At 39.7% G+C, this 118,107-nt stretch overlaps 1 protein-coding gene and 1 long non-coding RNA gene across 3 annotated transcripts; one reads left to right on the top strand and one right to left on the bottom strand.

Moving 5' to 3' along the window:
* Positions 1-6,147: 6,147 nt before the first annotated feature.
* Positions 6,148-96,164, bottom strand: Usp47 (ubiquitin specific peptidase 47). Of its 2 annotated transcripts, XM_006978594.4 has the most exons (29): positions 95,920-96,058; positions 74,305-74,364; positions 67,454-67,657; positions 65,394-65,507; positions 63,551-63,689; positions 55,646-55,742; positions 51,221-51,366; positions 49,898-49,977; positions 47,489-47,638; positions 38,295-38,390; positions 38,050-38,202; positions 34,764-34,931; positions 31,313-31,444; positions 30,691-30,767; positions 30,138-30,193; positions 28,048-28,160; positions 27,136-27,240; positions 26,019-26,226; positions 24,683-24,798; positions 22,777-22,896; positions 20,695-21,472; positions 13,977-14,152; positions 13,579-13,659; positions 12,408-12,523; positions 12,004-12,122; positions 9,502-9,632; positions 7,931-7,978; positions 7,716-7,846; positions 6,148-6,693 (listed from the first exon to the last, which is right to left on the bottom strand). In XM_006978594.4, the coding sequence occupies exons 1-29, from the start codon at positions 95,956-95,958 to the stop codon at positions 6,519-6,521; spliced, it is 4,128 nt and encodes a 1,375-aa protein (XP_006978656.1). In that variant the 5' UTR covers positions 95,959-96,058; the 3' UTR covers positions 6,148-6,518. The 2 variants fall into 2 exon arrangements, with proteins under 2 accessions (XP_006978656.1, XP_006978657.1); XM_006978595.4 differs by lacking the exon at positions 74,305-74,364 and having other exon boundaries at positions 95,920-96,164.
* Positions 96,165-103,825: 7,661 nt separating this feature from the next.
* Positions 103,826-106,460, top strand: LOC143272350 (uncharacterized). The gene is made up of 2 exons (XR_013049838.1): positions 103,826-103,866; positions 106,006-106,460. It is a non-coding gene; the product is annotated as an uncharacterized LOC143272350 (long non-coding RNA).
* The last annotated feature ends 11,647 nt before the right edge of the window (positions 106,461-118,107 follow it).

Here is a 118,107-nt window from a genome sequence, read left to right as displayed (position 1 = left end):
AAGTTTATTTTGGTTCACCATTTCAGGTTTCAGTTGTGATCCTGTTGCCTTGAGACTGTGGAGAGGCAGCCCAACATGGTGGAGGTGTGTGGTAGAGTCAAGCTTCTCCCTTCCTGGCTAAAAGGGAGAGAGAGAGGAACACACAACCTTGTTAAGGATATGCACCCCGCCTCCCCCATGGGCCAGGACCTGAGGCCTTCTCACAAGGTCCCACCCCATAAAGGTGCAAGGCTAGTGAAGGATGGAGGTTCATTTTGTAGCGGGGAAGGCACAGGGGTAGAGAGCGGGGCTGCTTCCCATATTGCTGAGGCCCAGGAAGCAGAGAGAGGGCAATACCCGGACTCGGCTTTCTCCTCCCCCCTTTTATTTCTTCTGGGCTCCCAGCCCATGGGATGGTGCCAACCACAATAAGGGTGAGTTTTCCTCCCTCAGTTGGAACTCTCTGGGAACTCCTTGCCTCACAGACATGTGCAAAAGTATGTCTCCTAAATGATTCAAAATCCATTTGGTTCAAGTGGTATGTAATAACTCTTCCATATAGCACCGTGTGCCATTTAAAAGCCTTTAGAGCTCTAATCTGAAGATATCACAGTAAAGCAATGTAAACCTTTAGAAAAACAATAGATGTAAGTACCGGATGAAGTCACCCATGTCTGTGGTTTGGACCCGTTTGTCACTAAAACCTGTACTGGTTAGGATTTGCTATATTTCATTTGATAACGCTGAAATCCTGTGGTTTTAGCTATAAATGTTAAGATTCAGAATAAATGAACAACGTATTTTCAAAAAATGCTCAGGTTGACAAAGAAGATCATTGTAGCCTCCCAGTAGTGCCATGGGGAACATGTCTTTAACAACAGGTCTTCAGGCAAGGGGACACTTTACCTGGTCCATAACAGGCTTGTGACACATTAAGCCCTTTAAGGACTACATTAATGAGGTCACTGTATATTTAGGTCAACAGGGCAGCAGGCACCGACTCTCTGAATCCCATGAGGTATTAACAGGTCAAGAAATGGGGCTTCAGAAAGAGGAATAGAGGTAAAAGTCGGATGAAATGGCATCTAGGGTACACTGATTATTTTACTATCCAACATGGAGGTGTTCTTCATTCAGTGTCAAAACTTACCAGGGCCACTTTAGCTCATGGATCACCTGGCAGCTATGTGTGCAGGGCTTGCTCAGAGCCAGGGGTTGGGAGGTGCCCTGGGGGTTCCCAGATGAGCATCCCTGCTCTGAAATCATCACTGTAGAAGGTGGGACACAGCTAGACCAAGAGGTGACAAAACCAGTCAACCCCATAGTGTTAGAGGAGCCCCAGCACAGTGCTTAGCTTGGAAGGCTGGCATGGAGGTGGGATGACAGGGTTCCTGGGAAGGTGGTGAAGGTGGAGGGGTGGGGAGACAGCATTCTCAATGGTTAGGGTGACTGGAAGCCCAGGCAAACGTGAGGAGATGCTTAGAAATGGGGCTGAAAATTGTCTCATCAAAAACACCCATCGTGTATCAGGCCCTGCCTCAGTCGGGAATGAGGGAAAACTAGAGTCCCCTTCCCAGAGCTAACCACCCTGTGAGAGGCCCGAATGCCCAGCTGAGACCACACCTCACTGTTGTTAATGGGCCATGGGAAGAGCTGAGCTGAGTACCGCTCTTAACTAGCTGCCTGCTCTTCTCTTGGATCCCGTTCTGCCAGGGAAGCAGCAGCAGGAGCTGAAGGATTGGCTCCTTAATGGTGATCCCAGCAAAGGACCAAGTTGCCAAGGAGGGATTTTCCCCTTTGCCTGACAAGGAAAGCGGAACGTGAAGAGCCCTCCCCTTGTTCCTGGCTTTCCAGGACAGGTACTCAAGATGAGGCATTTGGCTTCAAGGCCCTCTGGGGAAGCTGGGAGCTGCCAGGCTGCGCACACACACACACACACACACACACACACACACACACACACACACACACACACACACACACACACACACACACCCGCCTTCAGCTAGCACTCACTTCTTAGCTTGTTAGCTTGGCATTCCTTGACTCATGACTCCTGTATGACTTTTTATTATTTTTGTGACTATAAATACCTGACAAGAGCAATTTAAGGGAGGAAAAGTTTAGAGTTTGAAGGAATTGTCCATGATGGTTACAGGAGTGGGGATGACTAGTCATGTGACTTTCCTATCAGGAAGTAGAGTGCATAGGAAGTGGGGCAAACGTCAAGGTCCACTTCCAGTGACCCACCTCTGCCAGCAAGACTCCACTTCCCTGATGTTCCACAACCTTCGGAGACAGTGCTGCAAGCTGAGGACCAAGTGTTCAAAGACAAGTGGGTGGTGGTGGTGGGTGGTTGTTTGAATGAGAACTGTCCCCTGTAGTCTTAGACATTTGAACATCTGGTTCCTACTTGGGGAGGTTTAGGTGATGCAGCCTTGCTGGAGGAAGTATGTCACTGGGGCAGGCTTTGAGATTTTATAGCTTTGTCTACGTTGGTTTTTCTGCTTCACGTTTGGGTTTAAGATGTGAGCTCTCAGCTTCCTGTTCCTGCTGCTATGGCACTCTACCATCATAGACTCAAACTGTAGGTCAAAATAAACTCTTAAGTTGCCTTTGGCCCTGGTGGTTTATCACAGCAACAGAAGAGTAACAAATGCAGGGGGCATTTCACATTCAAACTACAAGAGCTCCCTTCTTCAAAACCAGCAATAATGGGCCCCTCTGGTTTTCTGCAGTGAAAATTCTCCACTCTCAAGAGCTTATGTGAGTAGATGGAGCCCACATAAACAGGGTCATCTTTACCCTGAGGAGTATTATCACATCCTCAGTCTCTGTGCCGCATAAGGTTCCTGGGATTCTGTTTGGGGCCCTGGCTATCTCGGGGAGAGTTATACTGTCTAGCACAGAAGTTTGAGTTTGAGGCCCACAAGTTGAGAACAAAAGCATTCCTGGGCACAACTATCTCTGGCTAGTGTGTGTGTGCATGCAAGTACTCATGAATATGTGCATGTATGTGTACACATGTGGAGACAAAAGATGAGTTAAGTTTGAATAGCTAAGTCGTTTGGGGATGGGACCTATGGACATCTACCATTAAGTCTATAAGAGGGGACAGTGACCTCACAGCAGATGGCTGCTTTGAACATAGTCATCTTTCCCACCTGCCATCAGTAGTGGTACAAGAAGAATGGACAATGGTAGGTGACCATACCTCTCACACATTCTGCATCCAGCAGTGTAACTAATAGACTATAGTGTGTGCTGAGGAAGTACACTATTTTGAATGACACAAATTTAAGATCAGATTGTTGCAATATGCAAAAAAAATCCAAGTTACAGACTACATTGAGAACAGGCTTCCCATTGGGGATATCCAAGAGATTAGTCTAGTTACTAGAAAAACCACCATTTCTTGTATCTCCACAAACTGGCTCTAAGCATGCTACCCAAGCAGTGTGAGCTTGTAATCTGCGCTCACAGTATGGAGAAGTTGGGGGTACTCAAAAGCAGAAAGGGGTGCTATCTTTGAGTAATTTGGGAGGGGGGTGCTAGTGAATTCCCAGTTCCAATCATGATCAACTTCTCTGGAGTGGTTAGTAGCAGTGGGGAACAGGGGTGATATACCTCTCTCAACGTCCCTTTGCCCTCCTACCTTGACCCTGAAACCTCCACTCTCTAGTGATCACAGATGTCAATGAATTATTAGTTAATCCAATGCTTTTGGTAGCTTCCAAAAGCCAACTTATGAAAACCAACACAGGTCTAGGAATACAACTCCTCCCACGTTGGCTACCTTGGAGCATCTTCAAATTCCATGTACACTCAGCTGAGGCGTCTAAAGGCCTCTTTTGAGCCACGAACTCCTTTGCAAACTGGACACTGGCCACCTTCTAGCCCCACAGGAAACTTAATGCATACCATTTTGCATTTGATTCTAGGATTCATGGCATTTTTATAAGACTGTTAGTGACCAATGTATAGTTTTATTTTTCAAAAATTGTGTAGAATTGCTTGGGTGGAATAATGATCCACACTACTGGACACTAGACTATAACTTGCAAGTCATAGGTTTGAGAATTGTGAGGTCTTTGATGCTGAGCAGAGATGAGTCCAGAGGGAGACTGACAATTCAAGGGCAAAGAAAATCTTAGAACAACCCAGCAAAGTCACAGGTCATGCAAAGATTTACTAACCACATCATTGTACTGCCTCCTGTTTCCAACTAGGGATGTGCCACCATACACCCACAGCATGGCTGGCAAACGGTGCTTCTCCTGTTTATTTTCTAGCTAGGGCCTGGGATCATCCATCTTTCTAACTGTAGCACACTTTCTATTACAAGACATTAGTATTTTAGAGTAGGCTCCCTCACTTTGTCACAATTACTGTCCCTTACATCTATTCCCTTTGTAGGCCTGCTAAATGGGACACAGCCATGAAATCAAAGCTGTGAGGTTCTTGACTAGAATGCTCTTTACCTTCAACAGGGTTCAGAATTATGGCCACATGTACCTGGCTGACACAAGTCATCTGCCTTAATAAAAGCCCTTCAAAACTTCTGTGACCCCTAGAGAATGGTCACATTTCAATGCATTTGGCCTGCTACAGGCTCCAGGTGCTACCAATTCTCTGAAGCCCAAAGGGGCTGCCTCCCACTTCTGACTTCACTGTGCAAAGCTCCCCACTCCTTGCTTTCACTCACTCCCCTGCACTGAGAAGCTAACTCTTAAGCTTTTTTTTCCCACAAAGCATTTCTTCTATTCTTGGTATGTGCAATATGCCCACAATGACTCACACACAGCAGCAACAGACCCAGAGCAGAAGGCACACACCAAGGGGCCAACAAATGGGAAGAATTGTGCCAGCCACTGAGTAAACTATGCCAAACCAGATGGAAGACAAATAAGCCCACTCTACCAACTTCCACTGATTGCCAGAAAGCCAGTCCTGGGGAGCAGACTGACGCCCAGGTCCCAAGTAAGCAGGCCTAGACCAGACCCAAGAGACTTTTAAGATATTATAGAATATCTTAATTATACTCAAACCAGAGTCAACATTTGCTAATATTCTCATTAAGTATTTCTTAAAAGGAAAAAAAAAAGGTAAAAATCTGATTCTGAAGTACTGTCAGGATCCTCTGAAGAACTTTACTATAAATATACTTCAGAGAATGAGATACTTATCCCATACAGGTAACAAAGTGCCATATTTAAAGACAACAAATTCATTCTGTACCCAGATTCATGTCCCCAGGGGTTTAATGACAAAAATAACACAGCAACATGAACAAATGTTTTATTGGCGTGTTCATTGTTGTAAACAGCATCTTGCATGAAAAAGTTTTACCAAAACCTTTTTATTGACTTTTATAAATTAGATAGTATTTCAAAGTTTATGTAGAATTGTGTTCTTTGAAGTTGTATTTAGCAGAGCAGAAGAAGCCTGCTGATTCTAGCACACTCTGCAATGAATCATGTGGCACCAAGTCTACACCAAGGCCCCCGAGAAACTTTATTCCATATGATGGGCAGATGGTTCCCCAAAGTTACACTACAGAACTACAAATCGACTCTTAAAAATTAAAACGGGACTTTACAAGCATTCTAGAAGACTCAAACTTGAATTCATTGAAAATAAATGTACAGAGAAAAGACTGAAGCTACTGAACAGAGAACCCTCATTAACGAGCAAATACATCCTATGGAGCCTCACTGAGGAGTACATGGGCAGACTGCTGAGCTTCAGTGTACACAAATGTACATGACGAATGAGAGGCAAAGAACCATGGCAAACAGCAGAGCTGCAGCCGGGAGAACTCAACAGGACCCCTTTATTTACATGCCGAGTGAAGGAGTGAGACATTCTCTACATCCAGAGCTTAAAATACAGTTGGTTCTAATAACAAACCTGTAGCAGCCACAGTGCACCTACTGGGAGTGGCCTAGGGGAAACAGATATTGGGCTGTTTTGCTAAGGTTCTTAATACTTTGTAAAAAGCGAAACAAAGTAAAAAAACATCTTCCTAATTCCTCTGTGGGCTATGCTGGTTCTAAGAATTCCTCAGCTCCTCTTTGCTGCTTACCAAGAGTCAACACAGTTGCATTTGCTTCAGAACTGTCAATGAGGTAATGTGTGTATCAATGAAATAAACAGAAGATTCATTCATTCATGGCCTTTGCACAGCTTTTATTATTAAGCTATGAGCATCCTGTTTGAGGCTAGTTTTACTAGCGGCTATGTGCACATTTGTCCGCAATCAATGGATCTACTCGTCCCCCTCCCCTTTCATAGTAGCAGGCTTTGCTTGTTTCTCTTTGCACATCCTTGGCTTTACAGTACATCTGACCATAGTGCACAACATGATTCCAAGTCAAGACAGTGGCCCACTGGGCACTGAGCTTCTGATTGGTGAAGGGCGGTCCAATCAGTGCTGGTGTCATGGGATTACCCCAACCATGTCCGGCCAAAATGGCACTACCCAGCAGTAGTGAACCATCTACTTAAACCAACCCTCAGGGAACAGGCTACACCGGCAGTCAGTCTTGAGCCACTTCCTTATTTGGCGCCCCATCCAGGTAGATCTTGAGTGCTTTCTCTTTTCGAGGGGAGTACGTTACACGATGTCCAGTCTTCTGCAGTCGGCTGCTTTCCTTTTTCATCAGTTCATTTCTTTGTTCCTCTGTCAACTCCATTACTTCTTCGGTTTTATCCCTTTATGTAAAATACAAATGCATTAGACCAGTCGGCCACTCACATCTGACTGCTACTGTGTTCCTCTTCCCGCTCTCACACACCAGGATGGACTAGGTTGCTCAATCACATGTCCACAGAATCGTCTCATGTGAGTATTAAAAGTAGAACAATCTGCATTACTGAACATTTACTTATAACAGATGATAGCTCTATGAAATAGCTTGGATTCTCAGGAAAGATAGCATTGTCACCATTTTATAGGTAAGAGCTAGGAAAACAAACAAGTTAGATTTAACTTCCAGGTTCCAAAGACTGTTTTCCTTTGTATGTGTGCTGTCCAACATGGTAGCTAAAGAGCACCTGAAGTATGTCTTGACCACATTGAGCCATGCTGGAAGTGTGATACACAGTAGTCTTAGACATCTATAAATGAAAGAATGTAAGCTACCCCAAAATGTCAGTGACATGCTATAGTAACATTTTGTATGTACTGGATTAAAAAAAAATTTTTTTGCAATTATAATTAATCTCACTGGTTTCCTTTTCGTATTTATTTGTTGTGTCCTAGCGTGAATGGGCATGTCCTAGCATGTCACAGCATGTGTGTTAAGATCAGAGGACAACTTGGGAGAATCGGTTTTCTCCTTAAATTTTAGGAGTTCTGGGGACTCAACTCTCACATCATCATATTTGGTGGCAAGTGCCTTTACCTGCCCTCCCTCACTTCTTACTGATGTTATTTTTAGGGGCGAGTACTAAGACAGGGTCTCACATAGCTGAAGCTGGTATCAACCCCATTATATAGCAGAAACTGGGCCTGATCCCTGCTCCTCCTCCATCTACTTCTCTGTTGCTGGGGTCACAGGTCCGTGGCATCAGTGTTCTGTCTCCTATCTTAACTACAGTACTCTAAACCTCACGCTGCGCTGTGCAGCACTCACTGCATCGCTACTGTTCAGTGGTGCTATGTCAAAACCACTGTAACGGTCCAACGCCACAAACACAACAACACTAGCAGCAACAAAATCATTGCACTTTACCTATAAAATATGACGGCACCATCATCACAGATATAAAGAGGCCAAACATTCAGGGTAGAGACTTTAGGATTCCAGTCCAAATCTTGATGAATATCAAGGACAGAAATGTCACAGGGGAAGGTTCCCCTACCCTAAGAAGAAAAAGAATGACTAGATGAGTTACACCATGAACCATATCTGTGGCACACTAGGATGCAAATGTTCTCAGGTTTTACCTTGGCAAATTCAATGTCTTCCAAAGGAATCCCACTGATTTCACTCAGCTAGAAAAGAAAAGTCTTGTGTAAGTTTATTTAAAAGCAATTTTTCTCGAGAAGTTATTTTCCTTTTCTTCTACAAAATTAGCTGGATTTAAAAACATATTTGATTTAAAAAATTAGAAGACAGTGAAATTTGCATCTCTGCCCACGATGTAAATCCTATGCCCCTGGAATATGCTAGTATACTCCTTCCAGACTTGACTCTACACACTTCACATTTACACATTTCTAAAAGCATAAAGTTCTATTCTGAGCTATCTCTACACTCTTATCACACAACCATTGTAGAAACACAGAATCCAGAGCAACTTCCTGATCACATTGCTGGATGTAGAGCTCTGCTCATCTCAAGTACTGACAGCATGTTGACAACATCTGCCACTCTGAAATCTATCAGAGCGATATGATCTTGCCCATCAGCTGCAAAGCTGGACAAGTTTAGATATTATTTTAATTTTCTAACTCTTCACTGAGAAGAGCTCAAAAAGGATGTTATTCTTTGCCTTTGTGGTTCTTCTACAAGTTGCCTGCTCATGTTCTTTGCTCACCTTAAGACTGAGCTGCTTATGTTCTCTTTGCTAAGACCGTGGTTGCATTTACACTAGGGTATCAGTGAGTGTGGTGCAGGCCTGTGATCTCAGTGCTAGGAGTTTAAGGCCAGTCAGGTCTACAGAGTGAGACTCTGACTAAAATAAAACAAACCAACCAGTCCCCCACCTCAGGGCATTGTGTCCCATGAAGGTTTCAAATAATCTCCTCCTTTCTTGTCTTCTAGCTTTGTCTGTAAGCTGTTTTTCTGAATTAGTATTTGGGGTCATACAGAACATTTAAGCTTTTGTGTAGCATGCCTTTCTTTTTCTGGCTTTGAGCACTAGATCAGAAGTACTGTTCTCCCAATATTTAAGAAGCACATCTGTCATTTTCCTTTACTTCTTATGTAAATATAATATAATTAAATTATTTGGGGATTACATGCCAGGCAACTGTAACTGAGTTACTTCCCAAGTGTGGGGACTGCAGGCATGCACTGTGGACATTAGATGTTTTACAAATGCCCACTGAAGTAGTACCACCGATAGAGAGGGCAATTCCTACTTCCTCATGACACCCGAATTACAGTAAACTGCAAGGCGTATCTTCACTCTATTCAATTCTCCCTTTCAAGTACCAACCATGCCCAAGTCTGTTTAGCTTCTTTGACCAGATGCCACCAGGTATATTCACAGTAGTATGGCCTAGGACCTCCATTCAATTCTCTTTCCTTTGTTCATTTAGCCATACAGCAGTTTAGTAACTTCTAACTAATCTTAAAAACTTAGGACAAAGTTGGCCAAGTAATGAAAAGTGAAGATCCTCCACTAGACAAATGAAAACAAGGTAATTTCAAAACATAAGGAGCTCTAAGGGACAATAGTGATACAAAGTATGACAGAGACCAATAAAACTCCTGACAACAGTGACTGGTAGTCACTTCCTACATAACACAGGAAAATGTATATTAGCTAATTTTATTCAAATGAACTTACCTTCTCTCGAAGTTCATCAACACTATTGCTCTCCAACACAAGCTCCTGGAAGGGATCCAACTTCATCTCTGAAGGCCTCCACCGTTTTGATAAAATGGCAAGCTGTGACATGGACTTCATCTTCTCTACACCTAAGGACATGCAGGATTACACCCAGCATTCTATTTTCTCAAAAGGCTTATTTATAATCTTACTTTTCCTGTAGTTCCTAACTAAACACAAAGTTCTATTTTTTTTTTTAAAAGATTTTATTTATGTGTGTCTCTGTATGGATATGTGTATGTAAGTGCTGGTGCTCGTGGAGGCCAGAAAGTGTCAGATCCCTTGAAGCTGAAATTGCAGAAGGTAGTGAGCTGCCTGATGTGGGTGCTAGGAATCAAACTCAAGTCCTCTGAAGTAGCAGCAAGATCTTTTAACCACTGAGGCAACTCTTCAGCCCCCTTTAAAAATTATGTATTTATTTTATGTGTATGGGAATTTTGGTATATGTATATCTGTGTATATTTTGCCTATATGTATATCTGCCTATATGCATGCCTGCTGCCCTTGGAGGTCAGAAGAGAGCATTAGATCCCCTGGAACTGGAGTTACAGATGGTTGAGAGGTACTATGTGGGTGCTGGGAATAAACGGAACTTGGGTCCTCTGCAAGAGAAGCCAGTACACTTAGCTGCTGAGCCAGGCCTCCAGCTCCTGTTCTTTCTTTAAAAGCATGTGCACACACAACCTTCTACTCTCAGCTACCATCTGGCCATCAGTGTCCTAACCGACACTGCTTCCTCTCAACTCCTGTCTGACATCACTCTTCCAGTCACTCTCCTTTTAGGTCTTCAGTCTCCTCCAACGCCAGTAGCTCTGACTTCAATCTAAACTACCATCAAGCTACCTTCATTTTATCCCTCTTTCATTGAAGCCAAAACTCAGTGGCTTGTCAAAATTCAGCTCACCTGTCACTTAGCTCTCTGGTAGACAGACATACACATAATTTCTATTGTGGTTAGCCAGTCTCAGCAACTAGCAACTTAAGAGTGATACACCTGCTGCTCTATTCCTCTGAGACTGTGCATGTGGTGGGCAATCTCTAGCTTATTCATGTTTATAACACCAGAGATAAGCAGCATCTGGTACACTACGGCTGAATAAATGTTGCTGGGATTTAATCACATGACTCATTTTTTTATCCATCTATTTTGATGTTAAAAATGTATATTGACATGATACAATGAAAGTGCCACTTTCTGTGGCACTGGCCTATTTATGTGACCTTCATGATCCTATCTCAGTCTGCTCAGACAAGGCTATTGTTCTCTCAGATCCCAGACATCGAGGACACCTGCATGCAGCATGTGCCTGCTGCCCTGGGAGTTCTTTGCCTCCCCAGTTGTCAAGTACCTAGCTAAAGTGGTGCTGATTTAGATTAGAAACAATTAGTAAGAAGGGCTATTGAACTCCCTAAGAACTATGATCATATTGTCTAAATTGTGGACAGAAGTGGCATCAAAACATATAAGACAAAGCTAACTGTTCACCTCAATGTGATCTCCCCGAAGCCACTCTCCCCCACTACTCTGAGAGCAGTAGTCAGTCCTAGCACTAAAAGTTAAAGTGGGAATTGTGGCAGACACAAGTGCTGCTCCAGGTCACTGTCATGGGCCCCGTTGCTTGTTTTAACAAACATGGAGTCCAAGTGCCCAAATAACCCAGAATGTAACCTAATTACAGTTATGGAATCAAATTAAAGTAAGTGGGTAGACCTCCATTCAAGCTGACTAGTGTACTCTAAAAATGGGAAGTTTGGGTACAGACAAGCCCACATGGAGACTACCATGTGAAGTTGAAAACAAAGATGGGGTACATTAACTATTTATAAGCCAAACGTAGACCACCCTAGCTCTGGAAGCTAGGGGAGTGACGTGGAAGACACACCTCCCAAATAAGAGCAAGAAAAAAAGAAACAGTTCCACTAATGCCTTGACCTCTGACCTCAGTAAAGACTAAACTTCTGCCATTTAACTGTCCTGTTGGTAGCACTCTGAAGTAGCAGTAGCCTAGGCCACTAACAGCTATTTTCAATGTCTTTGACACACTTATAATAGCATATTCTCAACATAAAATATGGGACAATTATAAAGAAATAACAAGCATGACTAAGGTAATACCAACAGAATTTTCTGCACAATGAACCAAAAACATATCAAACTTTTAAATTATAATTTTTATGTACCAGAAAATGAGAAAAAAGAAGAAATATTAGAAGGCAAAAGAAAAGTGATATCTTCTAAAAAGAATGCAAGCAGCTATGTTAGGTACAAGGAAAGAAAGAAGAATCTCAGGAATGGAGCAGGCACAAAGCCACGGCCGGATGCCGATAAAGGACAGTACTGCACTATACAGCACACTTTTCACAACTCAATTTGAGATCAGGCACTAAGCGATTAGGCTTCCATTAGCTCTATGGTTCTTTCTAATTGATATTTATTTCTCCAAAAAACAATGATAATACCATCAAGAACTTCCAGGAAAACTTCCCAGTTGCTGGAAATATTAATATCTTCTTCATAAATATGATAATCCAAAAAGACAGTGCCAGGGTTCTTCCATGTTTTCTTCCTTAGACGAAACCTAAAAATACAATAATACATTTAAAAATGCTATAATTTGACATATTTAATTAAAAAAGTACACTAATTAGACACCAAAACTGAACTGGGTTCAAAGTACAAGACAAATGGTTACTCATTAAAATTTAGGGGTGATGCAGAGGTAATGCCTCTAGTACATCACATCCTGTATTCTCCAGGGAAATTCAAGCAGTCTAGCACTTCGGCTTACTACTCCTAATGCTGGGCACTACATTCTGGAGGGAAGGTGGCATGAACAGCCAGCACTGGGGCCTGTCTCACTTACCTGTCGATGCTGAGGTCTAAGCCACACTGCTCCCTGAGTTGAGGAATCAGCTCCTCCTTTGACTGCCGCACAGTCATGCCTTTAGCAAACACAGCGTCTAGCAGGAATTTGCATGGCTAGGAATATAAACACACAGAGTTCATGTGTCACCATGAAGCAAAGGTTAAGAAGGCATTTTATTTGTGCTGGGCAGCGTGACAAGGAAGGGCCAGATGGAGTTTAAGAATCTGTCTCCTTGTTCTTGTTAGCTCCATAACTTATAGGCTCAGCAGTTGTGAGCAGCCTATGCCTCAGTTTTCTCTCTTGTAAAGTGGGGACAATAGCTTCCTTTCAGAGTTATCATGATGATTAACTAGGATAATGTATTCATATTTCCCTATTTGTCATCAAATATGACAATTTTTGAAAGGTAAAGGCATAGTTCCATGGATTTCAATGAAGGGATGTACATTCAGTCTTCAACAAATAACAAAGGACTCAGAAGCATATGAATGAAAATAGGATGATAAGATGATTGATAAAACATTGTTCAATTAATAAAGGCATTGTATACAAAGTTCCAGCTTCATGTTTGTCTAGATGACTATATGATGAGCATCTTGGAGACATTCCTCATCGTTTGGGTAATTTAGGTCTAAGTCTTATGTATGAGATAAACTGAAATAGTCTGATTCCTTCTTAAACCAGTCTGTGGAGAGCCTTGCTACAGCATTCAAACTGTGACCTTTAGCAGATTACCTAACTTCTTCATCTACAGACTGGGAATACTAAACAGGACTTAGACCACAGAGCTAACTGATGGAGTTTAAATGAGTCTTTGCAGGAACTGATATCATACAACACACTACAGGGATGCCTCTAAAACCATGATTACCTTGGACACAGAAGGTACCCACATAGGCCAGCTGCCATCCTCCTGTACAACAGCACCATCCTTCCCAGAAGGCAACCATAAACACATCTATCTCCTTCTCAATGCAGGAAAAGCCTGCTTACTCCCGTGTGTGACAATACACCATGCCTGTATTGTAAATCTGACCTCACTGGGATACAGACTACTTGTGTACTGTCACAGCAGAACTGAGTACTGCAGAAGAGATGAGATGACTACAAGTCATCTATCTCGACCCGCAGGGGTTGGTACTCTCCTGTTGTCGTAAGTGTCACTCACCTCTTGCTCGTTGACTAAGAGCTGGCACACTTTAACTCTGTACTCTCCCTTCTTCAGCGCTCTCCCCAGCCGGATTGTGATCTATGAATCAAGAACATTCTTTAGATGAACTGCCTCAGCAGCAGTTGAGGCTCACTCTGTTGTTAATTCTGGTTCCCCACCCCTATCTCATGGGCTCCCAGGGAACAGGTGCACCTTCACCTCGGACTCCCCACCACTAGAACTCTAACTGACACAGTGCCTGTTGGGTGAACAAGCAAAGAACAATCCAAACATCCAGGAGCTGCCAACCACCTATCCTGGGGGCTACCTACTTCACCTTCATTGGAAGGTCTGCAAGCTGCGCTCAAACCCATTACTTAAAATGGACTAATTCTACAAGGATTATCGGAATCAACCTTAGTGTCATCTGAAAATGACGAAAGGGTCTCATTCAGACGGACGCTCTCAAACTCTTGGTTGCTGGTGTATACTCGAAAAACCTTGAAGTGAGAGGAGAGGACTCCAACAAATGGCTCTAAATGCTGTTTGAAAGCTGCCAGGGTGATTCTCTTATCAACATGCACCATCAACCCTAAGTATAAAAACCAAACAAAACAGGAACAAAAATGTGAAAGCAGCCTTTGAGTATTGTAAAACAGAGCACATTTCTTATCATACCATCAATAGGAAAAAGTATCTTTTTTGGGGGCTAGATTTTTAGGTAATAACACTAAATAAAAAAACAAGACAACATATAAACAACCCAGATGAAGACTAAGGACTTGATAAGTGTAATCTATCAAACCTCTAGGCCAGTGGTCTGCATCCCCCTAATGCTGAGACTCTTTAATACAGTCCTTCCTGTTGTGGTGACCCCCAACCATAAAATTATTTTCACTGCTACTTCCTAACAGTAATTTTGCTACTGTTATGAATCATAAGGTAAATATCTATGTTTTCCAATGACTTAAGCGACACCCCCCCCACCCCCACCCCCCCACCCCCGCCAGCAACTCAAAGGGTCATGACCATAGGTTAAGAACTGCTGCTCTTAAAGCACAAATGTTTCTAGTGTCACAGTACTAGTTCTGGCCATCTGGCTGGGTCACACCATTGCTCCTCTGCTTACTAGCCATGAGACACAGGTACCACTGGCTTCCATGCCCATTTTTGTCTAGGGAAAATGGAGATGAAAGCATAGTGTTACAATGCTGTGTGTGAATTCAATGAGCTCACATTTATGAAGCTTTTAGCACAGTGCAAAATCTATGGCAGCTATCTCAAAATCTGGCAGCAATATTATCTGGAATAATAATTCTGGGATTTCTATTAGGAAAAAAAAGGGACTAGCATATTGAAATGCATGTTTATCATGTGGTTGAACTATAGCAGGATTGTATGTAAATGATCTATTGTTCTCACTTCCCCTAAGCTTAAACTGAAACTCTCTTGGCATCATGACAAGATTACTTCTCATAAACTACTTTTGTTTTTCTGTTTTTTTTCTTTTTTTTTTTTGAGACAGGTCTCACTATGTAGCCCTGGCTGGCTTAGAACTCAGAGATCTACCTGCCTCTGCTTCCATGCTGGGATTAAAGGTGTGCACCACCATGCCTGGCCAATAAGCTTTATTTCTCTATTCTTTCCTAATACCTACCCCTACCCCGTTCAGCCTTCTGCACCTTATTAGATACTTGTAAGAATGCATCTAGCTATCCTAGTCTTTACATTCTAGCAAACACGGTTGCAGGCCTCACTCTTTTTCTCTTGTAATAAGGCAAGTATGAAACCCAACAGCAGCCATGCTTCCAGGCTGTCCTCAAGAGCCCTAAGGCTGGCTACCTTGTCAGTAGGACCCCCTTTCTTTCCAACTTTACAAAAGGCCATAAACACTTGTGGTTTACATTCTCAGGCCAGCTCAACTCCTGAATGGATGACACATTCTGAGTATGTTTTCAAGTGAATTAATCTTCACTGACTACTTGCCTGGTAATGAAACAGATATCAGTAGATGTAAGGAGTGTAAATGAGGAGAAAATACAGACAGCCATGAGCTTGAGCTTGAAGAAGCTTTTTTTTTTTTTAATTGCTAGATTCCTAACTTCTAAGCTTTAAGGAATGTCCCCAAATGTTAATCATATGGCAAACAAGCTTACATTTGCACTGTTCAACAAGACACTAGAGATTCTGAAGGAGGTGTGTAATGGAAAGTGACTGGAAATCAAAAGCTGAGGGCTTATAGGCAGGGATCCAATGTGAACCTCAGTTCTCCCATAAGATTCTATGAGCCCAACACAACACTTAAATACAAGGCCATCTGGTTCCTCTCCTAGCTTCTGGTAATGCCGTGTCATGGGAGACACAGACGTTGGGTTACTGATCTAGTCTAATCTGGAGTCAAGCACCAAGCAGGCCTGGTTTCAATGAACTCCTGGCTCCTTTAAGGAGCCTGTGATTAGAATTCTCTGTACTTACAGCCTCAGCAAACACTCTCTTCCTGTAGCAGCTCTAACTGTGTTAGAGATGACCATCACATCTCTTTTCCCTTCTGCCTCTAAAATCCACAGGATCAAGCCTTCTCATAATACAACTTCAAGTATTTTTAGGATACCAAAATTATATGAAGACATTTCAAAGTCCATGCACTATATCCATTATTTGGTTTTCTTGTTCATACCTAAGTGCTCTAGACTTAGCACTACCACAACTAGGTCACACCAGGGCGCGTTTTTTACAGAGAGGTAATTACTCCCTTAAGGAACTCCTGAGCACACCATGTGGCTTAAGGATGAGCATCTTAGATGCAATTCAGTTACTGCCTAAGTCAGCTGCCAATGTTATGATGCTATGCATGATAGATCATTCTTGGGATTTGGAATTCTTTGTCTGCTAGATCTGACCACTACACCACTGTGACCAGGCCATCGCTCATAGCCCACTGTGTTCCAGCACTCACTTTCAAGTCACTGAGGACTGCAGTGACTCAGTCACAGCAGAGACAGTTGGGAACCTTGGCAGCTGGCCAGCATCTCCCCCGTCACCCCCACTGCCCCCATCTCCAAGCCTTTTCTAAACATCAAGATCAATGTAGAACTTTTCTTTGCAAACAAGTCTTCTATATGGTCTCTAGTAGCCTAAACAGATGGGAAAAGTGGTTTCCCCTCCCAGCCCTATCTATTATTTTGGTGAGCAGTAAGACTAGCCTACTACACATTTCCAGAAAGATTAAACTGGCCAGTAACCTACCTTTTAAAGAGTTTATCAAATCTGCAAACAGAGAAATGAGACTTTAGACTTTAACTCCAAGTGTTCCTGCTGAATCAATCCATGCTGAGGTAGAGACTACTAGCCAACTGATTTTAATTACTGTTCTCTGTCAAACAGAAATGTCCAAGCTCTTCCTCCAGAGAATAGCTCTCCTCTTTCTCAGCACCTTTATTGGCTGACTGTAGCCAGGCAGCAGTTGCTATTTGCTAGTTTTCTTCTCAGGAAAAGTGACAGTGGCATCTAGGTGGTGGCTTACAATCAGAATACCAGAGTGGAATCCTGGCAGCATACCTTACTAGGAATACAACCCCCGACAATTGAACCTGTTTGAACCAGATATTTCACCAGGGAAAACAGGCTTCACACAGCTGCTGAGCAGAATACATGAAACCATACATGCTAATGAGCCTTTGGAGGTGCAGCCCCTGGATGGAAACGGAAGAAGCACCAGTACAATATTGTTCCTCTGTCACCATTTTGGCCAGCAATCTACATTTTTACACTTGAGTTTCTACAGGACATATACGGATGTCAAAGGATTCTGGTGTTAGTTAGATCTTATTGGTTACTATGCACTTTTATTACTGATTTCTTTACCTTCATTTAAAAGATAGACCTGTCAGTCTATAAGTCATCTCATTTCTTTCTTTTTAGAAAGCATTTTCACATTTATTAACTTGTCTATGTATATGTAGGGGAACACAGAGTACATGTGGAGGTCAGAGGACAACTTGGTTCTTTCCTTCCACCATGTGGGTTCCAGGGATCAAACTCAGGTCATCAAGACTTAGCAGGAAGCATGTTTATCTGATATGCTATCTCCTGGGCCAAGTCTCTTCTTTGTTTGTGTACACATGTGTCCACGTCTGTATGCACATACATGCTGCCTGCTTGTGGAGGCCAGCACTATCAGGTATTGCTTCCTTTGGAGCTATCTACCTTGTTTTTTGAGACAGAGCTTCTCATTGGCCTGGAGCTTGCTAAGGAGTCAGTCTGTCTGGCCTGAGAGCCCTAGGGATCTGCTTATTTCTTCTGCCTTCCCAGAGCTGGGACTACAAGTACAAGTGTGTACCACCCCACCTGTTTGTTTTTACACGGGCTTTGGGTACTGAATTACATCTTCATGTTTGCAAGGCAAGCATTTTACTGACGGAGCTGTCTTTCATTTCTACTTCTTGCTATATGGGGTCTGACACCTAGGGGTTCTCTTCCAAAGGTAAAGGAAGCATGCACATTCAATTAGAAGCCTTACAGGGACTGGAAAGCTGGCTCAGTAGTTACGAGTGCCTGGTGTTTTGCAGAGGACCAGAGTTCAGTACCCAGCACCCATGCAGTGCAGCTCACAGCCACCCGCAATTCTAGTTCCAGGTGATCTGATTTCCTCTATGGTCTCCTTAAACATCCCCATACATATACTCTTCCCCCCCAACATAAGCAAAAACAAACTCTTAAAAAAGCCATATATATACGTTGTGGCAGTCCTGCTGCTCACTGTACAGATGTTATACATGTGTGCTCTTTTGCCAGGCCTCCATCTTCTGCGAGCTGCAGTTTTCTAATATGTCAATGGAGGACACCAGGACTTGGTTTAGTAATTCAGAGACACTTGGAGAAATAAACATTCTGAAAACTAAAAAACACAGGGGGAGTATTAATAAATGCTTTGTTTGTGTTTTTTGAGACAGAGTCCCACACTATGTAGCCAAGGATGGACTAGAACTCACAGAGATCATCCTGCCTCTGCCCCTCACTCGGTACAATTAAAGGCACATTTCACCAAGCCAGGCTAATACATGTTTTGTTAAAGAGTAATAGTACTAAATATTTAACTTTTCAGAAAGCTACTTCCTTTTCATACTTGGGAAAAGAAATATATGCTTTTTTTTTTTTTTTTGGTCTTTTCAAGACAGAGTTTCTTTGTGTAACCCTGGCTGTCCTTGAACTCAGAGACTCACCTGCCTCTGCCCCCAAGGTCTGCGATTAAAGTCATGAGCCACCACCACCCAGACAAAGAAATATATCTTGACTCTGATTCTTGTTAACCTGTGACTAGCTCTAACCTGTGGATATGTAAAAGTCCTTTCCAAAAGTTCTTTTTACAACTCATACAGGTCTACACTGTGGGTATGCCTGCTGTTATTGCCTTTCTCAAATGCTTACGCTGACAAATCTCTCCCTTCTTTTGTCCTTTGAGATCTGTAACATTCAGAACTCTAGTTTATCTCTTGCCTACTATCAAGTTAACACAATTAAATTAACAAATTAAAAGGGTTGGGATGTGGCTCAGTGGTAAAGTACCAAGTTCCATCCCCAGAAGCACATAAAATAAAATAAGACTCAGGTGATAAATGAGCCCTCCCTCCCAAACTCCCTTTCTTTTGCCACTGAATATAGATTTTTTAAAGGATGTGGGAATGAAGTTGTTCCTTTGGGACATAGAAAAGAGGTATAAAAAATTTTTTTTCCAGCAAACTGAGTAACAATTTTTTGAAGCCATCCAAACAATCCAAGCCTATTGCCATAGCTCTCGGTTATCCTCTATAGCTTGATGTTAAGACCCTACTGCTGAAGACACCACATACTGAGTCATAGGGCATGGAGAAATCAAGCTGGTACTGACCTGAAAGTTTTATCTCCGTTGGCTAACTTTCAAAATGCTGGGAGGTTCTATGCACGCTACTGGGGTTGAAAAATAACCAGTTGTCTTACCCAGATGTGAATCTGGAGAGCTACAATAAGGACAGGCCCAATATGATTTGCCCACTGCTGCAATAGTAGCAAATATGTTAATGGGAATAACTAACCACTTTCTGATTGGACTTAAGGCCTGCTCCACAAGACAGGACCATTAACTGGGTCAAAGCCCAGTGGCTGGCTAGGTCACAGGCCCTAAGGGAGAATTTAGTACTATCATTCTGCTAAATGGACATAAACTGTCCCTTAAGTACTTATGACGTTATACTTATAGAGTAGTACATCTCTCAACCCTCATCAGAGAAGCTTCTTTTTGCAGTAGATGGCAATTAATAGAGCGACCCAACTGGTTACTGTATGAGAACAAAGGACTATGGAGTACTCAGCCTTAAATGGGACAGCTATCTCATACACACACCCTACCCTCCAAGGCTCAGGAACATTTCGGAACAGGGGGTGTTAAAAATTTAAGAGCCAGAGGTAGTGAACATCTGTAGCAACAGTATTTGCCAGATGTGGCAAGGCTGCTGCTAGTGAATGCATGCACAACTGCAGAAGTCAACACAGTCGAAGTTCCAACACCGATGGGCAGGGTTCATAGTACCAACCTAGGTGAGAAGCTTCTGGCAACTGATGTCTGCTGGAGAAAGAAGATCAAGTTTTCCTCAGGGGTGTGGCCCCTGAGAGGCTACTCTTGTTCCAGTAGATGGCCCTATACCAATGCACATAGAGACAGCACTAAGTGGACTCAATGAGTTTACACACAGCACATGAAGCTGGGAGGGAAAAGTGGCAGTAGTGGGGAATAGAGAATGTACTGGAGGAGAGGAAATGGGTGGATTTGATCCAAACACATTACTATGCATATATAAACTTCTCAAACAAAAATAAACTCTTGAAAGCATCTGGCTTCTTTAGCAGTGAGGGTGTATGTTACCTTTCAAGTATTCCTTGGTATTCTTACCACAGACTTTCCTACTACTGGTTACTCTTCTACTTAACTCGACACAATTACTGCCTAAAGTACTGCACTGCCAATGGAAGAAAGCTGAACTATCTCACAGTCCATGAAGTTACCGTAAGGCAGTCTTAGAGCTAAGCAAGGGAAGCCTAATCAAACGTTAGTGAGGAACACCCTGGTGCCCTTCCAGAGCCTTCCTCTCAAGTACATACATTTGTGTCCTTCCCCAGAGCCTTCGTCTGCGGCGTAGGGGTCGGCTTTGAAGTACATGTACTGCATTTCCCCCCTGCTCTTGCCACTCTCGTCATATTCACTGTCAGTCCCCGAGTCTTCTTCGGCCGTGTCCCACGTCTCCTTTTTCCCTTCGTTTGCCTTAGTTCTTCTACTACTTGTGATACTGTGAGAGTCGAGTCCATTGGCCAGAGGAATCTGAGCACTGTCTGCATTGCACAAAGTGTCGCTGCTGTGACTGGAGCTAAGAATGTCACTGTCTACTGAACTTGTACTCCGGTCATTATTCACATCTGAGTCTGAGCGTTCTTCAGACTGAAAGTTTTCTGGGTCAGAAGTCTGAATGTGCTGTTCAAGCTCTCGATTATCAACAGAGGTGGAAGAGCCCCTCTCGTTGAGAGGGGACTCAATATTCTCAAAGTCGCTTGTCTCAGTGCTTTTGCTGCTGTCTCCATTGTCTCCATCCTGCTGCTGCTGCAGTGACAAGCTTTTGAGTTTCTCAGTGCTTTCTTCTAGAATAGCATCCACAGACTTGAAGTTCCCTGCAGGTCCCTTGACTCTTTCACAATCATCCTCCACATTACTAGAATCGCCTCCAGCTTTCTGGTACGCTGTCCTTTTGGAATAAGATCCTGGTGATTGTTCAGGCAGCAAAACAAATAATCGGATTGTGTTTGCATGTCGATCCAGAAGTTTCCACAAGTGGGAGTCTGTGAAGGCTGCTTGGTGATCCAGAGTCTCAGAGCTTTCAACAAACACCTAAATAGTGAGTGAGAGAGTTACACTCCATACAACATTAGTGGTATTCTTATTCTTCATAAGAACATCGTATAAATACAAGTTAGTACATAATATGCTATAAAACTTGCGACATTATACATAAATTTGACCAGGCATGGTAGCATATACCCAATCTCAGTACTTGTAGGACAGAGGCAGGATGACTGTCACAGGTTAGGCTGGTCTACGTAGTGAGTTCAAGGCCAGCTAAGGTAAATATAAGACCCTGTCTCCAAAAAACAAAACAAAACAAAACTTAACCATAAATTTGGCAATAATTAACATTATGTTGAGTTTTTCATAAAAAGGTAAACCTATTACTATTTAATAAACGTTATATAGTAAGACTATTAGTTAACCATGTAAGAAAAAAAATGGGGACTAAAAGGATTGCTCTGGCACTCTTTACCATAAATTAACATTATTATAGTTTAAACATTAAAAAAATGAAATTATATTTAAAAAACTTGTGCACACACGAGTGTGTATATGGTGTATGGGTGTGCAGCACACGTACAGAGTTCAGAAAAAAACTTGAGGTAGTCAATTCTCTCTACCTTATGTGTTCATGGGATCAAATTTAGGTTGTCAGGCGTGGTCACAAGCATCTTGTACCTGATGAATGCTCTCACCAGCTCATAGATTACATTTTAATATCACACATACATATCAGAAGAAGACACAGAATAAGATATTAAAAAGGTTACACGGAAGTATGTACTAAGACAAAAGACTGGCAAATGTACTGAGCAGAAGGTAGTGAACAAGTCTGGATGCAGCAGGACACGGGGCAAGCCATGGTATCAATGGCACACTGAAGGTGGCGAGCCCTAAAACAAGCTGGACAACTTGTCTCCTCCCCAACTGAGACACGAGCAGGCAAAGGGGACAAGCGTGGGAGAGTCTCACGAGGCCCATCTCTAATTTGGTTACCAGGGAACTCAAGGATGGAAACTAGGAAGACAGTCACCAAGGAGGGAGACTCAATCACAAAAATCTCAAAGCTTGAAAACTGAAGGAGGGCAGGGAAACAGGAAAAAGTGCTCCCAGGCAGAGGGCACAGGGCAGAGGGAAAAGGAGCAGCAGCAAGGAGGAGTCAGCAGAGAAAGAAGCCCAACTGGATGACAAAGGAAGAAAATCTGGGGCAGCTGTGTTCACTGAAAGGCTACTCTTGCACAGACAGATGGGGAAAGTGCTGGTAGCTCGCAGCCAGGCTTACAATAAATACTCAACTTTACTCCATTTGTTAGCAGCAAAGACACAATGAAAAGCTAAAGGAATACCTTGTTACTTCTAAAGAAGCCCTCCGCCTTCAGGGTCTTGCTGGGCACGCTGAGAAGGCGCAGGTCATTGTAGCAGCGTTCCAGCACTATCCGCATGGATTCTGCAGCTAAGTGCGTGGCCTGTAACGAGAGTGTCAGTACAGAGTGCTACCCAAAGGAATTCTGGCTGGCTTTAGACACACGGAAGAGAAAACTGGTGAGTTCCTCAAAGCTGATGAGCGCAGGGACCTGGGTGCCAATTCTAGGGCCAACCCTCACTCCTCAAAAGAAGTGTCAGAGAAAGATACTTTTAAGTGGAGATTTAACAGTTTTTGGTGACTCAAAGGAAAAATTCTTAGTCATCTCCCTATCACTTAAGCTGTAAACTGAGCAAAGTAACACTTTCTAACTTTCAAGGCTTTTGTTTATGACAAAACTCTGTGATTACATTTGTTCTTTAAACATTTCTTTCCTCAATGAGGTTATTAGCTTCATCAGAGTGGGTTAACATACTGTATTGTCCTCCTTTTTCTTTTTAAATCCAACCTCAGGGCTCATATTTTGCACTGGATTGAAAATGTTTGCATGTGGCACTTATTTTAAATGCACAGAGCCATCTGATCATGTGGTATGCACGTGTGGGCAAGTTAGCCATCAGGCAGGCCACCGTACAGTATGATTTGTCCTCTGATGTACCTGCCAACAGTGGTTGAAATCTCTTAGCTGTTACTGCTTCAACACAGTGACAGTCACCAAACCTGACAGAACTGACAAAATCCCTCACAACCAGAACACTTATTTACTGATGGTCAGTAAGTCCCCAGACATTGAGCTATAAGATAAGACCTGAAAACTGTACTTAAAACTTTTTTTTTTAACTTGCATTCAATGGACAGTAAGGAAGGCTGCAAAACTCTACCTGTTTGTGTGCTCAAGGTACACAGTACGGGACCCTTGAAAGAGAACAGTCATTTGTCATACATGGTCCAGTCCATTTATCCAAAGAGATCCAAATGTTTTCTTCATCTCATTCCTGCTCAAACATTCAGAATAGGCCTATGTTCTGAGCCACTATTTAATCCATCACCATTCTTGTCAAGTCTGCTCCTCTACTTCACTGTTGCTATTAATATGTCACCACCTTTCATTCAGAACTGAGATGACTCAGTGGATAAAGTCTCTTGTCACTAAGCCCGAGTGCATGCATACACACCACAAAATAAAGAAATGTAATAAAAATATTAAAGACTGGGTGTGGTGGTGCACATCTTTAATCCCAGCACCCAGAAGGCAGAGGCAGGAAGATAGTTATGAGTTCAAGACTAGTCTGGTTTACATAATGAGTTCCAGGCCAGCCAGGCACTATTAGGAGGGGTGGCCTTGCGGGAGTAGGTGTGACCTTGGAGGAAGTGTGTCACTGTGGAGGCGGGCTTTGAGGTCTCATATATGCTCAAGCCATGCCCAGTGAGACAGACCATTTCTGTCTGCTGCCTGTGGAAGATGTAGAACTCTCAGCTACCTCTCCAGCACTATGTCTGCCTATATGCCACCATGTCCCACCACGATGATAACGGACTAAAACTTTCAACTGTAAGCTATCCAATTAAATGTTTTCTTTATAAGAGTTGCTGTGGTGGTCATGGTGTCTCTTCACAGCTATAGAAACCCTAACTAAGACCTAAATTGAATTCATATCCCTAGCATGTGTTTCACCCAGCTCAAACTATAGTCTGGGTCAGTGCTACTGCCTCATGCCCCAAAGTTGCTCAGTCTGTTTCTTCTACCTGAAGTATCCCTTTGTATTTCAATTGTGTTCTGCCTATAAATATTGACCCTTTACAGAAGAATCTACAACTTGGAATTACTACAGTAAGCTGTACACACAGTAAGAACTCAAAAACATTCATGGTCTAATTTTACCACTTACCTTTGAGATCAGCTGTTTGAACTCTGTAACTGTTTGATTTAAATAAGCACGGACTGTTATAGGAGCAGCGACAGTCTCTGCCTTCAGATCCACAACGTGCACTTTCACCATCACTTCTATCGCATTGGAAAACATGAAAACATAGCTGAAGGTTATTTTCTTAAACTGTATTTTACATGAGCAGTGCACTCTAAATATGTTTCTAATAGATGATGGCAAAGAGAGTATGCTCTCATTATTGAATATAATGGGTTTATATTACATCCATCTAATGTTCATTAAAAAGCATTATTTTAGATCTATGCATTGTAAAAAATCCAAATATAATTTTTTTAAAAAAATTTTTTATTTCCTTTTAAAATGTAACATCACTTTCAAATTTATTAAGCAAATTAAAAATACAATCCAGTTGCTTCTTGGTCTTAGGATCAAATGTAAAATACATATGCAAAACGATCCAAATAGAAAGAAAGTCACAGCACTGAAAGCATACATATTGCCCCTTTACAGAAGAATCTACTGTAGAGACTGCAAAATAAATACTAAGGGGGCAGATATAACCCTGCTTATAAACAACCTCCACTAAGCCATTCATGACCTTGTTGCTCTCCTCAAACAATGTACTTCAAATCCCACAGAAAATTCTATGCACAAACTGGTGTGGTATATCAGTTTCTTTTTTGTTTTTAGATTATATTTATAACTAAATTTTAGCCACTTGAAAAAGAAATAGCCATCAAGAACTACATCTAGCAGTTGTTTTGTTTTAATGTTAATTCTCAATTTTCCCCTTATAGTGTTTACTTAAATGATAAATATACTTTGAACAGCAGAGCCACACAAAGCAAGGAAGTGTATGGCTTCCATAATGAATAGGAGAGGGAAAGCGGGAGAAGAGGATGAGAGAGAAAGATGTCGACAGAGATACCCTTAGGAGTTGAGCCGATAACTACGGCATTTCTTATTATCAGGCAGATACTACATCATTTAGCACTCCACATTAAAGAAGAAAATCCTACTGAAGACCGAGAAGTGTTTTCTTGTTGCTGCTGCTCATTATTTAAATTCTGTGTATAGACAAGGTCTAGCAAATGTGCCCACTTGAACTTGTGAAATGCCCATCTCAGTCTCCCCACTGTTGGAATCACAGCATGTGCCAGCATAAGCTAAAACTTAACTTCAAACTCATTGCTGACTACTTCTCAACTTGTCAAAATTATGTGCACTTTAAGAACATATTAAAAACGTTTTTTATCTCATTCACTTCTATGAAGAAAACATTTGATCACAGCAATTTAAAGCCTACTGTAACTCAAAGGAGTATAAAATTGCTTACCTCCAGGTTTGTAAGACTGGAAAACTTGATCAGGCTTTCTAGTCTCCAACAGCAGATCAAACATGTACGTGGACTTGACTCCTCCCAGGAGCAGCCCCATTGGTGTGTCTTCTTCTCCCTCATATGATCGTTCCAGGTAATCATGAAACTCATCATATTTTACCAGGCGACAGCAGTCCAGCGGAATCACCTCTTCTAAGTCCATCATCTAACAAAACACAATCCCCCACAAGTAAAAACATAGAGTGCTTTAGTTTCGTGTGCAGTAATCCTACTAATAGGTTCATATAAACAATAAAATCTATACAATTATGATTTTTATCAGAGTAACAGATACCTTTCGTTTTGAGAAAGAGCCACGTGTAACCCAGGCTGACCCTGAATTCACTATGCAAAAGAGGATGATTGTGAACACTTCATTTTTTTTTTCTTTCTTTTTCTTTGAGAGAGGGTTTCTCTGTGTAGTTTTGGTGCCTGTCCTGGATCTCACTCTGTAGACCAGGCTGGCCTTGAACTCCACCTCCTGAGTGCTGGGATTAAAGGTGTGTGCTACCAATACCCGGTTCTGAACACTTGATCTTACTGCCTCCATCTCTCAAATGCTGAGATTACAGGGTATGAGCATCCATGCCTAGCTTTATTTAATAACCACCTTTCATTATTCCTAAAATAACACAAACCATACAATGACATAGTTGTGTTCTTATCATGGTTACTATTGCAGGATAAATTATCTCAATATACTATTACTCAATATACTAATGTACTACTTTATGACATCTAAACAAAATAATTGCAAATTGTCAAAGAAAAACTTTTTCCCATTGGATTATAAATTCCATGAGGCCAAGACCATGTCTTCCCCCTGATATCTCTAATGGCTCATACAGAAGGCACATAATAGATATCTTCTAAGTAAACAGAAAGCACAAATAAATGTGTTTCTAATTCTAATTCAGGATTCAGAAAGGTTAAATGGCTTTCAGATGAAGAAACTGGTGGATGGAGGGAGATTAACAGGCTATCAAATCCATTCAAAGTACTTAGATCATCATCTATCTCAACTATAAAACTTGGGAGCTATCAAAATTAAAATCCAACTGTGCATTAGACATACCTTATAAGCCATTTCTACTGCTTCCTTTAATGTCTTATCCTTATGAACCTCCAACTTATTTTCCATCATTACTTGTTTCACGGGATGTAAACAGAATAATTTTATCTACAAAACAGAAAATACCATCATCAACTCACTAGGTCAAGTGTCACAGCTGAATTCTTTGGCAGATAATGTTTTTTTTTTTTTTCTTTTCTTTTTTTTTTTTTTTTGTGACAGGGTTTCTTTGTTTAACAGTCCTGGCTGTTCTGGAACTTGCTCTGTAGACCAGGCTGGCCTTGAACTCACAGAGACCCACCTGCCTCTGCCTCCCAAGTGCTTGGATCAAAGGTGTGCTCCCATCTTGCCCAGCAACAGATAGTACTTTTCTTCATTGTCAAAACAATGTAATTAAAAAACAAAAGACATAGTTGGGACTATTCTTTCTTTCTTTTCTTTTCTTTTTTTTTTTAGACAGGGTTTCTCTGTGTAGACCCAGCTATCCTGGAACTCACTCTGTAGACCAGGCTGGCCTTGAACTCACAGAGATCTGCCTGCCTCTGCCTCCCAAGCAAGCACTGGGATTAAAGGCATGGGCCACCACCTCCCATCTGTTTAAGGATTTTGAAGGAGAACAGTAAGGGCAGTGGGAGAGTGACTGAAGTGTGGCCTTCATTTCTGTGCCTTTCCCAGTCCTTTCTTCCTGAGGACATGGGAATGCCTGCCTCACACAGCTACACAAGCACTGAACACCATCCTACACATCACCATACTTCAGCACCAAATTATGCTCATCCTGTGGTAAAGCCATACTACCTAATGACCACATGGGCAGAACTGTCCACAGAACCGACTCTGGGTTATCATGAGAATGACAGCAGTCAGAAGAGCAAACTTCAACAGCACTTGTCAATCACAATCATGGAATCGAACCTTGCATGTGTTGCGTTCAATTTCTCGTTGCCTCTTTTCCTGTTCTTCCAATTCTCTCTCTTTCTGCACCAGGTTCTTAATGTGTTCTGGGTACTCATCCACTTCTAGAAATTCTAGGAACATAAAACAGTGTCACTCAGAGCAGTATCTTGTGCTCTTTTTGCTCTCCTGCGCTGCCATGGAAACACGTGTCCTCCTTTCAGTGTGAAACAAGCTTCTTCCAGGCAATAATGAGAGGTATTGATAGTGAAACCATATGCAGACCTAGTAAATGGCCCAATTCCTAGCAGAATTCAATGAGATTTCAAAATTTCAAAAGCTTTGGAAAGGGAAAACCACTTTTTATTTAAACTTCTGCTTTCATCATGGAACCCTCTGGCCGTGGGCAACTTTACTTCTCCAGACCTTGGCTCCTTTAGCTTACTAAAAGCACCTAGCCCAAAAGTTATTGGTTAGAATCTAATGCAAATGAATAAAAGGTACTGCTGCTACATACGTGATTGCTACAACACTCTGATAGCATTCCTACCTTCCCTTCCTGCTCAAGAGTCCTTCAGCTACCTTCTAACCAAAGAAGGCAGAGGCATCAAACTGGTAACTCCACAGTAACATGTGACTTAAAAGCATATAAGAAACAAAGTGAAATTAAGACACCTGAATAAAGCCAATGAATATTTGACTTTAAGGAGAACAATGAGTATCAATAGGCCCTATAAAGAGTGAAAATGCAATGTTTCTAGAAATCAGCTCTAGTCTTAAAAAAAAGAGAGAAGAAAAAGAAAGAAATTCTTCCCTTGCTGGCTGTATAGGACACCTTCCTGCAATCAACTAGCTACAAGCATTCCCAACGAGATGACACAATGCCACAGAACTAGAGTCCGGGAGTTAGCCAAGGGCTGAAGCACTGCACTGTCCACAGTGAGGCACACAGGATGCATGGATTTCAATCCTGGCTTTGCCTCCAGTCAATCTATAGGTCTTGAAATATACATTTGTTGAAATGATGACTACGTTTTAAACTTTGCATTGACTGAGCCCACAAACTAACTTTTGTTCACAAAAATGTGAACAAAAAATATAATAGTTGAAACAGATATACTAAGAGCACATCAGGTCCTAAAAACAAATGTTGAGATCAAAGCTAGTGATGACTTTTTTAAATTATGAAAAGAATATAAGCAAAGTCATCATCTGTGTATGCGTCTATAGTCAAACATATACACACCTTAACATGTTTCCAACACTGTCAATGAGTAAGAATTAGCAAGAAAACAAAACCCTAACAACTAAAGATTTTAAAGTAATATCAATCAAAAATATACATAAAAAGAACAAACACACTTTATATTCAAGATTGTTTCTGGGAGATCAGAGGGCAGCTTTGAAGGTTCTGGCATTGAAATCAAGCCATCAGGCTTGGCAGCAAGTGTTTTTTTACCAGTTGAGCCATCTTGCTGGCCCCCTGGGATTCTTAATAAAATTAAAATATAATAAAAATTTGTACTAGATTCACAAAATTTTATTTGTTCTTTAATCAAATAAACAGATACTATATCAAAAGATTTCTGAAGTATTTCAGACTATATGGAGTCCTCTCTCAAACTCTGCAAATATTAACAAATCCAGAAAGCTTGAAACTGAAACAAACAGTAGCTAATTTGAGCTTTCACTGCATACTAGCTATGCTGCAAGCCTCTAAAGTGTTGCTTCATTCATGTACAACAACTCTACAAGGGGTCATTATTTCCAGTCTACACATCTGCAAAGACTCAGAAAGGTCAAGTGATTTGCTCATTTAAAATTACTATTTTGAGACAAGGTCCTGCTAAATTGATTGTAGGTCTCAGACTTGTAATCCTCTTGCCTTACTCAGCCTACCAAGTAACTAGAGTTACATATCACTGAGCACATATCACTGTCCTCAGCTCAGATTCTTGCCAAATATTTTTATCACTTGGTATTACCTCTTAACAGTGTTAATAATTCCCTCTCCCAGGCATAGAAAGTCCTAGCTGTTAACATCACCTAAAAGCAGTTGTCTAGGTTTACAAGACATGCCAAGGAAATGACTTTACGATGGGCTAACATACTTGCATTTCTTGTTGGATCCTTCAGTCTGTATATCAGCATATATGCATTTGTTGAGCTAGGAAAAAATATAAAAAAAATTAACAGGTTCTTCAAATAGATGGTAGATTCCATTTATAAGCATCAAATCTTCATTTGAAATATTAGTATTTTTTTCTTTCAAATAATCAGAAAATCTTATCACCATTCACAGATACATTAAAATTAAAACATTCCAGAAAGAAAGGAAAATTCTTCCTTGTTGTTAATGGTGCACTTATGAAAAGGTTAAAATATCTTCTTTTGGTAACACAGTGAGGTCGTCAAGAAGGCTGTGTACCACAATGCCTACTACAGCTAAGTCAGGGCTGGGCAAACTGCTTTGCTAGAAAGAGTCAAGGGAAAAAAATCTCAGATTTTGTAGCCAGATGGTCTGTGATAGTGGGAACACATCAGCCAGCACTTATGAACAGAGGCCCATGGCTTGTAGTCTGCCGACCCTTGGGGAAGGCTTTCTTAGTAAGATCTGTGGAGAAGCTACAACTCACTTCAGTGCATCAACATGCTATTGCTTACCTTGCAAAAGCACTGGAGTAGTAGCCTCTGCTTCCTGAAGACCCACCGTGTGTCTTCTTAATGTCTTCTTGAGTTATCTAAAAAGTTGTAACGTTACTCTTGTAAAAACCAATGACACCATCACATTAATGCCAACATGTAAATATGTAACCCAATACTCTAGGGTTGTTTTTTTTTTTTCCTTCTTGAGTTAGGTTCTTAATCTGTAGCCCAGGCTGGGCTTCAACACTGGGCAATCCTCTGTCTCAGCCTCCCCAGTGCTAGAAACTGCTGGTGAACTACCAAGCCCAACTCTAATCCAACCCTTTAGTTTCTGAATTACATGTATCATGATATTGTCAAGAAGTACCACACAGATAATTCAGTTTACCAGTGGCTGGTGAGTCAGGTTCAAGGGATTCTGGTCCCACATCACTCACAAGGAGTACATAAGAAGGGTGGGGGCTAGGGAAAAGGTGTACTCTAAATTGGAAACATGTAACAAGCTCTAACGAAGCAGAACAAGGACACTGCTAACAATGAAAGACTGGTTTGATGAGGACATGAGAGATACCATCACAGGCATCTCTGCTCTGATTTAACACCCTGCCACTGAGTAACTTCTCCATACCAGGAGACTTACCCTGCTCACATGCTGGTCATTGAAACTGTACCACTGCTCATCACTGAAAGACTTTATGCAAGCATAATAGTGACCCCCAGCAGCACTCCCTGAATGCACCATCACCGAGAAAAGCTCATACATCAGGGAGTTCTAAGGAGAGAAGAAAAAGATGATTGGAAGAGAAGGCTACACAATCCTTATTTCCTATGGATGCAGAGTTAAGTAATGTGACAACCATCCTATGGTAGGCTAACTTGTCCTTCAGGTAACGTTAAAATAGCAAGTCACCAAAAAACTCAGGTTTCATTCAGTATATTTCTTCACATTTTTATTATGCTGTCTTGTGATCTTTGGAACTATGTATGTCTATAAACATATGCTTGATTATTTATGAAAAAATAAAAGACTAAAATTGTGAAGTAGGTACTAAATAGAAGGCTGTTTTAATTTGCATAGTCAAGATCAAAAAAATTACCAACACATTGCTTTTTCCTTTAAATAAAATTCTATTTTTTACAGTAATTTGAAGTATCTTCTAATGTACTCATGCAGTATTTTTGATAAGTAACATATTAATGTGGTATTTATTATTTATATTAATAATGAATCCAAGCCAGGAATGGTGGCTTATACTTTAAATTATAGCAACTGGGGGGCAGAGGCAGCCAGAACTCTTGAGTTTAAGGCCAGCCTGTTTACATAGTAAGTTTTAGGACAACCATGGCTCCACAGAAGAGACTTTGTCTCAACACACACACACACACACACACACACACACACACACACACACACACACAGAGAGAGAGAGAGAGAGAGAGAGAGAGAGAGAGAGAGAACTGTGCTATTTCTGTAATAAATCAGTTTATGGCTATTCCACTCTGAACATGCCTGATGTTGTCTATAATAAACTAAGAACCTTTTCTCTTTTTCTTGGTTCTGTTGTTGGTAGTAGAGAGTGAACTCATAGATGTTAGGCAAGTACTCCAGCACCTGGGTATATGCCTGCCCCTCTTTGCTATTTTTCATTTTGAGATAGGGTCTAAGTTGCCCAGGTGGTTTTGAACCTATTATGTTGTCCAGAGTAGGCCTCAAACTTATGACTCTCTTAGACTAGCATTCCAAGTGCTAGGATTTACAAGCCATGTGCCAGGACATTAGCCTGAAGTATTTTTCCTTTAGAAGCTTTGGTACTTCACACCCCTAAAACAATTAGCACTACTAGACATCCTGGCTACCAGTATTTTCATCTCCAAAAACAACAGGGAGCAGCCAGACACAGTAGTTCAGACCTGTAATCTTAGCACTTGAGAGGCTAAAGAAGGGCAACAGCTGTGAATTCAAGGCCAGCTTGGGCTACACAGTGAGTTTGGAGCCAGTCTCGACTATAAAGTGAGACTGTTTCAAAAACCCAAAACAAGCCAGGTGGTGGTGGTGCATTCCACCCAATCCCAGCATGTGAGAGGCAGAGGCAGGAGGATCTCTGAGCTCAAGGCCAGCCTGGTCTCTGTAGTGAGTTCCAAGACAGCCAGTACTGTTACACAAAGAAACCCTGTCTCAAAAAACCAAACTAAAACAAAACCCAGACACAATAGAGAGGAAGATATAATAGCACAAAAGGCTTATATGAAATCACAAGGGGGCTAGAGAGACAGTTCGGAGGTTAAAGAGCACTTGCTGCTCTTGCAGAGGATCTAGGTTTGGTTCTCTGCACCCGAATTGTAGCTCACAACCACCCTTTTCTGGGCTCCACAGGTACCAGGTATGCACATGGTACACACACATACATACATTTATAAGATATGTATTTAATCTTAAAAACTCCACAACCACCTAAAAACATAAGAGTTTTATCAGCTCAGAGGCTCAGGTTATATAAGCAGCAGTAACAAGGGGCTTCGAAGGGAGACTCTTATAAGTAGTTACCCATGCTTGGAGTGGGCTTTTTGGTGATAGAGCTGCCTAAGAGTCATCATGCTCCATTAAAGAAGTCCAATAAACTCACTGGTTCACCAAGCTGGACTTGGAGGGAACCCTTTCTCTGGTCTGTCATCGCCATCTCTACCTGGAGTGAATAAAAATAGAGTTCCCAAGGCTGGAGAGATGGCTTAGAGGTTAAGAGCATTGGCTGCTTTTCCAGAGGACCCGGGTTCAATTCCTAGCACTCACAATCATTTGCAACTCTAGACATCCTCTTCTAGGCTCTGAGGGTACCAGGTACACAAATAGTGTACAGACATGCAGGCAAAATACCCATAACACATAAAATAATTTTAAAATAGAGTCTCCAGGAAGGGTTACGACACAAAAAGAAAGACCATTTATCCTAAGCAGATTCTCCAAATGGACAAGCAAGGTTTTTATTAAAGTTTGTTTTGAGAGAGGGGCTTGCTTTGCAATCCTTTCTGAACTGGAACAAGCTATGTTAGACCATGCTAGACTCAAACTTGCAGCCAATTCTCTGCCTTTTATCCTGTATTTTGGGATCACAGGTGCACTACTGTACAGGCCTGTTAGATCTCATTCACTTTTCTGCAGGAGCTCTCCTCTCCTTCATTTTGCAGCACTAGGGATCAAATCAGGACCCCAGGAATGCTAGGTAAGCACACACTTCTATTGTCCTCTCCTCTTTATTCTTTGCTTAAAAAGTACTTGGACCTTCCAAAACGGTTTCAGCACATTTCAGTTTGTTTTAAATAATATTAAACTGATTATAATTATTACATAGTGAAACTTCCAGAACAAATTCTGAAAACTTGTGTAGTTCAAGTTGTATTGCCAAAACTAAGATTAATCAAAGTAAATGATAGGTAGGTTTCAAAATTTACCTGGAATCTAGAATTTGTGCTGAGAAATTATTTTCTTTAAATAGGGCTCACTCTGTATTCCCTGCTGGTTGGAACCTCCTGCCTCTGCTACCTACGTGCTGGTATTCCAGGCATGTATCAGCTGGTTAGTAGTAACATTTTAAAGTTTCATTGTAATTAGCAACCTCCCCCCACCATTATGTTTCTAGAAAATTCCGAGGTTGCAAGTTTTAGATAATTATGGTTATTAACTGTTTCAGAAATGCACCATTTTCAGAATTCTTAAAATGCAATAAATCAAGTCCAACACTCTTTTTTTTTATGAGCAAACTCGGTGAAGACAAAGGCTTTGGAGAGTTGATAAACACTAGGGGCAGAGGCAGCAGCCATTCTAACACAATCCAACTTTCAACACAGTACAGTCTCCTAGGAATCGGTATCTCATCTGTATGCAGTGTTTCCCAAAATACAATTATAATCACACCCACCATGAGAACATTTCTTAAGAAGTCTTCATTTTAAAAAATGAAGCACAAAATAATACAGAAGTTCAGAAATTACTATATTCTCTATTTAATTAAAACATGTAGGGAAATGGGGGTACAACTCTCTGGTGGACCACTTGCTTAGCATGCTCAGCACTCAATAAACTTCATAAAAGGTACCTTTTCCAGGCCAGGTTTTGAAATCTTCTCAGTCCCACTATTGCTCTCCAGGCATATGCCTTCATCCACAGCATCATCCGTGGAGAAATCATTGCTCATCTGGTCGCTGTGGCAACTGCCTTCATTTTCTGCTCCACTATCAGTGCAACTTTCAGTTTGAGGAGATTTCTAATAAGACACAATTATCTTAAAATCTTATGCCAAATAAAGGAAAAGATATTCAAACTTTTACCTATAGCTTCTACCATGTTCAAATAGTTCAACATTGTTCTGTTTAAGAGAAACATTTAAGTATGTCTGTTTTCTCTTAAACTCAGATCTTAGGTACAAAATTACCATTTTCTGCAGCAGCATTTCTGACAGCAACTATCCCAAGCTCCAGACTACATCTTCTGTTCCCAATCCCAACAAAATGTTCTCTTTAATTACTGTGTAAGGTGTCAAAATAGAGAACTAAGTCATCTATCTGTCCATGTGAACTTTAGTCTGGTGTACTCAGGGCATGGACGTTATACTTCCATGCTTGACTGCTTTCAATTCACAGCCACCCAGACTTAAGCTGAAGAATTCTACTTGTTAGAAATCCCAAGCAACACTCTCTCCTCCTTTAACATTTTATACACATACCTACAATGTTTTTATTGACACAGGTTAAGATTTCTCTAAGATGAAAGCCCCCGATGTGCATAAGGAATTGTATTTAAGTTCTTGAATCCAAGTAATACACAGCAAGAATAATTTTTGTAGTTGTTACTAACTTTTTTATAAGTACAGCATCCAGTATGCAGTACAGTCTTCTTCCTTCAAAGAAATTTGATTCAAGACAAAATAAAGGTGAACATCACCTCCAGAACTGCAAGCTGAGCATGATGCCACACACCTATGATCCCAGCTTTTGGGATGCAGAGACAAGGATTGCTAACTGCAGGCTAGCCGTGACTGTATAACAAGACTGTCTCAAAAAAGCAAAAGCAAAACCAAACCCAAACAAAACAAACAGATGGAAAAAAAAAAAAAAGGCCCCAAACTCCAAGCAAATAAGCAAGTAAGGAAATAAAATTTGCATTTCCTTCCCCTGGGATATTCCAACAAATATGTCAGGAATACACAAAATCCTAATTATATATTTAGCTACTTGTAAGTAGGAATTTGATGAATTTTAACAGACTTTGGGTAGATTTCCTAACTCTAATTAAGCACAATTCACTCTGTTACTCCTTCTCCATCTTTCTCCTTACAGGTGTACACATCCAGCCTGACCTGCTACTCTATCGGTTCTCTGCAAATGTTCAATGGTTGCAGTTACCATTCACTCAACATTCATTGAAGCTACAGCAGCTTCTTAAAATAGCTAGACAGGAAAATGAGGGTTGGAGTTTAGTGATTCACCTAGGATGCTACCAAGTATCAACACATCCTGTCTCTGGTGCTTACTAGCACTACATAAAGGATGGTGCAGGGAGAGGGTAGAGAGTGAGTGAAGCAGTTTACACCAACACGTATGAAAGCCACTGGGCACACAGACTAGAGTCCCCTCCCAACCAAGACTGGCACATCACAGATGAGGTGTAGAAAAAAAAAATCTGTTTTCTTGTTGAATAAACTCACTGTTTTCAACACACCCACACAAATATTGTGTTGGCTAGTTTTATGTCAAGTTGACAAATACTATAGTCATCTGAGAGGAGGGACCCTCAATTGAGAAAAAGCCTCCATAAGATCAGGCTGCAGTTAAGTTTGTAGGGCATTTTCTTTCTTTCTTTTTTAAAAATTATTTATTTTTATTTTATTTACATTGGTGTTTTGTGGGCATGTATGCCTGTGTGAGGGTGTCAGACCCGGAGTTACAGACAGTTGTGAGCTGCCATGTGGGTGTTGGGAATTAAACCTGGGTCCTCTGGAAGAGCAGTCAGTGCTCTTAACCGCTGAGCCATCTCTCCAGGCCCCAGTAGGGCATTTTCTTAATTAGTGACTGATGTAGGAAGGGCAGAACCAGGGCTGGTGGTCCTGGGTTCTATAAGAAAGCAGGCTGAACAAGCCATGGGGAGCAAGCCAGTAATAAACACCCCTCCATGGCCTCTGCATTAGCTCCTGCCTCCAGGTTCCTGCCCTGCTGATTGAGTTCCTGTCCTGACTTTAGTGATGAATAATGATGTCAAAGCATAAGCCAAATAAGTCCTTTCCTTCCAAACTTGCTTTTGGTGTTTCATCACAGTATTAGTAACTCTAATTAAGACAAATACTAAATGAAACTTGATGATCATTTACAATTAATTTTGAGCCTGGAAGGAGGTAGATTTTACAATTGGTAATTAGTTGCAATTGGCAAAACAAACAAGCACACAAAACTCTTAGAAGCAGCAAGGATTTATCACCCTGTAACAACTACCCTTCCTGACTATAAGTGCTTTATACAATGCAATCAGGAGAACATCATATAGAATCAAGCAGGCTAGCACACATTAAAAAAAAAATTAAATAAAGCTAGAAAACCCTGGGAGGTCAACAAATAGAAAGAAATTGATGAATCTTTCCTGTTTTCATCAAAATCTCATGTTCAAACCATTTAAACAAAACAAAAAGGGAAATAGATAAAACCTTTTGTAAGTTTGTCTAACTTAGTTAACTTAAGAGTTAGCAAACGTCATGTTGGAGTAACCTTAATTCTTGAAAAGGGTATTAGTGCAAATATAAGACATTAAGATCATATACTACTTTGTTTATTCACTCACATATATTTGCCCTATGTGTAGTAAAGATCAGAAATCCAGCTACAGCACACAGTTTCAGTAATAAAGAAATTATGAAACAAGATTACCTAAATTCAAGAGAGAATCCCAAAGGTGAAACTCTTGTCTCTTGAAGAGCTTACGCTATTCCAACCAAATAATACTTGAAATGCAACTCACAGTGCCAGGAAAAGCCTTCTAGCCACAACAATAGTCTTCTCATGCAATACACCATTGGAAAAGCGACGAAAGAAAAAGCTTCTGTCAAGGGACACTTCAAGTTTATCAGTCTTAACTCATAAAGTAGGTCTGGAGAGAGAGCCAGTGGTAAGATCACTGGCTGCTTTCCCAGAGGACAGACACCAGTTTGATTCCCAGGCTCCACACGGTCGCTCACAACTGTCTCTAACTCTAGCATCAAAGGTTACAACACCTTCTTCAGGTCTCCGAGGGCACTAGGCACACACAGACATACATCCAGGCAAAACACCCATATACATAAAGCAATTAAAAGTGTACAATGAAAAATATTACAAGAAAATGTAATAAGTATTTACCTCATCTTCAATGTCAATAAATGTGCTCATATCTAGCTCCTCTGGAAATGACATTCGATCATTTAGTTTAATTCTATGCATGGTTGTATAATCAAAATCAAATCTTTTCAATTGTAAGGTCAGCAGATAGGGGAAATGCAAAAACCGAAGGCCCTAAAAAGAAGCATGTGTGGTTAGGGGTACAAATGGATTGAATACGATATCCATCTCAGACAATTACATAATAGTATTTATATGCCTCCTACCTTACGAGCATCACACTTCTTCTTACAACGTTCACAAAAATATTGATTTGGGCCATCTAAGATCTCTGGCTGAATAAATGCATGCAGTGCTTCTTCCTAGTTAGAAAAAAAGTAATTGTCTTATAATTACTTAAAAATACTATTTAATGGCAAAGCCTTAAATATGAAACACTGAAATCATCAAAATTGTTATGAATGGAATGCCTAGAAAACTAATCTTAAAATGTAATAAAATTAACAGCAAAATATTGTAATTATTGAAAGTTACGTTAAACTTATTTTACTTCATAAAAATTGCTTTGGTCATTATGGCATATCTAATTTCTTACCGACTTTTACACCGGGGTGCCTGACTGAATGATACAGAGAGTAAAGTCTTGATCTTTAGGAAGTACTTGCACGCATCTTAGAGATGTGTCTGTATCAGTTCCACTTTCTTTACCGGCACTTCCAACTGTCCTCCCGTGATCCGTCTTTAAAACTCAGTACTCAACACAACAAACTGATGGTATCTTTTCTACACACACGTGCCAAGCAGAACTACTGACAACATATCACATGCCAAGAAAAGGATAAAAATCACTAAGGCAAAGCATCTTCAATAGTCTTTCTGTTGAAACAGAATACATTGTTCCCCCAAAGAAAGAAGCTCGAGCTTGCTAAATGGACTTCATTGTAAAATGGTTGACGAGGCTCAGAGAACAACTCTGCACATACCGTTTGACACAGCTTACTCTGGGACAAAATAAGAGACTGACAAGATAACCAAGTGCTTGTCAACTCATCCTATCTCCTACTTTTTCTCATCTCACAAGGAAGCACCAAGAAGGGAGAAACAGTAGCAAGGTTGTTTTTAACACACAACCAAGTGTTTCACTGGCAATCACAGGCAAAAAAACACTTAGAAAACATTTCTTTTTCTCTCTGAAGCATATTCTAAGAATGAAAAATTCCTTTTAAAACAAAGAAGAAGCTTAAAAAAAATTACAGCCACTGGTGGTGCCGGACGCCTTTAATCCTAGCACTCAGGAGGCAGAGATGGGCAGATCTCTGTGAGTTTGAAGTCAGGCTGGTCAACAGAGTGAGTTCCAGGACAGCCAGGGCTGTTACACAGAGAAATCCTGTCTCGAAAAATCCAAAACCAAACAAACAAAAATACCTCCATGGCTTAATACTGACTGAATCCAAGTTTAGAAGGCTTCCAAACAGAATTTGAACAGGTAAAGCAGTATCTGAAATAAGAGGGAGTATGCTGGTAGTGGTGGCTCACACCTTTAATCCCAGCACCGGGAAGGCAGAGGCAGGAGGATATCTCTGAGTTCCAGGCCAGCCAGAGGGCTACATAGCGAGACCCTGTCTCAAAAAATAAAATAAGGCATCAACACAGATCTTGTCTGCTGTGGTAGGATCATGGGTCCAGACATAGTCCTCAGCAGCAGCCTGGGCCCAACCATGGCCCCTTGTGGCAGCACAGGCCACTCAGCCGCTGCAGAAGAGCTGGCCATACTCCTCACCATAGCATAGAAGAGATGGCTCTGCCCTCACTTGAGGAAAGTGGTACCAGTGGCTTGGACTGACCATATGAGCTACCACCCAGACCCACACCCAGGGTTTTGAGTTGGCCCACCCCAACATCTACCCCATCTATGATCTATAGGAGCACATGAAAAGACTGGCCCTATAGAACCATAGCTGTAGGATCTTTATGACTGGGGCAATAGCAGGATATCTGAGAGGAGTCTTGGTGAGGGTCCAGCATTGATGGTGCAGCAGAAGTCAGAGTTCTTGAACCTGACCATCAATACATTACATAACGAACATTTCCAAATAAAGATGAGTGGACAAAAGGGTATACTGCATGACACACTGTAGCTCCCAATGCCACTAAGACAAATGAAGAGGTGTTGGAGGGTGGGAAAGATAGAGGAGCAAGTGGTCTTTTTGTTTGTTTGTTTTGTTTTGAATTACTATTTTTTTAAATTTTCTTTTTGAGGGGGACGCTACAGGGGTAAGGAGTGAATACAGAGGGACTGGGAAATGAGCGGGATTGGGGAGCATGATGTGAAATTCCCAAAGAATCAATAAAACATGTTTATTTTTATTATGTTATGATTTAAAAAAAGGAGGGGGGCCCAGTGGTCCACACTTTTAATCCCAGCACTCAGGAGACAGAGGCAGGTGGATCCCTGTGAGTTTGAGGCCAGCCTGGTCTACAGAGCTAGTTCCAGGACAGCCAAGCCTACACAAAGACAAAGAAACCCTGCTTCAAATAAATAAATAAATAAATAAATAAATAAATAAATAAATAAATAAATAGTAAATAAAATAAGAGGGAGCAACACTAAACAACTTTAAAAAATTAGATTTTATTAAACTGTGTCTTGATCTCTGACAGTTCATAGCAGAGATTGTTTTGGGACAGGATCTCTCTATTATGTAGCTCTGGCTGTTTGGGAACTTATATAGACCAGGCTGGCCCCTGATTCCTAAGTGCCAGGATTAAAGCCATGCTCCAATGCATTTGTTTCAAGAAACGTTTTTTATAAAATAAATTTAAACTTAGGGTTTTTTTGTTTTAATGTTTTCCTATCTCTGGTATTTTGCACTTTGCCCAAACCATGAGTTTAAGTTCACACAGCATCCTTTATAATTTAATACTTGAGAGAGAACTCTGTATATAAGAAGTACTATTACCAAACTTATACCAATTAAGTATTTTTGGCTGTTTATGTTCACAGGATACACTAGGCTCTATGTATGTTTAGATCTCTAACCCACATAGCCTTTTCTCAGAGACTAGCTATCTCACGATACTTTCGGCATCCCGGGCAGTCTGGTGTTCTCTATGTTCAGAATCACTTTCCACATCACTTGCTAGTAGATTACTAGGTAAGTAATGATGACACCTTTTAAGGGTATCCTGGTCACAGGCTGTGTGCAGTCCTTAACCTCTTTAATTGCCCAGTCAAGATGTTGTCCATTTCTCCAATACAGAGTCTGTATCTTCCCCTTGAAGCTCACAAGCAATCTGTAGGAATATTCATGGAGAACATACTAAAATCCCAGACCTTATCAACCTATCTCTGGTTTGAGCATCACTAGCAGTCTCTTGATTATCTTGGAAGTCTTCAACAGGCAACACATGCCTATTTGAATCCATGTTTGGCATGACAGACATGCTTGGCTTTATCTTGAGCACTACCATACAACTGCTGTGTATATTTACTTGATTACTTCCTTTGGTTGTTATTCGCCATCACAACAGCCTGTGATCTTGTTCTGGCCCTTTCCCTTTCCTTGGTTGTAAAGTGGGTATTCTTCGTACTTTAAGCACAGGCAACACGTCATGTCATTGTGCAACCCACACGCCCACTTTGTTTTGTCCTGTCTCATGGTTGGATCAGGCTCTGTTCACTGCTGTCACAACTGAAAAAAAATTGGCTTGGATATCAAATATTAGCTTGTATCACTGTTTAAGTTTCTCGAGACTGTCACTCTACCACCACAACCTATTCTTTGGAGGGGTGAGGACAGCACAACTCATCCTTATCAAGTTTGAGAATTTACTAAAATACCTTTCTAACTTACAGAAGTACTTCAAAGGGAGACTCACCATTGTTCTTCTCTGAACGTTTTTCTGGCTTGTAATTTAGCTGCCAGTTTGGTGCACGTTTCCCTTCACATTCTGATACTGGAGCACCTTCCCACAGCTCTTCTAATTGCTTCCCCAAAGATCTTTTTCCCATCTTTAGCTCTCATTTTTTGTTTGATGCCCAGAGGATTTCATCCTTTCTTGACCATTCTGATCTAGTCTTCATTTGATAGATAAATTTTTAGTTTAATGAATTCAGTTTTCCTAACAGTGGACGTTCCAAGTTTTATGTTGCTGTTTTAAGAACTGTTATGGTTTGCTCCTACTGACATTACTTCCCTCAGCTTGTACTGGGTAGTGTGTGGAGTGATTCTTGAATAGAGAACATCAGACAGCCTGAGACAGGAGGGGAGCGGGTAAGCACTACAAAATACTGATGGCTTTATAACAAGAGAAGCCAAAATCTGGTCCTTCTGATCATTTGGGTACAGCACTGTTTAGTTTGAGCACATCTTCCTTATCTGTTTACTATAGATCCGTTTCTTGGATAGATTCAAGGGAGAGTATGGTCTCCTTCCATTTTTGTAGGTGGTTTCTTCCCTTTTTTCTTGTTTTCTTCTCACTGCTGATCCTGAAGCATCAGTCTTCTTTATTCACTTTCAAGGCTGCTATTTCGAATCCTGAGCACCATAAAACCCCTTCCTTCCCTACAGCTAGCACCATAGATTACCAAGCTCAGTCTATGCTCACTCACTGGGCATATGGACTTCTTGAGTGTGCTTCTCTGCTTTATTTTTTGGTTTCTTACATACCCTACTTATATGCTTCAGACACACAGGCTAGCAGCAGCAATGGAAAATCTGTTTACAGTTCATGTCTAGTTTGATACTTATAAATAGTGTATTACCCTCCATCTCCCAGCAATGCAGATGCTGTGTTACATGGATTTTACTTCCATTACATCCAGTGTTTGGGATTTAGGAAGGATATGTGGAGATATTCCAGAAACAAGATAAAGATGAATTAATATCTCATGAGCTTTGTAATGGTGTGTCAACAAGGTAATCATAAAATAAAATTAGCTAGTTAGAAAGATTAGTGTCAACTCATCTATCCACTTGATAAGCCATGTAAAAGACAGGCTAACATGGTTAAAGAAGATCTGCACTCACTGTGAGCTAGTAACTAAAATCCACACACACTACACTGCATTTTAGGGATCAAAGAGTAGCAGGTCCTAGGCTATGAAAAGAGAACAAAATGTTACCAATACTGTGCTGCTGTTAGGACACAGAACAGAACAAGACTGCTTTCTGTAAGCTATAGTTTTGTATGTTAAACTCTTAACAAATTATGCTTCTAAATTAGCTCCAAATTGTGACTTTATTATTTTAGGGTGACAAGCTTTGCTTTATATAGGCCTTCCCCTCCCTCACATACTATGAGCAACTTAACTGCACATACAGTTGTCCACTGTTCTTTTCAGAATTCAAAGTAGAACAAGGAGAATTTTTACATTTTTAGTTCAGCAGATAAAAAGCCAGATCATCAGTTTTATAGTAATGCACACAATCTAGGCACAACTGAAACCAGAAGAAACACAGTACTACCCCAATCCTCTGACTGTTAGCATAGCTGTATTCTCCACAGATCCATTTCTTTCTTCACTATTTAACATTTGCTTTGATTAGACTAGGGGAACCAGCACTGAAGATTATTTTCTAAACTCAACACATAATAAAACTGGAACAAAGCACTCCTGCATGACTGATGCAGTCAGCAATCTTTGTTGGTGACACAGAGCAGCAAAGCAACATGCTTCTTTACAGATGGTTAAATTCAGCCATCTCCCTGAGATACTTTGCTCTGAGTTAGGGGAAAAACTCGAGCTATCTTAACCTAAGCCATTTATTCATTCATCTTTTTTCCATTTTCATTTCTAAGGTAATTACAAATTTGCACATACTTGTAAGAATTAATATTACCCAAAGATACTCTATATAAGTTGCCCTGTTTCCTACAGGTGATGTTTTGTAAACCACAGAACATCATAATGGTGATAAGGACACTAACATGATCTGTATTCCTCACTCAGACATTCCCAGTTTCACTGTTTGACCCAGTCTGTATATTAAGTTCAGTGCACATTTATCATCTGTGCTGGATCCTATATCCCACAGGACAGCAAAGGCATTAGATCATTTTTATATAAAGACAGGAAGTGACTAAATTTATAAGTCTAGTAATGAGCAATCAGTGGTACAGTTCTAAAATGTAATCATAAAAATATTTACATGACCAAGTTTATGTAAATGAAATCAGACAGTATGCCAACTTTTGCAACTGTCTTTCTTCAATACATCATTTCCTGCACATGCATTCAAATTAGTGATTGTATTAGCCATTTGATTCTTTTTACTTTTCATCAGTATCCATAGCTTATACACATTGCAATTTGATCACTCATTTACTTGTTAAAGCAAATCTCAGCTTACTTCAGCTTTTGAATATTAAAAATAAAAATGCAACCAATATTAATGTACACATTTTTATATGAACATGAATTTACTTCTTTTAGATAAATGGTCCAGAATACAATTACTGGGACTTGTGTCAATTTCATATTCAGTTTCATAAAGATAGCCTGTAATGTTTACATTTATACCAGTAACACAACCCAGTTTCTCTGCATTGTCAGCAGCTTTAAATGCCATAATTATTTTGTGTGTATATGTGTATAGGTGCGTGTCTGCATACTAAAGTCAGAAGTCAACGTTGGGTGTCTTCCTCAATTGTTTTTCACCTTATTTTTAGAGACAGGGTCTCTTATTGAACATGACTAGACTGGCCAGCTATAGCAAACTTCAGGTATCTTCCTAGCAAACCTCAGATATCTTCCTAGCAAACCTCAGGTATCTTCCTAGCAAACCTCAGGTGTTTTCCTAGTAAACCTCGGGTATCCTCCTAGCAAACCTTGGGTATCTTCTTATTAAACCTTGGATATCTTCCTTTCTCCATCTCCCCGACACTTTAAGTACTGGTGTGTGTCAACATGCTCAACTTCTATGTGAACTCTGGGATCAATCTTCACACTTATAAGACTAGCAAGGTTCATCTGTGTGAGATGGATGTTAATGGTACCCAGTTGGCACCATTACTTGAATATTCCATCCTACCTTTCTTAAATTATTTCGCCATCTGTCAAAAACTCAGTTGGGCATATGTGTATGGATCTACTTCTGGGCTTTCTGTTCAATTATTCCTTTGCCAATATCACAGCATTCTGACGATTGCAGGAATATGGAAAGGCTTTTTATTGCTAAGTAGCATTCATTCCAATTTAAGTAGATCTGTTCCTTCCACTTTACTCTTTTTAAAATAAATATTTTGGTTATTGTAGTTCATATTAATATATGCTATTAAAAGTCTTGGTGGCCTTCAATAAGAACTGTATTACAACCATGTAATTTTAGATGAACTGATATCTTTACTATGCTGAATCTTCAATCAATGTTTCTCCATTTAAACATCTTTTCCAGAATTTTTCTGGTTTTCAGTACAGGAGTCCAATATATGTGGGTTTTTGTTATTGTTGTTGTCATTGTTTTTTCATTCACACTTGGACTTTTTTCCCCCTAGGACTGAAAGCAATACTATTATTTTTAATTTCATTTTCACATATTCATTGCTAGTACCCTGAAATACAGTGACTTTTGAATGTTTATCTTATAGCCTTGTAAAGTTACTTTAGTTTGCTTTGTTATTATCTCCTTATTTTAAATCCCCCTTAGGCTTTTCTACACAATTGTGTATATTAAAAACAGGAGGAGGTCAGCTTAGTCCTTGTTCCTCCCACTTGACTGAGCCACACTGAACAAAGTAGCGAGAACAAACATCCTTGCTTAGACAATCTGAATATGGAAGGAACCTTGGAAGGATTCCTCTTCCTTTTTTTTTTTAAAAGAGGTTATATTGAATTCATATATTTTTCTTAAAATTTTTAGTACAAGTGTCCTCTGAAACAATTCAGACTTGAAAATTTCTTTTTCCAAAATTTTTCAGTTCTGAAGTTCAGTAGCTCACTAGTCATAGGCCTATTGAAGTCATCCAGTTTTGTACTTGGTTGCAGTTCGTGCTTAAGTAACTGATGAGTGACATCTTTTTCATCCCAACGCTGGCAATTTTTGTTGTCTCTTTTTTTGTTAGTCTTGCTATAGGGGTTTTAAAACCCACTGTTTTTAAAAAAACAAATGCTTTATTGACTACTACTCCCCCCACTTTCTTCACTGATCTCTGCCCTATTTAGAAGAAATTATTATTATATAATTACCTTTACGGAGTTTCTTTTGCTTTCTTTTTTCCGGGTTAGGTGAATCCTTAAAATTATTGACTTGACACTTTTTAAATGAACCATTCAATGTTGTAAGTTGTAAATTTCCTTTCAAAATTGTGTCACCTGTGTCTCAAATTTGATGTTATAATTTCATTTTCATTCAGTCACAAAAGTTCTAATAGGCTTGAGCAGTAAAATGACAAAATTCTGCTTTTTAAAGCTATTTTTGGATGGAGTGACAGCTTTCCCAATAAAATGCTTGCCAGGTAATCACGAGAACCTGATTTGGGTCCCCAGACCCAGGTAAATTGCTGGCTATAGTGGTACATACTTAGATCCCTTCCCTGAAGAAGGATGTTCTAATTATCTCTAAAGGCTCCCCTGGCACATAAAAATCTTGAATAAATGTTTTTGATCACTAATTTTAAACAGCAACAACTCTTTCCATGACTTTCTTTTGTCTAAGTAAACCCACACACATATAATTATATAGATATATACATATGATGATGCCATAACTAGAGGAGAAAGCTAGGAAAACTTTAGACAAGCTCCCAATTAAGACACTCAGCATACGAAAATAGAACATCATCTTTCTGACTTTCAAGTTACCTATGCTTACATAATGCTTGGTTGATTTCAAGGGGCACGGAGGGTCTTCTATGTGTCCAGGCCAGTCTTACACACACACACACACACACACACACACACACACACACACACACACACACACACACACTCTTACAATCATCCTGCCTCAGCCTGGTGAGTGCTGAGATTACAGGCTCATATCAATGTACTGTGTAATTAAGTACTCAGAATAGGGCTGATCTATTCTTAAAAAAAATAAATAAATAAATAAATAAAAAGGCCTTTATCATAAGACCTAGAGGTTATTTTTGCAATTTAAAAAATGTATAGAACAAATGACTTTACTATGTCCCCTCCCCCAAAGAGACTAAAATATCATTTATAAAATAGCTAGAGGTTAAAAAAATAATAAGGGTGAAAAAAAAAAAGGTAAAATAATTCCATCACCTATAGGGAAGACATCTGCACTCCTTCTATTCACTTTTCCTCTTCTACAGGCACCATTAGGAGTCACTGAAGCATCAAAACTCTAGTTCTAGATTTTGCTACATAAAGTGCAGGAATGACTAACAACCCACAAAGGTATATCTTAGGATGATATCACCAGATAAGAGGTTACACTACTGTGCTACTGTGCACTCTGTAAAAATACCAAGCAGTCAGCTGTAAGGTACATACCACACTAGCAAATGCTTGGCTGGACCCATAAGGTCGGATGACCAGCGGAATATCAAGATACGTGTCAATTCTCCAGCCCTCATAACCGCATTCCAGACACCTCACGTAGTCTTTCAGCTTGCCTTGATACAGCTCATTTATAAGATCAGCCTAAAAATAACATTCACATTTTAAAAAAATATTCCTTACGAGCAATTTTAAGTTACATCTAATGCAACCAATGCCTTTTAGAAGAGATACAAAATGATAGTGATTTTTTAGTATTAAAGTTTTAGAAAGCCAATTAAGATATATCTAAAATTTTAGGGGACAAAATTGACACTTGAAAAAAAAATCACCTGAAAAAAAATAAAATTAGGTTATCATTAATTTAAAACAGAATGTATACAATTAACTATTTCAATAACCCAAACCAATAAAACTCTAAAGTAGTAAATCGATGGTGATGGCCTGAGTTATCAACGCACGCTACGTTCTTCTCCTTGGACTGTGTGTATCCTAATCCACACTTCAGGTGTTGTTACAGAGCTAAGGAGCTGTTGTGCTTTCGCTACTTTACACAAACTTCACTAGTCTCACAGTATATTCTTACTTATTAAATTCCACTGCTACTCTGGGCAAACAAAGATTAAATATTAATAAACATAAAACACTGTAAAGAATTTAAGATATAAGAATTCAAACAATACCTTAAAATTCACCTCCCTCAAAATATCCTCATCTAAAAGAATACATCTCTCACCTATTTCCCAAACAGCCAACTGGGGCTCTTTTGACTCAGAGTAGGCAGGTTAATTTCCTAAGTAACGACCCTTCATAGGAGTGTCTTGCCTCAAGATTCTTGTACCAAATTTTAGGAAGTCAGTAGGAATGCCCCAGCTGATCTTAATAAAGTGCTGACTCAGAGAGGGATGTGAACAAGGAGGAAGGATAACTTCCGACCTATGAAGAAGAAACAGCCCCAATACCATCTATATAAAATCACTTGAGTCCCATAAGAGTATGCAGAGAAACCACCAGCTGTTTAAGTGGTTTTCATCATTTCTCAAATAAAAAATAAGTCTAAGAGAAAATATACTAACAGTTTTCTTCCTCATAAATTCACATCTGCTGAAATGTCCAGGGTGGATCTTCACATCTTCAGACTGGACCCACCAATGCCTACTCTAATACAACTGACTTGATGGACCCATCTTCATTTTCCTGCCCCACTTAGGTCTTCTTGCATCTAGGACTTTTCAAAATGGCTCAAAACCAGTGTCCTTAAAAAAAAAAAAAATTCTGGATTTTCTCCCCCTACCACCCAAAATAATTTATGCAGATAAACATTATTACCAAACAATTCTTATTCATATTTATAAATTCACTTACAGTTTTTTATTCATCTTTTGAAAGTTGAGTTACAGACTCCTTAAACTTGACTTCATATTATACAAATGGATTCCCACCTACTGTTTAAAAGACTCTCTTCCAAGCAACTACATCATTCCAATCAGAGGTCAGGTCCTTGTGCTACCTTGACCTCCTCCTCTTTTATCTCCAGGATACTCTATTATACCCAGTCTATATTCATCCACATCGAATCCCATAAAGCCAAGCCACTCAGTGAGTTAAGTCATATAAATAAGGACTCTAAAGGTCAAAGCACATGACTACACTTGACTGGTCAAAATGAAGATAAAACTTGATAAATACACTTTATAATGTGGTAAAGATTATCACTTATTTAAAAAAATGAAAACAATACTTAAAATTCTCCCCCCTAACAACAGATGTATTAAGTGGAAAAAAAACCTTCTCTCTCATATAGACCAATTTCCTTATTTTGATGATGAATGTGCTGGCTAGTTTTATATCAACTTGACACAAGCAAGTTCTCAGAGAGGAGAGAGACTCAATTGAGAAAATGCCCTCTAACTTCTAGGCCAGCCCAGTGTAGGGCATTTCTTAATTGGTGATTGATGCCCAGCTCATTGTGGGTGGTGCCATCCTTGGTCTGGTGGTCCTGGGTTCTATAAGAAAGCAAGCCATGGGGAGCAAGCCAGTAGCAGCAGCACTACTCCAAGGCCTCTGTATCAGCTCCTGCCTCTAAGTTCCTGCCCTGTTTGATGGACTACAATGTGGAAGTGTAAGCCAAATAAATGCTTTCCTCCCCAAGTTGCTTTTGGTTATGGTGTTTCATCTCAACAACAGAAACCCTACTGGGACAATGAGGAAGCTGAGGTCTGGAGTAGTTTAATGAAGATGCTTAGGACTTAGTCAACAGCAGGTGGGAGTCTAGTAATTTCATTTCCAAATGTAGCAGGCTGGTGTCCAAGTCTTAAAAATTCCACTAGAATAAAAGCCATGGTAAGATACCAACTGCCTTAACACACAGTCAGTCCCCTCAGCTTAAGAGAGAGAAGTTACCTGTTCTGTTTGCTTCCATTTCTGTTCCAAAGCATCAAACATAACGCGGCATAGTTCTTGTACATCATGCTGTTGCCAAGCTATTAAATACAAAATTTAATTAAAAAGAGTATCAAATAGCATAACAGAACATTGCATTACTGTTTCAACATAAATAGGAACATGGACAAGTCTACTTTAAACAACTGAAAGCTTCTTAAGAACATAGGAAGAATTGGGTGGTGGTGGCGCATGCCTTTAATCCCAGCACTCGGAAGGCAGAGCCAGGCAGATCTCTGAGTTTGAGGCCAGCCTGGGCTACAGTGAGTTCCAGGACAAGCACCAACTACACAGAGAAACCCTGTCTCGAAAAAAAAAACAAACCAAAAACATAGGAAGACATATTCCAGCCATGAAAGGACAGTCAGAGGAAAACCATCAAACCAGTGCTAAGTAGTGCTGGAATACTTGTTAGTTTTCACTGTAAAGAAATACGTTAGACATCCTACATTAAGGACACTCCTCTCTGCATCAGACAGAAAACCACAACCAACCAAAATGCAGAGCTATAGAGTCCAGTCCTAATGGATGTATCTATAACACGTTTGTAATATCAATGAATGAGAAAAGAGGCCACAAATTTTAAAGAGAGCAAGCAGAGGTATACTGGAGGATTTAGAGGGAGGAAAGCAAACAGAGAAATGATGAAATTACATTATAATATCGAAAAATAAAAAGTAATATTTTTAAAGTTACAAAGTTAAAAAAGTTGCCCCTTTTCAGTATTTTTTTCAGTATCTTTATTTTATCATGTTGAAAAAAATAAAAAAAAAACATGTTAGAAAAAAAACTAAAGAAAAAAACCTGTAACATTTTTTTTTTTTTTTTTTTTTTTTTTTACTTTAAGCTCATTAAAAATAGAAAATACAAACCAGGCAGTGGTAGTGCATGCCTTTAATCCCAGCACTTGGGAGGCAGAGGCAGGCAGATCTCAGTGAGTTTGAGGCCAGCCTGGTCTACAGAGCAAGATCCAGGACAGGCACCAAAACTACACAGAGAAACCCTGTCCTGAAAAACAAAACAAACAAACAAACTCCCAAACTAAACAACAACAACAAACCCCCACAAAAATAGAACATACAAAACTTAACTGTACAAGTACCTTAATTGGTTAAAATTTATCTCAGAGCTTAAATAATTACAAATAAATTACTTTAACATTCAAGCAAAAAGCAAGGAGATGCTTCAGGTAAAGATCATTAAGTTCTTGATGTGCTGCAGATGGGCAATGCCATGGTCCAGAAGTCTCTGAACACGAGAAGTTATCATTAAGAGAGTTATTACCCTCACTGCTATCCCATCCAAAGCTCCTTGTAACGTCTGTGGTCTCAATTGCTCTCTTTTTGCTGGTTTGTAACAGAACAAAAAGCCTCTGCAGCTGGTATGGGATGCTCGTCACGGGATCTTCTTCAGATTCTTCAAATTCCCACCTAGGAGGATGAGATCATGTTAACTACATCAAATGATTTCATTCTTTAAAACATAATTAATATCAAAATCATCATATAAGATCTTAATTCTAGGTAATACACAAAGCTTGGGTATTAACTAAAACTAGCATTATGTAATCAGTCTTTCTTTAATTTATAAACTCAAAACTCAAAACGCCCACGGCAGCTCCAGTCTGGAGAATAGAAGACAAAGCTCACTTAAAGGTATGGAGCCAAATCTGAACCTGACCAAACTTTGTCCTAATAAGTAATTCACAAAAAATGCAAAGTATTCAACAACAAAATGTTAAAATTAAGAATAGAAAAAAAAAACATAAGACAAATAATACCAGCTTTCAATATATACATTTTTCAGGGAATTACAAAGGAGAATAGACATGGCTCAGTGTTTAAGAGCACTGGCTATTCTTCCAGAGGTACTGAGTTCAATTCCCAGCAACCACATGGTGGCTCATCTGTAATGAGATCTGGCGCCCTCTTCCGGCATGCATGCGGAACACTGTATACATAATAAATAAATAGATATCTTATAAAAACAACAACAAACCACAGATTAAATCAGTTAAGAATCATATTGATCAATTACAATGTATGAGTCTTGTTTGGATCTGACTAAACAAATGGTTCCAAAAGTTATGTGGCCATCACAGGAACTAATGAACACTAATGAAATGGAGCTGCGCCTGCCAAGTCATTGGGATGGAAGTTTACATATAGTTCTCAACCTTCCTAATGCTGTAACCCTTCAATACAGTTCTTCATGTGTGGTGACCCCCCAACCATAAAATTATTTTCATTGCTACTTCATAAATGTAATTTTGCTGTTATTAATAAATATCTGATATGCAGGATTTCTGATATGCGACCCCTGTGAAAAGGTCACTTTGACACCCAAAGGGGTCACGACTCACTGGTTGAGAACTGTTGATGCAGAAAGCCTAGATTACCAATTAGTGCCATTCAAAGCTGGGTAATGAGAGCAGATGGACTCAATGATACTACTTTCTCACTTTTGAAATTCAAATATTCAACCATAAAACATTTTTTAAAGGCTATTAAGTAAATATAATAATCCCAGTAGAATTTTTATTCTCACATATTTATATATGATCATTTAGCTCTAGCTACAGGGACTGCCTCAGCAAGTGAATTCCCCAGATGAAAAACTTAGGATCACATGGCAGAGAAAGACTGGGTAACCCACTGTTAGTTAATACACTCAGGAGTTCTTAAGGGAGGCTGCATTTAATAAAACAAAATGCCAAGCCCCAAACATCAAGAACATTATTGATGGTATCCTGTCTGATACTGGCAATGTTAAGATTACTCTACTGCTTCCAACTTCCTTTTTAGTTTCAAAAGGAAGATTGACTATTAATTTTCCTATTTCCAGTTTACAAATGGTTTTGATTACATTCCTCTGTTAAATGTTCAATATTTTTTCTTATCTCAGGACCGAGGTCGTACTTCTATGGCCCTGCCTCCTTTACCCATGGGCAAGTCCTTCAGCCTCTAATCTACTTCTCTAGCCATCTCTGAGATCACAAGTGCTTTAACCCTCCCCCTCCTCTATACTCAGTCACCAGCTCTCCTGTTAGCTTTCTTCATAGAAGGTTCTTAGAATTGATATTACAGGATCTCAAATTCTATTACAACCTGAAGAGGTTGTAAATCTCGTTAGGACTTGCAATTTCACCAACCTACAGTTAGACACTTTGTTGGCACATTCAATTCTTCCCTTTCTTTTACTACTATAAAAAAAGTTGCTATGTCCTCACAGTTTTCACTCCCACCCACAATCACCATGCTGACCTCATACATCCAGGCTTGGTTTAATGACAGAACCTCCCAAGGATCTCTTTCACAACACTCTTTCAAACTGCACAACATAAGCTTCTCTAACAATTCATATAATGTATCACAAGCCTCAAAGTCAACAACAAAGTCTATGTGGGCACAAGGAATGAAAGTACAACTTCTTCATTGTGGCGCTCTTCTGAGCAGTCCAGTGCAAGCCCCCTAGGTTTATACTTAGACGTCAGTTCTCTCAGACTTGGGTTGTAAACTTCCACCTACAGTTTCAATCTCAAAAGATCCAGTCCTTCTCTTTGAACCCATGTTGTAACCTTCATCCCTCCTCACAGTGGATTTCACTGGCTCCCAAAGGCTTCTGTATTTACAGCTCTCAGGCTCCCATGAAAGCTGCTCTTGTGGCTGTTTCCCTTCCTCACTGTCTAAAGCTGTAACCCAGCTCAATCCTTCCTCCTGAAGTTACTCTCTCCACTTCGCTTTATTACCTTCCTGACATACTGGGCTTGTAAAATGAATTTATTTATACGTGTTCTCAATGAAAGTTCTGCAGGAGGGACTTCGTCTTATTAACACTGTGAACTTGGTGTCTAATAGAACTCATGGTATGCAGTCAGTGTCCCAGGTCTACTTGCTGCCTCAATAGCCCTGGGGTACTCTTTTCTCTACAGAGATGTAAACTTGTAGGCCACCTTCAGAGTATTAGAACCCACAGTTAAACAAATACCTGGGATGCATAGCCCCAGGCAAAATTTGCTGCAGCAGGCAATCATCTTGGACTACTTAAACCTTCCCAGCAGGCCCTAGCCTATCCTTAACCTTGCCTTCCAGTGTGCTGACAGTTGTGGTTATTTAGGGGCCTCTGCAACCCACTCTATTTATGGCCACCAGCTACAGTACAGGAGCAACAGAGATTGGGTCCCAGCATCTAAAGTGTGGCCTCAGCAGTATCAGTGTCTTTAGGAACTGCTTTTATAAAATGGGGATAACAAAAGCAGATAATTCACAGCTATTCCGAGAACTGGGTGGGTATATAAAAGCACTCCCAACAGTCCCAACACATTATTTAGGGAGCACTAACTACTATTCACTATGACTTCTAAAAAGTTTCCTTGTCTACAATGTCCTCTTTTTTTGTCAACCTGGCCAAAACATACCTACTTTGTGACCTATCCATTTCACTAAGCCATTTATTTCTCCATGTTTCATCAATATCCCTTCATTCTCAGCTCTTGTGGCATTTAGTTGACCCTAAATATTACTTAAATAAATTATTTCACAACACACAGATGGTTATTATAGAAAGATCTGCAAATTACTTGAAAACAGAGATCTTATTTTTACTCCTTCTTTATCCCCCCAAGAGCCTAGAATATAATTATTATCAGGCAACAAATAAGAATGAATGAAAACATTTCTGCTTCTACAAGCAAATTCAGAGAACAAAATTACAAATGAGTGTAGGGGGAGATCATGAGATCACGAGTGAACAACACAACCAATAACATTACAACTTTATAAAGAATTTAAATACATACTTATATGATTTCAAAGGTGCCACTCAAAAGGAACAGGAGAAAGAAAAACAATCTGTTTACTCATACTTTAAGAATCTAAATTGTTGGGTGGCGTGGCACCCACCTTTAATTCCAGCACTTGGGAGGCAGAGTCAGGTGAATTTCTGTGAGTTTGAAGCCAGCCTGGCCTACATATTGAGTACCAGGACAGCCAAAGCAACATAGTGAGACCCCGTCTCAAAAAAACGGAAAAAAAAAAAAAAATTCTAAGTAACACATACCTTAAGTATGCTAAGCAAAAGCACATAAACTGTATTGTAAGAAAATACTCAACAAAAATTAATGGCTAATTTGGAGTTTACCAGACATGGTAAATGGTAAATGCATCTATAAAGCATATTAAAGTATCTTATGTAATCTTAGAAACATGCATACACATTTAAACAAACAAGCTACGTTGTATTTTAATTAGAGATCTTATAAGTTTAAAAAATATCACTGAATTCTTAAATTGAAAGAGGGAAGAAAATGAATGTACAGGTTACATGTCTGGATTCTCTCAAAATCAGACATGCCTTTCCCTATGAAAGCAGTGAAGCTATGAATGGGGACATTCATCAGTTTGATTCTTTTCTATCCAGTCATTTCTAATTCTCTCTCTCTATGGCTTTCATATGTCAGTCTTTCAGAAGATTTTTGTTCATATATAATATTCAAGAAGTCGGGTTGGAGATTTAGCTCAGTGGTAGAACGCTTGCCTAGCAAGGCCCTGGGTTCGGTCCTCAGCTCCAGTTTAAAAAAAAAAAATTCAAGAAGTCAGCTTACAAAGTAAGAAATACCTCAAATGTTATAAGTAAGTCTAAGAAGGTAAATTCAATTTTATTATTTAAAACTTATACTTTTATGCTTAGAACATTTTTTCAAATACTCACTTATATAGTGCATTCCTAAATTCAGGAGTCATAAAAAGTGTTTGCAAAAGGCTATTCAGGTAGCATGTCATCGCCTGGTTTACTAATCCCACATAACCTTTAAAGAGAAAACATAAATATAGACAAATCAGCACTTAGGCAAAAACACTATCAAAAAAAAAAAAAAGGAAAAGAACGAAGAAAAGACAGAGGGCAACACTGCTTAGTTGGAAATTACTGGTTTTTGTTTTTTTGAGCAAATTAAAAAATTTTTTTTTAAATTTCCTCTTCTTTCATGTATTACATCCCAACTATAGTCCCCCCCCCCAACCTCTGTTCCTAGTACCCTCTCCTCTCCCTAGATCTACTCCTCTGCCATTCCCCTTCAGAAAAGAGGCCTCCCAGGGTTTTAAAGCAAACATGACATAACAAGTTACACTAAGTTACATACCTTCATACCAACGCTGGGCAAAGCAACCCAGTAGGAGGAAAAGGGTCCCAAAAGCAGGCAAAAGAGCAAGATAGCCCTGCTCTCACTGTTAGGAGTCCCACAAGAACACCAACCTACATAACTATTACATCTATGCAGAGGACCTAGGTCAGACCCATCGAGGCTCCCTGATTGTTGCTTTAGTTTCTGTGAGCCCCTGTGAGTCTTAGCTGATCCTGTGGTGTCCTACACCCCTCTGGCTCCTACTTTCCCCTTCCTTCCCCTCTTCTGCAGCATTCTCCAAGCTCTACCTAAATGTTTGGCTGTGGGTCTCTGCATGTGCTACTATCAGTTGCTGGATGAAGCCTCTCTGGTGATGATTATGCTATGCTCAGGTAAAGGAGTATAGGAGAATATCATTAGGAGTCATTTCATTGACTTTTTTTCCAGTCGTGTTTGGTTCTCTCCTGTGTCTCTGGCCTATGCAGCCTCTAGTTCCTGGCCCACTAGGCAGTGTCAGGTGTGTGGGTTCCTTCTTCATGGTGTGGGTCTAAGTTGGACCAGTCATTGGTTGGCTACTCCTACAAGTTCTGTACCATCTTTACTCCAGCCTATTTTGCAGGCAGGACAAATTGTAGGTCAAAGGTTTTGTGGCTGGGTTGGTATCCTGGTCCCTCTACTGGAACCCCTGACTGGTTACAGAAGATGGCCAATTCAGGCTCCTTATTCCCCATTACTAGGAGTCTTGGCTAGGGTCACCCTTATAGACTCCAGGGAATTTCCATTGCACTGTTTCTAGCTTGTCCCCGAAATGTCCACCAATTCCAGTTGTCTCTTCCAGTATTCTTTCCCTCCTGCCTACTTGATTTTTCCTATTCACATTCCCACCTGTCCCTAGTCCACCCATAAAAATCTATTCTATTTCCCCTTCCCACGGAAATTCATGCATCCCCCCCACCCCTTGAGCCATCTTTGTTACTTAACTTCTCTGGGTCTGTGGACTGTAGCATGACTATCCCTTACTTGAGAGCTAAAATCCATTTAATGAAGTGAGTACATACCATGTTTGTTTTTCTGGGTCTGGGTTACCTTACTTAGGATGATTTTTTTTCTAGTTCCATCTATTTGTCTGCCAATTTCATGATGTCATTGTTCTTAACAGCTAAGCAACACTCCATTGGGTAAATGCACCACATTTTCTTTATCCATTTATAGTGGTTTGAATAGGTATGGTCCCCACAGACTCATGTGTCTGAATGCTTGGCCTATAGGGAGTGGTACTATTAGGAGGTGTGGCCTTGGTGGAGTAGGTGTGGTCTTAGTGGAGGAAGTGTGTCACTGTGGGGGTGACTTTGAGGTCTTATTTGCTCAAGGTGTGCCCAGTGTGGCACATAGTCTTCTGCTGCCTGTGGTTCAAGATGTAGAACTCTCACTCCTTCTCTAGCACCATGTCTGCCTGCATACTGCCATGCTTTTTGCCCTGAAGGGAACGGACTAAACCTCTGAAACTGAAAGCCAGCCTCCATTAAATGTTTTCTTTTCTAAGAATTGTGGTCATAGTGTCTTTTCATAGTAATAGAAACCCTAACTAAGACAGAAGTTGGTATCAAGGACTGAGGTATTGCTGGGATAGGCCTAACCATGTTTTTATTTGGAGGAAAAGTACTTTGGGACTTTGGATTAGAAAAGCAGTTGAACGCTTTAAATGAGGCTTAATGGGCCATCCTAGAAGGGACATGTAAGACAGTGGTGCTGAGGTTGACTTGAACTGTGGGGGCCTGGCTCAAGATGTTTCAGTATGTTAGCATGTGACCTAGAGACAGTTTTGTGGTATTTTGGCAAAGGATATGGCTGCTTTTTGCCCTTGTCTGAAAAGTCAGCCTGAGGCTAAAGTGAAGAGTTTTGAATTAATTCTGTTGGCAGAGGAAATCTCAAAACAGCCTAGTATTGACTATGTTGTGTGGTTATTAGTGGTCACTCTTATACAGATCTAAAGGAGCAAGCTGAGAAAGGGAAAATACAAAATGTACAATTTGATAAGAAAAGGGGCACCAGGAAGTGGAATGGAGCTAAATCCTGTGTTCAAGGAGATAAACAGATTAAGAAATGGGATAAAAGGAGTTGTGACCTCAAGGCAAGATCCCATTCAGCTAAGCTTCCAATTTGTGAAAAGGAATTAAAAGTGAAGAGGAATTAAAGAAAAGCTTAGGGCTAGGTGTGGTGGTGCACACCTTTTATCCCAGCACTCAGAAGACAGAGGCTGGCAGATTTATGACTTTTAGGCCACCTTTATCTACAGAGCGAGTTCCAGCATATCCAAGCTTAGGCAATGAAGGCAACCATCAAACACAGAAAGCTGATGAAGATGTAATTCAATGAGGGGGGCATGTTCCAAAGCCAGCAAGCAGCAGAACTTGGCAGCTTCAGCTACATGGTTCTGGTTTTAGAGACAAGAACAGAAGAAAGGGATTATATAGTCTCCCTCTGTGACTAAGGAAAGCCACTGAGGTTAGGTGTATATCAGGTGTGTCCCTTCACAGAGGCCTATAGAGGCGACTGTGTGAAGCTGTGCAGGTAAAACCTGGCTTGCCTTGGACACACCAAAATGTTGGAGATGCCAGAGTTGTGGGATCTACTGAGGAGAGTTGCTAACAGGAGGTGGAAACAGTCCAAGAGAAAGAAGTATGTTACAGTCAAAAAGTTGAAAGGAATTGAAAATCTGTAGAGCATTTTGACATCAAACATAGAGATGCCGAGTTTGGAGTTTGCCTCGCCGGTTTTTGGTCTTGCTTTGATCCAGTATTTCTTCACTATCTCCCCTTTCTTCCATTTTGGAACAGTAATGTACATCCTGTACCATTAACATGTTGAAAATATGTGATCTGTTTTTTGATTTTGATTTTATAGGGGATTACAGTTAATGGACTGCATGAATCTTTGAAGAGGCTTTGAACTTTTAAACATCATTAATACTGTGATAGAAGTTAGACTAAATGCATTTTGTATTATGTTATAGCTACAATCCTATGGGGCCAAGGAGTGGAATGTGTTAGTTTGAATGGGTATGGCCCCCACAAACTCGTGTGTTTGAATGCTTGGCCCATTGGGAGTGGCACTATTAGGAGGTGTGGCACTGGTGGAGTAGGTGTGGTCTTGTTGGAAGAAGTGTGTCACTGTGGGGAGATGGGCTTTGAGGTCTCATATGTTCAAGCTATGCCCAGTGTGGGATACAGTCTTCTGCTGACAATGGATCAAGATGTAGAACTCTCAGCTCCTTCCTCAGCACCAGGTCTATCTGCACACCACCATGCTTCTTGCCATGATGATAATAGACTGTAAATAAAACTGTAAGCCAGCCTCCATTAAATATTTTCATTCTATTAGAGTCACTGTGGTCATGTGTCTTTTCACAGCAACAGAAACCCTAACTAAGACATCATTCTTCAGTTGAGTGACACCTAGGTTGCTCCCAATTTCTGTATTATGAGCAACATAGTTAAGCAAGTATCCTTGTAGTAAGACAGAGTGTTCTTTGGGTCTATGCCGAGGAGTGTTATAACTGGGTTGAGGTATATCGATCAATTCCCAATTTTCTGAGAAACAGTCATACTGATTTCCAAAGTGGCTGTACATGTTGCACTTCCATCAGCAATGGAGGAGTGTTTCCCTTCCTCGACATCCTCACCAGCATGAGCTATCACTTGTATGTTTGATCTTAGCCATTCTGACAGGTATAAGATGGAATCTCAGAGTTGTTTTGATTTGCATTTCCCTGATAGCTAAGGGTGTTGAACATTTCTTTAAGTGTTTCTTGGCCATTTGAGATTCCTCTGTTGAGAATTCTTTGTTTAGATCTGTACCCCATTTTTTAAAAATTGGATTATTTGGTTTGTTGATGTCTAGTTTCTTGATTTCTTTATATATTGTGGTTATTAGCCCTCAGTCAGATGTGGAGTTGGTGAAAATCTTTTCCCATTCTGTAGGCTGTCCTTTTGTCCCATTGATGGTGTCCTTTGCCTTATATAAGCATTTCAGTTTCATCAAGTTCTATGTATTAATTGACCTTAGTGCCTGTGCTATCAGTGTTCTGTTCAGGAAGTTGTCTTCTGTGCCAATGCGTTCAAGGCTGTTCCCCACTTTCTTTTCTATCAGGCTCAGTATTTCTGGTTTTATGTTGAAGTCTTTGATGGTATGTGGATTTACATCTGGGTCTTTGATTCAATTCCACTGATCAACCTATCTGTCTTTATGCTAATATTATAGTTTTTATTACTATGGCTTTGAGTAGAGCTTGAAGTCAGGGATGGTGATACCCCTGAAAGTTCTTTTATTGTACTTTGCTATCCTGGTTTTTTTGGTTTCCATATGAAGTTGAGTATTGTTCTTTCAAGGTCTGTAAATAATTGTGTTGGAGTTTTGAAAGGGATTACATGGCATCTGTAGATTGCTTTTAGTAAGATGGCCATTTTTACTATGTTAATTCTACTGATCCATGGGCATGGGAGATCTTCCCATCTTCTGATATTTTCTTCAAATTTCTTTCTTTAAAGACTTTAAAGACTTTCTTTAAAGTCTTTAAAGTCTTTAACTTTCTTTAAAGTTATTGTCATACAAGTCTTTCACATGCTTGGTTAGAGTTACTCCAACACAGTTTGTATTATTTATGGCTATTGTGAAGGGTGTTGTTTTCCTGATTTCTTTCTCAGCCCATTTGTCATTTGTATATAGGAGGGCTACTGATTTTTTTTTTTTAATTAATCTTTTATCCAGACACTTTGCTGAAGGTGTTTATCAACTGTTAGGAGTTCCCTGATAGAATTTTTGGGGTCACTAATATATACTATCATATCATCTGTGATTAGCAATAGTTCTTCCTTTCCAACTTTTATCCCCTTGATCTCCTTTAGTTGCCTTATTGCTGTAGCTGGAACTTCAAGTACCAAATTGAATAGATATGGAAAAAGGGGGCAGCCTGTCTTGCTCCCGATTTTAGTGAAATTGCTTTGAGTTTCTCTCCATTAAAAAAGGCAAAATAAAAACAACAAAAATACATAACAGAGGGCAAGATTGCTTAGTTGGAAATTATTTCTTTTTTTTTTTTCAATGCCACCTAAAAAGTTCTCTTTTGTAGTATCTATGAGGTGAACTTTGTTTCTCAGAGAAAGTCAGGATACTTTGGTACCAAGATATAAAAGGATATTACATGGTATTTAAGAAGATATCAAGAGTAACACATTTACTATAGTATATCTTATTAGAGTGCAAATAATCTTATTCCCTAAATTTAAATTAAGATGAAAATATATAAGCATTTTCACTTTAAACATCATATATAACACAGGAAGACTGAACTAAATCAAATGTTCCAGTCATCAGCCCTGAGAATCAAATTATGTCAAGAAATAATAACATGGGGAGTTAACTCAGGTCCTCATGCTCATGCAGCAAGTAATTTACAAATTGAGAAATCTCTCCAATCCCCATCACCCATGAGCAAAATGAGCAAAATAACTAAAAGTGGTTACTATATGGAGTACTGTAGTGATTCTTAATTACACAGTGTGACAAATGGCATGCTTTATTGCACAAAGAAGTAACAAACACTTCTAAAAACCATTTTCTTAACTTCAATAAATTAACTGAATAGGAAGTTGGATCTAATACACAGCATTCTATAAATGTTTCATATAAAAGACTGAATCAATTGTCAGACTGAATAGCAAATTATTTCAAGAATCTTGTTTCAGATTTGTTAAATCTGGAACTTTGTCAAAGTATCCCAGCAATCTCAGAACAATCTACACAGCACTTTTTTAAAGCAAAATTTAAAGCTCTTTAGCTTGATTCAGTTCAGTTACACTCGCATTTTGAGAAGTAAACCCTGGAAGCTACATTTTAAACAATCACCTCTACATGACTTTTGAAGAGATAAATTCTTGTGACTTTACAAGTAGTTTTACTATGTGCCATAATTTGAAATAATTCCACATTCTTTTTTACCCTGGGAGGTATGCAGCCAATATCTACTAACAGAAGTTAGAAACCAAACACCATAGACCCTATTGCTATTACCAGAGCAAATAAACTTCACAATGATTAGCTATGAGAAAATAATTCTAAGTTCTAATTACAAAATATAATAAATGTAATATTACAGATCATATTAAAACAAAGCCTGGAATGTAACTCTATGGCTTTCCTGTTATTTAAGAGAGATGTTTAATGTAATATTTAAAATCTTTCTTGAATTTTTAAAAGGAAAGATTCTAAAGCCATGCTTAGCATTAACTAGCTGCACAAAAGACTTCTCTGTACTTGTTTCTATTTCTTTCAACATGAAAAATACTTCCTAATGGAAAAGGTGTGGTCTAAGATGAAATACATGACAAGTATTTAGAATACATTCATAAGGTAATAACCAATCTTATATATATATATATATATATATATATATATATATATATATATATATGTATACATATACACACATATATATGAATGAATGAAACCTTCATATAAAGCTAGCCCAGTAAACTGAAATAAAATTTTAATAACCTAGGGCTGGAGAAAGGGCTCAGAGATTAAGAGCACTGGTTGTTCTTCCTGAGGACCCATGTGGCAGCTCACAATTGTTTGTAACTTTAGTCCTAGGGGATCAGACACCCTTTTCTGCCCTCAGCAGGTAATGCACACATGTGATGCACACATGTAAGTCAAACACCTATATACATTACAATAAATAATAAAAAAAAAACCCAACAACTTAAAAATAATCTAGGCTCAACCATATTTCAGAAACAAAGCTAACATATTTTTTAAAAGATTTCTTTTTATTTTATATATATGTGTGTTTTGTCTGAATGCACATGTATGTTTATGTGTACCAGATATGTACCTGTGGAGGTCAATTGAGGGCATCAGATCTCCTGGATGGAGTTACAGATGGCTGTGAGCCCCATATAGGTGCTAGGAACTAGACCCAGGTCCTCTTCCAGAGCAAGTACTGTCAATCACTAAGCCATCTCTCTAGCCCTAACAGAAAAATTTAAATGATCTAATTTATTTGAAACATAACAAACTAAAAGATACAGCAGACCCAATAAAATTAATGTGTTCCGTCTGCTTCATTGAAGCACATTCCTCACAGCCCATCTTAATCTAAAAGGTGAAAAGAAGATTTCATTTCCAGAGAAGCTGACTTCAAAAATGTCAGATTACACTTTAAAGGGAACGAATGTTCCCAAAACAATTTTCTTCAAAACACAATATCCAGGATCTTCTAGTTTGTGGATAAATAAAGATAGTGACAGTACAGTAAAGACAGCAAGGGGCTGAGGGAAGGAAGAGCACACAGCCTGACAGTGCTGACTCTGCTGCTGCTGGGCTGTCATTTTGCTCTAGGTTTCAGTTTTGTACTGATGAAATGAAGAAATTCAATTAGGCCTGAACTTGCTGAGATTATGATTTTATGTTACACAACAATAAATAAGTCTTACCAGTTTCTGACTTGTTCAAAATTGATGAATAGGAGTAGCTTTGGCTGACATAATCACTGGTAGAGGCCACAGAACCTTCTCTTGGAAGTGGACCTATAAATCTGTCATGCATGCTGTCGTCCACGTTACTGGAGTCCTCCTAAAATGCAGCATAACCAGTATTTACTGACTAGCAACAGTGAGAAAAAGTTAAATTATGCTGTGACTGATCCTACCAGACACCCAGTGCTCTGGGTTTCTTGCAGGCAACTCTGAAAGATGTCTCACTCAGAGCACCAACACCAACCAATGCTCCTGACCCTTTTCAAATAATTTAACTTTGTAGATTTTTTTTTAAAAGTTCTCTTTAAAATGTTTTATGTACATGAAGAAATGAGATGTGTCACTATGAAGTCCTGAGTGAGCACCTAAACATTCATTTTTACGTCATAAGTTAGGCCCAGCAGTTGAGGGAAGTTAGAGAATTGCTGGCTTAGAGGAGAGCTGCTCAGTCTCTAATGAGAAACTTCCTGTTAATGTGTAATATATTGAAAAGGATTAAAGGGCACAAAACCAGCACAAGCAATTAAGACAGAGCAAGAACAGTGACTAAGCAACTGAAACCACAACTCTAAAACTGTGAAGCCAGAGCTCTACAATAACAGCTAATTATGCTTTCGGAGTCACCCAAGACCAATCAAAATCCTGTGATACCACAAAACGAGAAATGAGCTTCCGGGTGCTCAAGTGGCACACTCGAGTGCTGTTTTGGCACAGACATACTGCTTATTACCATCTCCTGCTCAAAGGGACGTCTTTACTCACAACAGATTTCTAACGGAAGGCCATCAAAAAGAACATTTTGTCCTGAGCAAGTTTTAGTAAAGAGAAGGGCTCTGAAAAAGTCCATATTCTCTGAGCCTTAGTTTCTTCAGTCTGTAAAACAGCTAGGCAAATCAGACAGGTTTTCTTAATTTTTTAAACCTACATCCTCTGGAATTTGTAACCATCAAACAATATTTACTCACCATAGTTTTTTTTTTTTTTAAATGATTTCATTTTTTAATTTTATGTGTATGAGTACAGCTGCATATATGTCTGGGCACCACATGAATGCAGTGCCTGAGAAGGCCAGAAGAGGGCATTAGATTCCCTGGGACTAGAGTCACAATTGTGAGCTGCCATGTGGGAGCTAGGTAGGAATCGAACCTGGGTCCTCTAGAAGAGCAGCCTTGACCTTTTTTCTTGACCTCTGAGCCATCTCTCCAGCCCCCACCATAGTTTTTAGTTAAAGAAATAGTATCTTGAATATACAGTGTTTATAACTTATATATTTATACCTTTCCAAAAGTCAAAACTCTGGGAAAATGTTCTTCCAATTGGGAGTCACTGGGCTAATCTGTAAGGCTACTAGGCTAGACAGGAATGCCTGTTCAAGTAAGTCTGAAATGAAGTGAATATTAAATCAACAGAAGCATATAACTGACATATTAGTCAACTCAAAAAAGATGAGGCTGGGGGTGTGTCAGGGAGTGGTAATGGAAATGGTCTCCCATCAAATAACAAAAGAGCTGATGAGTTTTATACTTAACTAAAGGAAAGGCCATGGAAATACAGGCCTTTATGGTATTCTAATCTGGGCCTTTCCTATCCCTGTACAGCAGTAGTCTCAATATGGCAACAGACTAAGCATAATCGTGCTGTGGATACCTGATGCACCCATGCCATCACATATAACTATAGCAAATGAACACAAAAGGAAAAGGAATCATTTATCATACAATTGTACATCTCTTCTTCCTCTGGAAAACTACATTCCCAGAGCACAAAAATTATGGATATTAAGTCTTCTTAAATAGCTCACCAACATCATCTGAGGCTGTTCACCATCTTTATCTGTCAAATGCAGAAAGTTCTTCTTTCCTGGCTCAAAATTAGCATCAAGAAGAGACTTGTCACTGGTGTGATCCAGTGGTGCCTATGGGTAAAAAATGTTAGACTATAAGAAAAATTAATTGTGATAATAAAACACCAAATACCTACACATTTTCATGAAAGTAGTATTTTTCAGTAATGACTTGGATAAATTTCTTTTCAGCCAGGTTTTGAATGAACTCATCTATCACACACTAAACCCAATTAATAGTACATATGCTGTGGGCATCCCAGAGGCTCACATTCTCTAACATCTAAAATCCTAAAGAAAAGGCTAAGGGATTGATGTTATATATAATACTCATCAAATTCAATACACTTTGTATATATACACTGGTTCTTTTTCTAAAATATATGCAATGCAATAGATTTTCATAAAGATCTTTTAAAAAGCTTGTATAACTAAAACTACAAAATATTTGATATTTGAGTATAAGAATTCTCAGATAAGCAATATACTGAATATCCAAACCAAAGCAGGGATGGTAGCTAGCACTTGTAATCTCAGCACTTGGGAAGCTGAAGCAGGAGGATCACAGTCAAGTTCAAATTCTACTGGGGCTACAGAGTGAAACCTTGTCTCACCCCAAATCACAAAATATACAGCATAACTGTGAGTGTGTGAGTGTGTGAGTGTGTGAGTGTGTGTGTGTGTGTGTGTGTGTGTGTGTGTGTGTACACTAATATAACCCATTAAGGAGAAGGCTGAACTAGGAAATGCTATCTATTTCCACTTTACTGTCAGGACTCAAGAGGGTATGGGGGCGGGGGATGGAAATGATCACTTCTTCAATAATCTTCACCTAACTCATTTACTACTGTAGTAAAAACAAATACAGGATTGGATCATATGGTGACCTAATCACATGTCTACCAAATAATCCTCTAAACTCCATGAACGCCAACAAAAACTTTTAAAGAAAAATTTCACAACAGCACCAGAACATACCAGAAATTCTGAGAAATTAAAAAATAGAAAACAGTTATGATTTATAGAAAAAAACAAACCTAGAGGAAACCCAGGGCTCAAAGTGCCTACAGGAGACAGCTGTGGAAGGAAATACATAAGGGTGATAGGAAACACTAGGCAAAGATCAAGAGCTGAGGCCAGGGAACCAAGCTGAAAAAATGGGAAAAGGCATTCTGTCATTCTGGCCTCTCCTTTTCCTCTTCAGACTAAGCAGTGGGCAATGGAACTTATTTTCTCCCTGCCAAAGCAAAAGCATGGGCACTACAGTCACTAAGGCAGAGCAGAGCCATGCAGGGAGATGCTGGGCAACTCTCAACCCCACAGTCAAATGGGACTGACATCAGGATGCTCCATCTCTTCTAGAAGAAAATGGAAACTGAATACTGCAAATTTTATCAGCTTCTGTGGAGATTCTTGAATATAAAGATGAACAAAACAAGAATCACTCAGCTTTTGAGGAGATGCTACAATATGAAAGAAATGAGGCAATGCAACAAAGAAATAGAAACAGATCACAAAGGAAGCAAGCAGTTAACAGGACAGAGACATAAAAAAAAAGTTCACACCTGAGACTGCATACATTAGAAACTTTGGAGTTTGGTAGTTAAAGAGTTTTACATGGTAACACATTACAAATGTACACAGAAAAAAATGCCCAGAAATACACATAAGTATGCAAATAAAAGGAAAAAAGTGATCTTATTAATAATTTTTATTAAAAATATCAAATGATTATCTCAGTAAACATGGAAAATTTCTTCAGTTGATATTTATGATAACCACCTTTTTATGAATACAAAACTGATGACCTGATATTATGCAAACTTCAGGTCAACTGTTGACTCCACAAGGGAAGAGGGACCAGTCACAGCGTCTCACTCAGCACTGCACTTTTGATAACCATATAAATGGCACTGTAATGTCCAGGCTTTCACTTAATCACCACTAACAACTGCAGTAATCATAGCTATGACATTATTATTAGCAGCTTAAGCAGATGCTTTAGGTCTGAGGGTTACCGTATCAGCAGTATTGACTCCATTTCCCCACGCCAAATCAAAGGTTCCATTTATGTAGCCTACTTTGTTGGCCACATCTTCAAAGAGCTTTCTGACTGGGGTAGATGCTGGTAAATTTACAGTGATCCGTTCATTCACTGTCTTTGAGTTAGTAGTATCTTGTATTATACATAAGACTCTTGGTTCTTCAGCAGCATTTTCTATCTGAAATGTAAAAAATTAGTTATTTTCAATTAATATTCTTAAAGAAAAACACAATTATAAATAACTATAAATTTTATGATCATTGTAAATGACCCATAGACAGTATATCCTCTGTACTGTTTTACTCTGTCTGAAACACACCCTAATAGATCATGTCAAACGTAAGCACCAGGTTGCTTTGGAAAAGTAGTTATTCTCGTGGATATCTGCTTTTACCTTTAAGGTTATAAAGCAACAGAGCCAAGAAGCCATGAAAATTTTAAGTTAAAAATTACAAAATTTGGGGCTGGAGCAATGGCTCAGATGTTAAAAGAGCTTCTACAGGACCTGAATTTGTTTTCCAGTATTCATGCTGAGCAGTTCACAACCACCTGTAACTCAGTCAGCTCCCGGAGACCCAGTGCTCTCTTCTGGCCTCCCTGGGCACCAGGCATATAGGTCTAGACATATATGCAAGCAAATCATATACATAATTTTTTTAATTACCAAGTTTGATCTTTAAAAAATGTGTCAATACCAAGTCTTTTCAACTATCAATCTGGATATTAGAGTATAAATTCTCCTTCCTTCTATTATAAATTCTCCTTCCATCAGTAATTATCAAGACAAAAATTAAAAAAAAATCTTTCTCAAAGCAAAACAAAACCCAAAATATGCCATACACGCCCCCTTAAGCTCTTGAAAATACTGATTTTTATCTTCCATTTCCCATGGTGTTAGCAGTTACATCAATTGTATGTGAACATACCGGATGCTTGAGTGGAAGAAATTCCTTTCTCCTCCTCATCTAAATGGCCAGATCAACAAGAGCCACCTACACCTACCAAGTTTCTGAAACCAGAGCCAAGCTAAGTGTCTTCCAGTTTCAGCTCTCCTCTTTACCTGCCACTAGCACCAAACTCTATCTAGTCTAGTCTACTTTCAGGTATCCCTTGCTGCTCTGTTCCCGACTATAATCAAGAGTATCTCCTATCAAAATTATGGCAACAGCTTTCTGAGAAGTTTGCATCTTTCAATCTCATATTCCTTCAATCCAAAATAGTATTTCTAATACTAGCTCCATTCTAATACTAGCTTGCATTCCCTAGAGGGCCTCTGGCCATCCCTACAAAAGGCTATTCAGAAACACAATTGTCACATTCTGGTGCTCTACCCAAATATCTTGTCTCCTCTCTTCTCCCTTTCTCACCTCTCCTACTTTGTGGTACTGCACTGAATTTAAAGTCTCTTGCATGCTAGCCAATACTCTACCACTTTGTGATTAATTCCAGCTCCAAGAATTCCTTCTTTGTCTTTAACAGGATCAACTTCAACCTTTTGCTTATGTCCATATCACCTACTTTAAAATAAGAACTAATAATATCACTGACTAATACTGACAACAGGACAGCCACAAGGTTTATGTTAGGTGAAATAAAGTAAAATCATTGTAATCTGTTTCTGCAATGTCAATTTTGGACTTGGAAAGGATTGTATAAATTAAGATTAATCCTTTTAAGAACAGAAATACATTGCTATAAAAGTATAACATTTAAAACAGATCGGCTAGCACCACATTTTAGACAAGTAAAAAATTTAATTACTAACAATAACATACTTAAAAATGAAAATGAGAAATACCCTCTCTATAAAAACTAAAACTGTAAAAGAGGGTATTATTAACATGCCCCTGAAAAGGAGGAAAAGCCTTCAACTGTGTATTTAAAGTAGACATTAACACACAGAATGGATTATATCACACACTTGAAATCAAAATTAAGAAACATAAACCAGACCCTTTAAAAAAATTGGGGCCTGGAGAGATGGCTCAGCGGTTAAGAGAACTGATTGCTCTTCCAGAGGACCCAGGTTCAATTCCCAGCACCCACATGGCAGCTCACACTGTTTGTAACAGTTCCAGGGGATCCAATACCTTCACAGACATACATGCAGACAAAATATCAATGCACATAAAATTAAAATAAATAAAATTAAAAAAATCTGGTCCAGAGTAAAAGGATGAACTCAAAATAATTTCAACTACTAAACATTTTTTTTGGGGGGGGGGGTTGGTTTATGTTTTTTATTTGTTTGTTTTGAGACAGAGCCTGGAAACATATCCTAGACCAGGCTGGCTTTGAACTTTTCCTGACTCAGCCTTACAAGTGCTGGTATTAAAGGCATGCCCTACCACACCCAGAAAATATCTGCCTTCATAATTCTAACATACCTTAGAAGACCCTGGATATGGAAAATGTTGCAGAGTAATATACTAACCATGGTGCTATGGCAATATCACTGCCCTATGCATCCTCAGCTGCCAACTTCCTCAAAATGTGTGAGAGTAAAGTACAAGAACTCTAGATTCTTCTCCTCCCACCTGAACACACAGGGAAGTCACCACAATGGAACCTACGTGAAGAGCACTGTACAATAGTAAACATAAAATTTAATCTTATGTGTTCCTTTTACTTCCTTTAATGTCAATAATTATTTTTTATACATACAATTATGCTGCCCTTTAAAAAAGCATTAAGGGCTGGGTATGGTGGTGCCTGCCTTTAATTCCAACAATCAACAGGCAGAAGCAGGAAGATCTCTATTGAGTTTAAGGCCAGCCTGGTCCATATAGTGAGTTCCCATACCGACAGAGCTAAACACTGTCTGTAAATAAAATAAACAAATACATAAATAAATGTTAAGAGTATAAATAAAGACACAGAAATGATCTATAATTCTATATCTCAAGAGACATCCAGTAATGTTTTACTGAGCAACTTTCTAATATTTTTCCTATGCATTCACTCAGGCTTCTTAGACACAGTCACTGTTTCAGAGTAGACAAGCTATTTTACATCTCTTGATTTATAAATACATCATGGAATTTTTTTTCTGTCAGGCTATAATTTATCACTTTCAGCTGAAAAGTATTATTTAATGCATGGATTAATTTTATTTTAAAATTTATTTTAAAAATAAAATTTATCTATTTTACTGATTCTAGGCCAGATTTGACTACGCTTTTTTTTTTTGGGGGGGGGGGGGATGGTCAGTATTGAGGATTGAGCCAGAGCATTGGGCATGCTAGTCAAGTGCTAGACTACTGAGCTACAACCCCAGCCCACAAACTTTTAAAAATAACTATGTGCTAAAGCTTTGCACCATTCTGTTTTCTAAAATTTCCAGGCCCATCATATATTACTCTTGAATTCAACTCTAATATAATTTTTTTGTTTTTTGGTTTTTTTTAGGGGGAGGGAGGGGTTTGAGACAGGGCTTCTCTGTGTCGTTTTGGTGCCTGTCCTGGAGCTCGCTCTGTATATCAGGCTGGCCTTGAACTCACAGAAATCCACCTGGCTCTGCCTCCCAAGTGCTTGGATCAAAGGTGTGCCACCGCTGCCTGGCCAATTCTAGTATAATTTAAGCAAATACAATGTTCTTTAAAGGTCTAGACTAGCCCTTTGTAAACCATTACTTTATTTATACCCAATTACCTGGTTTGTTCTTTATTTCACCTATAATTAAACCTAACATGTGGCTACCCACCATACATTTCACCTAATGTTGGAATCCCTGTTTAAAAAAAAAAAAATTCTCCATTGGAAAGTATCATAAATAAGATATTGTAATTTTATAATAAATAGCTTTTCAAGAGCAAAATCCCTCTACAGTATCAATTTAATCGTTTTCTCAAACATTCAAATGTAAAAATATATCTCACAGATTGGAGACAACTGGAGCAGCTACCTATTTTAAGGCTATACCTTAGAATGATGGTACTTATGGCCAAAGAAAAATTCAGCATTATCTTCAGGTGAATTACAAAATGTTGACTCTTTGCTATTCTTTTTCCATTTTCCCCCTCCTCACGAATTTGAGTTGGCTATGTAACTATGTTTAAGACCATCAGAATGTGTGACACTGTGCCACTTAAAGCTGGGCCTTAAGAAACCATCAGCCTTCACTCTGCATCTTGGAACTTCCCCTTTATTAAGCAGTCCTAATGTAAGAGATCTGATTACCTTGGCATTAGCATACTATGTGGAAGCCCTAGCAGTCTACCATAGGCAAAGTGGCCGCTGAATGCAATCACTGAGGTGTGATACATGAGAATAGCATTCTTGGACATTCCATCCAAAGCCAACTACCAGATGAATGGAGCCAAGTAATGATGCCTCAAGGAACAGAGCTTGATAGCTGAGTCCTTGCTCAAACTTCATCTCACAGAATCCTGAGTAAATAAATGAATTGTTCTTTTAAGCCACTAAATGCTAGGGTAAGTTGCTACCAGCAACAGGTAACAAAAACATGGCAAGATACAGTCAGGTACATGCAAACTATTATAGAAAGATGTGTCAATGGTAGGTGGAGGTGGGGTGGGAGTGGGAACACACCTGAGCATAGATTATGCTTTAGGGGACGGAGCAAAAATCTTTAGTTCAAAGAGTTCTAAGAATTCAAGGTGAAAGAAAACTACAAGTTCTAAAAGCCTACAGAAGATTCCATTTAGGAAGACAAATGAGCTTAGGATGAGGTTTTGAAAGGGCAAAGTTCCCTACATAGAAGGCCTAGCCAAGAAGGAAGGTACAGTCACAATTGAATTTACTTATTTGACACACACATCTGACAGTCAACCTAAGAACTGCATTGGAAGCTTGTTGCTTGTATCTAACTCACTGCACAAGCAGTTAATTTCCCAGCACGGCTGGAAAGGAACCCTCAAAAAGTAAAATCAAGCCGGGCGGTGGTGGCGCACGCCTTTAATCCCAGCACTCGGGAGGCAGAGGCAGGCGGATCTCTGTGAGTTCGAGGCCAGCCTGGGCTACCAAGTGAGTCCCAGGAAAGGCGCAAAGCTACACAGAGAAACCCTGTCTCGAAAAACCAAAAAAAAAAAAAAAAAAAAGGTAAAATCAAGACAGAATCTTGGTGCAAAAAGTACGTTAGGATACAGATTGCAGAGTAAATACTGTTTTCTTCCAGAGACAGCTTTGCTACTAAGAGAACACAGAAGTAGCTGACAAGGGCAATCCTAAGTACACCCTGAATGTATAATTCTCTCAAATCATCTTGTCTTTACTTCTTGACATTCTTAACCATCAAACTTTGAGATTACTGGTGTCAACATTGAGCTTTTTTGTCTTGAAAAACAACAAAAGAAAAACAACAAATAGTTCCTAAGCTGGGCCAGGGCCTACAGTTCTGTAATTCTAGCAATTCAAGAGGTTGAGGCGGGAAGATTCCAAGTTCAAGGCCTGTCAGGCAACTTAGTGAGACCGATTCAGAATAAAAAATTTAAAAAGGGGCTGGAGACATAGCTTAGTGGCAGGTTTGCCTAGTACGTGTGAGGTGTGAGGCCTTAGATTCAATCCCAAGTACCTCAAAAACGACACAAAACCCAATCAACAAAACAGTTCTTAGATGTTTCGTATTTAAAAACACAAAGTAAGGTATATAGCTGATGGTATATGTTCAGTCATTGATGTAGTAAATAACAAAAAGAGCTACTAACATTTGATTTTTATGAGAGAAAATTGTTAAAGAATTAAAATGTTGTGAAGGGTCTTCTTTACTTCTACATTCCACAGTCAACCCATTTTCTCTTCAGGCTGGCATGCACAGTCCATTTCTCTACTTCTGGGTACAGAAGCTGCTATGAGGTAAGAAATGCAGTCTTGGGTCTTTGCTTTGTCTAGTCACTGTTCATAATTACTACACTGCTACAGATGATAAAAGAGAATTGAGTATAAATATTTTTGCAACTGAAATTTATATAATTTCTCAGCCCCATTTACATCATTCAATTTTAAGTAATAATTCTTGGTCTGCTGATTGATGAAAATCCTAAATTACATTAAAAGATGATTTTATTTTTAAGATTCTCTTTGCACTGTATCAAAGCTCTAACCTACTCAAGTTATCTGTGTCATCATTTCCTAAGTGGTCTCCTGCAACCCTTGGGTCCCGGGGAAAACAGATATAGATGAATCCATGGAAAGTGAAGTCTGAACAAAAGGTTAGAGTGGAATGCACAGGGAAGTTGGGCTTATTAGGAACACAGGTGCTCCAGAAGCTAACATTTGTATCTAATTCTTCAGTAAGACTTCTTCTAGGTAGAGGGCCTGCAAGATGGCTCAGTGTGTAAAGACACTTGCCGTCAAGCTGAAGACCTGAACTTAACTCCTGGAATCTACATGATGGAAGCAGAGAATGGACTTCCCTAACAAGTTGTCCTTTGACCTTCACATGCAGGAGCAGTAAGCGTTCCTCTCCCAAATAAATAAATCTTATCAAAAATTTCTAGGCAGTAACTTTGTAAGGTATTAAGTTATCCAATCCCTAGTACTATTAATGCAGATATATTTATTTTCTATTATTTATCAGTAGTGCAGAAAATACATATATCTCTAACAACAAGCAAATACAATATCCAAATGTGAAAAAGGGCTCTGCCGTTTTCTTTCAGTCCTTCCTCCGTATTCACTTGTTACAAAGGACTGTCCAGAAGTAAAATTCATATAAGATGACATCTATGCTACTAAAATTGGATGGGAATAAAATAGCCAAACAAGCAGAAAACTTAAGACATGCTTTGTTATTAAACAAAAACACGAGCATGCTGTTATTGCTCTGCTGACTATCACACTAAAGCAATGACACCAGCAGGCTACCTGTAAAAATTTCTTCTTCATTTCATCAAAGATATTTTGTCTGCATCTCCAAAACACATCCTATGGCATACAAGAACAAAATGAATTATTCCCATAAAATAAAGGTATTAGTGAAATGAAAGAAAATGGTATTTTGTGATAAAATACATATCATTACAATATTATACATCATCTAGGATTCATCCATTATTTATGTTGCAACTGTAATGCTGGGTATCAGTCTTCTATGCATACTGAAAACCTATGGTACAGTGATGGTAAGGCTGACATGGAAACTGGCACATTTTAATGACAGGTATCTTTAAGATAAGCTTCTTACTATAGGTCCTATTTTTTAACAACTAAGAAAACAGACACACACTTGTATGCAAAAAGAAATAAAAGTTACCAATAATCAAGAAGCAATTTCTTGAAACCCCAAGTCTACAATATCCACACTTCTTCTATACACATTTATCTTTTGCCCCTTCCTTTGCTTAATAAGGAGAACATACTGAATTAAAGGTCATTTTGCCTTTACAATAGAAATACAATTCTAATAGCAGTAATCATTTTTCAAACAGTGACTCCAGGGTTGGGGATGTATCAGGAGGACCAGAAGTTCATGGTCTCCTCAGCTATATAGTGTGTTCAAGGGCAGCCTGGACTATAGGAGACAAGGTTTAAAAAAAAAAAAAAAAGCAATCTAAAATAGCAATCATTAGCAATTCAATATATTTCCTACCAAAATCTTTTCTATTTTACAGTGACTCAGGTTCTAACCAAAAGGATCATTCTGTTTGACACAATTTGAATCCTGCTTCTTGTCCTTTACTACTCACTTTTCTGTGCCAGAACTGTTAGTTTAAAAACTGAAGTTTAGTAGAGAATGTTGACTGTATCTTTCACAAATACTGACCTGAAATCATCTGTTAAAGCTGCTTTAGTTACCTAGAGTGTAACTGAACAAAGCTCTTATTCCCTGGAGGAGTCTTTACATAGTGAGAAGCAGTAGGCCATTAACAAATCCAAGCAGGCAGGTACTGCCACTCTCAGTCTTAGCATTTCTGTCCATGGTACCCAGATTGCTTTTCCCTTGACAGCCTTACCTCTTTTTTCCCCCCTTTTATTTTATTTTACAATACCATTCAGTTCTACATAACAGCCACGGATTCCCTTGTTCTCCCCCTTCCTGTCCCCCTCCCCTTCCCCCCAGCCCACTCCCCATTCCCATCTCCTCTTTAGCTCAAGTTTCATTGTGGCAGTTTCAAAACATGTGCACCCAATTCTGTGACATGACTCTTGGCAAAAGTAGGAATCTAACGTCACGTCCTTTGAGGTGGGCCTGGTGACTCCCATGCTATAACATGACTTCCAAGGCCGGGTTAAAAAGGACTTTAGACTCCTGGCTTGCTCTCAGATCCATGCCCTTACAATGAGATCCCAGCTGACAACCAGCATTAACAGTACACAGTCCAAGAACTCTTTCAGATGCTTCCAGCTCTATCCTTGCCTGGTTGATGCCACAAAGCAGAAAAGTAAGTTAGTGTCACCTGTCTTGCCTGGGCTGCTATTCTGTGAGAAAGAAGTAGTTTAAAGACAGTGGTTACACAGCTGAAGATAATCAGAACAGCTCAACTCTCGCCATTTTACCATCATAATCTTCTTGCTATCACTCATCTTCTTTCACCTCAAACTTCTCCCCAGTTCCTGTAGCCACCTGATCAGCAGTGAATACTTCCCCTATTGTCTTCATTTCCAAAAATAATCTACTGTGAGACAAGACAAAACAGACAGGACTTTTCCTCCCACTTAACAAAAAAACTAGATGTTCCATTAAAATTGTTACTCACGCTTAATCTTAGTCGAAAAGTTCTTTATAAGGAATAAAATACAAGTCAAATAACTATAAAAATTAAGCGATGCACATGGCAGCAAATCCAAAGCCAGTCTAATTTACATAATGAGTTCCAGGCCAGCTTGGACTATATGAGACCACTCTATCTTAAAAAGAACATAACAAGGGGTTGGGGATTTAGCTTAGTGGTAGAGTGCTTTGCCTAGCAAGCACAAGGCCCTGGGTTTGGTCCTCAGCTCTGGAAAAAAATAAAACAAAACAAAAAACCTTTTTTTTTTTTTTTTTTAAAAAAAATTAACTCAATAGATAGAAGACCTAAATATAAGAGCCAAAACTATAGTCTCTCTAGAACCAAATATATCTGGGAATTTGGTTAGGTAGAAGATAAACTTTTTAGCCAAGTATGGTAGAGCCTTTAATCTCAGCACCTGAGGGAAGCCGAGGACCTCTAGAGGCAGGCAGACCTCTAAGTTCTAGGCCAGTCTGGTCTACATAGAGTTTCAGGCCAACTAGGGCCTTTTTAGCAAATGGTTCCAGTAAGTAGCCATTCATAGATGGGGAAAATATATCAAAATTTATAGAATTTCTTATGTCCTACATGCAAACCATTTCAGGTACATTAAAGACCTAAACAGCAAAACCAAAGTTATAAATCCTTTAAGAAATTTTACAGAGTATCTTTAAAATCTTAAGCTTGGAAGAATTTTAAGTATGTTAAAAAGTTCAAAGATGAACATTAAGTTAATTAAAATTGAAGACATGTAAAATTAACAAAACAGAAAGAGCAAAAAGTTAAGAAGACTTGGGAAAGAATGTTCACAAAAATGCAACTAAAAAGCCTGCTTCCTGAGGACAGGAACAGCTCCTTAGAAAAGGATAGCTCCCTAAGAAATGCTGAAATGTGTAAAAGTAGTAACCAACCAAAAGACACTTGAAAAAAAAAATCACACTTCAAGATTTCTCAGTCTTAGTGTGAATGTAAACTGACACCACTTTCAGGAAACTTTGACATTACATTATCTATAAAACAGAAAATGCTTATTCGTACAACCTACCACTCTCACCCTTAGAAATATCCATCTGCCTTCCTGCTTGCTTGTCTATGGACTCATCCATTCATCCATCCACCTATCTACTGATCATTTCCTAGAGAAGCTCCTGTCTGAGTTATAGCAGACATACATGGAAATGTGCAATTACTACTGCTTAAAATAGCACAAAAACTGCAAACATCCCAAATGTGATTTGATGGATAAACTAATTAAGAGTAGGTATCATTAAAATATGAACCAAGCTATGTATTTTTGGCATTGTATATGTACTTACTTCTTTTTATAATTTAAATCTTAAGAAAAAACTTGGTAAATTTAACTGATCTATATATACATATATATATATATATATATATATATATATATATATATATATATCTCAAATATAGAATACTTTCAAATCAAACAAGTGGAAATTTTACAGATTTAAAAAAAGAAGAAGAAAGAAGGAAAGAAAGGCAGGGAGGAAGCAGAGGGGAACGATGGTGGTACAATCCCTGGGACTGTGGCTTTAGTACAGACTAAAAACTCAGAACAGATCTGGAAAGGAACAGTCCCACAAAACAGGAAACCTTTAATGACCACACTACCACAGCCAATCACCAAAGAACAAAGCTGACCCTGCTCTACCCCCACCAGCTGCCAAGAGGGTCACTCACTTGGCTATAATAAGGAGCCCCCAGCCCCTAATAAGGGAGACGTCCAAAAAGACAGTGTGGGCAGACTGGAGCACCCTCTTCACTTCTGTATTACAGAAACCACATGGGAAGGAACCAAGTATGCCTGTCTTTCCCTTCTAGGCAAGTGTCAGCTCGGTAAGTGCTGAACTTAATCAGCACCCAACAGTAACAAGGCACCTGACCAACAGCTGAAGTTTATGGTAAGTTTTCCAAAAATGTAATATCCTATAGTTAATGAAACCTGCCTATAGACTCGCTGGGCTTAGCCTAGGTCATGGTGACGTGGCTGAATACACCAAGAACATAGGGATCATCAGTAAATCTGGAACCCACTGTGGTGTCACGCTTTGGAAATGGAAAGAAAACTGCAATCTACCAGCACTCCAAGTACTATTTCTTCTTCTGTGACAAAACCAAGGTGAAGAGATGGGCCTCTGGTATCTGGTACTATGGTTCCCATGAAAACAATACCTGGCCAGGTCTGGACCTGAAACACCACTTGTGTTCACAGTAAAGTCTGCTGTCAGAAGACTGAAGGAATTCAAAGGCCAGTAGACATACCTAAGCCTACAGTAAATGGGTTAGTTTAAACAAACCTGTCTACAGATCTGGAAGTTCTAATTCTAGTAATAGCAACAACAAAAACCGAAGAGAGCTAACCAGTAGATATCTGTACACTCATGTTCACAACCGCATATTAATAAACCCCAAAGTGGAAGAAGCCTAACTGACCATCAGTGAGATGACTTAGTGGGTAAAGGAGCTTGTTGTCAAGCCTAACTAATGCCTGAGTTTGTCCCTGAAATCTGCACAGTGTAAGGAGAACACATGCTGTCCTCTGATTTCCACGTGAATACTATGGCCCCCCCACACACATACAAATAAACAAATCTTTCAAAAGATGTTAAAAGGGGAGAAGGCTGGAGAGATGGCTCAGAGCTTAAGAGTACTGGCTGTTGTTCTTCCAGAGGTCTTGAGTTCAATTCCCAGCAACCACATGGTGGCTTACAACCATCTATAATGAGATCTGGTGCCCTCTTCAGGCATCCAGGTAGAACACTGTATACGTAATCAATTAAAAAAAAAAAAAGATGTTAAAAATATGACAATCTGTTTATTATGAAATCTTGGGGACATAAAATACACATTCCACTCTTATAAATGCTCACATGCATGTATTTATTTAGCGGCTTCCACTGAGGACTTAGGAGTAATGACATATTAACAGCAGACATGTCAGTGTCTATGGTTTTGGTTTCTAGGTACTATTTTCCACAACAAAAATCAAAATCCAGAAGACTTGGTAGAAATGTCTGAGAAAGTTTAAAAAACAACAACAAAAACAACCCAACCTAAGTACTCAAAGAAGTATTCAAGATATATCAAGAGAGTAATATAAAAACTCCTTGATAGGTTGTTCTCATGGCCAAATCTGGATAATTCCAACGTAAGCAAATGATTCACTTAATTTAAAAGTTAACATTAAAAAGACCGCATTATGATACAGAAAGGCAAACAAACAGGTAAGAATGTATTTGTTAATATATCCTGAAAATCTAAACAAACGGGGCACATCCAAATTATATTAAAACGACTGACTGATGATCAGCAGTAAGAATTATAGAGCAGTTATTATTGGCTTAGTATTCCTTGAGAACCCTTTAGAAAAAATTTGTTTTCAACTGCCAGGTGTAGTGGCGCATGCCTTTAATCTTAGTACTTGGGAGGCAGAGACAGGCGGACCTCTGAGTTCTGAGGCCAGCCTGGTCTACACAGAGTTCTAGGGTAGCCAGGGCTACACAGAGAAACCCTGTCTCAAAAAAAGAGAAAAAAAGTACTGGAAGTTTTTAAAGCCAATTTTGAAATTACTATTTTGGTTAAGTTGAATGGTAACCATTCCCCTGCTTTAATTTGCTTTCTAAATACAAATCCTCATATATAGAATTTTCTTAAAAACAAACAAAACCCACTTTGTGCCTATTCTAAAGTTTGTTCAAAGTGTAAAGAAATTGTGGGTAAAGTCTGTGATAAATGAACTTCATTAATTTTTTGTTCAATGCACCATGGTTCAGATTTTCTGAATTTAAACTAATAAACATGTTATAAATTATGTTAATTTATGGCATTTATTTCCAAATTATATAGCATAAAAACACTCAAGTAATAAAATACAGGCTGACTTGGATAAAGTATACTTATAAATACTTTTATACTGTTCTCTGTACTGTTTGCATCCCTCAAGGAATTACATTGCACTGTCTTTGAAAATACATAAACTTCCAGAACTCATATTAATCAGAAATGCTTTCAATCTTATGCAGCTTATTTTTAGTTGCTGCAACAAATTATTCAACTTGTAGGAGTTTCAGAACTTTAAAGACTAGTGTCTTAGGGTTTCTAGTGCTGAGATGAAACACCATGACCAAAGCACCTTAGGGAGGAAAGAGTGCATTTGATTTATGCTTCCATATCACTGCTCATCACCAAAGGAAGTCAGGACATGGACTCTGTGGTGTTTTGAAAGAAAATGGCTCCCAAAGGGAAGGGCACTATAGGAGGTGTAGCCTTGCTGAAGGAAATGTGTCACTGTGGGGGCAGGCTTTGAGGTCTCTGTTCTCAAGCTTCACTCAGTGTGACAGTCAGTCAACTTCCTGTTGCCTCACAGTCAAGATGTAGGACTTTCAGCTCCAGCACCATGTCTGCCTGCACACTGTCATGCTCCCTGCCATGACTGACTGAACCTCTGAAACTGTAAGTAAGCCACCTCAATTAAATATTTTCTTTATAAGAGTTGCCATAGTCATGGTGTCTCCTCACAGCAATTAAAAACCCAAACTGAGACAAACTCAAATGGAGTAGGAACCTGGAGGCAGGAGCTAACGCAGAGGCCATGAAGGAATGCTGCTTACTGGCTTGCTCCTCATGGCTTACTCAGCCTGCTTTCTGATAGAACTCAGGACCACCAGCCCAGGGACAGCACCACTTAAAATGGACTGGACCTTCCCCCATCAATCACTAATTAAGAAAATGTTCCACAGACTTACTTACAGTCCTCTCTTAAAGAATACATTTTCTCAGTTGAGGCTCCCTCCTCTCTGGCTGACTATACCTTGTGTCAAGTTGACATAAAACTAGCCAGTACTAGTATGCAAACTATTTAACTATGATGACATATTTTGACAACTAAAATCCAAACTACCAAATGGCTCAACATACATGACATAAATAATATCCAAAGCTGGTTGATGTTTGGGTCGTCAGACCAGGTGCATTATTTTACAATAACAAAGGAGCAAGAGGCCCTCAGGTGACTCCTAACATCAATCTGTCTGCTGACTGAAAACTACAGCAAACATCATTTCTCCTCTGCTCGTGGTCTTCCCATTGCTGCCTGCTAATAGTTCTAGTGCTGGTCATTGTTACCTACTAAAAATACACTAACAAGTATTCAACTTAGCAACTAACATTATTTTCAAGAGGTGAAACACTAAGTCCTTTACTATTCCTGTTATCCGTGCTTCTGATTTCAGCTTAGATTCTTCTGTTAGTAGGCTGTTGCTGACAAAAGTGACCCAGCTTGTGACACAACTGACTTGTTTACAGGTTTTCAGTGTTCTGTATTCTAAAGCTTGTCTATCTACCTACTGTCTATTATTATACCATACATACTTATTTTGTGGTGCTGGGGATTGAACTCAGGCCCTTGTGCATGAGAAGCAAGCACTCTAAGCTACACCTCAACCCACCATGCATTCAACTTTAAAAAGCATAGATAATAACTTTAATACAAGAATCTTAGAATGCTCTAATTATGAAGATATTCCATTTCAGAAATGTTAAGGTTTTTAAAATTAAAAGCTGTCCAACCCTATGACTGGTCTTTGGCATGAGAGCACCATGCTAAGGTCAGAGCACCTGGCTGGGTTCTCAGGGTGATTACTGCTTTTGATTGGGTAATCCTTACACAATTCTACTCAGCTCTGGCTCAGGGTCTTCAGGGTCAAGGTATCAGAAATATGACCTTGGATAGTCATATAGATTCTAATAATGTTGTAGAATATTCTCTACACTGTGTGAAGATGTGTCACTGTGATTGGTTTAATAAAAAGCCAAACGACCAATAGGTAGGCAGGAGATATAGGTGGGACTTCCGGACAGAGAGCGCTCTGGGAGGAAGAAAGGCCAGTGGCCAGCCAGATGGAAGGGAAGCAGGATGGGGAGTACAGAGTAAAGGTACCAAGCCATGTAAAAAAAAAGATAGATTTAAAAATATGGGTTAATTTAAGTTATAAGAACTAGTTAGGAACAAGCCTAAGGTAAGGCTGAGCTTTCATAATTAATAATAAAACTCTGTATCATTTTTTTGTGAGCTGGCAGCCCAAAGAAAAATCCATATACATAATAGTACACCATAATAACATGAGAGTCAGATATCATTACAGAACTACCAGTTATCCTCCTGAGAACAGGTTTAAGAAACACTTAATCCTTGACTATAATACAATTTATACTATCTCAAAATGCAAAGGATTATCTGTGAGGAGAAAGTAGGAATTTTATCACATTGGAGGAAATGTAAAAAAGTCTTTTGTTTTAATCTGTTTGAACTTCTCACAAGGGCTAAAAATCAATCTGGCAAGCAAAATTTGTATAGACATGTAATTTAATTAAGAGACAACTTTTATAGCTTATGTGGTCACACTCTCTCATGACACAGTTGAAAAAGAAGACCCAGTGGGGCATGGTGAGGCATACTTTTAATCCCAGCACTTAGGAGGTAGAAGCATGAGGATTTCTGTGAGTACCAGGCCAGCAGGTACTATGCAAACTCCTTTCTCAAAGAGACTAGTAAAATTATACTAGTGCTATCAACAGTTGCACCGACTTTTTGAGAAAAGCATTTTGTTCCCCTCTCTCCTGGTATTACCAAACACATTACCTGCACAAAGCATGCAGGATTAGGTTTACTACTAAACCAAATCAAGCTCAGGCAAAGTTGCACTGTGTCATTCGTCATTAGAGAGAGAAAATCAAAATCACAGAGATACTACTTCATGCTAAGAGCTGAAATATGGTCTTAACAAAACAAGCAACAAACAACAAGGCTCTGAGGCTGCCAAGTAGCAAAAGTATGCCGAGTACCCGGAATTCTCGAAATTTCTTGACTAGCAACATGGTACGTGTATTTCAGATGGGTTTGGTAGTTTCTTACAAAGTTAAACAGAAACTTTCCAAACAAAAAATATGTCCTATTCAACCTCATTTTCCCACCCCCTAGATCACAATGTGGAAGTTTTATTCAGAATCATCAAAACCGTAATAACAGTTTGGCTGGTAGGGTGGTGCGTGCATGCCCGTAACCCAGCAGCACTCAGAGAGGCAAGGTAGGCTGATCTCCGTGAATTCAAGAGCAGCATGATCTATATAGTAAATTCCAGGTCAGCCAAGGTTATAAAGTGACACTCTGTCTCAAAAAACAAAACAAAACAACCACACATCAACACAGAAATAACCCAAATGTCTATCAGGTGGTAAATATATAAACAAATTGTAGCATCCAGGAACCAAAAACTGAGACAAGCAACAATAGACTAATCTCCAAAGCTTCACACACTGTGTGAGTCCACTTAAATGATATATTAGGGAAACAGCAAAATCTAAAGACAGCAACCAGACTGGAGGCAGCTAGCTAGGTCTGGCTGAGACAAGAGGTTGAAAAGGCGACAACTTTTCTAAGGTACTAAGGTTTTCTGAGGTATCCTGAGGAATAATTCATTCATTCCCAATTAAAAACATTCCTGAGGGGGTTCCCAGTAATCACTCTGCTGTTGCCACATTAAAGTCACTCTCTAGTCCAGAAAAAAAGTGGATAATAGAGTTAATAGGGAGTACACTATGTTAGGGTGTTGGATCTCTTGGAGCTGGATGTACATGTTGTTGAGGGCCTACATGGGTGCTATGAAGAAAAATCAAGTCCTCTGAAAGAACAGTACCTGCTCCTAATTCTGAGCCACCTCTCCAGCCCTGATTTCCCTATCTTATATATTAGGGCTCTTATCAAGCCCAAGGCTCACAAAGAGATTCAAGGAGAGCACCCAGGAATCAGCAGCTGTAGAAAAGTTCACCAGCATGCTCCAACACAGAAGGTTAAGAAAGAACCACATCATCCTGGTCTGTGTGTGCCTTGCAGTGAAAATCAGAAGTTATTCTTAGAACACTAACTTCTCACTTGTAAAATTTCCTTACAGCAGTAGGTAAGAAACTGCTGAGGATTTCCGTATACAGATCTAGATACAACCCCACCACCAGACTACAGCTGGTGGCATTTTCTAGAGGCAAGAGAGACCTACCTGGGTCTCTACTCAAGATGTTGTGCGTGTGTTATCTATATTCATCAAGTAATTATGTCCAAGGATATTCTAGCAAATAACTCACATGCAGAAATACACTAAAATGCACTATTATGGGAAACATTTCATTAAGAAACAAAAAAGTATCTAATTACCTTATTTCAAATGTAAAAGGTGAGACATTATTAGTAAGTATTCCTCTCATTTTCATTTATGTGCAAATTTTAACACTGATGTGAATGACAAAATATTTGGGTAAAAAACTGATAAAAAGTAAGCATTCTGTGAACTTCTAGAAAACAAACAAAAACAAACATTTCCTGGTCCTTGATGTCTGCACAATAAAAATGTCAAATCTTTCTAGAGACACAAAGCCTCTGGAACTTTTAGCACAGCCCACCAGAACCATGCACCAACACTCAATTGGCCCAAGCCTTGACCCTTGTGCCATTGTCTGCTATTTCCTAAAATCTGTTGTAAATGTTGTTGTACCCTGCAACTGAAAGCTCTTCTGTCTCTGTACACTCATCAACCACCCCTGAGGTCCAGCTCTAATGTTATATTCTCAGAGAATCCCCTCAGCAAAGCCAGCTGCTCCCTTTTACAGCCCCACAGTATCTCTGGAGTGCACATTTGTCTGAACACGTCAGTCTCTCCTTTAGGCTAGACTAGCCTCTAGAATGAGGCCATTTCTTATCTTTGCAATTCTGGTTCTTGACAGGTGTAAGCTCCAGGTTTGAACTGAATGAATTCTTCAAAATTAAGAGTAAAAAAGATCTTCATTAAGAAAAATTAGAGTATAATTAAATAAGTATCACTCGAGACAAAGATATCTGTAAGTCAAACTATAATTTTTTGGTTATACTAAAAATTTCTTAAGTCATTAACATGACTGTTACATTCTGGATCTGAACTATCCCCTGAAGGTTCATGAGTCAAAGGTTTGGTGCCCAAAGCAGCACTGGTCAGATAATTGGATCATGAGGGCTCTTTCCCCATCAACAGGTTCATCAGTGGATAGATTTTTAGTACTGCCAAGTGGTAGAAACCAGGAAGTAGGGCTTATTGGAAGATGGGAGGCATTTATATTTGTTTTGAGACATTGTCTCTCATATAGCCCAGGGTGTCCACAAACTCTCTATGTAACTAAGAATGACCATGAACTCCTGATCCTCCCACTACTAACTTCCAATTCTATAATTATAGGTATATCCCAGCATGCTATCTTGGAGACACACTCTAGAATAGTGGTTCTCAACCTCCCCAATGCTGTGACCCTTTAATACAGTTCCTCATGTTGTGATGATCCCAACCATAAAATTATTTTCGATGCTACTTCTTAATTTGACTGAGAACCATGGACTGAAACCATAAGCCAAAATAAATGTTTCCTCCTTTTGTTTATGCCAGGTATATTATTTCAGCAATGGAAGGTGGGGACTCATGGTCTCCCTAAAGGTAAACCTATCATCTTACCAAAGGTATCAGATTGTCTTTAGAAAGATTTTTCCTAAAAGCCCTTAAATTCTTTTCTTAATTGTACCACTATGCCTTTTTTAAAAGTTATATCACCTAACAGCCTTTATTTAATTTTCTCTATAATAAACACTACATGTAATAGTGAAGGCACAGTTCCCTAACTGACAGGCTATAGGTCTTACAGCAATCAGATAAAATTATCCAGTCCAAATCTAAAACATAACAATACAACTGATAGAGACAGTGTCTTCTGTTGATGGAAATAATTTTACCCCAGAGTTAAAGAAGATCAGAGCATCAACATTAAGTTCTCAACATGGATTGTGATTAGCAATGGCATTCCACACCAATCCTTAAAAGCAAGCAACCTATGTGGTGGTTGAAATGAGAATGGCCCCCAGAGGCTCAAGTGTCTAAATACCTGGTCTTCAGTTGGTGGAATTGTTTGAGAAAGATTAGGAGGTGTGGCCTTTTTGGAGGAATGTCACTGGGGGTGGGCTTTGAGGTTTCAAAAACCCATGCCATTCCCAGTTAGCTCTCTCTGCTTCTTGCAGATGTAAGCTCTCAGCTACCATGCTTCACACCATGATGGAAATGGACTCTTATCCTGAACCCTGAGCCTCAAAATTAAATGTCTTCTTTTATAAATTGTTTGGGACATGGTGTTTTGTCACGGCAATAAAAAAAGTTACTCAGACACCTGCTAATCAAGTAAATTACTTAACAACTTAAAATATATCAGACCACATTATATCAGGGTTTCATAGCTTAATAAACACATTTTCTCTAATTTTCATTATCTGTTCTCTGTTACACATTCCAACTCTCAACTGAAGCAATGAAAATAGGTTTGAACTGATCATACAAGAGAATCTGTCAAATCTAAAAATTATATAAAATTAGCACTATGGATATAGATATTTACCTTGAGTCATAATCAGAACTCTATCTTTAAATCTAATCAACAAACATTTATTCGCACAGCACAGGATGCTGGTACATGGAAGTAAGGATGGAGGTGACAACAAAAGGTAATAAATGCATGACACTCAGTAGAGTAACTTTTTCCCACAACAGCAGGTCATTACTCTTATCCTTGCACAAGTTTAAGTAACTTGCCCAAGGTATTTTGCCCTTGGTATTTTGAACTAGAATTCTGTCCTGTCTGAGGAAAATAGTATGAACACAAGTAACAACTTACTCTAAAGGTACACAATTTCAAATTTTAAAAGATACGATGCTGGGACTTCAGAGCTGGCAAACACAATCAGGTTGAGACAGAAGAAGAGTCCATTTGCTGGCTGAGTAGGAATTTCCTTCTACACTATACCAATAGGAAACCAAGCAACTAGGTAGGGGAGGGAGTGTCTTTAAGAATCTTGATGAGGGGCAGTGGTGGTGTGTGCCTTTAATTCTGGCATTTGGGAGGCAGAAGCAGGTAGATCTCTACAAGTTTGAGACCAACCTGGTCTACAGAGGGAGTTCCTGGGCATTGAAGACTACACAGAGAAATCCTGTCTCAAAAAGGAAAAAAAAAAAAAGGAAAAAAGAAAAAAAGAAGAATCTGGATGAGAATGATCACATTTTTCACCATTTGGTGAAATTTTCTTTTACAACAGAGAACCACCTCAGATTTTAAGCCACCAATCCCCACAAACACTCCACTGTGTAATGAACCTCATAGAAGAACAATGCCTCTGCACATGACACCTAAGCTTGCTGACTGAAGATCCTTAATAATAAGGAATTTTTCACATGGAAGATGGTTTTTGGAACTTTAGTTTCTTGTAAGTATTTAACCATATTAATGCTGTTTTTAATGTATTCTTGCTTTGGCAATTATTTTCAAAAGAATCTGTCTTTCTAATGTGGTAACCATTTAGCTCTACCGATCTGGAAATGTTTGAACCTCAGGGAAGAAAATAAAATTAAAACAAAGGAGAATTCAGGAATTCTCAGAAAACACTGAAAACACTGACTTTCATGAAACATCCAATTTCACCCACTTAAAGTTCCTTAAAACTGAGTAACAAAAAGAAATACTTCATAATGTTCCCTCAGGACTGGGCATGGAGTGACACAAATGCATGGGGCATCTGGGAACAGCAAGTGGGGGAGTAGAATGGGATTCAAACAAACGGGCCTATTGCAGAGGACCAAACACTAAGTTAGGAACTTCGGGTTAAAGAGTATAGACTGGGTGCATGCAATTACTTCATGCTTCTCCAACTATATTTAAACCATGTTTAAAACAAGAGAGTAGAAAAAATTTGAAGAGTATAAACCCATACAGAACAGAAACATAAAGCAAGGCAAGTGGTAGCTACTATGGCAGGCAACTGAGAAACTGCTTAGCAGCAAGCCAGGCACCTTATTTATATTTTAGCAAAGAAAGGTCCTTCAAGAAGTGGTAAAGTCCAGGGCTGGGGCAGGGAGAATGTAAGATGAACAGAGCAGCATTGTATGGTACCAGAGAATTAGGCAGCACTTGGAGAGTAAGGACACTGAACAGAAAGGGCTCCCCTTGCTCCAAACTGGAACAGTTTAATCAGCAAAACAGATAACTGTTAGTAAAAATCTGAGTAATTTCTTAGCCAGGCAGTGGTGGCACATGCCTTTAATTCCAGCACTCAGGAGACAGAGGCAGGCAGTAGGTCTCCGTGAGTTCCATCCAGCCTGGTCTATAAAGCAAGCTCCAGGATAGCCAGGGTTACATAGAGAAACCCTACCTAAAAAAAAAAAAAAAAAAAAAAAAGACTAATTTCTCTACTGTCGTTACTCATTTGTGATAAGGCTGATTCTGACTTGAGAACTGTTTCACAATCATGGAAATGCTAAGATCAAGAAGCTAGAGGAAAGGTACACATGAACCTTGTTTTCTTTCCACAATTCTTCCAAAGGTATTTTTTTTTTTTAAAAGAGAAGCCTTGGGAACTGGCCATTTCAGAGCTCCTAGGAGAACTGACTGAAATCTAAGCAGCAATTTGAACCCCAGGTTCCCTCTTCTCCTTAACTCTTCCCGACAAAACACTGAACAATCTTTGAAAAGCATAACCAGGTATATATGAAGGATTTTGAAAAACTGGGAAAGTGAATGAAATATCATCTGCATACTCTGTGATAAGACTTCTAGGACCTCCTTATACCTACTCATAAATTTGCCCCCTCCTGGGGAAAAAAAAAATGTTTTCTGTACAACTCACCTAACACCAAAGAAACTGATGTGTTCCTAGACGCTATGGTCTAAAGGTTTCCCCACCTACACCCTCACATACCACCCATGCAGACACTGAGCCCTAATCCTCAATATGATGTTTGGAGGTGAGGCCTTTGGGAGTTTATTAGCTCAAAGGGGCACAGACCTCATTAAAGAGAACATGTCTCTGTAAAAGATGTCCCAGAGACCGGCCTCACTCTCTTCCACTATAAGACACAGAAGAGACGCTGGTTTTGAACAAGGAAAACCTAGATCATGGACTTCCTTGCCCCCAAAACTTTGAGAAGCAAATTTCTGTTATTTACAAACCACTCAGCTTACTGTACTTTGCTGCAGCAGTCCAAACAGACTAAGCTATTGGGACTTTGTTAGGAAATGATCCAGATATGTTACCGTGAATACAGGGAAAACATACAGGGAAAGCATAAACACTGGCTGGCAGTGTTTCCATTCTGCCTTAAGGATCCTTCTGAAGTTAGCATACACCTCCTTAGTTGAGGTTATTTTATCTGCAGTGCTAGGTTCTGGCCAGTCCTGCATACTTTGTATTTGTAATTGATCTCACTGTCCTGGAAACTTCGCTTAAGTAACTTTAATTTCTTTGATTTCCTTTATTTTCTCTGTTCTCTCTTGAGTTCTAACTATGTAGGTCTATTAACTTGTCTTAATGTGGGAGGGGGGTTGTTCTCATCTATTTTCTATTTTTTCTTTTCTCCTTTCTTAGAGAAACTTTCTTCTACTCAAGTTTGGTTTTTGTTTGTTTTTGGGAAACAAAACACCTTGGCCAAGGCCAACCTGGAATTGCTGTCTATGTAAATCAGGGTGGCCTCCAGCTCAGAGAAGCTGAAGTAAACAGGTACAGCTGGAGCAGGTAAGAAGGCCCTAGCAGTTTCTTACAATGACAAAAAAGGGCAGGTTTGAACATAAGAGGAGGCTTTACAATATGGCTTCTCAACAGTGGCCCTACTGGGTTTTTTCTTCTTTCTTTCTTTCAAAGACAGGGTTTCTCTATGGACCCCTGGCTGTCCTAGAACCCTTTACATAGGCCAAACTGGCCTCGAACTCACAGAAATCCACCTGACTCTGTCTCCCAGAGTACTGGGATTAAAGGAGTGTGCTAGCATGCCTGATTTACAGTTCTTTGTTAAGGAGGCTGCTCTGGTCCTAGAAAGCCCTTTGGCAGCATACCTGGTTTCTATCCACTAGATGCCAGCAGCACCTCCCCTTTTCTGTACACCCCAATATTGTCAAACACATCCCCTGCCACCCATTAAGGACCACTTGGCTAAATTAATATATAGAAAAATAAGAAAAAAATTGAAAAATATGAACTCAAACTGGTTGTGGTGAAGGACACCTTTAATGTCAGCACTTGGGAGGCAAAAGAGGGGCTCTACAGCTAAAGTCTCTATAGATTACTACTAAATCCTAGTTTAAAATATGGAGGTAAGTATCTGCCATCAGAGGTAGTAAACAGAAACTTGAAAGCACCTAAGGCAACTCTCATCTGCTTAACAAAGTAACCCTAGTAAGGTATATCTATGATGGCTAGGGCTAGCCAGCCTGGAAGCAGAACAATCACTTAGAAGGATATTTGAGTGATAAAATAATTACAGATGCAGAGCTGCAAAATGGTAAAGGTTCAAGAGACATTTTGTAATGTCTAAGTGAAGACTACATGAGAAAAAAGGAAAAGGGGAAATCAACACCATGTTCTAGCTTAAGCAAATAAATAAATGAATTGCAAGTATACAATGTAGATGAGACACCTACAAATATGTAAATCACAATCAAAAGCTGAAGTCATACAAGTGACTATTATGCTTACTCAAGACAAATACTCAAATACAGCAGGAAAGCAGAAGAAATAAAAACAATGATACATCAATAGTAATGATCCGCATACTATCAATAATGACCTAAAAACAAGAAACATGCAAAGCTGCAGTCAGACAGTCCAATCATTCTCCCACTACTTCACTGGAGAGAACTTAGATGCCCACTGTTTTCTTAACAGAATTGGATTCAGACATAGTCTGAATTCGGTCTCCTTTCATTGCTTTAAATGATAATTTTCAGGAAGTGCCGGACCTCTATTAATACTTCCATTTAAGACACTGAGAAGCCTCTCACAGGCAAGAACCAATGTTTTGTAAGAATGATACAAATAAACTAGCTGGGAGGCGGCGGCGCACACCTTTAATCCCAGCACTCGGAAGGCAGAGGCAGGCAGGACTCTGAGTTTGAGACCAGCTTGGTCTATAGAGTGAGTTCCAGGACAGCCAGGACTGTTACACAGAGAAACCTTGTCTCAAAAAAAGAATCAACAAAATAAAAAAAATGAATGTGGCACTGCAACAATTTCAAGTAATTTAATCAAGAGAAATAAAATTAAGAGACTACTCATTTGAGATGGCCTTTATTAGATGGTGATGAAAAGATTTCTTCTATAAGAAATAAGACAACAGAGAAACAGACAGGCAATGAAGATCTCTCCTATACAGTTGTGAAGCTGCTGCCCTCAAATAAGTTAATATACACAATGCATATGTGACAGTATCTGGTATCTCAATAAATGCTGGTTATTATTATCATCATCACTAGATACTCAAACCCAGTTCCAAATGTAAGTAGTCACAGCATGGGGGGAAAAAAAAAACAGGCAGGGCAGTGGTGGCACACACCTTTAATCCCAGCACTTGGAAGGCAGAGCCAGGTGGATCTGTATGAGTTCGAGGTCAGCCTGAGCTACAGAGTGAGTTCCAGGAAAGGCACAAAGCTACACAAAGAAACCCTGTCTCAAAAAAGCAAAACAAAAACAAACAAACAAACAAACAAAAAACCCTAAAGGAAAAAAAACCCAAACCAAAACACTGAAGCATGCAATTTACATTTACACTTATTTTTTTCACTTCTTTCCTATATTTATATGCTCCATGTGCTAAAAGAATAATTTTTAAAACTTTAGTGCCAGGTGTATTGGTACACAGCTTTAATCCCAGCACTCAAGAGGCAGAGGCAGGAGGAGCTCTGTGAGTTGAAGGCCAGCCTGGTCTACATAGTAAGCTCCAGGCCAGCCAGGACTACATTGACCCTGCCTCAAAAAAAAAAAAAAAATATATATATATATATATATATATATATATATATATACACACACACACACACATACATATATATAAACTAATAAATATGTACCTTACTGTTTATGATACTCAAGGTTATCTATTCTAACTTTCTCCTATGTGGCTACTCATACATTCTATGTCCCAAACCCTTTTAAGGAAACAGAATGAAACAACAACCAGGCAATAATTAAAACAGGAGGTACTAAAAGCAAGCAATCTCAACACCAAAATCAATAGCCCACAATGAAAAGACACATGTAGAGTAAAACAGGGATGTTCTCCTCAATGAACACCGCCCTCTCCTTTTGCTCTTTTTGGGGTACAATTTAGGAGTACTAAAATGCTGGCTCATATCCAAATGAACAAGCAAGAAGCAGTAGAGAGCTGAGGAATGTAGACTCCAGATAGGAAGGGTGAGCTCTGCTGTCCTCCTCCTCCATCTTTAGCCATGAGAAAACTCTCTATGGAAATGTTGACCAGTGGCCATTATCAAAAGATGACACTGGAGATCTACATTTCTCTCAATGCAAAAACTGAAAATAACAGAGCTCTCTTAAGAAGAAAAAGATGTTATGGGGATAAGTCATGGATGTGGAAACAGCTTGCCAATTATGCTGTGGAAAACCTCCAAGTGGAGGATAGCCAGTTAGAATTCGAAGCCTCCTTACATCCTTATAACCATACAAATGAATATTTACTAGTCTATACTCCAGCAAAGACACTCCCCTAGACTTGTAATATATATAAAAAAACAAAAGGGAGAAGAATGTCACTTCTGCTGTCAAGGAATGCCACTGAGCAACATAAAATTCAGGGACTACAACTGATGTTCCAAAGCACTCTTTATGAACCGCTAAGTAACCTCTACTCATATGCAGAAGCCTACTAAGGGGAAATTCCTAAGGTTAAAATGCTCCAGACTTTTCAGAATAAAGGAGGTTTATGGAGTGTGTACAGAGGTTTTGAACAGGTGAAGTCAGTAGGAAAGAGGGACAGCACAAACAGAAGTATAAAGCAAACTGGAGGGAAACCTGTTTGTCTACATTAAAAGCTTGTTCCATGGGAAGAGATGATAAGCTCGGAAAAGGCAGGTTGTGGCCAGAAGCAAGTGTACTGAGCCTTGAATACCACGTTGCACACGGCCTATATATACAGCAACCACTGAAAGCTGTGGCCTAATAATGAAATCCCCACGTCAACTATGTTCATGTATTGAAGAAAACTAGTCTTTTGATTTTTTTAATTCAACAATTTAAAAAAATCACCCATAACTCAAACAAAAACAGGATGGGAGCTGGGCTACAGTTTGTCAGTCTCTGTATACTAAGATGCCGTCTCCAGTAGTTCCCTAAGGGACATTTGTCCCAGAGTTTCAGGAGCCAAAATAATCTTAACTCACTTAACAACTGTATGAATTCACACACTGAATCCATAAGCCACATCCATAAGGGCCAGAGCTTCTCTGAAGCAAAACAAATTTTTCTAGGATTTTTAATATAGACCACTGGAATAATGCAGGAAATTCTGCAATATCTTCTCACTAAATACAAGTACCTGAAGAATTATAAACTGTTTTTATTGCCAAAGTAACATGGAGTAAACTTAAGAGGACAAGCAAGAAATGATAAAGACCCAAACTCTAGTGTTCTACCCGCCACCGAGTCCTTATTTGAACAAGTCACTTTCTACCTGATAGCTGTACTTCTCACCCCTGGGAAAAGTGAAGTTTAAATGACTAGCTGATCACCACCATTTTCTCTCAGATTTAGCAATGTATGATTTAACTACTATTTAAATAACAAAGAAAATAAAACTCTGGGTAAATTAATGGGCAGATAGGATGTTTGTTTTGTTTAGAGTCTCCAATGATACAAAATTCAAGGAAGAAGAGTTTGAAAGCCCGTGTATTTGGTTTAAGAGATCACTTGGCTTATTTTGGAACACAGTCCTGGTAGTTCAGAAGCAAATATGGAAGTAGAATAACCTCTCGGATGAAGAATGAGAATAAGAATACACTACCTGGCTAGCTAAAAAAAAAAAGTTTGCATCTCAAGAGCAATACTGTGCATGATCCCAGGAAGCAAGAACCATGGATAAAATACTGAAAACCAAGGAACAGGAAATAAAGCATAAAATCCAGAAGGAAAAAAAAAAAGTTAACCTCATCAGATAAGGGAGATTTCAAACTTCCAAGAGGTTAAAAAAAAAAAAAAAAAAAAAAAAAGCACTGCAATATCAGTTTTTAAGACAACAGATAAGTTCCTGCAAAGCAGGATATGTGCATATCTCTATCAAGACTTATACAAACCAAATTACTACTATAATATTATGCTGGGCTCATCTATGTTCTATTTTCTAACAGTTGGAAATTCAGGATTAATTTTGTCTCTTAGAATGGAAACCAGCACCAAACGAAATGAAAGTTACCTTTCTCTTAAAACCTATTACTTCCTTCCTTGTTAATTTAGTACAAAGTACAAAGCCCCTGACTGGACTCAAGGAGGACTCAAGTTACCCCACCTGCCATCCCTTAGTTGTTGAAATTGTTCCAGAGGCAAGATCTCTAATTCATGTTTATCTGCTATACAGAGTTAGTGATGCCTGATAAATACTGACACATAACTCAGCCTTAAAAAACGACACTTTTAATCCTAGCACTGGGGAGGCAGATGCAGGCAAACCTCTGAGTTTCAGGCCAGCCTTGCCTATATAGTGAGTTCTAAGGCTACATAGCAAGATCCTACCTCAAAGAGCAAAACAAAACTATATTAAATCAACTTATTTTTCATTTGAGGAAAGCTGGGAATTTAACTGGATAGGTACAAAACACTAATAAAGTCACTTTTGCACTGTGCCCCGGGGTTGTCTGTGTAGCAATGAGTTGCTATAATATAAAAAAGCCCAAAACATTTAGGAATCTGAAATGATCATGCATGAATATCAAGATCCTACCTTGCTAATTTCAACTTAACACTTGGCATCTATTTAAGGTATATGAGACATAAAAATCCAAAGCATTAAGCCTGACGATCTGCAGTTAAAAATACATGTTTGAAAATGCTGGGGATATTTATAAAGCCAACAGCCTATTAATATGTCGAAATCCACTGGCCAGTGCAGGATTCCACCTTTAATCTTCTACTACTTACTGTTCAAGGGAAGCCAAGAAGTCCGGGAGTCTCATGTCACTCGCTTTTAAGAATTTAAGTCACCCAAATTGGCAACACCAGAGAACGACCAAAAATTCAAATAAAACAACATTTCATCTCTCCATATGGTAAAATTAACTCGGCTATCTCCTACCTTCCCGTTCAAGTCTCACTTCACTACTTTTTCAAAGATCATGGGTAGGCCCCGTTTAGGCAGGCCAATAGTACTACGAAGTAACAGGAGTTGGGGGGGGGGGGGACCAAAACAAAACTCTTGAACAGTTAAGCCTGCCTTCCCCCAGATCTCAACTTGGGTGTAAATTTCACAAGCCCTGTAAGCTATACACTGTCAAAACCCAGAAGCGGCACGGTCACCCCGTCCTGCCCACGGGCAACTGTTCCAGAATGTTTTCTTTGAGATGATCCCTAACTCTCTCGACTCGACGCGTGAAATCTGGACTTCCAAAGCCACTTTCTCTCCCCCAACCCCCGCCCGGAGCAGGACCCGACTCCTCCGGTCCAGTCTTCGGTGCGTTCGCCCCTCACTGCCTAGGGTCTCCCCCAGCTACGTGGCCCCCGGAGCCCGCGGTCTCCAACTGCCCGCCGCGCCCACCGTCCACCCGGCCACACGCCTGCTCTTCCCTGCCAGCCTCCCGCCCTGGGCCTGCGCGACTCCGAGAGCTCCGCAGGCTTCGGGCCTAGCCTGGCTCCCCGGCCCCTCACCTCCTTCGGGACCAGTTGGTTCTCCTCGCCGGGCACCATCGCTCAGACTCCGACCGCTCGTCTCCGCCCTGCCTGCGGGGGACGGGTGGAGGTGGCGGCGGCTCTGTGTCTCAGGAGAGAATGGCAGCGGCAGTCATCCTCCCAGCCGCCTGAGCTCCGGCAACTGCGGAGGCCTCAGCTCAGGCCTTAGACACCAGCGCGCAGACACCGACCCAGGGCGCCGCCGCTGCCGCCGCCGCCGCCGTCGCCTCCGCCGCCGCCCCTCCCCCGGCCCGCGGCAATCAATGGAAAAATGGCGGCTGCCGTTCTCGCGAGAATTCGGCTGCGGTGGGCGCGCGGCCGGGCGCCGGGCGCCTGAGGTGCGCGGGCGGCCGTCGCGAGCTCGGAACCCTGTCACCTCTTTCTCGGTGCCGGGGTACGCAAGGCTGGTTGAGGGCTGGTGCAAACGCCTTTTCACAACCGGGGGTCCGGTCCTCCCAGCCTCCGGCTCCCTCTGTTGGCGGATGGAGGGACCGGGCCCCAGAGTCATGGACGGGCTCCAGTTCAAAGTCCCCTTTCCGACCCTGCAGTCTGCAGCCCCTCTGCGGGGACCTTTGGCCGCTTACTGACAGGCTGCGCGCCTTGCAGAGAAATCACCTTTCTGACCTTCGCCCTCAGGGCTCCAGCCCTTCTTGTCAGGATTGTTTCCTTGGCCCCCAGTCACTCAGCTCCTCCAGCCTCACTCTCCTTAGGGGACCTCGGTGCCCCATCAGCTAGCCCCTCAAGTCCCTTAAAGAGGAGTCCTTCCTCGGAGAGGTGCTCCCCTCTGCACCCTTCTGGGTAACTTGCTATCATCATCCTACAGGGTCAGGTCTGAGGGAGCCTCTGAGAGCAGAGAGCTGAAATGTGCTTCAACCTGTGTGAGTTTTTTTTTTTTCTTTTGAGAATGTTAATCTCCTCTGACAGTGAGTACCGTGTGTTTTACTAAACAAATTTCGCATTAGTCATTTTCCTTAATCCCACTCCTTCCATTATGAAGACCCAGCGAGGCGTCCTTCATGAAGACTTGTAGCAAACTCTTGATTTTACAGCCTGCTGGGCTAATTCCATCCTGCCACGTTCCCAACACCCACAGTGCCAACTCCCTCACCTGTGTTCTTGGCTCTCCAAACTTGTTTCTATTGTACCCCCACCCCCGAAAAGCTCTCCTTACGTTATGTAAGCTATATGAGAATGCTGCTATTTATGATTGTAAGACGTCTATAAAATGTAAAAAGTATAGCAAAGACAAACTTTTAAAATAAATGAGTTTTTAAATAGTAATGGTATAAAAAAAAATCCATTAACCCCACTGAAAATATTTAGTGAACTCACTATGATTGACTAGATTTCATTAATTTTAAAAGCTTTAATTCTTTATGAAACACTTATTAAAAATCTGATTCAGTGTTCAGGTTATTTCTGTAGTTGGTTTTAATAGCTGTTGTAAGTTGGAAAAGGTAGCCCACAAAGATTTCCATCCTAATGGAAGAAGTGCATTTTCAACTCTCTCACTAATACAATATTCATTTTTATCTGCTCCATTCTCCAGCCATACAAAGGGTTTTGTTGAAATTCAGCTACTAATTTTCCATCTTTCCTAAGGTCAACCAGAATTTTTATGTTTTAGCAGGTTTGGGCTATGGTCATGGCTCAGTGGTAGAGAACTTTCCTAGCATTCTGTGGGTTCTGGATTCAATCTCTTGTACCTTCTTTCAAAACAGTCAAATACCTCCTCCCAAAACATATAACAAAATAAAAACAAAAATCCAGATGGGCTAAAAATTCTTTAAATATACTGCTCAGATTTCTAAGAATATTGAAAAATTATGTCTTCATGTATAAGTGTACATATGATGAGTTTAGGAAGAGTTTAAACATTTTTCAAAAAGTATTTTTTATTTTATGTGTATCTGAGTATATGTGCACCACCTTCGTGCAGCTTGCAGAGGTTGGAAGAGGAACTGGGCCCTCCGGAACTGGTGTTATGGACACTTGTGAGCCACCTGGATCCTCTGCAAGAGCAGCAAGTACTCTTAACCACTGAGCCATGTCTTCAGCCCCAAGATTTAAACTTTTGAAGCTTCATCCATGATGAATTTTAAGAAATACTGCAATGAGATTCTTTTGACAGGCTGGTCTACACAGAGAGAAAGTTCCAGGACAGCTAGGGCTACACAGAGAAACCCTGTCTCGAGAAACAAAACAACCAATCAACCGAACAAAAAGATTCTTTTGACTAGTGAAATGTTGATGCCTCTATAAATTTGATCTGAAGGAAAGAACTCAGCTTGCCACCTATAGTGTCCCTGGCTAGTGCATGTATCACTGTGGATCAAATGACAAAATGGAAGTGTTTCCAAATCTGTTTCAAGCATGCCACTCCTGTGACTTTAGTGAGCTGGAAGTGAGGTGCCAGCTCGGTTGTCCCCTTTTGCATTCATGCGTACACTGTTATCTCCATCTCATAACCTCTTTCTTGAAATCCTTTCTGCATTCTTTCATCTTGCTAAGAGCTGATTTAGTGAAATATGAGTTATCTTAGTCAGAGTTACTACTGCTGTGATGAAACACTGCTGTGGCATATTGGTACACTGTGAAAATATATTGCTGTGATTGGTGTAATAAAAAGCTGAATGGCCAATAGCTAGAAGAGGTTAGGTAGGACTACCAGGGACAGAGAGGACTCAGGAAAGAAGGGCAGAGTCGCCAGAAGATGAAGAAGAAACAGGAGTGCAAGATGAAAGAAAGGTAAAAAACCACGAGGCAAAACATAGATTAATATAAATGGGTTAATTTAAGTTATAAGAGCTAATGGGACACGCTTACGCTAAGGCCCAGCTTTCAATATTAATAATAAGTCTGTGTCGTTATTTGGGGCTGGTGGTAGAAAAGAAAGCTTGTATTCAAAACACCATCACCAAAAGAAACTTGGGGAGGAAACTTCTTTTTTGTTTTTGTTTTTCCTATTTGGCTTACACATCTACATCATAGTCCTTCACTGAAGGAAGCCTGGGCAAAACTCAAACAGAGCAGGAACCCTGAAGCAGGGGTTGATGCAGAGCCCCTGGAGGAGAGATGCTTACTGGCTTGCTTTCATAGAACCAGGACCACCAGCCCAGGGATGGCACCACCCACCGTGGGCTGGGCCCTCTCCTATCAATCACTAATTAAGAAAATGTCTTACAGCCTGATCTTCTTTTTTCTGAGATTTAAATAATCTGTTTATTCCATACCAAGATCAAAATGTATCTAGAAGAAATTCTTACAATAAAGCTGTTTTCAGTGCTCTTTTTTACTTTAAATTTTCTTTTATTAAATTTTTTTTTATTCATTTTACATACCAACCACAGATTCCCCCTCTCATCCCCCCTCCTGCTCCCCACATCCCCACCTAACCCCCGTTACATCCCTTATCCCCTCCTCCAAAAGGGTAGGTTCTTCCATGGGGGGACAGCAAAGCCTGGTACATTGAATTGAGGCAGGACCCAGCCCCCTCCCCTCTTCCTCAAGAGTGAGCAAGGCATCCCACCATAGATAACGGGATCCTGAAAGCCAGCACATGCACCAGGGATAGATCCTGATCACGATTACAGTCTGACATTATGGAGGCATTTTCTCAATTGAGGTTGCCTCGTTTCAGATGACTGTAGCTTGTGTCAAGTTGACATAAAACTAGCCAGTAAATCTATGTAGCGCATATACACTGGAATAAATCCCAATATACCAAGAAGCAATAGTGAGGAACCTCCTGAATTATTATCCACATTGCAGAGTACATACTTTTTACTCAAGAATAGTGAGATGCTAATGTTGATCTATGGACTAAATATTAATAAGGCTTAATTTTTTTCTGGTTTTTAAGTAAGTATATTTTTTTTTTTTTTTTTTTTTTTTGGTTTTTTGAGACAGGGTTTCTCTGTGTAGCTTTGCGCCTTTCCTGGGACTCACTTGGTAGCCCAGGCTGGCCTCGAACTCACAGAGATCCGCCTGGCTCTGCCTCCCGAGTGCTGGGATTAAAGGCGTGCGCCACCACCGCCCGGCCTAAGTAAGTATATTTTTTGAGATGGGTGTCTCATGTAGCCCAGGCTGGCCCTGAACTAATTATATGGCTGGAGATGCCCCTGAAGGAGGAGGCTGTTCTTATAATTTCTTTGGTAATAGTTTCCATTTTTCTTCACTTTAAAATATTTATAGTGAGCTGGGCAGTGGTGGCACATGCCTTTAATCCATGAAGAATTTGCTTCTACTATCAGTGAAGAAATGTTGAAGCAATAGAATCAGTTGAACTTGCCAGAGAGAGTGAGGGCAAGCAGGCACAATGCAAAAACTTCCTCTTTTGTGTCCTTTTATCTCAGCTGCCATCAAAAAGTACCATCCACATTTAGGGTGGGTTTTCCTGCTTTAAATCATCAGATAAGAAAGGCAGTGGTGGCATACGCCTTTAATTCCAGAAGTGGGAGGCAGAGAGAGGCAGGTGGATCTCTGTGAGTTCGAGGCCAGCATGGTCTACAGAGCAAGATCCAGGACAGGCTCCAAAACTACAGAGAAACCCTGTCTCAAAAAAAAAAATTATAGTGTAATGTCACTCAAAACAAATTCAAAATTCACATAAACTCAGATTAGGGAGGCATTATTTTAAGGATTTCTACTTGTTATTCCTGTCAAGGTCATGAAGAAAAATGGAAAACTGAGGAACTGGAGATAGTTAAGGTTCATGCCTATAACCTATTGTGTGGGATGTAAAGATAAGAGGATTAGTTCAAGGTCAACTGTGAATTCGAGGCCAGTCATAGCCACGGGAAACCCTGCCTAAAAGAAAGAAAGAAATAAAGAAAAAGAAAGAAAGAAAGACAGAAAGAGAGAGAGAGAGAGAGAGAGAGAGAGAGAGAGAGAGAAAAAGAAAGAAAGAAAGAAAGAAAGAAAGAAAGAAAGAAAGAAAGGAAGGAAGGAAGGAAGAAAGAAAAGAAAGAAAGAAAGAAAGAAAGAAAGAAAGAAAGAAAGAAAGAAAGAAAGAAAGAAAGAAAGAAAGAAAGAAAGAAAGACAGGAAGACAGGATGTGGTGGCACATGCTTTTTAATCCCAGCACTCAGGAGGCAGAGGCAGGAGGATCTCTGTGAGTTTAAGGCCAGCCTGGTTTCTGTAGCAAGGCTCAGAAGGCCAGCCAGGACAACATAGAGAAATCCTCTGTCTTATTTCCTTCCATTGGATGAAATTTTTTGGAGGGGGACTCTTTGGGTGAAAAGAAAAAATGCTGGTTACACACCAGAGAAGAGGATATTTGACAACTAGATGTACTACAGTACTTTAGTGTGGATCCTGCAACAAAAAGGGGACATTCATAAAAAAAAAAAAAATTGACTGTTAGGGTTAGACTAACAGGGTTTCTATTGCTGTGAAGAGACACCATGACCATGGCAACTCTCAGAAAATAAAACATTTAATTAGGTGGCTTGTAGTTTCAGAGGTTTAGTCCATTATCATTGTGGTGGGACATGGTGGTGTGCAGGCAGACATGGTGCTGGAGAAGAGAGTGGAGAAGGAGCTACATCTTGATTAGAAAACAACAGGAAGTGAGCTGAAGTAGGCATAGCTTGAGCATAGGTGACCTCAAAGCCCACCCCCACAGTGATACAACTTCCTCCAACAAGGCCACACTTCAACACAAGCTCACGCCACCTAATAATGCCACTTCCTGTGAGCTCATGTGAACCAATTACATTCAAACTATCACATAGACTTTGCTTGGATAAATTTATTTTTTCTCCTTGGATGATTTTAAATCCACTAAGCATCCTATCTGTAATGTGGAAAAAGTAATACCCCTATTTTACAAGGCTGTAGTAAACAATAGAATAATAATCCCAAAACTACTGTAGTTAAGATTATATGAAAAATATCCATCAGACCTCATTCTAGGAGTTTTGCATATGTTATTTTTCACTTAATTATTTCAATAATTATATCCATGGGTATACTGTCATCCCATCCTAAAAGTAAGAAAGTTGATATAAGGTGTAGGCAGAGTTTGATATACTGCCTGGTATATAGAAAGCAATCAGCATGTGCTAGACACAGTTATGTCTGCACTGGACAGCTCCATAAGGGAATATGCAGCTTTGACACTGTGTTAGAGTAGGTGGCCTTAGAGCAGTGGTTCTCAGCCTTCCTAATGCTGTGACCCTTTAATACAGCTCCTCATGTTGTGGTGACCCCCAACCACAAAATTATTTTCAGTGCTACTTCATAATTGTAACTTTGCTAACGGTAATGTAAATATCTGATATGCAGGACATCTGATGACCCACACACAGCTTGAGAACCACTGACTTGGTTGCTTCTTGAATTAATTGATAAAACAGTCACTTAGCTAGAAAACCAATCTTTCCAATTACCCAACAGCTGTACTTTCTTTGTGTCATAATTGTTGACTATTCTGCACTTACATGCTATCTCCATGAAAACGATTAAAGTATTCTGTGTGGGACAAACCTAGGGTTTTGCAAGCACACTTTTTCAAGGTGAAAGAATAAGGAGGTATCTAATAAAGTTGGTGGCATGGTGCTAATCTTTCTGAAATGATTTAATAAGATCTTGGTGATAGAATAATGGTCATAAGTTTGGCATTTGAAGAGATCTCAGTATTGCTTGAGGATATTAAAGGAGGAGGTATACTAATTGCTTTATAGCATTCTGAGGATTATAGTAATCCTCAATGAAAGATGAATATTTTATAGTAATAGTATGGAATGAAAAATGAAAAAAGGCCGGGTGGTGGTGGCGCACGCCTTTAATCCCAGCACTCAGGAGGCAGAGGCAGGCGGATCTCTGTGAGTTCGAGGCCAGCCTGGGCTACCAAGTGAATTCCAGGAAAGGCGCAAAGCTACACAGAGAAACCCTGTCTCAAAAAACCAAAAAAAAAAAAAAAAAAAAAAAAAGAAAGAAATAAGTATAAAATATAGCTTATTAATATTTTAAATTAAATTATTTATTATTACCACCCAGAGGCTTGTATTAATTTGAAATGCTCTGTCAATAGCTCAGGCTTAATACTAACTAGCTCTTACATTTTGAGTTAACTCATATTCTTTATTTGCACTCTGCCACATGGTGATACCATTATTAGCATGGCATGTTCATCTCCTGCTCCCTCTATGTCTGGCTGGTGACCCCTCTGACTGCCCTACCTCATCCCATCATTCTCATTTTAACTTTTCCCGCCTAACTTTATCTTGTTCAGCTATTGGCCAGTCAGCTTGTTTAATTAAACCAATCACACAGTGTACAGAAGGATTATTCCTTAGCAGTAGTTTTTTCATTTTCTGTTTTTTTTCTTTACTTTTTTTTTTTTTTTTTTTTTTTTTTTTTAGTAATTAAAACTTTATTGTAAAGAACTTGCAGCAGGATTAAGCAGAACCAAAGTCTCCACATCTCACAGGACTTTGGGAATGCTAGAACAGCTGTTCTGAAGCTGGGGCTTCACAGTGGATTCTGCACATTCACTATAAATTATATTTTTATGCACTTATCTAACACACACACACACACACACTCCACAACAGAGTTAAAACTAAAAAATAATTAGCTTTATGCTCTCTTTGCTGATATGTGTGTTCTTTACTTGCATTCTGTCCTTCCTCATCACCTAATATTTACCTTTCCTTGCTATCCTTTCTACTTGTTATACTATACTCACATGTACATTTGTTTATATATATTATATATAATAGATTAGGGGCCTCTTGTGAAGGAGGACATTGGAATCTTTCTTTTTGAGGTTGTGTGACCTCATTTAATATTATACATTCTAAGTATAACCATTTTCCTGAAAGCTTTGTGACTTCACTTTTATTTAGAGCTGAATAGTATTTCATTTTATATGTGTTTCAGATTTTTATTATCAACTGTCATCTGTTGATGGACAGCCAGGTTGGTTCTATTTCCTTACTTACTGAATAAAGCAATAACAAACATAGAGTATAAATATCTCTATGGTAGCTTTCTTAGCTACTTTTCTATTGTTGTGATAAAACAACATGACCAAGTCAGCTTCTGAAAGAAAGAGTTTAATATGGCTTATGGTTTCAGAAGTTTAGAGTCTATGATGGCAGAGTGAGGGAACAGCTGAGAGCCTGTGTATATCCTGATCCACAGCCACGAGGCAGAAAGAGGTCACTGGAAATTGTATGAGCATTTTGAAACCTCAAAGCTTAACCCCAGTGACACACCTTCTCCAACAAGGTCACACCTCCTAATCCTTCCCAAACATTTCCATCAACTGGAAATCAGCTATTCATATACATGAGCCTGTGGAGCCATTCTCATTCAAACTATCACATTCCACTCCCTGGCCCCATACGCTCTTGGCTGTATCATAATTTAAAATGTACTTAGTCCAGCTTCAAAAATCCCCATGGTCTTTCATGATCTAAACACAATTTAAAAGTCCAAAGTTTCTTCTGAGAACCAAAGCAATTTCTTTGATTGCAACCCCCTGTAAAATAAAATCAGGTGTTGAGCATGCTGTCCCAACTGCTGTGCATTCATACGTGCAGCTGCGTGCTGTGTCCAGAAGCACTGCTTCCTTGTAGTCATCCACTGCCTCTGGCTCTTGCACTCTTTCACTCTTTACCCTGCGATGAACCCTGAGCCTTGGGAGGGGGTGAGATGTCAATGTCCTATTTAGGGCTGAACATTCTGCAGTCTCTGAAAGAATGTTGATCTTGAGGTAGATTAGACAATGTGGAGTGTCTTGAGAGCTCACCTGGCAGAGTGCCTACCAAGCATGCATGAATCCCTGGCACTGCAGCACACACCCATAATCTCACCACTTAGGAGGTATAAGAGAACCCAAAGTTCAAGGTCACCCACAGCTACACAGTGAGCTTGAGGCCAGTGTGGCTTACAGGAAACACTATCTGAGAGAAAGAGAGAGAGAGAGAGAGAGAGAGAGAGAGAGAGAGAGAGAGAGAATTCATTAAATTCATTCATTATGGTCAGTTCCTACTAAGTGTCTCTAAGGCATTGGCCATTCTGATACAGGCTTAAAGTATAAAGGGAGAGGACTGACTGATTTTCTGCATCATTGAATAAAGTAGATGAAAAATAATGAAGGATGTGTGTCTGAAATACAATTCAACAGATATTTGTTGAGAGTTTTCTGATGAGGCATGCCACCAGGGTCTGTGGGAGATGAGTGACTAATAATGTTCTCTACTCTCAGGTAGCTCGAACTACCTTAGCACTAGACAATGTGTATATCTGGAAAACTGCATCAGGACTCAGAGCTGGATGAGCAGAGCCTGGTCCTAACGGAGGCTTCTATTTGTTAATAGCCAAACCGCCACATACATAGCATAACTAACATGGCCACATAACAGCCCTACCTGTAACTAAAAATCACTATAATGAAAAGGTATAGTTGTGGATGTAAACATGGAATCCTGAGGATAGGGAAACAAGATCTGTCAGATCATGGCCCCAGATGATTGGTAGAACTTTTTTAGTGAGAAAAGGGACCCTCTTTACCTGTGATTGACTCAGTCTGGGTCACATGTGTGATGCAATGGCTAAACTGAATGCTGACAGCTCCAATAGATACACAGTGAGGAGACATTCCTGGAGGTGGAAGCTGCTCGGGAGAGCCTGAGAAGATCATAAGTGTTACCCAAAGTCTTCACTGTTTGGTCATTAGAATAGGTTATTTGAGTAGTTTAGGAAATTCTAACATCGTCTACAGGTAGAAAGTGGTAATTTTATAATAAAACTGTTAACCACACAGACTCTCATTTCCCAGGAAGAAATGACAACCAAAATTTTGAAGCATAAGATTGCTGAGCCCTCGCAGAAAGTCAGCTAATTACTTGTTCATGCCTCGGGCAGCAGTCTCCAAATTTATTTGACTTGTTGAATATTTGGGAAAGCATCCATATACGTTAGTTTGATTATTAGTAAACTCAGTACATGTTCCAAGCTTCAGCTTCTTAGTTTCCTAAGATGTCTGAGAGAGACAGTAAACCAAGAAAGAAACATTTGCTTAGCATTTTTTTGGTTTCCTTTTGTTCACAGGCAGCAGAGTGTTGTGGTGTCAGGCACTGAGTGAGGACAGACCATCCCAGCTCAACCGCTGCTCTGCCACTAATTTAAACTGCTGTCCATTTTTGTCATGGCTCAGTGGGAATGAAAGTGTGGTGTTCAGGATGGTGAGCTGGGTGGACAGAGATGGGCACTTAGTGCCTGGCATCCACTGAGCACCACACTAGTCCTTGACACCGGCGGGATTATTTCCGAATTGGTTCTCCAGGTAAGAATCTTTAAAAGTTGTTTTCTGGGGCTGGAGAGATGGCTCAGCGGTTAAGAGCACTGGCTGCTCTTCCAGAGGTCCTGAGTTCAATTCCTAGCAACCACATGGTGGCTCACAACCACCTATAATGAGATCTAGCACCCTCTTCTGGCCTGCAGGCATACATGTAGGCAGAACACTGTATACATAATAAATAAATCTTTAAAAAAAAAAAAAAAAAGTTGTTTTCTTACTTGTGAGGGCAAACTAGTTAAAACCAGATAATGTAATCTGTAAATCTACCTCATTGAACTCTCAGTGACTCTTTTGCTGAAGAGTCATTCTCTACTTCCCTCAAGGGACCTAGGTACAATACATGCCAAGGGGCCACTAGACAGGTGTGCCAAGTGAGTGTGCTTCCATGTCAGCAAATCTTAATGTTTCTTCTTTTTTATAAAAAGTAAATGTATGTGTGTGCATATATATGCATATGCATGCATGTACACGTAAGTGTATGAGCTTATGCTAATATGTATGTTTGTACATATAAGTATGCATGTATATGTAGGTACATACATATGAACATGCACATACATTTATAGGCACACAAGTATGTACTTTTGGATATACACCCACTTGTCTAAGTGTATTGCATGCATAGATTTTAATGAATCTAGATGTGTACACACACACACACACACACTCATATATCTGTGTGTATATACACTTGTATTTATTTGTATACCTGTACATACTGGCATATCTATGTATTTTGTATACACATAAACATGTGCAAAGTTTATATGTGCATATGTAGATTATAGAATTCGAGTACACTAATACCTTCTTACCCCTCATTGGGTTTTCTGTATTTCTTGTGATGTGCTCAATCACTTTTGTTTCATTTTGTGGCTCAGTTTTACCATGTAGTCTTGGCTGGCCAGTTGCAGAGATCCACCTGTCTCTGACTTCCAGTGCTGGAACTTAAGGCGTGTGCCACAACAACTGGCTGATGTGCTTGATCACTTTGGAGGGCCCTGTGCTCAGAAATCTCCTGGTGAAATTTCCAGTCTGCCTGAGCCTTGGGTGAGAGAGAAACCTAGGGGCAGGAAAGGGCAGGCAGAGCAAAGGGAATCTGGCCAGAGCCCAAGACTCAGATAGCTGCAGGCAGAATCTTGCTGTGAGGGCTCTTCCTACACAAGTCAGTGAGGGCCCGAGTTTCAGATACAGTGTGTTCCAGAAGTACAGATCCACTTGGCAAGGATGTATTTACTGGCCATCACTCTACCCAGCACTGTGCTAAGGATGTTGGCACTAGATGGTCATTTGTTCAAGGAGTTTATGTTCAGATAGAAATGACTAACACCAACAGATTCGTTCAATTAGAATTATTTTTATATGTGTCAAAATATAAATATACATACAATTAATGAATAAGTAGCATTACTCCAAATACAGAAGTCTTCAGGGGAAAGGTTTCCTGGACAAATGAGGCAGTACTCGAGAGAAGTATTGAAAAGAAAAATTGTTTGCTTAGTTGAATATTAAATAAACAAAAGCCTTTCTTAAAGTGTTTGTTAAGATGTTATAAATGTAAATGGAGCCACTGCAGACATGAATATGTAAATTCCATGAGGATTTTTGTGGGTTCTTGTTTACTGCCATGTGCCTGATGCCTACAATAATAATTGTTACATAGTGAGTTCACATTTCTTAACACAGAGTGATTAAACAGACTGCATGTGTAATGTTAGGTGGGAGTCTTCATATTTTCCTTTTGAGTCAGAGTGAGCATTATGGTGACACTGAGCTTAATCTAGTGCCACTTCCAGAGATGAAAAACCAAGGCCCAAAGAGACCAAGTAGCCAACTGGAGGCAGTCCGGAATCCAGGCTAGATCTGCCGTGGGACTCTTGTTTCCTGATTCCTAGCCCAGTACTGTCGTCATCATCCAATGGCACCTCCTCAAAAATACCAGATGGCCACAGTCCATCCTCGGTATTCAGACCTTCTCGAGAGCCAGAAATGCATCTGACTCCAGAAGGCTGCAGGAAACAAAGACAGCTAGCGATCTTCAGTCCAGCTGCCGTCTGTGCTGTGTTTGGCTTCACTTGAAACCAGCGGTTCCAGTTGCTCTGAGTCCCCCTTTTCTTTGGAGCGAGGAAGAACAAAGCAGCATTATATCCTCAGGTGCCACATTTAACTTACGCAATATAAACACGAGCTCTAACCACTTCACTTCACAAGGAAACCAGCCGGGATGAGCAGAGCCCAGTTTCAGGCCAGCATTTGACAGAAATGTGACTTGAACGTCTCAGAGTTTGTCTGCTTTCTTTCTTTCCCTCTCCCTCTCCCTCCCTCCCTTCCTCCCTCCCTCCCTTCCTCTCTCCCTCCCTCCCTCTTTCCCACCTCCCCAGTGCACCACTGAGGATGAAGATTAAACCTGGTGCCTTGTACACTCTACTGCTGAGTTACAGCTCCATCTCGGTTATTTATTTTTATTTTGAGAGAGGATCTCTCTCAAATTGCCTAAACTGACCTTGAATTTGCTCTGTAGCCTGTGTGAGCCTCTAACTCTTGCCTCAGTCCCCTAGTAGCTAGAATTAGATAGGGGCCTCTGCTACCACTCCCAGATGCCATAGTTCTGAAGGTCATGCTCTGAATAATCATAATAAATACATGTTGGACATGTATTAAATTCAGTGTAAATATACATGAAGTTAATGTATATTCTCTCAACCATTGCATTTTTATATAAAGCTGTGTGAGGTTCAAGAACTTTGAATTCTATAGTTACATTTATGCATAAACCAGGCCTTTCCTTAACCCCATTTACTCTCTGCATAAATATCATTGTCTCAAAGAAAATTACTCTGTCACCCATTTAAAATAGAGAATTTCTTGAGTTTACCCAGTTATTTCCACCTTTTAGACTTAAATTCATATTTAACACTGAATTTTCAAGCCGTAGTTTGGCAATCTGACCTACTAAACTTACCTTAGAAGAGACCACTTTTTCAGTTTTATCTGCCAGCCTACTGCCATCTCTCATTAAAACTAAGAAGCAGTTTCCTGTCCTCTAAGAACTATCTACATGGCAGTTAGAATGCTTTTTTTTTTTAAAGAAAATATTTTGGGCTGGACAGTATACTATTATGAGAACCAAATTTTGGAGCCCAGTACCCACAATGGGTGGTTCACAACCACTTGTCACTCCAGCTCCTGGGGAACCCAACACCTCTGGTCTCTTCAGGCACTTGTACTCACATGCAATAACCTCATAAAGACACATACACAGACTTTTTTTAACTATAAAAAAAAGAACCAAGGAAAGAAAGAAAGAAAGAAAGAAAGAAAGAAAGAAAGGAAGGAAGGAAGGAAGGAAGGAAGGAAGGAAGAAAGAAAGAAAAAGAAAGAAAGAAAGAAAAACCATGTATTAGTCACCTTTCTCATAATAATACTTAAGCAGGGGGAGGGCTTCTTTGGGATTACACTTTGAAGGAATACAATCAGTCGTGGTGGAGAAGCCATGGCAACAGAGGATGAGGCAGCTGTCACAGCTACAGTCAGGAAGTGGCTAGAGCACAGGAAGCAGGGCTGACCTATAACCCCAAGGCTTGCACCTAACAACCCACTTCCTCCATCAACCTCTCTTACAAAGGTTACACAACCTCCCAAAACAGTGCCACCGCCTGGGGACCAAATGTTGGAACACTTGCACCCATGGGGGCATTTTATATTCTACCAAGTCACATCCTATTACCATCTTTCAAATTTTTCTATGCCTCATCTGGTAAAGACCAAAGCCTCTAGCATGGCCAGCAAGTCTGTGCATGCCCTGTCCCCTCCCTGCTTTTCAGTTTCCTCAAGGGTACCCACCACTTTCATAGTTACATTTCAGCTCTATTCTTTAGCTCTCCAGAGAAGCTGTCTTCTGCCTTCACCAGGGCTTCTGCACGTGTTTCTCTTTCTGGGACGTTTCTTCTGTGGCTCTTGCCCCTGCTCCACCTATCTCCTTTCCACAATTTTCTTTATTTTAAAATAGTATATAGGAACTATATTATAATAATTACAAACTAATGGTTCCATGAGGACATTTTCAGAAACACCTAACTTGTAGTCTGATTGTATTCACCACCGCCACCACTTCCACCCCCCATTATCATCTCTGGTCCCTGTTCCTTCCCACCTGTTGGCCCTCATCTTCTTCCCAGCAAATTCCGTCTCGGCTCAGTCTACGTGTCCTCAAGGAGGCCTTTCTCCCACTTTAGATGAGGTCAAAGGCCTTGTTGCGTACTCTCTTATGAACCTGTTTTTCTCCTTCTAAACACGTAACACGACTGTAATCAAATACCTATGTTATTTATTGTTCAGTGTCTGTTTGCCCCAACAGAATGAGAGTGCTATGAGAAAGGTCTTATTCATCCCCATTGCTGCAGTAGCAGGAAAAAATACTTGTTCAGTGAATAAATAAGAAAGTAAGTTTTTTTAAATTTAAAACAAGATTTATTTATTTAATGTGTACACGTGTGTATTAATGTGTGTGTGTTTCCACACTCGTGTGCGTTCATGAGTGCTATGGTGCACATGTAGAGGTTAGACTGGGACAGTTTGTGAGAGTTGGTTTTCTGCTTCTACCATATAGGCACTGGGAAATCTAACTTAGGTCATCTGGCTTGCACCAAGCTCCTTTACTCACTGGGCCATCTCACCAGGTCCAAAGAATAATTTTTAGGGGCTGAAGAGATGACTTTGTGGTTCAGATCCTAGCATCCATTTTGGGTGACTCAGGGGATCTGACGCCTTCCTCTGGCCTCCAGGAGCACTACACTCACATCTACATAACCACACAGAGATAGATACAAACATTTATACATTAAATTTTAAGTAAAATAAATATTTAAAAAGAATAATTTTAAAATAAAAAGTTATGTTACAAAAAAGTATTAATTCATGAAAAGGAATACTTGAACATACAAAGGAACATAATATATACTGTGAAACAGGACTAAACATTGCTCCCAAATGAAGCATACACACATCATTTAGTTTGGACTTCTCACAAAAAGGTAGAAGAAATGTGCAGCTGCAATGATAGGAAGAAAGGAAGCAGAGATGCTTTAGAAAAGGTAATTAGGGCACTTGAGGGGCCTAGCTATCAACTGAAGGAGACACAGTCTCATCCCAGTCAGGAACACTGGCTTCTCCCTTGTGGGGTCCTCTCCATTGCCTGGCAGGGAGAGAGGAGTAAGAGAGGCTGTGGGCATGCGTGGGGCAGGGCTAGAAGAAGAAAGATGAGCGTCTGGAGGCAAGGTTGGCAGCACTGTGCCATGGAGGAAGGAGTCCACGGACTGCAGATGAGAACAGCACATAGGATGCTCTGGTGTTTGGTGTCTGGGGATAGAGCAAGGGAGGGAATGAGCCCTGCTTCTTGAGTTCTCTGTAGTTCACCAAGTAGATGGTTGGATGGGAAAGGCCTAGGACCAAAACCCTTCTCATACTCTTAGATTCCTGATGTTTACAGTGCCACACCCAGGGTGGTGCCTTGTGAAGCTTATTCTGATTCTAGGGGAGTACATATGATTTCATGAAAGGTTAATCTGTTAATTTATTGCTGTGTTGTAAGCTTTCATTATATATTGAAATTGATTGCCTAGAGATATCACAAATTACACAGTACAAAAGCATATGGACAACTATTACAAATTCACATTTAACACAATACCAACTCTCTATTATATTGTGGGCTTAAAGCCATTTCTTTCAAATCTAGTAGAATTGGGAGCCATATGATGGTCTTATTCAGAAATGAGCTTTGGTTGACAGTGAATGCTCATCCTGATGCTGCTGCGCTGTCTGAACAATCACATACCAGAAAAGACGGACGACAGAAAAGATGCTTGGCCAAAGACAAGTATTCAAAGTGGCTTGAAAACTCATTGAGTGTGAATTAAAAGACCACCCAAAGATGTTCCTTTCAGTTGATTTACCCTGAGCATGCTTTATTCTCCTTTCCTGACCATTTTATAGAGTTTACAAATGGAGGCAGCAAAGTGTGGAGCTGCTGGGAGCAGGGACCTGCTAGGCCCTCCCTAGGGGCTCAGTACTGGAAGGTAGAAGAAGATGGAAGTGGACTAGAGGAAGGAGAAGTCAAAAGGAGATGCCCTTTGGGATGTTGCAAACTTGTAAGGATTTTGCTGACACAGCTAGTACAAAAGAAGAAGACTAGATCAAGACCTATATCCTTCCGGGCTATGCAGGTTTCGTTTTCTTTTTTCTATTGAATAATTTACTTTTTATTTGTTTGTATATATGTGTCTTTTTGAATATAGAAGCATTGGGTTCCTTGGAGGTAGAGTTACAGGCAGTTGTGAGCCACCCAGTGTGGGTGCTGAAATCGGCACACAGGTCCTCTGGAAGAGCAGGCAATGCTCTTAAACACTGAATCATCTCTCCAGCCATGTTTTTATTCTTTATTTTCCATTTTAAACTGAAATAACCCCACAGGGATAAGCTAGCTAAATTTTACTTCTCACTAATCATGGGAAGGCTTACAAGATCTCTATGCATATTTGTCAGTGTGACCTTTCTGTCTAAAATGTTTAAGAATGTATTTAGAATAATAGCTCCAACTAACTGAACTGAACATTACATGTTATGCTGTTTTTCGTTGAACTAATCCCAGGTGGGTGTTTTTAAGTTCAGTGTCTTACAGCAAATGATAACCTAAGGCTTAGGAGCGCTTAAGTCACTAAGTCACAGCAAATACATGGTAGAGCCAAGAGCCAAACTGGTAACCGCCACCCCCGTAGCCAATTCCATGCTCCTATGCTGCTGCCCTTTTAAGTAACTGAGTAGACAGAATGAGCACCATTTCCCAAAGTTAGGTTAATCGTATTTCCTGATGAATTATCACGTACATAACCCTGTTCTATACTAATGTGTGGACTTTTGGGGTGGAGAGAGCCATTTCATCTTTTTGTACCCTCTGCTTGGTACAGTTCAAAATATTCAGTGCATAATAACATAGTGCTTACAGTAACTTCAGCCGACAGTCATGATCATTATCTTTATCCTACAGATAGAGAAATGGAGCCACAAGGATAAAGTGATGATTCTGAGATGTCTTCAAGGTGTTCATCTTTCCCTGGGTCTTTTCTTCATAGGTATGCTGGGGGATTCACTTTCCTACCCTCTCACAGTTAGGTGGTCTTGTGACTAGTGATGGACAGTGAGGTGTGAGTAGAAGTGATGTATGGGATGGGTCATTTCTGTGTGGTGGGTCACTTCTCTGCTGGAGCATTTAATTGCTACTATGTGCTTCTCTGGTGCTTAAAACAGATGAAGTGTATCTATGGCCACCACATGCTAGAGTCTCCCTCACCCTGGATTCCTGAATAACTATGCGGAGTAAAATTCCACCTTCCATCATGATGGAAATGAGCACGAATAAGAAGTAAACCTGCATGCTTCGGCATTGCCATAGCCATCCTAACTCATCTAATGCTTCCTAGCTCACACAGGGTCAGAAAAGCTAGTGGGATGGTATAAATATTCAAATTCAGACAGTTTGGATGAAAAGCCAATGCCTTAACTCTACCTTAGAAATGATTTGTCAATGTTGAGAGTTTATGGGAATGATAAACAGCTGAGGCCCATGTACCAACTCATACTTAACCATCTAGACCCAGCTCTGGTGAGGGGCAAATATATTTCTGTTTCTAAGAATATCATTTCATTTTCACCTGAAGCATTGATAATCTTAACTTTTAAAAAGATGTATTATAATATTATTCTTAATTATGTATATGTGTGTCTATGTATGGGTATGTACACATGGGTGAGTGAAGTTACCAATGGAGACCAGAGGCATTAGATCTTTCTGGGCATGGAGCTACAGGTGGATTGTGAGCCCCCTGACATGGGTGCTGGGATCTGAAGAAGGGTCCTTTGCTACAGCAGCAAACATCTGTAGCCCCTGATACAAACCTTGATGTTTATAGACAGGTGAGTATATCCAGGTGCCACAGTACTCTTCTTGAATAGTATGTGGTTATGTGTTAAATTAGAGCTTTCAAATTTCATCAAAGTTGAAACATTTTATTGGTTTTATTTAGTCATCTTTGACTCTGAATATTTAAAACGACAGTACTAGCAGTTAAATGAAACAACTCCAAATTGGAATCTTTAATAACAAATAAAAGACACTGTTAGCTGATGAAAGACAGCTCTCTACAAAAGAGATCCAAAGGTACTTTGAATTCATTTTAAAAATTTATAAGAAGAATATCTTACAACATTCAGAAAATAAAAATGCCAGGAAAGTGATTCATATTCCAGCCATCTATTATAATTGCTTTCAATTTACGTTACTCTTTAAATTTTTGTCACTTTAATTTGTTATTTAAGAAAACACAAATACTTTTTGCAGTTTCCCAAAGCAACAATCCATGGTTATGTAGACAAAGCATCAACGTTTATCAGTCTCCTATTGTTTTACATTTAGATTCAAATACAGTTTATTAAAGAAAACTTGACTTTACTGCATGATATTGAAAGTCTTATTTATTTTTTATTATTTTGTGGCTTATAAGAGATGTACAAGCCAGACATGATGGTGCATACCTTTAATTCCAATATTTGTCACAGGCAGGTGGATTACTGTGAGTTCGAGGCCAGCTTGGTCTACTATATAATAGGTTCAAGCCAACCAAAGCTACATAGTGAGACTCTGTCCCCAAACAACAGTAACAAAAAACCTAACTAAAACAAAGCAAAAAAGATATGTACAAATAATTAGATTCTACTGTCTTCTGTGTTGACAAGACCTGGAAGGAAATGTAAAGCTGGTGTCCTCACAGTTTTCCTGATACTTAATCATACTCCAAGCCCTCGTGTGTTAAAAGTGACTACACGGGTTTTGTTCAAGTGTATTGGTTTTTTGTATTTGCTGCTGGCCAAATACCCCAGCCTGAGTGGCTTAAACAACACAGACTTATGTCCTCACAGTTCAAACCATCCCAGGTCCAGTTTCTAACGAGCTTGGGAAGAGCTGTAACCTGCGTTCCCCCTCAGTTGTTATTACTGTACTTGCCTGATTTGTCAGTCAACTCTTCTCTGTCTGTCATTTCTCTCTTCTCTTCCTCCTTTCCCCGCAGCCTGGAGAAGAGCTAAAGTAGAAATTTTAAAATTTTTTTTAAATAATCCTGGTAGTTATCCACTTCAGGGGCATTCTCACATATTGTACGTTTAGAATGATTTTCACTGGACCTCATGGTACTTAGTAACCAAGAAACAAAAATGTTGCCTTCTTATAAGGGACTGGATGTATTCTCCACATAAGAAAGAGTACCATGTGAGTGATGGTTTTATCTTTTCGAAATTTAAATAATTTTAAAGACTGAGTTTTAAAAATATTCCTTGAATAAGAGATTGAAGTGAAAATAATTAATTTGCCAAAAGATAATGTTGAACCAAATTAAATTGTGAAGTCCTGAAAATACTGGATTATAATAAAGATTTCTCTTAGACATGACTGAATGGTTAAATTTTAATGCAACATTGATGGTGAGGTATGCTGCATGTACTGGCTGGTTTAGTGTGTCAACTTGACATTAGCTAGAGTCATCAGCTAGGAAGGAGCCTCAGTTGAGGAAATGCCTTCATGAAATCCAGCCATAAGGCGTTTTCTCAATTAGTGATCAATAGAGGAGAGCTCAGCCCATGGTGAGTGGTGCCATTCCTTGGCTGGTGGTTCTGAGTTCTATAAGAAAGCAGGTTGAGCAAGCCAGTAAGCAGCACCCTTCCATGGCCTCTGCTTCATCTCCTGCCTCCAAGATCCTGCCCTGCTTGAGTTCCTGTCCTGATTTCCTTCAATGTGAGCAGCAATGTGGAAGTGTAAGCCAAATAAACTTGCTTTATGGTCATGGTTGCAGCAATAGAAACTATAACTAAGACACCGCAGCTAACGGTTTCTGCACTTGCTTCTGAAAGCTCAGCAAAATCTTAGACTACTAACAGAATCTGTATTCATGGACCACACAGCTCAATTTTTAAATATCTCCAGCACATAAAAGGCCATTTGATCTGTTTTATGGTGTTTGTGTATTTAGTGGTCTATAATCATAACTATGACCTCCAAAGGTTGGATGTTTGCTGGGAGCTAATGATGCATCTGTTAGATACTCAAAGCTCACACAGCGGCTATTAATCAACCTACTAGCCCTTAACTTGAGGTCAGCATTCTCTTCCATCAGTCACCATGACTCAGGTCCACTAGGCCAGAGCATGAAATCTGGAATGTGTGCATGGCACGTCAGCTTCCCCAAATAACACAGCACACTTCATCATCTAAGCGCAAACTAGCTCCAGATACTCTACCCTGCAAAGAGTGATTGTCCTATGGCCTTAAGCCTTTATCTCAAATGATCCATGTATGGAACAGAGTATCATAAACTCTTCTGTGAGCTATTACTTACTATAATAACAAGTATCTTTTTTTTTTTTTTTTTTCGAGACAGAATTTCTCTATGCAGTTTTGGTGCCTGTCCTGGATCTCACTCTGTAGATCAGGCTGGCCTCGAACTCACAGAGATCCTCCTGGCTCTGCCTCCCGAGTGCTGGGATTAAAGTCGTGCACAACCACCACCCAGCTTATAACAAATATCTTAAAGTATTTTCATTTAAACCAACCCTATCGAATGAATTTTGGATAATTTGAAAGGTACAAATTATAGAATCAGAAATGAGCAAAATACTCCCCTTTTTTGTTTCATCTTGTTGATAACTACTGCTGTGGTCCTAATATGACATGTCTTCTATAGGCTCCTGTATTTGAACACTCGGTTCCCAGCTGGTCGAACTGTTTGAGGTTATGGAGCCTTTAGGAGGTAGAAAATCCATCTTTGACCTACAGGTCTAGAATATCTGGCAGACTTTTTTTGTGAAATAGGAATTTTTGAAGAACTATCTTACCTTGTCTTGGCAAAGTTTGGCAATCATCTCTTGTTGTGTCCTGCTTGTCCAATTTGGACAGCATACTGTCAGCAGTTGAGGCAAAGACAGTTTCTTGTCCAGTGGCTAAATTTGTCACAATGAAAGCAAACTCAATATGGAGGTTCTTCCGTGCACATCATCTTCTCTTAATTAGATTGGTGTTTCCAGAAGCAGACATGTCTTACTGCCATGAAAAGCCTTATGTTATTAAAACATCTTAAATGCCATAGTCTGTAGATCTCTGAAGTGTTTGAAGATCATCTATCTATCTAAAGTATATCTCTATATGACCTTGAAAATATACCTAAGTTTGATTGTTACAGATGACTGACTACTAACCTGCATTTCTTTATTATTCTAATTAGCTTTGAAAGACTAGAACTTTACATTATATTTTTATATGAGCTGCATATGTACAATACCTTAAACAAGAGTAGAAACACACACATACATCTATAGTATGTTCTAACAAAATAACCTTAAATTTGTATCAGTATACAAAAATCCATACCAATTTCAAATATTTGAGACCAGTAGTTACTTTTTTCATTTAAAAATAGATTCAATAATCTACACTTTTTCCTATCATTCCTATATTCCTCCCTTTTTTCTTTTCAGAATGAGATCCTTAATCTAATCTCCTTTCCTTAGTTTCCTCCCTGACCATGACCAATAACAACTTGCAACCAACCCCTCTAAATGACTATAAATATCTGTAACTCACCAACTGACCAAAAACTACCCACCCCACCTCTTGAGAATATGGGCATCATATTCTTCAATTTATTTCCTGCAGTGTAGGGTTAATGGTATTTTTAAGGGACTCTGAGAAAATTGAGATAATGGTCAAGTCCTGGGAGAGCTAGCTGTATCATTTATTGTTCAGTCTCTGT

This window comes from Peromyscus maniculatus, chromosome 1, assembly GCF_049852395.1.
Source record: "Peromyscus maniculatus bairdii isolate BWxNUB_F1_BW_parent chromosome 1, HU_Pman_BW_mat_3.1, whole genome shotgun sequence".
Lineage (NCBI taxonomy): Eukaryota > Metazoa > Chordata > Mammalia > Rodentia > Cricetidae > Peromyscus > Peromyscus maniculatus.
The sequence above is the reverse complement of the archived record's forward strand: the minus strand, read 5'-3'. Positions and strand labels throughout refer to the sequence as shown.

What these genes read in the sequence shown, in the direction of transcription:
- Usp47 (XM_006978594.4), bottom strand. Translation starts at nt 95,958, where the DNA reads ATGGTGCCCGGCGAGGAGAACCAACTGGTCCCGAAGGAG. An exon ending in GAGTCAATACTGCTGATACG is followed by an intron (nt 65,508 to 67,453) that starts GTAACCCTCAGA and finishes TTTTACCCATAG; the next exon opens with GCACCACTGGATCACACCAG. An exon ending in CTCTGGGGAAGGACACAAAT is followed by an intron (nt 14,153 to 20,694) that starts GTATGTACTTGA and finishes TTTTATACTTAG; the next exon opens with GGTTGATGGTGCATGTTGAT.